The sequence below is a fragment of the Vigna angularis genome, chromosome 1 (genome assembly GCF_016808095.1).
Source record: "Vigna angularis cultivar LongXiaoDou No.4 chromosome 1, ASM1680809v1, whole genome shotgun sequence".
In the NCBI taxonomy this organism is placed as follows: domain Eukaryota; kingdom Viridiplantae; phylum Streptophyta; class Magnoliopsida; order Fabales; family Fabaceae; genus Vigna; species Vigna angularis.
This window is the reverse complement of record NC_068970.1, coordinates 10,660,658-10,804,836: the sequence shown is the minus strand read 5'-3', so window position 1 is coordinate 10,804,836 and position 144,179 is coordinate 10,660,658. Positions and strand designations below refer to the sequence as shown.

The following is a 144,179-nucleotide window of genomic DNA, read 5'->3' as shown; positions in this document are numbered from 1 at the left end:
CCAACCAACTTATAAAGGCCATCGGCTCACAAATAATTTTTTGTATATTTTTTTTAAAGACTGATATTAAAGGAAATAAGAAAATTTATGCAAGGAAAAGTCATTATATTAAAATTAGATGGACATATAGAGCATATATATAAGTGCTCATCATATTGTCACATGATCAAAATAAGTGAAAAAAATTATATGAAAAAATAATTAAACAGTGAAAAAAGTAACACACAGGAAAAAGGGAAAAACTTCAATTAGAATCACCAAATACATGTATCTTTTTGTTAAGCCATCGTGCTAATAACACCTGTATATGATCACTGTCTTTCCCAAAATTACCAATTTAATTTTGAAAAATATCAAGATATTTAGTAAAAAGAACTAAATTAATTTAAATAAAACTGAAATTGAATTCATGAACTAAATTTCCAGGTTTTGATGCCACTTCTATTCAAATTAAATGGATATGAATTTAAACTAATTTAAATCCAAATTTAAATTATATTAAATAAATCATAATCAATTTTTTCCAATGAAATAGATTTGGATTTCAATCCAATCAATTTTCTTGGATTTGGATTGGATATAGATTAGTTTTTTTTTTTTTTTTGAATCCAATGCCCACCCTTACTATATTTTTATATAAATTATTTTTATGGTAGTGCAAAATGGAAATCAAATTTGTATTGTTCGTGACATGCTTGGTCTGTAAGGTTCAAATAGTGATTTGAAGTTTAAACTCGTCTTTGGTGTTATTGTCAACTTACCTGATTTTGTCCATTAGGTTATTATCAAAGATATGAAGATAAAATTGCTCAGTGGGATGAAGGTTTTGCTAGAAAATGGTATGAAGACGCAAGCTATTTGTGCATGGGGATGGTTTGTCCAAATGCTTGGATCCCATGCTTTAAAGAGTAGGCATCTCGTTAATGATATGCTAAAAATTCCTGAACGTACATTTACAGATCTTGACCCTCAAGTTCAAATTGCTACGCTGGTATTATATGAGTAACTGGTTTGCTTTTATCTCATCCATGATTCACAAAGATGAAATATTATTTGGGATGTAAACCTGTTCAATATTTAAAGTGACATGATAGAAAGTGGCTTAAAGAATTATGGTTGACGTTCATGCTGTATTTGGTTTTGAGGAAATAAACAGAAGAAATGAAAATAGAGAAGAATTAAGTTGAGAAAAGGGAATAAATAAGAAATAAAATTGAATATTTAGTTTGATAGACTAGAGATGAAATGAGAAACAATATAGTCGGTTCCACAAATTATTTTTTCTCTTCTCTCCGTCTACCAAACACACAATCAGGTCTCTCCCTCTCCATGCTTCCCCCTTCACTCTACCAATGCACAAAACACTTACTAGGTGTTAACCTCATTTACTTATTGTTGCTTATGTAACCTTTTTATGTGCCTTATGTGCAGGTTGCTTGGGAAGGTCTTACTGACGCTCTTGTTCACGGTCCAATGTTGGTTTCCAAGAAAAACGCATCAGCAGAGGAGCATTCTCTATCAGGAAGGAAAATTTGTGATGATCAAAGAAATGGCTTTTCCAAAAGCATAAAGCTAATAATGACGCCACTGATTGGCATCATGTCCAGTAAATGTGATGTATCAGTTCATTCATCCTGCTTAAACACATGGTGTTATTTGCTACATAAGCTTGATATCTCTGTCAATGAGCCATCAATGATAAAAATAGTTTTAGAGCCTATACTTAAATCAATATTTCAGAATGAACCTGATAGCAAGAACATCTGCTTATGGAGCCTGGCCCTCGATCTGCTCGCTGATAGTATTTCACAGAAGAGTGGGGAGGTCCTCTACCGGTCAACTGGCCGGGTAAGCCACAGAAACTCTAAAAATGGACATTCTCAATCTGGAAAATGCTCTTGGAAGCAACACCAAATTATATGGATGCCCTGGAATATCAATAAATTGGACTTTTATCTGAGTACGATTCTGCATGTTGTCCATCAAGCATCTCTGCCAACTGTCACTTATGATCATAGAAGTCACGTTTATGATGCTGCTTTGAAGTTATTTATACATACTCTGAAAGGAGTCAAACTGCATGTTGAAAGTCCATCTACTAATTATGGAGGTATTATGCAGTGCTTGACCTCATTAATAACATTCATCAAGAAAGTATGTGAAGATTTGTGCTCGGATGTTGGAGAAAATTATGATGTTTACTGTATTTCCGTTCAGTTCATAGATGCTATCACAAAGGAGTTAGGTCCTTCTATCTTGGGATCTCCTCTGTACAGAATTTCTATAGATCTGAAGTACATTGAAGACATGCAATCAGTCGATCGTAATAAACATCTAAAATTTCTTAGTGTCAGTTGTGTTTCTCATATGGATAAGGTTTCTCCATTGGTTTATTTGATAGCACTGTACTTCTACATGATGGTTCAGTTAACCATGAAATCCCATCAAACAGATCACGTATCACAAGGGATGTGTGAATATTTTAAATTTATGTTTTCTTCAAATGATCCCCTGGAAGATCTCCTCACCAGCATTAGTTTCTTGTATAGACACGTTCAACCAATTTACTTAAACATATGGGTAGCATTAGCTCAAGGTCTGAACTACTGTGTATCTGATCCAAACTGCAAGTCATTACAGGAAGCCTTGTCTGACAGCACTGTATATTCTTCCATATGCCATCTTTTAATTTACCCCATCCTGGCACTTTCTGGAGTTCCAAGAATGACCGTGACAGCTAGTGGCTCTTTGGACAAATATCCTGTATCACCAGAAAGAAAGCCGAGATTTGAACTGGTCATTCAAACATGGAAAGCACTTCATGGATCTCTTTGTAATTTGTTCATTGGATGTTCATCAACCACCAATTTCTCTGGGGACCTGTGCTTGTTGTTAAGCAGCTACCTTGATGAAAATAGTGACATGGTTGAGAGCGGTGCTGATTTTGACTTAACACGCAATGATGTGGATTTTGGTTTCCTTCATTTATCTGGCAATTTCTTGATTTGCATTCTTGAAAACATTCAGACTTTGGAATTAGTTTCTGAATTGGACAAAAGTAAATTTGACCATGATAGGAAAATTTTGTTCTGTATAACGAACTGCTTAAAATTTGTTACCAAGTAAGTTTCAATATGCTTTGTAAGGATCTGATGAGCCTTTCTAGTTGTTTAATACGTGATTGCCATGTCTATTTTTTATTGTGTGGGGTATCTGTTTCATATCTTTGGATGATAAAAGTTGAATGGTAGAAACAGTGCATCTTCAAAATGGATGTACTTTTTATTAGCCTGATATTTCTATCATCCTGTGTTGAGTTGGGGATGTAAAAGCAATGTCACTGGCGTTTTGACATATACTAGTCTTTTTGTTTTAATTTTATATGTAGGCGTCTATTCTATTTCTTGTGTGAAGTTATTAGCATTTTGAGATTATGATCACAACTTATTCAAGTAATTGACTTGCTTATTTGTATTTTGCTGCTTTACTTAGCATGTATAAGTATTATTTTGATTGTAACACGACCTTTGGGTATTACCTAACCTACTCTAATTGCTGTTAATGGATGTGTCAAGCAAGTGCAAAATGAAGATTCTTATATCTAAGTTTCTACTGATCATTTTTATGTCACATTTCAGGTATATGAATTTATTGAGAATAAAAATGGTGCGAGACCCAGTGCCTGAACTGCCTGGATTTGTTGGCACCTCAAGGTAAGTAATATAAGCTGTCTCCTCTAATACATTCGTGGTTGTTTAATTTGTAACTCTACTTGACTGTCGCTTCATTAATACCAGGCTATATTCTGCGTTGGCATGCTTTATTAGTTGCCTTCACTGGAAGCAAGATATTCTTCAATTTCTAAAGGTTTGTTCCTTCTATTCATACTTAGTTCGTTGAAGTAGCTTTTATGAAACATGTGTATTTATTTATATGCTGCAACTTGGAGGGTGAGGGTTTACTTCACTACTACTACTAATTAGTCCATGATAGAAGGCTCAACTCAGTTATGATACCGGCTAAAGAATAAAGAGTCTTAGCACATTCTGTTTGTCTTTTCATCCAAGAACTGCACAAAGGTTGATAAGACCTTTACGGTGTATGTTAGAAAGAAGGTTTAAAATCAAGTTTCATGACAATTACGGTGGTTGGGCAGTTTAAGGGTCGTTAGAGGTAGTTATTAAATTTAGTAAGGGTTATCTTTTAAGGAGGAAATGGTTCCTCCTGGTGGGTGTGTTGTATTTTCTTAAGTTTGGACAGGGTTTATCCTGTATGAAGGGATTTATTTCCCTTAAATGTTGTTGAATGTTCCCCTAATTATGTTTTCCATTCATGTTAATGTGAACATACGTTGAATTGTTAATTTTGCGTGATTAATCTTAGTATATGATCTATAGATTGGTTTTTTACTTTTAAGAAACCTAACAAATTGGTCTGACCTACTGGATAAAAAACACCAAGAGATTCATGGAGAGTAGAGTGAGCACATTAGAGAGGGCAATTAAGGAAATGAGGGAAGAATCTAGAGCCAACTTTCAAAGGCTCTGTGATATGATGGAGGATGTTATGGCAGACTTAAGAATATTGAAAAGGGTTATGAAGGAAGTAAAGATTCTGTAAATGGTGATAGAGTAGGAAGTAGAGAAGAGGTACATGAAGAATGGGAGGAAAAAAAAAAGAGAAAACCAGCAGGGTGGATGAAAAAAGTAGAATTGCCTTCATTTGAAGAAGGGGATCCTTCTTTAACCAAGAGAGAGGTGACTCCAACAATTTTATTAAAAGAAAAGGAGATTGAAGTGGTGACATTAGTTGGAAGATAGGTAATGCCAAATTGGAGAAGGGTTGTGGGGAACAAAACCATTTAACAACCAAGCAAAACACAGAGTTGCAGGAAATTCTAAGTACTTTTGAAGGCATATTCAGTACACCACAGGAGTTACCTTGCAAAAGGCATTTGAACCATCAAATTCCTATTAAAGTCGGAATAGATCCAATCAACGTGAGACCTTATAGGTACCCACAGCTATTAAAGGCAGAAATTGAGAAACAAGTGGTTGAGATGTTCCAGACAGGTATTATTAGACCCAGTAAGTCCTTATTCCACTCCAGTGATTTTGGTTAAGAAGAAAGATGAAAATTGACTTTTTTACATTGATTATCAGGCTTTAAATAAGGCTATAAGTTTAGATAAATTTCCTATCCCAGTGATAGAGGAGTTGTTAGATGAATTGTGTGGTGCTAGTTACTTCTCCAAAATTGATTAAGAGCAGGGTATCATCAAATAAGGAAGAAGGAGAATGATATCCTTAAAACGATGTTCAGGACACATCAAGGACACTATGAGTTTCTGGTGATGCCATTTGGGCTGTCAAATGCCCCTGCCACATTCCAAAGCATCATGAATACCATTTTGAAGGAGTTTTTAAGGAAGAATGTGTTTGTTTTCTTTGATGATATATTGGTTTATAGCAAGACTTGGGAGGAGCACAAAGAACATCTCCACCAAGTTCATAGTACTTTAGGACAACAACAGTTGTTTGCTAATTGGAAAAAATGTGAATTTGGGAAGAAGCAGATAAGGTATTTGGGTCATGTTATCTCAAGTTAGGGGTACAGATGGTCCTAGAGAAGGTGTTGGTTGGTCAAGATTGGCCTGGTCCACGGACTATTAAGGCTCTAAGGGGTTTCTTAGGCCTTACGGGGTATTATAGACATTTCATTAAAGATTATGGGAAGAATGCAAGGCCTTTGACAGATTTATTAAATAAAGGGCAGTTTGTATGGTCCGCTCAATGCACCGAAGCTATGAACATCTTGAAGACAACATTAACAACAACACCAGTACTTGCTTTACTAGATTTCTCTCACAGATTTTATGTTGAATGTGAAGCTGCAGGTGTGGGGCTTTTTTATCTCAAAATCCTCGGCTTATTGCTTATTTTAGCAAGGCTTTAAGTAATTCTTCTTTCTCCAAGTTTATTTATGAGAAGGAACTAATGGCCTTAGTGCTAGCAATTCAACATTGGACACCTTCTGTACTTGGGCAGCGATTTGTGGTTCCACTGGCTTTTCGCTTCCAGCTGCCAATAACGGCCTGAATTCATCTTGTCTTCCATGTCTCTCAACTTAAACATGCCATAGGTACCCATCAAGTTGAACAGGACCTTCCAGCAAAACTCTTTTCAAAGTCTTGGATTTTAGGGTACAACAACTCTATGGGATATCAGTTCCTCAACTTCTTATTCAGTGGAATTCGGGAGGACCCGAAGACGCTACATGGGAAGATGAAGGGACCATTCGTGATCAATTCTTAGACTTTCACCTTGAGGACAAGGTTGTTCGGGAATCCGAGGAGTATTGATAAGACCTTTAAGGTGTATGTTAGGAAGAAGGTTCAAAATCAGAAGTTTCATGACACTTAATGGTGGTTGGGCAGTTTAGGAGTCGGTAGAGGTAGTTATTAAGTTTAGTAAGGGTTATCTTTTAAGAAGGAAATGGTTCGTCCTAGTGGGTGTGTTGTATTTTCTTAAGTTTGGACAAGGTTTATCTTGTATGAAGGGATTTATTTTCCTTGGATGCTGTTGAATGTTCCCTTAATTACGTTTTTGGTATTATTAGACAATAGAAGAATACAAGAATAGGGACAGTAATGGGAGCCTAACCTCCCCCAACAGGAATAACACTCCTGTTCAATATACACCAACGTTCCAAAAGATCCCTTCCCCAACTAACGCTCTCTCATTTATACACATATTCCCGCCCTTGTCTAACTGTCAAAACAGTTAGAGAACTAACGTCTCCTTCTCCTCTCATATACTAATAATCTCCTATCATTACCCCCCCGCCTTCAACAACCTTGTCCCCAAGGTTGAACTCGGGATATTGATGCTGAATAGTTGCTGTATCCTCCCATGTATCTCCCTCTTCACCCCCTTGTTGCCACTCCACCAAAACTTGGTGTAGTACCTCTTCGCCCTGCTGAACTTGCCTCCTGTCTAAGACCCTTATTGGCCAGAAACTCGGTCCTTCTGCTTGCAACTCTTCAGGCAACTCCTTTTCGATCCTTTTATCCCCCACGACCTTCTTTAATTGGGAAACGTGGAACACCGAATAAATCCTGGCTGTTTCTGGTAGCTTGAGTCTAAATGCCACCTGTTCACCGGCCCACGTTGGACTGTAAACGAGGATGTCATCAAAGAACACCAACACCCACCTCCTGAGATACGGCTGCAACAAGCTGTTCATAGTGCTTTGGAAAGTAGCCGGTGCATTCATGAGACCAATGGGCATTACAAGGAACTCAAAATGGCCCTGATGCGTTCGAAACGCAGTCTTGTACACGTCCCCTTCTTCCATTCTAATCTGGTGGTAACCAGACTTCAAATCGATCTTCGAAAAGTATCGTGCCCCCTTCAATTCGTCCCGTAATTCCTCAATCACAGGTATTGGAAATTTGTCTGAGACTGTAGCTTTGTTTAAAGCTCGATAATCCACGCAAAAACGCCAGCTCCCATCCTTCTTCTTCACAAGGATGACCGGACTGGAGAATGGGCTCGAACTAGGTCTGATAATCCCCGCCTTAAGCATGTCTTCTACTTGACACTCAATCTCGCCTTTCATGAGATGCGGATATCTGTATGGGCGTACATTTATTGGATCAACACCTTCCTTCATCTGAATGCGGTGCTCCTTGCTACGTGTCGGAGGTAAGCCATGCAAACCTCGAAATAAGTGTGAGTGGGTCTGCAGCAGAGTCACTAACTCTGCCCTCTGTCCCACGGTCAAATCTGTCCCCCACTCACTACTATCATCTGCCTCCACTCTACTTAAACTCCACACCATGGCCCCCGCTTCTGCATCCACCACTTTTAACAACGACTCAGCCTTTACCAGCTGTCTCGATAGGGATGGGTCACCCTTAATGCATATCTTCCTATCCCCCACCTTGTAAATCATAGTCATATTACCCCAGTTACTACTCACTTCTCCTAATGTGGCCAGCCATGCAACTCCCAAAATTATATCCACCCCTCCTAAATCAAAGACGTAAAAATCTTCTTCCACGTCGACTTCCCCCAACTGCACTGTTACCTTGTCACACCGACCACGCGCCTCCCTCCGATGGCCATCACCCAAGCTTACGCAGTATGCCGGAGTGTCCGTCACAGTCAATCCCAATTCCTCCATCACCTTCCGACTGATGTAATTGTGACTGGCGTCACTGTCGATCAACACTACCACCCTCCGTTCACCTATCGTTCCCATCAGCTTCAAAGTTCTCGGACCGGTCCACCCCTCAGCAGAAAACGCCGATAACTCCATCGTCTTCTCCCCTGTATCGTCAATCACCTCCGTCTCTCCTTCGTCTTCGTCCTCCGCCAGTAACAACACTCTGAGGCTCTTCTCTGTGCACTGGTGGCCGGGGGCAAAGGGCCCTCCACATCGATAACACCTACCCTCTTCTCGCCTCTTAAGGAACTCAGGATAGGGTAAGTTACGGACCGCCCTGGTTCGACCGTCCCCGGCCGTCGCAACGCTCCCTCTCGTCACCATGTTCGACGCCACTCCCTCTCTTCTCGCGACTCCTCCACCCTCCGTTTTCACCACTTGGGTCGTCGCAGTTCTCACCGGCTCCGTTCGCGTCACATTTCCGATGGGTCGCATAACGTATGGGTTCGTCTTAAACCCACTTGCTTGCCATCCTTGAACTCGCAGCGCCGCGTCTTCCACATCCCTTGCTATCCTCATCGCTTCCATTAATTCAGAAGGATTCTGAATTCGCACCTGTCCCTTCACGTCTTCCCGTAATCCAGCGAGGAAGTACCCAAGTACTTGCTCCTCAAGTATACCCCTAGTCTGGCCCGTCAACACCTCAAAACTGCGAGCGAATTCTTCTACCGTACCCTCCTGCCTCAACGTAGCCAATCTCTCAAAATTTGTTCCCCTACACCCACTGCCGAAACGGTTGATCATCGCCGTCTTCAAACCGTCCCATGAACGGTTCCTTGCCTTTTCTTTCCAAAAAGTGAACCAATACGCCGCGCTTCCCTCCATACTTACGTACGCAACTTCCACCTTGTCCTCATCGTTCGTCACCTTTTGTATGTCAAAGAATCTCTCCGCTCTATTGAGCCAACTAAGAGGCTCCTCTCCCTCGAAGGTCGGTAACTCCACCTTCTTCCGCCAAGGTTTCTGTTCCATCCCTCTATCGCCAGTTCCTCCATTTTCGTTTCCTCCCACAACTCGATGTTGATTGTCGTTCACCGAGCTGTCATCCGAACTTCCCTCCGTTTGATTGCCACGCGTACCCAAAGCCTTCATAATTTGTTGTAGGTCTTGTCGTACCGCCGCTGATTCAGCCTTCATTCCCTCCATCGTAATCTCAATGGCCTCCAATCTTGCCTCGTTATCATTCACCATTCTCACGTCGCGTAACTTCTCACCCAATTCGGATCCGGCAGGTCGGACCAAATTGATAGGTTTCCAATCAAGAAACCTAATTCAACTCTCACTCTAACACACCAAGAATTGATTCAAGACTCTGTATAACCTCTCTGGTATTATTAGACAATAGAAGAATACAAGAATAGGGACAGTAATGGGAGCCTAACCTCCCCCAACAGGAATAACACTCCTGTTCAATATACACCAATGTTCCAAAAGATCCCTTCCCCAACTAACGCTCTCTCATTTATACACATATTCCCGCCCTTGTCTAACTGTCAAAACAGTTAGAGAACTAACGTCTCCTTCTCCTCTCATATACTAATAATCTCCTATCATTACCCACGTTGAAATGTCAGTTTTGAGTGTTTAATCCTAATATATGAACTATAGATTGGTTTCTTAACCTAGCAAAGGTGGATGCCTTAAAAATAATTAGTTGCTGCATATGACTTTCATTATGCTTACCAAATTGACAATTACATGATAATTTTCGTTTCATCAAACTAGCCTTAATATTCCTTATACTTTTCTGCAGATTGTTTCCTTCTCACTGCTTGAATGGCTATCAAATATGGGAACGCAGGATGATAAAGCAAACAACCAACTCCAACTTCTATGGACCGAAATTCTAAGCTGCTTAAGAAGAAGTCAACCTCCTATAAACTTTGGTTCCGCTTTGCTCAAACTTCATGAACCTCTATTTGAGAAAACTCTCAATCACCCATATCCCTCTATTTCAGAACCAACCATCAACTTTTGGAATTCTACATTTGGTCAGCAAATTATTTTGGATTTCCCCTCGAGTCTTCTTTGTGTCTTGGACAGGCTATCCAGAAATGGAAGATTAAAGCTCCAGAAGAGAAGCCTACCATGTCTTCAGAAATTTCAATCTCCTGAGGAAGCCAATGATGCTCCACAGGGATATAGGGTCTCTGCCAAACATAACAGCACTTCTAAGAGGGTGGAACTAGTGTTGGATAAACTACAAGAGACACCTCCTTTAAGTCGTAAAAAGAGAAGGCTAGAACTAACTGAGCATCAAAGGGAAGTTAGGCGAGCACAGCAAGGAAGGGAGAGGGATACTGGAGGACATGGCCCAGGAATTAGAACTTACACTAGCGCTGACTTTACACAAGGTAACGATGATTCGCAAGAAAGCATTGAGGAGATAATAAGAGATCCTGAAGCTATATTGCAGATGCTGATAAAAACTATCTGACTTACTTTGAATGCTGCTTATAGAATGTATTATATTTATGGGAGCCTGAATTATTATCAGCTGAAATCTATTTTAACCTGTCTTATTAGCAAATTTTAAATCGCAAAAAATAAGGAATGATAGAATATAATAACTTCTAGTAAGTAATAAGTAACCAATTACATGTGTGGGGGTTAGGCTATTCACCACACTGAAGGACCAGTTTTCTTAATTTTACATATCTATATTGAGCAGTTGGCTTTTAAGATTGAAGAAGGAAAAATTATTAAATAAACTAAAATTAATTTAACAAAATGTTTTTATTAATCGTAAATCACATCACGTATCAGAAAAAAAAATTGCATGAAATTAATTTAATTAATGTCATATCAACTAAGAATTATAATTTTAAACTTACGTGTTATCAAAAAATTGTATTAGAACATTTTATAAAGAAAAATGATTGATCATAACAATAAAATAACATATTATTATATTAAATATTTCTATCAAAATAGGTTCAATATGCAAATATCTAATAACATGATCCATGATATTTTGATTATCTATTAATATACTTTTGAGATATATGATACTATTCATGTGATTTCCATTTATAATTTGACAATAACTATTATATCTATTATTATATTTTGTATATCAACATGTCTATAAAACCTAGAAATACATATTATTATAACCAATATAACATCTAATAATTACTCTTATTCATAAATACTCACCTATGTTTTTGTTGGATAAAAATAAAAATGAGATTCATCCACATGCTGAAAAGAAGGGTCAATGTTTTCATATACCATATATTGAGGAAGGATGTCTTCTACCTTCACTAAAGCTCCATAAATTGCTCCAATGCACCAACCATGTTTCTTGTCCTTTCTTCCTTCATTCATTATAAAATGAATGCAAAATGTGCAGCAAAACACAACTCACCAAGAATCAAACGGTGAAGAAAGAATTCAAGAGGAAAAAGAGAGAAAGCCACGGGTACTACCGTGAAGAGAGAAACATCACCGAGAGGTGAAAGATATTGTGTAGTAGAAACTGTGAGTGTGCAAAAGAGAGTGTTTTTGTATACCGTCCGAGAGGGTGAGATTTATTGAGAGATCCTCAGAGAGTGAGAGAAACACTGTAATCCTACTTTCATAGTGGAGATAATTTTCTGGACTAGGTCCCGTGGTTTTTTCCGAGAGGATTTTCCACGTTAAAATTTCCAGTGTTGTTTTTCCCTACGCATACATACACAGCTATTTTTAGGCTTTCGCATAGTGCCCATTTTGGGTTAGCAGAGAAGGGAACAAATACCGCTGTTTTCCAACAGTTTTATGTTTTCTTATTAACTTGAGTGTGGAAATTTTTGTACGTAAACCTTTTCTTTTTTATGGTGATTTGGAGTTATCACACATCAACTACCTTATATATTGTTTGGCCAAATTTGGTAAGAAAAGATATTATTATATTAAATATTTCTATCAATTATCGAATAATTTTCTTTTAAAATAATATAACATTAGAATTCATAAAAAATAAATTAAAATTCAATAAAATAACTCTAAAATGGAGATGTCATTTTATGATTATTCAATGTCCCTTGACATGTCTTTTGGCTATGGCCAGCTCTAAGTTACCATTATCTATCTCACGACTCTTGGCTCATCCACAATTCCACAACCATCATTTTCAGAGGTAACCAATCCATGAGGTCTTAAGTGAAAGTTTTGGAGCACAACAAGAATAATTCATTTTCCGTTCAAGAAAGCAACATTTGATTTTAATGAAATTAAATTAATTTTAAAGCAACATTTGACTGTAATAAAGTTATGCATAAATACCATTTACCCAAACTCCAAAGCACTATTATTATGATGTTTGTTTCCTGCTATGAAAACTTTACAAGCAGAAAAATGGAATGAATGTTGAAAAAACGAGGAAATAATTGAAAAAATTTCTTCATCCAACTCTATCCTCTTGTATGCTCAAAATAGCAGGAAGGTGTATTTTTTCTTCTTCTAGCGTTTATAATAATTTATACTTAAAATCTAATTTTATAATTGATTAAAATAAAATAAAATATAATAAATTAAATAATAAAGACAAGTATGGTAAGGTTGATACGGAGAAAATGCACCATCACAAGAGTGTTATGTTTGTTTGTTTAATGTTAAAGTTGAGATACAATATAGGTGAACACCCCATGGTGAATGGCAGACAAATAAGTGAACATCGACTATAAATGACGAAGACAAAACACATCAAGATGCACCATTGTCGTGGGCTACTTAGTGTCTAGGGTTATGCCAACTATAAGTGAGTGTTAGACAAGCATAAGAGTGTATCTTAGATTTATCTTGAGTTACTCATGAAAAAATATCATCTAACCTATATGTAAGAGTATGGTAGTTTGAATTTAACCCAATCCAATTTGATCCAATCATAAATAATATCAACATAATTTAACCAAATAAATACACTGTGTGTGAACAGTACATAAACTCTTTAAGAGAAATGTTAAAAAGACAGTGGATTAGAAAATGAAAAAGTAAGTACCTTGCATCTAGTTATTTTCTACATTGTCTCTGACATCCATTGATCCTTGAAGTAGAACATCTTGATATGGCTTAACCTACTCTCATCAACCAGCCACAAAATCTTAGCCTCCCAGGCAAAATCCAAGATGCATGAATAATTTATTCCAATGATTGAGCTAAAAAAATTCACAACAAATTCGAAAGCCCGTTTTATATAATTAAAAACGATGAAATGGTTTAGTGAGTCTGGAACTTGTGCCCGTGTCCAGATCCAACCACTAGCCACTTGGCCAAGTGGATGGATCATTTCTATCTTCCCAAGTTATTTGCAATTATGTTCTGCAAAATCACGTTAGTTCCAATTCACCTAGCTAAAGTATGATGATGTCTTTTTCTAAATCCAAAATACGTATCAATCAATGGGCTCTCGTGACATAACCCAATTATGGACTGGGCCAATAGGAATTGCTCACTTACAATCATTTTTTCCAATAATAGGAGTATATGGGAACTTACGTCAAACTAAGTGTGTTAAATTAAATCTAATAGCTCGACTACCACGACAAGACAAGAAAATTTAAAAACCAATTATAAAAATACTTATACTTAACCCATACATTAAACACTAACATATCAGGCCAAGTAACGCGGTTGTGTATTTGAGCTTCACAATGCAAAGTGCAGGCGTAAGCAACAGAGCTGAATATAACCAAAAAATTTCTTTTGCAAATTTTAATTTTACCCAACGAATATCATACAGGTGTGCAACATATGAAACATCATGTCGTATCACGTTTTCCAGTTTTACTTCGTTTTGTTTCTTTCTTAATTATTAAGTGGAATTTTGTGGGCGTGGATCCAACGTGGCGACCCCATCCAATGTCAAAAAAGCAAGTTGGACCAACCAGCCAAAGATATTTTTGTTTTTGTTTTTTTTCGAAGAGATATTATATTATATTATTTAAGACAGTTAACAATATGTAAAGAGAGGATGATGTTCGTTTGTTTGAGAGAGTGATAAGGAAGATGTTAACAATGGTTTCCAATCTATGTCACACTACATCCTTTCCTATAAATACCAAATCCCGATCTCTTTCAACTCATCCAATCACTATTCTTTCTGGTATTCATCTAAGATCGCCAAATAAGAAGCAACTCCCAACTTCTGGTATAGACCCTCATCATCATTTTAATATTGTCTTTTTTGTTCCGTTTTATTTATCCAGTCGTTTTTTTTATGTTGCTAACGGCAATGGTTTCCATCTCCATGTTTTCGAATTCGCAGACATTTTTTTAATCGAGTGTTTCCCGTGGTGTCATTCAAGGTATTGATTAATAAAACCCCTAAATTCAAAATTTCATTTCAGTTCCAATTGGACAGGTGAAAAATTGGTTTGATTTAATTGCAGAGGAACGTAGAGGGAGCTGAAGAGATGACGATAAAACCTGTTGTTCGCGTTTCGGAGGGGAAGCTGGTGGTGAAGGAGCGAACGATTCTGACAGGAATACAGGAGAACGTGGTGGAGACATCCACGGTAGAAGGAATGTTTCTGGGAGTGGATATGGAGAAGGAAGATAGCAGACACGTGGTTTCGTTGGGAACCTTGAGGAATGTGAGGTTCATGGCGTGCTTCCGGTTCAAGCTGTGGTGGATGGCGCAGAAAATGGGGGACAGAGGGGGCGAAATTCCTTTGGAGACTCAGTTTCTATTGGCGGAAACCAAAGACGGGTCCCACCTCGAATCGGAAAGCGACGCCAACAGCCAGAATCAGATCGTGTACACAGTTTTTCTCCCTCTTGTAGAAGGCTCCTTCAGAGCGTGTCTACAGGGGAATTCCAACGATCACCTTCAACTGTGCCTCGAGAGTGGTGATGCAGACACCAAAGCGTCGTCGTTTAGCCATGCAATCTTCATTAGCGCCGGCACCGATCCCTTCGCCACCATTCATCATGCTTTCCGTGCCGTCAGGAACCACCTCAACACCTTCCGCCTCCGCCACGAGAAGAAGCTCCCCGGCATCGTGGACTGCTTCGGCTGGTGCACCTGGGACGCGTTCTACCAGCAAGTTACTCAGGAAGGAGTGGAGACCGGAATCCAATCACTCCGAAGCGGTGGCACGCCGCCGAAGTTCGTCATCATCGACGACGGTTGGCAGTCTGTCGGCGGCGACGACGACGACAAGGTGAAAGAAAACTCGAACTCGTTGCAGAGGCTGACGGGGATAAAAGAGAACGCGAAATTTCAGAAGGAGGAGGAACCGGGGTTAGGGATTAAGAACATCGTGGACATAGCGAAGAAGAAGCTCGAGGTGAAGCACGTGTATGTGTGGCATGCAATCACGGGTTACTGGGGCGGGGTTCGTCCAGGGGTGAAGGAGATGGAGGAGTACGGTTCGGTGATGAAGTATCCGAATGTGTCGAGCGGAGTGAAGGAGAACGAGCCGACGTGGAAAAGCGACGTGCTGGCGGTTCAGGGTTTGGGACTTGTGAACCCTAAGAAGGTATTCACGTTTTACGACGAGTTGCACAGTTATCTGGCGTCCGCGGGTGTAGACGGCGTTAAGGTGGATGTGCAGTGCATTTTGGAGACTCTGGGTGCGGGTCTTGGGGGAAGAGTGGAACTTACCAGACAGTACCATCAGGCACTGGACGCTTCGATTTCTAGAAACTTCCCTGACAACGGGTGTATCGCCTGCATGAGCCACAATACGGACGCGCTCTACTGCTCCAAACAGACGGCGGTGGTGAGGGCTTCGGATGATTTCTACCCGCGTGATCCGGTGTCGCACACTATCCACATTGCGTCAGTGGCGTACAATAGCGTCTTCCTCGGGGAGATCATGTTACCCGATTGGGATATGTTTCATTCGCTTCATCCTGCCGCGGAGTACCACGCCTCCGCTAGGGCCATCAGCGGTGGGCCGCTCTATGTGAGCGACGCGCCGGGGAAGCATGACTTTGATCTACTTAAGAAGATGGTTCTGCCAGATGGGTCGGTGCTTCGGGCCCGTCTTCCCGGGAGGCCCACTAAAGACTGCTTGTTCAGTGACCCGGCCCGTGACGGAGTTAGTTTATTGAAAATATGGAACATGAACCAGTTCGGAGGGGTGCTGGGAGTTTATAACTGCCAAGGGGCTGCGTGGAGTGCGGCTGAGAGGAAGAATGCGTTTCATGACACGGGTTCTGCTGCCATCACTGGGTTTGTGAGAGGTGGTGATGTGCATCTGATTGCGGAGGCTGCCGGTGATGGCGATTGGAACGGTGATTGCGCGTTGTACGCTCACCACTCTGGGCAGCTCACCGTGCTTCCGCGCAATGTGGCTCTGCCGGTGTCCCTTAAGGTGTTGGAACACGAGGTGTTTGCTGTTGCGCCTGTGAAGGTTTTGGGTCCTGGTTACAGCTTTTCCCCTCTTGGACTTTTGAACATGTTCAATGCTGGTGGTGCCGTTGAAGGGCTGGTGTATGAAGTGGGGGATAGCCAATCGTTGGTTCGTGTGGAGATGAAAGGGTGTGGGAAGTTCGGGGCTTATTCGTCGGCAAGACCAACTAGGTGTCTGCTGCAAAACGATGAGGTTGATTTCAATCACGATTCCCATTCTGGCTTGCTAACGTTCAACATAGATCATATGCCGTCAGAGGGACACAGGGTTCACGTGGTTGAGTTAGTTTATAGTCTATCTAGTTAGTTAGTTAGTTATTGCGTTATACCTCATTGGATTTGAATCAGAGGGAAAAGGGACAAGACAATGGGTATGTTGTGGTATTTCCTTAGTTAGAGTAGAGGGTCTTGAAAATTTTCCCTCTGTACTAGATTTAACGTTTATTATACCAGCCAGCTACTTGTGTTTTGAAATTTGACTGCAAAATGGATACATGTTTCTACAATTTTTTTCTTTCGTTTTAGAGTTATTTAAACACGTTTCAATCTTTTGTTGCTTAAAATTGGCCCGTCCTTACAATTCTAGCAGCCGCTAGTGCCCTGCACAAATATTATTGAAAATAATAAATTGCTATACGTATGCTTAACATAACCAAAACCGAATTGAACCAAGTCTGTGCACTTGCTTTCCAAAATTGTGGCGAGTCACATTACCTCTTCTTGAGATTGAAGTTCGCTTTGCCATTGCAGAGATCTTTTTTCAGATGATTTAAGATGTAGGGAATTTTCTTTCCACCATTTCGTTACCAGCGTTTTTATTACCTGTTTCTATTGTGGTTTTCTGCCTCATGAAGAAGCTATCAAATGACCTTTCTGTGTGTGCCTTTAACTGGCACTTCTTTGTTTATTACTAATTTGAACAGGATTTGTGCGTTCAAGACAAAACACTTTATCAGAAGAGTTTCCTCCAAGTAAAAGGTCATTTATGCCAAAACCAGTTCCTGAGCCCATGCTTGTTTGTTTATTCGACGGATCATATTTTGCACAACCCATATAGGCAACGTTCGGATATTTAATTTAATAATAAATCAATCAAATAAAAAAGTATTCCTACTATTCGGACATTTCATAATTAAGTAACTTGGCAGGTTCTTGGAAACCAATATTCACAATATCATCAACTTCTTGGAAGCCAAAGATAGCCTCCATCTTCACGCACCAATCGTCATATCCTTGCCTATCAAACACAGGAAGATTCCCTGGTATGGCACCCGTTGTAGCCATATCTGCACTCACAGTAATGCACTTTTACTCTTCCTCACGCAGGTTTAGAACTTCGCTCTCAATACAAAAAAACTGTTGGGCTTAAGATAAAAACCATTCGCATACACACACACCTTATGCAGAGAAGACAGGATTCAGAGAGAAACAAAAGTTACTGTCATACATAAAAAACTGAAAAACTGCATTACATGAAAATAAAAGTCTGTAATAAAAATTGTCTAAAGGACAAAAGACAGTTAAAACTGTCAATGAAACAATACATAAACTTTGATTACTTTTAATAGTCTTCAATCTCGGTTAGAATCTCCATTATGTGGATGATGATCTAGAAGTAATTGCTCCAGTTCCTTCTCATATTCATCGTCCTCCCCCAATCCTGTTTGTTTATAAAATGCTTGTTTCTGGGCATACCAGTCATTAGCAACCTTCTCTACTACATCTCCAATCAGTTGCTTATCTTCTTGTATGTGCTTTATGTTTTCAACGTCTAAAATACCGCTTGCCTCTAATGAAAAATGAGGACATAGAATTAGATAATTGACAACATTAATGATCATGTGTTGGCAAATTGAAACAGCCAGACAATAAAAACCAAAACATCCCCACCCTCCCCTTAAGGTCAAGAATTCCAGAAGTTCTGAGGACAGCATTTTGTCCTTCCTTGTATAAAAAAAGGGAAGCAATTCACAATTTGGAAAACCGTGAACCCCCAATGATATAAGTTGTCATTCTTCAAAAGAAATACGTTCAAAATATGACTGCACTTAAAATAGGAAGACAAGATCTTTCTAGTTTTAAAAATCAGAAAAACCAACAGCGTAACAAGTCACAGAAAAAAGGAAAAAGAAAAGTCATGATACGTGTTTCTTCTAGGTTGCCTGCAGTAGTTTTTTAGGATGACAGGAAAAAGGAAAAAACAAAAACTTGCTTTGCACCAGCAACCACTTCAAAAAAAGAAAAGTATTTTAACAGGCAAGCACCTTGAATGGCCACATTCTTGGCCGCAGCATATCCCAATGACTTGTTCTTAAGCAAATTGAGTTCAACTTCCACGCCCTGGCATGTGGAAAAGAGAAAGGGAGTTAAATGCAACAAAATCACAAACAATTAAAAATACAGTCTATAGTAGGAGTTTGCATGAAATACATCTCAAGACAGATTCATTAGCTTCTGAAATTATAAATATCACCCAGAGCCAGATGAAAGCAAGGATTGAATCGCATTTTTCACAAGTGTTTAATTTACAGAAGTTGCGAGGATCTTACAGGCCTTCCTTAATATTTAAAATAGGCAATATCAAGTGCCAAAACCCCTCAAAGTTGATAGGCACGAGATATAGGCCCCAAGCAGCCTCCCCCCGCGGAAAAAAAGAAGTAAACATGATAACTAGAAACATAAAATTAAGTAATACGTAAAATATTTTTTATTTGAGCCTTTAGGTGGTTCCAGAAAGCATGTTATAAATTACATAACAGCATCTCATGTTTATAATACCATCAGAGCCCTTGTAAATGGAAAAGATTAGTATACTTTTCACATAAACTTATCATTAAGAAATCTGACAGCAAACCAGTGTAATTAGCAAAATAAACAAATCATTTTGTAAGTGACAGAGCATTAAGGTGCTTACAAGGTCCATCTGAATATATTTATCAATTGAAGAGCTCTCAAATAACCTGCCATTCACAGTGAACAGATGAAAACAATAAGCTGTAGAGCAAACTTAATTATCATGGCAACATGTGAAGGAAAGAAGGATCTCGGATATAAATGTAATTTGGTGGTTTACTTTTCATATGCAACTTGAATACGGGCATTCTGTAATTGTTGGAGTTGGTTTACAGTCTCTGCAACACTGCCTTCAATCAAGTCGACAGAGCCAAAAAGGAAAATATTTCTTTCGAGCATTCTCTTTACTAGAGCAGGTACCACTTTAATATCATTGGCTTTGGCATCAGCAACAAGGATTCTAAGTTTCTTTAATTCCTCTGTATGAACACATAAATTTAGGTTTTCATGTGAACCATCATTACATTCGGACAAATATGAAGCATCAAAGTGGGATGAAACATAAAATGAAATTAAAAAACAAGATATTTTCAGTAATAACTACTCTAGTGACGCTATGAAGCAAGTTAGGAAATAACATTGCACAACACATTAAGAAAGATAAAAGTTTTCTTCTGTCATGCATCATATTAACTATCTTCTGAAAAGCCAGTTTATGTAACATATGCATGTCTGGTGCCAAGCACTAAACAATAAGCGAGAAAATGTTTGGCCAATATATTATTTCACCACATTTGGAAGTACCAACACATGCAAAACACAAAACACGTATTTTCCAAACAGAAGTTGACAAGGAAAAAAAAAATCAGTCACTAAAGCACAACATTGTTGAGGTACAAATACTGTAATCGGGAATATCTAAGTTCTGTACGATGTAGGATGTTTCCCTATGGAGGAAATGCAAGAGAAAAAGCATGTATTCAATTCTACCAACCTAGCTATTAGTGATGGGCATGTATATGCCATTGAAGTACCAACTCCTTTATACATCTTTTGAAAATTAATAAGACAACACCTCAAAGGATGAAGCATCTAATATTTGTTCATAACAATCTTTTCTCTCAAGAAACTCCTCAAGAAACAATGAAGAAACAACTAAATTGTGAGATATTGCAAGAGATGACTTTTCATTGGATGATAATGAGATTCTTAAGATTGCTACGTTATCTCTTGATGAACTAGATATAGAATCTGTATTTTTTCAATTAAGATGACCAAACATGACATTTTACATAAATTTTTCTTTTGTTATTTTTATAACTGTTTCTATTGATTTTTAGGTCGGTAGTTTTTAATAGACTCATATATATATATATATATATATATATATATATATATATATATATAGATAGCCCATGTCCTATATTTTTTAATTTAGTCGAATCTTTGTATATGTATCTTTGTCATATTTGTGTTCGTGTCTATGTGTCCATGCTTCATAGAAGTGTTCCATGATTCTAATTGAAGTTTTTCCCTTTTTTTCCTTTATGCATTATTTTTTTTAATACAAAATTGTTTCTTTTTTGTAAGACTTTCTCTAATTATTTTACCCTGTGCCAATATGAACAATTATATGCATTATTCTTACTTCCTTCATATTATTCTTCAGAAAATAAAGAATAATTTATTTGATGAACAAGACTCATTGTCCTTTTTAGGCTCATTACCCAAGTTAAACTGATTGACCTGTCTCTAGGTCTTTCTACAAATCAAGCCATGTAAACAAGTTTCAGGTTAGGTTAGGATTTGAAACCAGTAATTCTTAGCCTTAAAAGAGATATATAATAGATAAGTATGCTAGTTGACACCTTGCTAGAAGCCCAACAACATCCTGACTCAGTTCGTGCCAATAATATTCTGATTGAGGTCGAATCCAGGACACCTCAGCCAAAGTCAAGCCAAGACCAACAACAAATTGTCTTGAGCAAACTATTTCTTAGGATGAACATTGATTTTGGATTTTTTTAAATTCAAAATACTGACTAATCCACATGCAATACAATTAATTAGATTGGATTTAAAACAGATACGTCAAAATAGACTTAAAGTGATTTGGGTTAGTATGATTTAGGATTGGATTTGAATAACTAAATTTTTTTGCACACCTGTTCTAGCTATAAAAACTAAATTTTAAACACATGAAAGAATATTTTTATTGTGTGATAATGGCACATTATGGATTGCAACTACTGAATCACAAATTAGTGAGGTGCGCCGATGGAGCACATACCCGAAGAGAAATATACAGGTACGGGGTTAAAAGGCTAAATTGATTCAAGGAAAAATCAAAATTAAAGCAATTATGAATAAAATGAATCTAGTTCCCTCCACACATCCAAACTATTTATAAGACGTAAGCATGACAATGCAAAAATTATCCAATAACTGTATAGTTAAACATAATTGTTTTATAAAAGTGGAAAATTGTTATACCAAGAGATAAGTAGACCTTAAAAGAAGGATTAAAGGGTTGAGTCTCGTAAAGACAGTAGAGGCAATAAAAGCCGCCTAATCTGTGTGATAAAGAAGCAGTACCAACAATGTAACCTGCATAGGAAGATGAAGGAGTTTTTATACTGAAATAAAGCTATAAAGACCAGTAAAATAAAACTTCAATGGCTATAATGGCACACTACATACTCATCAGATTCAGGTAAATTTTTAAAAATATTACAAGCTTTTCAGACTGGATCACTGCTTCTATAATTTTGGAAATATTTTTCAGCATGAATAAACCATTCAACATGCAAATTGCCCACAAAAAATAAATCTAAACTCAATTGAGTAATGATCAAACCTGCATATACCAGCTATACATTACCAATACAATGAGCATACAATGATTGCATAAAGAAGGCCAGGTTGGTAGAAGGACAAGCTTCATATATGTAGGAGAACTTCCTCGAAAGCCATACTCTTTTCATGTCAGCCAAAGTTGTTGACTCATTCTGTCAGTCACCAAAATTGAACATCAATAATAGATTGTTAATATCCAAACAATGGCAAGCACGCTCCTTGAACTAAAAATACAGAATGAGGAAAATCACTGGACATATGTTATTGATACCTGAGTGAATTCACCAATAAGTTCATCAATGTCCAACTTGAAATAATCAATATCGATATTCATGATTAAGAACCCTAATTTGCACCTGAGAACTCGGTACAATCAAGTTGTCAAAGAAAAAATAAAATTTCACCTCGTAACAATAAAAAACAAGAAAAAAGGACATTAATCTAAAATGGATAATTCAAGATTTCTCTAGTGAAATCTGAAGAAAATAAAACCCAAGTCTTTTACCACAATGTCATTTAACAAATAAGACCCATTCAATTTTATGTTCCTTATTTCTTCAAATGATTCACAGTAATGAATTCATGGAATTTTGATTCGGGAGTGATAACATCAGGACAAGGGGATAGATGGATGTAATATATCAAATATGAATAAGAAAACTCAAACAGAGGAACCGAAGGATGACAATTGAATCAAAAACATACCTGCAATACACCGATGTCCGTTTTCCAATCCTTGCTTAATACATGGGGGATAATCTAGATTTCATTTTATACAAAACCCAATCAAATATTTTAAACCACGACCTGACTAAGACTAACTGATTCAGTAGTTTGTACTGAGTGAGCATCTGTGGCCAGTCAGAGTTTATAGGTAGCTAGCAACGTCACCATACCTTCTCCCATTTCTTATTCGTCCAAACATAACCAATATAAACTGATATTATGTGGGTGTGGATCGAATGTGGCAGCCCCATCTGAAGACAGAGCCAAACCTAGAAGGTAGAGGGGACAAACAAAAATAAAATAAAATTAATCCTAGAAGTACAAAAGTATCAAAATTTAAAAAAAAATCATAATTATGCGGTTTTCAAAACACTCAACATATATTACAAAATGCATTTACACAAAAAAACACATTATTTAGATTAAAGATTTCAATCATTGATTTTACATGCCACAGAACTTTTCATAAATTTATAATAAAAATTGGTAATTATGCTTGATCAATATGTGAATTTCAGTAAGACACACAGAAATACAACTTATAAGTGATAGCTACAGTGTACAAAAACGAACATACAAAGTTTCAGAAAATGTTCTACTCCAATGAATTTGTAGAACTTTCTTCTTATGCTACAATACATCATATATCGGATCAAGCTTTTCCCCGAACACCTGGCACTCATCTTAACTAAGTGAACCATACCATTATTTGAAGTCATCTTAAACACTACCGATTGATTTCAAACATTTCAACGAGTCCTATTTTTATTTTATCCCAATATGACGAACCTATAAACGTTTTATCATGAAGCTAAGTTTTTGAATAGGAAAATGACATTCACCTGAGTGCAAATGGCTACAACCGCATCAAGATCATCCCCGAAATCGTCCTCGTCCACCGAAAGCTTCTGAGAATAGTTCAGTTTGGAACTTTGAGGGTCTCCTGCTATATATATATTCACTTAATATAAGGAAAATAATCACAGCAAATTGCATGCGCTAACTGATTCTGCAAATTCGGTGTCTGGGTCATGTGCTATAGTTGGATAAAAATGAGACCCGAGGGAAGAATTTTCTGGAAATGTGTTTATTTAGACAATAGTTTGAAAAAAAGAAGTTGAAAAAATCTTAAATACTCTGTAAAAATATTCTCGAAATGTAGATTTTAATTTCAGTTTTCTATAAGAAAAATTGTTTATTTAAAATTTAAAACTACCCTATTTTGATCCAAGCATTACAAATAATAAGCAATGTATTAAAAAAATTAAATAATAAATCAAAATGGAAATATATTGTCTCAGAAGTTCTTTTATTCGTTTATACTATCAATAAAGAAATTCTATATTTTGATACAATTAATTTTTTTGATAAAAATAATCGTTTTTTAAAATTAAAATATTATTTTATCATTTTTATCTTTCAAATAATTATTTATTTAAATTTAATTAATTTTTAAACTAAAATATATATTTAAGTAAAGAAAATGCAAACAGGATTTTTTCTACTATTATTACTAAAATATCTTTCTTCCTCCACCAGATCATCGCCGCTATCATTATTATGTCACTCCCGTTATAAACTTTCTTTCCTGCACCCGATCCCCATCAAAATTTCTGGAAATAAAATCTGAAACAATGGAGTGCAGAAAGAAATTTGATGAGATGGAAGAAGAAACAGCCTATAAACTATGGCCTGTAAACAAAAGGGGAGTGTAATGGCCGGGTTAAAGTCCAGTTTGTGGTTAAATTAATCTCTTTTTGCTATTTCTTCCTGTAACCTGTCTGTTTTCTTCTTGCACCGAAAATTTTATCCGTGAGTTCTTCCGGGAAAGTGGGTGAGTGTATTTGAAAAACATATTTCTGAAATTGATTTAATGTTCCGAAAAATAAAATTCGAAATAGTGGGTATTGAAATTTTTTTGACATGATGCTGGAAGATACGATTTGAATGGGCTTTTCTCCTGTGTGGGTCTGGTCGTTTTCCACTTTGTGTTGTATATGGAACTATATTTACAATATTAAAAACATTGTGTTATATTCAAAATGTAATTATACCATATTCAAACTTTTCTTTTCCTCAAAAGAAGTTTTATAGTTTATCATTAATTTTAAAAAAATCAGTATACTAAGTGACTCTAATTTACGTTGGGCCAGCTTGAGCATTAATTCTAATTCGAATAAATTTTTCAATAAACACCTACTCCTAAGAAGAAGAAAAAGTACTATTAGATGATTTGGCCCTGTAAATCAGAATTACCAGAATTATATATTATATAAAGTATCAAAGCCTTCTAACAAATGTAAAATAAAACCATATATATTTTGAAATTACAAAATAATATGCATTTCATTTTATATCTTTATTTTCCTTTCTGAGAAATACTAATGAATTAACATTAAATCTATCCAAATTAAACCTTATTCAAAAAAATCAAGTCAAAATTATATCACAACTTTACTTTTTCTGTCTCTAACCATGTGTTTGAATTATTATATTACATACTTATTTTCTGCATAATATCTACAAATAATAGTTACAAAACACTACTGCTTTTGATGACTAATTCAAAACAAAAGTTATACGCAGAAAAACATTAACTTGATCAAAAAACCTCACCTGCAGACACCAAGGTTCCCTAGTTCAATCGAGTGGTGCATTAGTTGTGATGAAACAACACAGTTAGCCCGTCTTTGCTAATCTCTAATACCATCACGTAACATTATACATCAGCTTACAGTGACAATTTTCAAGTGGTCTTTTTCACTTTATATAAATGGCTTGGATGAACACACATGTTCAGAAAAGAAAAAAGCATGCTTGAGAAGGGAAATTGAATCCTAACTATACGAGAGGCATAAAACTAGCCCAGTCGAGAGCAAGTACAGCCCATGAATAGCAGTGATTGAATATTGAGTTAAATTATTACATCAACATATCTCACCTTGAGGAGGGCATCTGTTCTAGCATCTAATTCACGGAAGTAAACTAGAATATAGGCATTCACGTCCAAATCTACACATTAAATGTCACCAACATAGCCTAACATATAACTAGGAACTACAAGTAAAATACAAGAACCTACCATCATAGAGAGTACAACCACCTAAATGAGAACGTGTAGGTTCATCAAATATCGCGATGCATGATGCGGTCTTTCTTTCACACCCTCTACGTAAACCAAAAATACATGAATAAAATCTAGAACTCCATTTTCACGAGCGCGTTGGAAGCTTCGGCTGCTCCATACTGCATCCAGTCTTTCGCACATACAATGGCCTCCACTGTCTCTGGCCGCAAGGAACTTCGATACTGATCCATCTCTTTCACTTTTGTATCAAAGACAGATTCTGGAGGAACGCTTGAGACCGGGACAGACAATATATCCCTGGCCATTTTTGAAAGCGTAGGGTACTTGAGTTTGTTTAGCTTCCACCAGCCCAAAACGTCAAAGTCCGGAACACGTGGCAACAGTGATTCTTCCAGATACTGGTCCAGTTCAGACTTCGTCTGATGGCTACTAGTTTCCATGATGTAGACATCAAAATCTGTTAATCCATTATCTGACAACAGAGTTCCTCCTGGAGACCCCTCTGTCTTCATATGGCTTCCAGCACCTCCTTCATCTGCATAAGCAGGGGTCAGTGGCAGGGGAAGGGTCACATACTCGTGGAACAGCTCATGAATCCCATCATCAACAATCTTGACATATACATGGGCATCCTCGCCATAGATTTTTGTGAAACTAAACTCAACAAGCTTCATCTTGAATCGAGGATCCATAACTACTGCAATTGCCAAAACCAGACTACAATCTTTCCAGTACTTGTCAATTTTATGTTGCATGGGTTTAGTAAGGTTGCTGATAAAAGGATCCTCATTCACAACAGCCCGAGACAGATCCAACTGCAATTTCCAAACTTCATGGAAAAAGGTGATAATAGTGGGATGAGTTGCCGTGGTAAGAATGTTTGCTGCATCAAAAAGGGGCTTTAAGTACGTGCAGATGGTCTCAACCAACTTCCAATCTTGCATTGATGGGGCTCCCTTGTAATCAGGATCAGAAGTGTCCAAACAAGAAAACACTTCCTTAAGTTCAGAAGCTGCCACCAGCATCTGATATGTAGTATTCCACTGGGTTTGGTCATCAATAAAAAGGTTCCTTTCACTGGGGACCTGAAGATGCTGCTTGAGCTCCAGGAATTTTTCCTCATGTGATTCTGAAGTCTTCACATATTTTACACTGTCTCTGATCTTTTTTACAACAAGATGCACGGAGCCTAATAGTTCATTTGCAACATTGCTGAAGGTTCGGGCAATGCAATTTCCTACCAGCAACTGACCATTGAGGATAAGTGGATTCTTTACAGAGAGTAATGGTCTGAGATTCCCAAGGGCAACTTCACTCGGAGTCTGATCACAAGTGATAGAAAACACCCTGCCCTCCAAATTCCAATCAGAAATGCAAACAGATATAGCATGGCTGAGAGCAGAATCAGAGTTAGGGTATGGCTCCATCACAACATTAAGAACTCTCCTCTGCAACTTCCAATCACTATCAACAAAATGTCCAGTTATAAATACATATCCTACAGACTGGCTTGAGGTCCAAACATCCAGTGTCAAACACAAACGTCCAGGTAATCCCTCAAAATACTTCATAACACACTGCTTTTCCATCAGGTACGTTGCAACACAATCTCCTTGAACTGTGTTAAATGTAACCATATTGAACTGCGGCTGCAGATTTTGGACAAATGCAACAAATCCCGGATGCTCAACCATGTGAAGGGGGTAATCATGCATAATGATCATCCTAGCAATCTCATGACGGCAACGATCTTGATCAAATATTATGTAAGGAGTATTAGGGGACCTATAGCGTCGCTTTGGTGCACTGCTAGCATTGCCAGCATCACTTCCCCTTGACCGTGGAGTATATGGACTGAATTGGTTATGATCTTGGCTACGCAAAAGAGCTGGGCATGTCCCCTTGGCAATGTGGCGTTTGAGGTGACTAGTACCAGCAACCTTTGAACCAGTACTGTAAGCAAAACTTTGCTTGCATTGCTTGCAGCATGCTCTTCTACATCCAGGACTGACTGTCTCTATGGTGAAGTGTTCCCAGACTATAGACTTCTTTTTTCTCCTCTTGCTTGGCTGAGTTTCAGGAGTAGGTTCCTCACTGTTCAATGGAGTCTCAGCATTGACTATCTCATAGCTGGGTATGTTGCTAGCGTTGACTATCTCATAGTGCGGTTGAGAATTGACTAACTGATTGTCGAGCATCGTTTCACTGTTTTGCAGCCCATAGTGTGGCAACAAATGAGAGTTTGGCATGTGTTCATGGGACAACGCCTCAGAGTGAGCTACTAGTTGATCGTTGGCCACTGCCTCAGAATGGTGCATATGACTGTTGGGTAGTGTATCATACTGTGCAAGATGATTATGAGATATTGGTTTGATGTCTGTGAGATGGCTGTCTGGCAGTGATTCAGAAGCAGGCAGTGGATCAGAATTGGGCAGTGATTCAGGTTGAGGTAGCTGATCTTCAGGAATCATGTGTAAATCAGAATAATGATGATGCTGAGAAAGAGATTCAGGATGAGAGAGCTGATTGTTAGGATCAGCTGCAGAATGTACCGTCTCATTTTCAGGCAAAGCTTCAGACATGATCACATCATTGCTGGTCTGTGCCTCATGTACGACAGTCTCATTGCTGACCTGTCTCTCAGGCATGACTATCTCATTGCTGGGCAGTGAGCCAGACACCTGTGGCTCACTGTTGGGTTGTACATCTGACATGACTACATCATTGCTGGGCTGAGTTTCAGAAGTAAGCATCTCATTGCTTTGCTGTGTTTCAGATAAAAATGCCTCATTACTTTGCTGTGTTTCAGATAAAACCACCTCCTGTGTTTCAGATAAAACTGCCTCCTGTGTTTCAGATAAAACTGCCTCCTGTGTTTCAGATAAATCTTCCCCATTTATTTGCTGCGTTTCAGATAAAAAAACCCCATTAATTTGCTGTGTTTCAGATAAAACCGACCCATTGATTTGCTGTGTTTCAGATAAAACCGCCTCCTGGCTTTGCTGTGTTTCAGATAAAACCGCCTCCTGGCTTTGCTGTGTTTCAGATAACACTGTCTCCTGGCTTTGCTGTGTTTCAGATAAAACTGCATCATGGCTTTGCTGTTTTTCTGATAAAACTGCCTCATCACCTCGTTGTGTTTCAGATAAAACTGCCTCATCTCTTTGCTGTGTTTCAGATAAAACCACCTCCTCCCTTTGAACCGTTGCAGGCAAAACCACCTCATTGTTTTGTTCTGCTACCACCTCATCGCTGTGCTGTGTTTCAGATACAACCACATCATTACTGGTCTGATGTTCAGAATCTACCACGCCATTATCTGGAAGTGTCTCGGAGGTGACCAACTGATCGCTTGATGGTGTCTCAGACACAGGATTCTGGTCAAGAGGAGCTTCAGAACTAACAAGCTTATCATCAGCTACATCTTCAGAGCTTTCTGATGGATTCTTGAATGATGCTACAGAATCAACATGCTGCTTGTTGTGTGGGCCCTCATCATTGCTTGACTGGTCGTTGGGTGGTGTCTCAAGATTCTCCAACTCACTACTAGGAGGTTCTTCGGCATTGGGCAACGTGTCTTCAATTTTATTGCCACTAGGAGCCTGGACTTCAGATGCCACAAGTACTTTGTTAGGCTCTGCCTGGAAATTGGAGAGATCCTTATCAGGCTGAGGCTCCGATATTTCCACATTATGGTCTGACTGATTTTCCGAATTTACCAGATCATTGCTGGGTTGAAAACCAGTACTGACAGGTGCATTTTTCACATCAGGGGTCACAACCACTTTATCTTCAACAGTAACCATATTTTATTTTGATATGTACCTTCCTGCTTCACCTAGAAATAAAATTGCTAAGTAATGGTATTGTAATTAGAGGAAAATCTTCCTAATTAGAGAAAATATCTGTAGAATCTTCTAATTTATTTTTCAGTATATTTTTTTCTTATTTCCTTTTTTGGAAGATTAGATTGTTACAAATAGGTGTAAGGAAAATGTAATAGACATGAATGATAATAATAAAAATCATTCTCTTTTTCAAGTAATGGTTACTTTCCACCAGGAAATGTTCTCCAAACAGACACATTAATACCATACTAGGATATGAAGAGAACATGATATCCCTATCTTATCAGATATCAACATTAACGAACAAACAAAATATAGATTACAATTGTCTGCATAAGTGACATCTTAGAGTGTCAAAGTGCAAGCAAAAAGAATTAAAGGATAATAAAATATATAGCATTCTTTTACATGGAGCAACTATGAAAGAGAGGAGTGAAAACCAACAAATTCTTATAAGATTGAGTTGACATAGTATAAACAACTAACTTTCAAAGTGAGGTTTGAAAAGAGGATTGTAGACTGTGCCAATAACAACAAAATGGATGGACCAGCATATCAGTATTGCACCCAGCATCCTATTTTGCTAGCTGGTTTAAGACTTTCTGTTAGACCCTTCACCTTACTATTGGTTTGCATCCTACTTCTTTTAAGAATCAAAGATCCAATAGGCTGTCCATAGTCATCCTACTACATACAACCCTTTAATATTCAATAAACCTTTTAAATCAACCACTGGCCACGAACTCAAAGAAGACACGGGCCCACAGACGGGTCAGATCAACCCAGTTCAATCACAACAGTACGAAGTGAACAAAAATCATCAGTGAAAGACGCTCATAGCAAATTCCCTCCATCAACCACAACTCACAGAGCTGACACAAACTATTTACAAGGTCAAACTCAAAAGTCAAAGATGAAACGTGAGATCTTCGGCGATATACCACTGCAAAAACTGTAAAGGAGAACACATAAAACCAAAAAAACAAAAACACAGTCCAGATCAAGCATTCCATCACAGAAACAGCCAATCCAGTGAGACGAAACTGAAGAACGACCACCGAGATCGACAAATCAAAGCACAAAACACAAAAAGGGAAACCTAATTACAATAAAAAACACTGGCTAGCAATAAAAGCAAGATTAAAAGAGTTTGGCCGGAAGAAAATAAAGAAGAGCAGAGAAATCGAAGAATTAGGGTTTGGGAGGTACCAGATATATATACGTGAAGAGGATTGGAGTGTGAAAAGCGGATCCGAAGCAGAAAGCGAGGCCTGAGCCTCACCGGAGTGAGATCTAGGGCTTTGCAGAGAAGAGAGAGAAAGAAGGAGGGCTCACCGGAGAGAAATGGAGATTGGGCCTGGGAGCGAACCCGAGGAGCTAATTGGACCTTCGAGTTTGAGGGTTTCTGATATTTGGTGTGGTTCGTACAGGTTCGGAAGATAAGGTTTTTCTCAAACACATTTAAAATAGGGCAAATCTGTTGGATTTGGAGTTTGGACTCTTGAGGTCCATTATTATTATTTATCAAATTCAATTCATTTTATTTCTCTTCTTGTGTTTTTTTTTTTGGAGATTCTTTTTTCTTCTTTACTTACTTTGTGATCATGTCACCACCCCCGTTTGATATAAAATATGAGAAAAGGGTGAGCTAAAGGTCGTAGCCCACCCCTTAAAGAATAAGAGAAAAAGTTGTTTTTATATTTACTTGGTCATTGGGGTTTTGATGAGATAGGACCGTACGTGTAGGGCGTGCGTGCGAGTGAATAGCCCACCGAACGAAGTGGACTATTAATCAGGTGTGGGCCCCCCCTCCGTTTGGTTTAGCCCAATCATCTTTTCCACCCTTCATCGCGTTTCCTTTGCTTTGCACTCATCGATCCAACTACCAATCTGACTAGGATTGCATTCTTATTTCCCCCATCATCCTTTTTTTGATTACCAAACAACTGCTTTATTTCATTTTATTTTTATATTTATCTCTCTTTTTTTCTTCAATTTAATTTTGGGAACTGGGACACTTTAGAAGTTAGCCTGCCAAAGATAGGTGCACGGATGGGCCTGGCCTTGCTAGTGATGTGGGTGGAATGGGATCAACAACTAAATTTTCTAACTAAACATTTTCAATATTTTTCTTTTTTTTTCTCATTTCAATGTCTATTTCACACACTACTCTTACATTTTTTAAAATATTTTTTTCCATCAATTACATTCATTTTATTTATTTAGTTACGAGTAAAGAATAAACATTCTTCACTTTTATATATTTTTCTTTCAATAGTAATAATATATAGTTACATAATAAATCGTATTAATAATTTGTGGTGTATTATGTTATTTGAGGATGTGAGTGATTTAGATAATGTAAATAAAATTGTGAGAAATAAATCATATTAGAAATTAAATTAAATTTCTCGTCTTAAATTTTAAATATATTCTATATGTTCAAATGTTATTTTTTGCTACGTTAAATGCTTATTTTATATAACTAAAATTTATCTTTACGCAGCCGTTTAAAACTTCATAAAAACTAATTGAAAAATTATTTTATCAAATGTAGTATTCCAAATCATTTTAGTTAACTATTGCGTAAAATTTATATTTTAACTTGACCATCCAAAATTTAAAAATATTAGTCTATAATCATATTAAAAAGATTAATTTTAAAATAACTTAATCTTATAAAATTGGTATTGCAACAAAAAAAAATTATTTTATTTATATATTAAATTTTATTTTATTTTAAGTTAACATGATATTTCTAATACAAATTTTAATATAACCTGATTAACTAAATAAATAAGGTATTGCTAGGTAATTTATTGTTTTTTTTTTAAAACTTAACTTATGTTAGTGTTTATATAATTAGGTGTCGCGTTTGCAAACTTGTATTATCGTTTAGGTAACTTATACTTATGTTATCATCTAGGTAATTTGATGTATTGTTGGAAGGTTATATTTATGTTATTGTTTAGGTAATTTGATGTTTTGTTTGAGGACTTTACTTATGTTACTGGTTCGGTAACTTGATGCCTCATTTTAAAGCTTTACTTATGTTATCGTCTAGGTAACTTAGTACCTTGTTTGAGAGTTTTACTTATATTATCATTTAGATAAATCGGTGTCTCATTTGAGACTTTGCTCAGCTAAGAGCTTTTCCTTGTTGTGTATTTCCTCAAAATGTTGTCAACACTAAGAAGTTTCACCAAGCTCTATTGGTATCATGTTAGACAGAAGAGTGTTTCCTTCGTTGATGATTGAGGAGTGTAATAGTAACCCCATTAAGCCTTTATAAGCTTCTTCTTGAGCTTAGTGGGGGTGACTATATTGGCAGCCTTGACTTGCTCACTGGTTTAAGGATGTTATTGGTAAGGGTTAGTTCTTTATGTCGAGTTGGCTCAAGAATTGTTTGAAGCTGTTGTCGATGAGTTGTTTGTCATTATTAGTGACTATGGATTGTGGCAGTCTGTGTCAACATATGATGTTTTTTCAAAAAAACTTTTAAACTTATTGGGCTGAGATGATGACTAATGGTTTTGTTATATCCACTTAATGAAATAATCTACGAGTATTATGAGAAACTTGACTTGTCCCTTTGCAAGTGGAAAAGTGTCGAGTATATCAATTCCACATTTAGTGAATGGCCAAGGAGGGTGGTTATAGTGTGAAGCTTCTTAAGTGGCACCATATGTAAGGGTCCAAACTATTAGCATTTTTGGAACTTTGTGATATACTCGTGAGTGTCTCTTCTCAATGTGGGCTAGTAATATCCTACCCCGAGTTTTTAGGCACCCATGCCTCTAGCTCCTAAATACATACTACATATGCCTCAGTGCATCTCCACAAATGCGTATTGTGCCTATTATGGATCTAGACATTAAGCATGGTTTTAGCTAGTTCCTCTAGAACCTTGTTTTTTCTTTCAACTACATCATTTTGTTGTGGTGTTCTAGGTGCAGAGAAATTGCGTGAAATTCCTTGTTCTGCACAAAAATTCTCAAAGTTTTCATTTTGAAACTCTCTCCCATGATCACTCCTAATAGCCTTTATTTTAAGCTCTTTCTCATTTTGAATTAATGTAGTAAGTTTCTTGAAAATTTTGAATGTATCACTCTTACATGCGATGAAGAAGGTCCAAGTAAACCTATAATAGTCATCTACAAAAACTAGTCCATAATAGAATCCTCTTAGACTTTTTACTCTACATGGACCAAACAAATCCATGTGTATCAACTCTAGTGATCTAGTGATGGATATGATACGTTTTTATTTAAATGAAGTTTTAGTTTGTTTTCCCTCTTGTCAAGCATCACAGAGCCTATTAGATTCAAACTTTATATTTGGCAATCCTATTACAAAACCTTTAGAAGCAAGCTTATTTAAGTGAGACATGTGAATGTGTGCAAGTCTCTTGTGCCATAACTAAGGTTCATCCTCTTTAGATAATAAACATATGACATATTTGAAAGAAGTATTTTTGAAATCAACCATATATATATTGTTATGTCTCTTGCCTGCTAAAACAAGTTCATGTGATGATGCATGACATATTAAGCCATCATTTGATTCAAACGAACCATTTAAGTCTTTATCATATAATTGGCTAATACTAAGCAAGTTGTGTTTAAGGTCATCAACAAGTAAAACATTTTCAATGATATATGAGGAGGAAATTTGTATTTTACAAACAACAACAATTTTACCCTTATTATTATCTCCATAGGTGATGTGTTCACTTGTTTTGTGAGACAAGTTGGTGAATCTTGTAGGATCTCTAGTCACGTGTCTAGAACACCCACTGTCTAGATACCACATAAACTTTTTGTCACATTTATTTTCATTGTTTTCAACTTGCGTAGATCTGACCATCATGCTTAAATTCGTTTGTTGTTGAGGATGTTTGTTGGGTTCATTTTTGTCCTCGTTTCCTTTTTGTAATTTTTGCTTTATTAAATGTAGGGTATTCTAATTTGACGTGTTATTTTCTTTCACATTTAAAATCGGAGGAAACAATATATTTATCTTACTTTTTAGAGTTTTCTTTGTTCCCTCAAAATTCAAATTAGCTTTTCTTTTATATATAAAAAATTTATAAAACATTTTTCTCATTAGATCTGGCTATTCATTGTCTTGTCTGAGCTTTCTTTTTTAAAACTCAGGACAAACTATTACAAAATGTATTTATGACACACTTTATAATACCAACATATTTTTTGCCATTAAAAAAAATAAAAAATGACTTGATTTTATCTTTAAGATACACGTTGCTTAAATTTAGTAAATTTATAAGGACAATATTTTATTTTATTTTATTTCGTTGTGATCTTCTTTAAAATCAAGCTTCTATTACATATTAAAAATCCGAACCGTTTGATTTAGATAAAAATATCCAACTAAATTAAAACAATATATAGTTACACAGTCCTAGTACATCCACATTTAAAATCCTTTAAAACTCCTGCAAAACCAATTCATAACTTAAAACTGTTTCACGAGAATAATAAAAACAATTTGAAAATAATGTAGAAATAAAACTAAAGAAATCAAGAAACTAAGATTAGAGAGAAAAATTATAAAGTAAAATTAAATATCAAATATTAAAAAATATTTTAAATCAAGACTAGCATGGAGAAAGAGGAGAGTTGAAGTTGTTTACTATTTCTTATCTGATATCTGGGCTATATTAAAATAAGCCTGTAATCGGCCTGGAATATGATATTGGGCTTCGTCGATTTTGGGCCTCATGATTTCAAAGACAGGCCCCATTTATAAATTTTAAAAACTTAATTTTAATATAAGAAAAACTTAAATAGTCTCTATCAGTTCATTTTTTATTCTTTACAAAGTTTGGCAGGATCAATCAAACAAACCCAAAACATGCAAATTTTGGGTTGAGATGGGATCTCAAATCCAATCACAAAATGGGTTCAGACATTGTTAACTATATTCAAGCATTATAATTAAATCATTTACAATTTTTATTTTTAAATTTAATTCTACAAAGAACCTATATAAAAAATTACTAAAAAAAATAACTTACGTAATATTTCATAAGAAAAAAAAAGGAAAAAAATGCGTATGCACGGTCTTGGACTAGTTTTTATTATTGAATTGAGCTGACATATTCTGACACCATTAAATTTGTAACGGAAAATATTAAAAAAATTAAATAAAAAAATAATGTTTTAATATATATTAAATCAAAATATAATTAATATATAAATGTATAATTTGTTTAAAAAGATAAACATTGCATAAACTTGTTTTTTTATTTATCTTTTTTAAATAAAATTTGAATATAATTTCTTGGATGTTTTTTTTATGTATTCTTAATTAGAATTAAAGTCTCACTTTTATATTGCGTATATTTATTTATCATTTTTGTTGTTGTGTGAATTATCAAAATAAAATTGTAATTCCAATTTAAGAACAATTAAAATAGCACTTGCAAAATATCATGTTTGTTAGGAGAGATTCGGCTTCCTCCATTATGCTGAACCATGGACTGTTTAAAAATAAGCAGAAGCATATGCAGGTTTTTATTTTATAATATGAAGTAAAAAATAATAATATGATGGGTAATGATTGGAAAATTATTTTCAACTTGTTCTTTGGTCAATGCATGACTCAAGGTTGATCATGGACTTAACGTGGTACTACTGTTGTTCAACCAATGAAAATTCACCAACACGTGCACCACTCATTTTTCTTTTAATATTCTGACAGCTAAGCCTTTGCGTAAGCCAATTTAACCTTCAAGTATGATTTTACATCACAATTCTAAGATGAAGCTACTTGAAAATCTCTTATAAAATTATCAGAGAAAGAATGGAGCTTTTTTCACCAAATATATGGGTTAAAAAATGATATGGATAATATATAGTACGCTAAATATTTACATATGTATCACTTTTTTTAGGTTATTAGAATTATTTTTAAGGGAATTAATTCTTAACTATTTTTTTTTTCATTTAAAAGAAAGGAGAAAAGGATTTTTCAAAAAGAAATTGTAAAAAGTAATACAGTTTAGAATTCGATTTTTCGAAGATTCAATTTTGATTTAAAAATAAAAAATTGTGCTACTTATGTAAATTTTTGTTATTATTTCGATAAATTTTAAATAAAGATGTGCTATTAGGGTGAAAACAAAATTAAAAAATTATATTCTTCAAACAAAAACCTTATTTATAATCTTATAAGATGCATTTTAAACATTTTATAAACCCAAACTATATAAATCGTCCCTTACAATCTTCTTTAGAATAAATGTTAAATATGTTTTTAGTATTTGAATTTTGATATAAAATGAAAATTTGTCTCAATTTAAAATATATTTTGATATACAAATTTTAAAAAAGAATAGACATAATCTTTGTAACCTAATTAGATTAACTTTTTTTTACTTGATAAACATATTTTTTAGCTAATATTAAAGTAAAAATGTGTCAAATAGGAGTCAAATAGTATAAATAACTCAAATATTATTATAAAACATATTTTAATAAAAAAATAAAATAACTATATTATTTACTTTTAAAGTTTAGGAACTAAAATGGATAAAAATTTTGAACATAACAAATTCGAGTTTTGTATTAAAGTTGAAGGGTTAAAAACATATTTAATTTTTATAATAAATACAATAAGTGTTTCAAGCAAAGGTTTATTTACGTAACATTTTCAAATGTTTCTTCAATTGTTCTACACAGCTCTTTGTCCACAATAAGTAGTATTCAAGGAAAGAAAAAAAAGCAAAGAAAAAGAAAAAGAAAACATTTGGCTTAGGCTTATGATAACTCTTGTAACCTTTTCTCTAGCAAATTAAATTCTAAATGTTATTCTTACTAATGTTAGATATATCACATTTATTAAAAATGAAACTAATTTATAGTACATAACTAACGGAAAATCCCACATTATAAATCAAATTTAGTATTGAATTAAATTTAATGTTCATTTCATAATATAAAAATTTATTTTAATGAGGTTTACTAGACCTACTGTGTTATTTGCTATTAAAATGCTATGAGACTACTTATAACTATTTAGCCTCACATTCCATATGTATATGACTCAGTGTGAAAGATGTGTGTTAAAACCCCCACATCGATCAGATACAAAGACAATTTACAATATATAAGTGAATACAAATTTCACCATACAAACTAATTTTTTAAGACTTACATTAGTGCAAAAACAACGTATAACGTCATGCGTTTAACGTCCAACTCAACAAAAATTTGAGTGGGAGATTGAAAATTCATTCACTTTCTAAGCGCGCGAGACCTTCTTCTTCTCTCGAACGAAGTTTTCTCTCTCATTGGTGACTACACTTTATTCCGACGAAGCCACCTTTTGAAGATTAGTTTTTGTTTTCGTTTTGAAGAACTAATTGTTGAACTTGTTTGTTCTTTTTTTTGTTAAACTTTTTTGTTGTTATTGTTTAATTGAACTTATTTGTTGTTGTTGTTGTTTGATTGAACTTTTTTGTTGTTGATTATTGTTGTTGATACTACACTATAGGTTCATAGTTCATGCTTTATAAAATACCAAAAACTTAAATTTGTTTATGCTTTTCAGGTCTCGTAAAATTGTAAAAAAGGATCACAATTAATTAAAAAAAACAAAAAAAAATTATTAACATCGAATACTAACAAAATTCGACGTCAAATTTTTTAAATTCAATGTCAATTTAACGTCTCCCGATATAGCGTCGACATCAAATTTGACATGAAAGACCCAAAATATTCGACACGTTGTAAGTTATTTTTGTACTAGTGTTATACACCAATTTTTATAAGACTAAATTAGATTTAAAATTTAACTTCGTAAGAATCGAATGTAAGATAAAAATTACCTATGTCATTCTCAAGTTTAACAAGTTCTTGTTAAGATAAAATAAACTTTCAGTATCTATTTCCTACTACCAATAAACACCTTCCATATATGTTTAAATTTTTTCTTTTCTTCTTTTAGAACTACCAAAGAGTAAACTTAATGAATTTGATTGTTGTTAAAATAAAATTGATTAATATAAATAAAAAATGTTCATTATATATGAAATATCCTCTACAAACTTAATATTAGATAATACATCATTTAAATTGGACTAGACTATTCAATACTTAGATGATAAACTATTTAAGTTGTATTAGAAAATATAATTATGATAATATACATGGTTTAAGTGATGTTAAGTGATTTTGTGACCATAAATACCACTTAATATTATTATTAAAAGATTTTTATGTTATTTTTATAGCATGGAAAAAACTTATTTCTTCCTGTATACATCAATTCAATTTGTCGAAAACCTTGAATTGGAGGATTCCATTCAAGTTTTGAGGAAGAACTCGTGGTTGGATCTTAAAAGGATTCTTTGATGAATTGTGATCTTGATTTTGTTGAAGTCATTAAAAGCCAAAAAAAATTCAAGAAAATGTAAGGAATTTTGGACAACCTTGCACCATGCCGCAATAAAAAGAGGCTTTTAATATCAATTATTTTTTAATTTTATATTGATATCATATACAAAGCGGACCATAACATTGTTAATATCATAAACAATGTTACATGCCTTCTAAAATTGTACAAAAATTACTCAATCATATACTAAGAAATCTTTGTACATCGTTTAAAGTTTGAGTAGATGTACTATGCGAATTCTTTTGAAAAGTTTACTTTTATTATTTATGTTTACCAATGTGTAGTTGAAACCGGTTTAAACTAGACATAACAAATATATTTTGCTAATAAAATAAATTTTTAATATGCAATCAATATTTCAAAGCAATTACACAATATCTAAGTAAGAAAATTAAATAAAAAAATTTGTAGTTAAAATAATGTTATTTAACTTTTAACTAATATCTAAAAGTACAAAAAATTAAATATTATAATTATTTTGAAGTGATGAGAGGAGGTAACAACTCCTACTTACATGTAATTTAAATCACATATATATGTCACTCATCGTGAGATAAGCCATGGAAGGAGAGGATTCACTTAATAATTGTAGTACTCAAGATAAGAACTCTCCAAATTTTGTTATGATTCAAATAGGCACTAAGGATAAATATCCTCTTAAAAACAAGTTAGTCCTAAGAGCTTTATCTTCAGACAAAGGTACTCATATATTTTAAGATCAAAACTCACATTACCTTATCAAGGATTCGGTTGACATTTAATGTTGAATTATGGTATTCCCCTTTCTCCTTGGGTTGTAGATGATACAATGTGTGAAATTTTTCTTTAACACTATGAATGATTAATTTTTGAAACACTCATATATAAACACTCACAAGTAAGAGGAAAAACAATGAGAAAATCGATCAATCTTTTAATTCTTTATTTATTCTTCTTTCACATTTTTTTATGTTTGATTTATATTTATAAGTGGTTTTATTTAATTAACTAAATGAATTTGCGTAATTATGATCGGTTACAACACACTATAATATAAACTTGTGCTTATTCAATTATTCACAAAAAGTTGTCCTCATTAACAGAGACAATATTTAATTGTACTTTATTTCTCTTCTAACTAAGTTAGATTAGAATAAGATGAAACCTTAAAATATTTGTTAACCAAACAAATTTGAACATGTTCTACCTCGAATAATCAATTTTAAATGTTTTATTAAATTCCATAAAAAAAGGATTTTCTTTTATCAGCAAAACCATAGAAAAAGTAATTAAGTTTGAGTGGATATAATTATATTATTAACATCATTTTACAAATGTTAATACGTTTGTATATTTAAGAATTAAGTTATAAATGATTGATTAATCTTCAAGAACAATATATTTTCTTTACGACTCTTTGTTTTTCTTAGAAGAATAGATTAATAAGAATGATAGAATGAAAAATAATATCATTACAAGATAGTAATGAAGATATATTTAACCATGTCAGATTAAAAGTTTATCAAATATAATATTAATGAACTCATTATAATTTAGTGTCTTAAAGTAGACACAAATTGAACTTCAAGAATCTCACAACATATAGGAACATTATTAAAAATTTAGGTCTTCCATGTAGACTTTATGGAATAGAGTATTGTAATAATGATTGATTAAAGTAAGATAGAAGTTATAAGTTTGTGAATGAAATTAGTTAGTTTAATAGAAAAATATGAAGTGGTTTTGGTAGTAAGTAAAGATGGTGAATGAGAGAGAAGGAGTGGGAATAAGAAGAGAGAAGGGTAATTGGATAATGGGGAAATGGGAAAGACAAAGTTGTGGGTTAAATCAAATTGACAAACTTTCTTTCATGGTGTCGGGCATGTGTGTTTGGTAGAAGGTGTCAGTGATACACTGACAAAAGAGTACATGCATTTCCATGCAAATGTCGAAAAAACTGTACACGTGCATCACACGCCTCCTCACTCCTGACGCTCGACAAAACAAAACCACCCACAACGCTGTTGCTAAATTCCAACCAAAACACAACTAATCTTCCTTTCTCTTCCTATTCCTTTCACATTACCATGTGTTTCCCTTTTAATTCATTATTCTATGCTAATCCCTTTCTACTCTCCAATCAAATTTCTCACATGTTGTTACCCGATCACTTTTCATGCTTCTCATTTCGCATACAACATTCTTTTTTTTCTCATTAATTGTATTGGTAAACACAAGAAATAATTCAAAGCAAATTGTGCATAATAATAAAATTAATTGAGTATAAAAAATTAATCATAAAATTTACTCGGTAAAATAATAAAGATTTGTGTAAATATACAAATAATAAAACAATAGTTCGTGTAGGATTCGTACCAACAATCTTAGCATTATTAGCATGATGTTCCAACCAAGTTAACTTATAGACCTACTTATTATGTGTAGTATACTTCTTTATGTAAATTAAATTATATAATTTGACTTAGATATGTGATGGTAAAAAAAGAGGAGAGGGGGTTGATGTTGTTAATTTTAATTTGTATAACTTAAAATATTATTTATAAACAATCAAAATTAGAAGTAAAAATATATGATTTATAATATTATAAAAACTCTAAAAATTATTGATGGAATTTTGTGAAAAAATAAATTTGTCAATAAATTTAAATTATCGATTAATTTTTAAATTTTAATTATGTATAGGTATAACAAATGACAAGTACGATAGGTTTTCAATATTCAACTAATAAAAAACAACTAACTATTGTAACAATATGACATTTTGCTTACGTGTCCTAATAATTGTACAACTTCAATAAAAATAAAAAATAACACTTATATGCATCTAATAGGTATAAACTCAGTCTAGTATATATTAAAGGGATATCTATAGCTGTCAAAATATCACTGTGTGTCAACCCGGATAATCACGGGTTCGGATCGGGTTGAATTTGAAAAAATTGTATTTTTTTTATGTGGATCAGATTTCAACTCAGTTCATGCGGGTTGAATTCGTAATGGGTCAGATTGGTCTACCAACCCACCTACTTAATTTTATTTTATTAAATTTTAATTTTATAAAAATATATTTATCATTATTTTTTGTTTGAAAAAATTATTTAAATTCTTTATTTTCAAAATTAATTAAACACTTGGGGTGAAATTTGTTTAAATTTAAATTATAAAAAGTTTGTAACTTTTTTTTATTTTAAAAAAAGTTATAATTAAGTAAGTGAGTGAGCTAACCTGGTGGGTCGGACTGAGTTTAAATTTTTCTGACTCGCTGATAAATAAGCCGGGTTGGATTGATTCACTAAGTGACTAATCCGTGATGGATCGGACCGGGTCGGGTTGGATAGCCCGTTTTAGCAGCTACAGGGATATCTACGTTTATTAAAATAACTTCTAATTTTTGAAAAGGAAGAGAAAAGAGCTTAGAGTTTGAAACTAGACAACTTTTATCACTATGCATTTCTTTTATCGTATGAAAAGTTTTTTTTTTTTTTAAATTTAAACTTATCTAATCTAATGTTATTGGTTAAAACCGATGGTCCTTTAATTTTAAAATATACTCCCCTTAATTTGTTAATTATACTCATTTCTATTGTGGTTTTAATACAGTAATATCTGTATTTTATTTTTTTATTAAATTTTTTTTTCCTCTCTCAATATATAAATTAAAAATAAAAGTTTAGAAAACACAAAGCAGAATTTTTTATTATAAAAAGTTAAGTGATTTTATTATGATATAGTAGCATCATTAAACAACTTATTGTAACTCAATTATAAATTGTCCTATAAAAATATATTTTTCTAAGAAACGTTGTTTTAACATAAAATTAAATAAATACTAATAAAATATGTGACTAAATTTGTTAATTTATTATCTTATTCAAATAGAATTTGAATATAAATGTGTTATAAAAAATGCAAGGGAAATATAAATAAAATAAATAGGTCGACTGTTATTTTATGAATAATGTTTTAGAATTAGAAAAAAATATAACTGACATTTAAAAATACTTCGTGATGTAGACAATTTTTAATTTTTATATGTTTAGTTTTAATGAAGTGGTAGGCAATATTTTATTTTTAAAATAAATAACAAGAGTGCAAGAATAACTATTTTTTATTGTTTCGGTTTATGAGATTAGTGTTAAGTTTTCTTTCCCAAAGATTCTTCAAGTTCTATAAACTTTAGTTAATGTTTTGTCTTATGTGTTTATTCAAATGCTTTAATAATAAATGTATAACAAAAGTAACCAATTAGGTGAATATCAAATTTGTATTTACAAATTTTATGATGAGTTTTCTGATTAGTGTTGGTTTAATTACTGTCAAACAAATAATAATCATTTGACTTAAGATTAATGTAATTATTTTTAATGCTAATTTTGTTTACAAACTAATCTATATCAACCGTTTCTCATAAGATCGAAAGAGTTGTTAACCGTTCGGTTCATGACTAACGAACAGCTATACTATACAATTATAACTTTTATCGGTCATTATATTTTTTTTTTCTCAAACGTGTACCTAATGAAAAATCAAACTCATGTTTTAGTTAAGAGGATAGCAATCCAAGCGCTATATAAAATAAGGAAAGAGTAAAAATATTAAATTTGAAATTGTAAAGTTAATTTAAAGAAAAAGGATTGGAAAGAGTGTTTAGAATGAGTGAAGTAATAATAGAGTAGTGTGAAGAAGTGATAAGAGGAGAGAAAGTGGAAAAATAATGATAATGAGAAATAAAGTGTAAAGTAAATGGATGGCATAATAATGAGATTTATGAGATGAAAGGAGGAAAAGGAAAAGCAGGGAAAGTAAGATTAGGCAAAAGGAGTGATTGCCAGCTAATTAGATGTACTTAAGCAAACAAGAGGAACCCACCGCACTAACCACTCTCATTTTCAAATCTCTAATCTAATCAATCACAACAACCACATTTCCCTGTAACTCACCACACTCTAAATATTTAAATTCAATTTTAATAAATAAAATTATTTTTACGTTAAATCCATTTTGAAGTCTGAAAATTTTTAATTATTTTATTTTTAACAAATATATAAAAATAATAAAAGAAGAATGTATTTAAATTATACTTCACCTCTTGTAAGTGAAGAAGTGATACAAGACTATTGAGATATAAAAAACAAAGTTTTATTAATTTAAAAATTAAATTATCCCTAAATTATATTTATAAATTCTATTATTATGGTTTGGTTGGCATCCTTGATACTTTCTTCTCATTAGTTTTAGTGGTATGTGGATAGATTAGTATGTTACGAACAAGGCACTCTTTAGTTTTCTCATTTTAATATATTTATTTTTGTATTGTTACCTCATGTGTTTGAAAAGAGAAAGGTTTCCTAGCTGTTCTGCCGATATTTCATTAACAAAGAATTCAAGGATTTCTAAGAATTAAAGAACTTTTCTTTATCATAATTGATTAGTTTGTGTTGAGTATGGATTGATTTTCAGTTCACAATAAAAGGGTTTAATATGTGAACATGTAATCTTTTTGAAAATTCAATTTTTAAATTACAAAAACATAACTATCTTGAAGAAAAGCTGATATATAAAGAAAACTATCTTGAAGAAAAATAATTTAATTAGAGTGGAATAAGATTATATGAATTTAACATAAAAATATGTGAAACGTAATTCACACTATGTTTTTGTTTAGTACAAAATAATACAGTAAAGTAAAAAATTTAAATACAACTCTAATTATTAAATATAGTTTTTAAACAAATGATAAACATTTGATCCAACTTGACAAAATAAAGAATGGATGTCTATAGCTTATTTATAAATTTTTTATCTTTATCAATTTAAAATGTATTTCTACATAATTTGTAGGATTTATAGTTACAACCTGGTATAAATACCTTATATATATATATATATATATATATATATATATATATATATATATATATATATGATTGTATATTTTTATTTTCATTGTATTTCACTTAAATAATTTGGCCATACTTATTAGAGTTGATTACAAAAATTCTGTTATTCATAGGTCGGAGTAAATGTTTTTAGGATAATAATAATAATAATAATAATAATAATAATAATAATAATAATAATAATAATAATAATAATTTATAATATATTTCGTTCGATAAATTAATAGCCATAGACGATTAATTCTTCAATTTAGTGAAATTCTCTCCAATTAAATTGGACGATCAAAGTTTCATAATGATCAAACAGTGAACATAAAATAAATTCATATTTACATGTATAATTAATTGTCCATCCCTTTCAATATATTATCTCTATTTTTAAATGAGGTGCTTCACGAAGTTATACAAACCCCATCAATAATTTGTATCATTAGAAAATTGATTAAAAAAAATAATAATAAATATAAAATATGAAAAAAACACATTAAATTCATGATAAAAAAACACTTCATAAAAAATAAATATATCATATCTATTATAAAAAAATATAAATAAATATATGAAAGTAAATCATTAAACCATTTATATTATTAGTTATAAATAAAAGCTAAACATATTATCTTTATTATATTAAATCTCAACAATTTTTTTTAAAAAGTAAATAGCTACTATTTAAAAAGTTTATAAGCTTTTGAGAAATAATGTGTTGTGTCTATGCTGACGATTTTTCTTCATCGTATATTTATAGTTGTCCAGAATATGATTATTGCAAAATGATCTTTTCATTGATGATTGTATTAACATTACAACATGACTGCCTTGTGTTTCCTTCGATATACCTATTTTAAATAATTTTGAAACAATTCACAATAAAACATATCATGTATTATATTTATATTTATTCATAACATAATTAGTTTATCGTTCTTATTATATATATATATATATATATATATATATATATATATATATATATATATATATATATATATATATATATATATATATATATATATATATATATATTAAAAATATAAAACAATTACAAAGATAACAGGATTATAATATAAGTAAAGCAATTAAGATTAAATCAGTCAATTACATATTTATTCTCTAAATCAATATTTTATTAGATGTATATAACTTTCAAAGGTTCTCTTAATTTATTAGTTGGTAGAAGGTTTTGCTTGCAAATAAATTTATTTATTTTTAATGGATACAGCAGCATGTTAATATATAAAGAGTAATATGTTAATATTCTTAAATCATTTGAATATTAACTATATCTATAATAGATATGTTTTTCTTAATATTGAGATTTTCTAGTTGAAAAAGCTAAATGTGTTACGAAAAAGTTGTGTAAAGAACTTCTACATTAAGTCTGTCTCATTCAAAGTAAATCGAACAAATTTATCTATGCGACAGAGCTGGTTTATTTATTTATTTTTTAAAAACGTTTTTTCTAATAAATTAAATATTTATTTTAATAAATCTTATATACTTCTTATATTTTGATTGAATTATTTATTTTAGAAACACTTATTTTAATAAGCTTATCCATAATCACACCTCCATGTTTTCCTCTCAGTGTCCTATATATGATTACACGGATCTTATCTATGATTCTTCAAAATTAACCCAACCACGTACATTTCAAGGCAACACTATAAATCCGATCAAATGTATTGTTGTTCTGGTTTCTAAAGTAACGAAACATGTAAATTTTCAATGTCCAATTTGTAGAGTAAATTTCAAAATTATTGATTGCCCATGTCTTTGTAAGTGTCTGCAAAATTGTAAATAAGTTTGTTTCAATGTATCTTCATGTAAAGAAACTAAGATCCGTTAAGCCAACTTCTAAACGTTCTTCTTCTGCTAAACTTCTCAACACCATTCTATTATGAAAAATTTCAGAAAACTAATGATAAGTGAATTTGGGATACATTGATGATGGTGCCATGGTGTTGATTCTTTTTGTTACGCAATAAAGGTGTAGGTGAAGAAAAGAAGAAGCACTTGATTAAAGATATTGATTTTTTTTGGTTGCTTTGTTGAATTGGAGAAACATTAAAATTCGTGCTTAATTGGAGATATTGTCATCTCTGTTTGAAATAACAGAAAAATGTTATAATATTTGTGAATAAGTAAAAGTTAGAAGTAGAGAAAGAGAAAAAGAAGAGGTGCGGGAAAAGTGGAGAGTGGTAGAAATGGCAAAAACAAGGGAAAGGGATGAAAGAAAAGGTTGATTTTGGGTCCCAAAAAGAAAGAGACGTACTTGTGTTTTATTTTGGTTCTCCCATGGGTTGGGGTTGGGTGGTTGTTTTAGGCTGAGAGCGAGTGGTGGAGGTGGGTGGTGGAGGTGGGTGCAGCAACGCACAGACGCGGTGGAGTGGGGTTATATCCCATGTGCCGCCATATGATCCCGAGATTTCTGTTCCTCGTTTCGGGCCTTATTTCCTCTCCTTTTCCATTTCTTTTTAACTGTCTTTCCCCTCCTACACCCGCACCCACTTCACGTCTTTTCCACGCGCCTCTTCAACAGTCCATGTCAATTTTTTATTCAAACACCCATAATTTATTAGTTTCATTATTATTTGAAAACCATTCTTTCTGACTTTTAATTTATCTCTTTATAATTTTGTATTCATTACTATTGGACTTATTCAATATTCAAAGGGTTTAACAAGGTACTTTTCTTTAATGGTAATCTTAATTACATATATTTTCTTCTATAATTTCATTCAATTATTGTATAACATTTCAGGTAACGTAAACATCAATTTTATTGAATAAAATGCATTTAATTATTTTTATTTTTTTAATATTTTTATATTGTGGATATATACAATAATTTGATAGGAATGAAGGTATGATAAAAAAAGTTATACTCATTCGATATCAAAATGAGAATGTTGTTTTTTCTTTGGATATGAGAATGAGAATAATCAAGACTATTGCTTCCTACACCCTCTCATGTTCCACCGTATCAATTTCAGAATTTATTCTCCAAAACAATATAAACAAATCTGGAATTTTATTTCTAGAAAGCAATCACATCCTTCTATTAAGAAAAAAAAAATTTAGAAGCTTTTCGACGAGGTGGAAGGAGAAATTTGATGGGATATCCTTGCTGTATGAAAGTAATGGAAGTTAATCCTAAATTCAAAATAAATATATTTATGATGTATTTTCTATAAAGATTATATATCGATCAAAGAATCAATTAGTTACGTCGTAAAATCATATGAACCCCAATAAACCCAAAAAAGACACTATATAGAAACTTAATGACAAAATAAAAGAAACTTATTCTCTTTCTTTTAAATATTTGTGAATTTTGGAATAAAATTCTAAAAAGATAAATAGTTGTAACATCGTATATTTATCGTCAGCTATATAAGTAATAATGTTAATTGTCCGATAATGTATCAAAGCAACTTAAAAAAATTTAATTGATTTTTCTTAACTGTATGATTAAGTAAATTTTCAAAAAATTATATTTCGTTGTTTGAAATAATAGATTGAACGTAAAAATAGATTATTTAAATGGGAATAAAAGATATTTATGTTAATAGTGAAAAATAGAAAAGTATTGGCATCACAAAATTAACGACTAATTAGCATGTAAGTGAAGCATTGGTAGAGAAACTTATAAAATAATGACAGCAATTAGCAAGAAATGAAAGAAATGGGTCCGCAATGCACACACCTATATATACAAAGAAGACCAAACTTTTCTCACCTCTGTTTACCCTTCATTAACTAGGCTGATTAAACGCAGCTATTAATTTAAGTTTGCTTTGAGAAAATATTGTCTTTATTTTTTAGATTCAAGTATTGTGTAACCTAAGATAGAGGGAGTCTATCCCTAACCCTAATTCTTCATTCCGATAGTTTTATTTAATGATCATAATATGTCGTATGTCTATAAATTAATATTTTGGAAGTTATAGATCATAAATGAGTATGTCTATAAATTAATATTTTGGAAGTTATAGATCATAAATGAGATTCATCAGTTAAGTTTAAAAATCATTCGAATAATTTTTTTTTAAAAAGAAATACAAATGAAACAAAATTATTGTTTTCATATAAAATTGTTAGTCAGATCTTCTATTTTATTGTTTTGTTTGTAATTTCATTGTATTTATGTATACTTAGGAACAATATTATTTGTTTATGTTTTAAATTGAATACTTGAAAGATGAATACTGTCACGTCCCATTTATTACTGTGCTGAGTCACCGCTGTGCTTCCATAAATGCACCTCGCCACACGTGCACCTCCACTGACACGCCATCACACCCACTCTGCATGCGACTGCCAAGTGTCGTGTTAGAACGTTCTAAAACCTTAATGGAATCCAAGTGGCAGCAAGCGAGTGGACGTTCGTCCTAAGTGGGGAGAGAAATTAATTTTCAGAAAAACTCTTCCCCACTCTTCTACACACTTCGTCTTCTTCCCCAAACTCTGGATTTTCAAATTCTCTGCCTTCTCTCTAGAACCTTCATCTTCTCTCTACCGTAACTCACCATTTCACTGCTCCTTTCACGTTTCAGCACCATAGGAACGTCCCCTGCACCGCGAGCTTCAGTTCAAACCGAACGACTTCCAATTCTGGTAAGTTTCACTTGGACGATCGATTCTGGAGTTCCTGTAAACCGTTTCAGCTGCATGCAACGGTGTAGGCTAAACCCTTCTTTTTCTTTTGATTAGTTTAGTGGGAAAGCTTAAGAGAACGTTGAGAGAGCTTCTTTTAGACGAATCAAGATCCACCCCTTTAGGACGTTCGCTACTGAATCCGGGTAAGGGAAGCTTATTGTGATTTAATTTATACTGTATGTTGTATGCATGTTCGGTATGGATTGTATGTATGAATTGTATGCTGATGTATTAGTTATGAACGATCGCTGTTACACTGAATGAATGTAGTATGCATTGGTTGATTCGTATGCTGATGGTTGCTTGGTATGAATGATTAATGAGAACTTTATAAAGTATGTAATTTGATATTTTGGTACGATGTATAAAGTATGAACTGAAATATGATAATATGAATTCTGTAATGTATGAGATTTATGGTGGAGATAGATTATAAGATATGAATCATATGAAAAATCTGGGCAAAATAATAGTTCTTACTTTGATAATGCGCGCTCGTCATCGAACGGTCTTCTACCGTTCGGTTTTCCCTGACAATGAGTTAGAGTAGGATTTCTTTCATTTGGAAAGGATTCAACTTAAGAACGAGCGTCCCCTTTTGAAATGCTATTTGAGCGTTCGTCCTAATAGCGCTCGGTTTATACCAAGCGTTCGTCTTAAGTAGCGCTCGGTCTTACACTGAGCGTTCGTCCTAAATTGTGCTCGGTCTCAGACCGAACGCTCGTCCATTTCAGTAAATTGTAATGAGCGAGAATAGCGCTCGTCCTGAATTCCCATAAGTGTTCGTACTAAATTTAAATAGCGTTCGTCCAATATATTTAGTGACGTTCGTCCAAGTCTTCGGTGACGTTCGTCCAAATTATTTTATTGAACGCCTACTTTCACGCTCGGTCATTTACTGGCGGTTTGTCCCCTGAATTAAATTGTGTTCGGTTTATTTTATTCAATCAAGTTGTGAGGTATTTATCCATTGGATTCGTTCCAGAGTCATTGAACTTAAATTATTCTAAGTATTTTCCCGGTCGTACTAGAGTTAGTTCATTTAACTAATTCAAGAAGTCTTTCTCGGTCTCGCCCTCGACGTTCGTCCTCGTTATGAAGAGGAGTGAACGTTCGTCTTTTTAAGAAAGTGGAACATAGAATGAAAATGTATTCAAGAGGATAAATTAAGATGTGCGAACACTATGAGAACTGAAATTGTGATTTTGGATTTTGAACGAGCGTTCCAGGGTGGAACGACTCTTGAATGGATATTGAGATTGTAAAGTATGAATGTGGCAAGCTTAGCTGGCGGGTCATCCTGATATTCCGTGAGTGCTCGTTCTCAAGTAGAGAGGAGTATGTCATGCGTGGGAATGGCAGGAGGTCTTAGTCCATAACTGTAACTTGGACAGAACGGACTAACCTCAGGTGGCGGCTGACGAGTATTACAGCTATCCCACCTGGGTGCACGGACGTCGTAGCTACACAGAATTCATACAGTCCGGACAGTCGGTCTAGTATCAGGATTTTGGATGAAATTTATGTATAAATTGAATGTATATGTTGTGAACTTACTTGCTGGAATTGATATGTATAAAATGTATGTTTTGGTTTGAATTAAATTCAATAAGCTTACCCTGTGTTCTCTTCTTTGCGTTGTCGATCGTTCTTGAACCTTCGTTCTGTTTATGCAATGATCATCCGTGTGGATGTGAGCAGATGGAGAGGCGTTACTGGAAGAAACACTGGAAGAAGAAAATTTGGAGGACGCCAATCTCGTAGAAGTGGAAGTGAAGGCCGAACAGTAGAGGCGTTCGGTTTTTAGTTAGATTAGCGAGCGGTTGTGAGCGAGCACTCTTTTGTGGACTGTAAATAGTTGGACGTTCGGTCTTTGTTTTGTAAACCGTTCGTCCTTATCTTTTTGTGAACGCTCGTTAAATTATGTACATTTGCGGCCGTTCGGCCTCTTTCGTTATTGTCGTGCCCTTTGTTTAAAACTGTTTTGAATTATTAATATATGTGATTATTCTAAGTATATAGTTGATGACTGTATAATTTTGGGATGTTACAAATACATGTTATATATAGGGATTGTATTGAGTACGAAGAGTGACCGAACTTTGTTAGTGACTAAGAGAGCCTTAGTCCTTCTAAAATTTTTGTCATTGTTTATTAAGATATAATAATATACTTCATTGTTTTAAACTGAGTCTCAAAACATTGATTTTTTAGAGATAAAACTCAAATAATTATTGAATTTGAAAACATGAACAATGATTATAATGCATGACTTTTTTTACTTATTCGTTTACTTGTTATTAGTTTTTTTTGGTTTAATCATTTCGAGCATCCATATTTCTGTAGGATCCTCTCAAGTAGGTCTTCGTATTGTAAATGTTCTCGATTAGGTTCCTTATTGTGAAAAATTGAATCAATTTAGACCTTACCGTTAGTTTCATATTAACACTGTTAAAGGAGGTGACACGTGTCAGTTCGTGGTTCTTTTTAATTTTTTAATTATATTTTTATTATTTTTATTTTTAATTTTTATTTTATTTTTATTTTTTTAAGTAAAATTTAAAAATGCCGTGTCAAACTGATAGTGTGCCACGTGGCAATGGCAGTGTGACATGACACCGACATGGCACTGACAGTGCCACATGTCATTGTCAGGCCACGTGTCATTGCATTAGTATCAATTTGGTCCCTGTATTTTTATTATTTTTCAATTTGATCCCTGTATTTTTATTTTGTCTCAATTTAGTCTTAATTTTAAAAATTAAACAATTTTTTTCCTCCTCAAATTCAAACAAAATTTAAACTGTATATAAATCTTAACAAATATTTTTATTAAAATTAATATTTTGAATAAATATTTTTAACAAGATTAAGTTTAATTATATTTATATTTACTTAATCATATAAATTTTAATTATGTTATTTAAATATATCTATAAGGGTTTAAAAAAAAGAGTGACATAACATGCTGGTGTGAATTTTTGTAGTGAAAGTTTCCATGGAAAATCATGAAAGAAGAAACTACCTTTAATTACCGTTGTCACGAAAAACTTTCTCCAATTTTTTATTGAAAAAAAAAAGTGAAATTTCACATTAATAATTTGTTCAATGAGCTAACTCGTTTGAAAAATTCACACCACCATGTTATGTCACTGTTTTATTAAACCCTTATAGGTATATTTAAATAACATAATTAACATTTATATGATTAAGTAAATATAAATATAATTAAACTTAATATTGTTAAAAATATTTATTAAAAATATCAATTTTAATAAAGATATTTGTTAAGATTTATATACAATTTAAACTTTTGTTTGAATTTGAGGAGGGAAAAATTAAGACTAAATTGAGACAAAATAAAAATACATGGATCAAATTGAGACGCAATAAAAATACAGGGACCAAATTGAGGCTAATGCAATGACACTTGGCCTGACAATGACACATGACATTGTCAGTGCCATGTCACACTGTCATTGCCACGTGGCACACTATCAATTTGACACGTGGCACTTTTAAATTTTACTTTTAAAAAAATAAAAATTAAAAATAAAAATAATAAAAATATAATTAAAAAATTCAAAAGAACCACGAACTGACACTAGTCACCTTCTTTAACAGTGTTAGTATGAAACTAACGGTAAGGTCTAAATTGATTCAATTTTTCACAATAAGGAACCTAATCGAGAACGTTTACAATACGAGGACCTACTTGAGATGATCCTACAGAAATAGGGATACTCGAAATGATTAAACCTTTTTTTTTACTATAAGGTTCCCAATATATACATATTCAAGAGAAAGTTACTTTAAAATTTTAACTTTATTTATTTTTTATGTGAATTTTCTTAATCATCAAATTCGAAGAATTTATCAATTATTTTTAAACAATTTCAATATGTGGCAAGAATAGAAAGTACACCTTACTTCCATTAATTTTTTTTTCTTTGTAATGTTTTATCAAAACAAGATTTAGGAAATAATGAGTTATAAAATAATATGATTATTTACATCAGAAAGTAAATATATGAAAATTTTAGTTTTTATTTAATTATTAATACATTCAATAATTTGAAAGAATAAAAAACAATTCTATATGAATTATTTTTTATAGTTATTTAATTTTAGTTTTTTATAGTTATTTAGTTATTTTAGTTTTTATTTAATTATTTTTTATAAAAAACAATTCTATATAATTATTTAATTCAATATACGTCATGCATATATAGAAAGGACGTCATCATGCATAATATGTGAAAGCAGTTAAGAGTATTAAGGATTACAGTCATCCTCAAATTGGCTACAGAATTTTAAACTTAAACGTAGCAGAGTATTTTAACGTACTAATGACAAATAGAACTCCTAAAACGACTAAGCGGCAACGTCAAACATCGTCACTGGATCAAACGACATTTCTTCATCTACTCCCGTATAACGAATTATACGATCATCGCACATACACAAACACAAACAAGTAGGGTGAGCTAACATGCAACAAATCATGCATAATTACTTCGTTACAAACATCATATAAATTATGTCAGACACCCTCATACCATCATACCACAATTCCTATTAGACACTCGTCCCGTAATACCTAATAAACATCACAATACCTAATAGACACTCATCCCACAATACCCAATAGACACTCATCCCACAATACCCAATAGACACTCATCCCACAATACCCAAATAAACACTCATTCCACAATACCCAATAGGCACTTATCCCCACGATATTCAATAGGCACTTATCCCAACGATATGTTGATGAGCGATACAACGGAAGGTTTTTCACTTGTGATGTCATTCTTAGTCCCCTCACTATGTCCAAAACCGGCACATAGACCAGGACATTCTGCCCTCCATACCATTCATAAGGTTAGTCCCCTCACTATGTCCTAAACCGGCACATAGACCAGGACATTCCGCCCTCCATACCATTCACAAGGTTAGTCCCCTCACTATGTCCTAAACCGGCACATAGACCAGGACCTCCTGCCCCTCTCACCACATAATTCATCATTCTCTACTTGAGACTGAATGATTATTAGAGTATCAGGATAACCTCCAACTTCATGACCCTCAACATCAACATATACGCACATACCATGACATTACAGAATCTCTCCACTAAACTCATACCATGCTCACATTCCTTAACTCATATTATATCATTACGAAATCTACCCATAATCCTCATACACATACCATGACATTACAGAATCTCTCCGCGAGACTCATACCATACTCACATTCCTCGACTCATATTATACCCTTACGACATTTCCCCGTAATACTCATACATGTTCAGATGCATAAATTCAAATCAAATAAACTTCAATCATTTCAGAAATCATACAAACTAAATATATTCCAACAAGATATATTACATGATAATTTAACAGTACATAATCTGTACACAAGATTTAAGTTAAAAACCTGTCGAGTAGACTTCCAGGAAAGAGAGGTGCGTCACAATGGACAACTTAAGTACCAAGTCTTTCCTTAGCCAAAGTGTTCCTCAACTAGTTTTTAACAAATTTCTTATTAACAGATTCAAAACAACAGCATATATAATATTTACACCGAATATCAATATAGATAAACATACAGTAAGCATTAACAATATTCATACATAATTTCAAGACATGAATAGTAATAAAACAGTACTAAATCATAATATAAAAGCTTAGAAAAGTTAGCTCCCCTACCTCTATTCCAGATTCCTCTTGATCTGAATTTATTTCCCCGAAACCCTTCAGAACCTCTACTCTTCTTGCAACTAAAAATTTCTCCCTAGCTCTTTCTTCTCTATTTCTCAAGCTCTCACTTGATTCCTCTTTTCTTGGTGCAAAATACCCTTCCCTCCCATGGCTATTTATAGGTAAAAAAATTTACTATTCATTAATATTTTAATATTATTTATTATTTTAATATTATTTAAAAAATAATATTTTAACCATTTACTCACCAAATCTGATCCTAGTTTCTACCTACTACTTTCTTCCATGCTAAGAAATTCTCATGCTGAAAATTTATTTTTACTATTCACTTTTTACTATTTACTATTCACTTTTTACTATTTACTATTCACTTTTTACTATTCAATTTAAAAAATTTACTAAATAAGTTACCAAAAATTTGAACCTCTCCTTCTAAAATTACTATAATTTTATATCCAAAATTTACATTTTTCTATCCATTAAAATTATTATTACTAATAAAATGCTAAAATTTACTATTATAAATATTTTTCATGAGTCTTACAAATTAAGCTACCAAAATTTCTTATTAATCTTTCCACATTTTATAAACTTATTATATTTTCCATTCACAAAGAAATTTATTACTATTAAGGTAAATATTTTTTTTATGGGTCTTACAGTTATAATTATATTAAATTATATATTCATTTTTGTTATATTAGTAACAAGATAAAAATATACAATTATTTAATATATTACTTTCATTCTCATAAAATTAGTAGTCTGCTACTATCGATTTACAGAAATTTTGATTGGAGATTAATTACAAATTGGAATTGTTGATTATATTAGATGTTTGTGTTGTTTTTTATTGTTTTAAATTTTCAAAAAAAATTGACTTAAAACTATTATGCCAGCACATTTACATTGTAAAAAATTATATTATATATGAGGGAATCCAGTTTGAGAATTTATTTTTGAATCATTATAAGAAACATAAATTTAATTTTTAAATATTAGCATCACTAAAATGCGGTGTTATTAGCATAAAAATAGTCAACTCTAACACGACGTAAAATATTATTTTAAAACGTGTAAAATTATTTTGAATTTTTTTATAAAATAAATATTTAAATTAACCGAACAATTACTAAAATAAAAAATATAAATAAATTATATTAATGTCGACTGTCATTAATCTTATTTGACGTTAACTAATAAGAAAAAAAATGATATTTACATTATATATCCTCCACTTTATTTTTTTTGTTAGACTTTTTATTATACTTTGTAGTCAAGAAATCATGATAAGTATCTGTTGGTAATGACAATTGAGAACGATTTTTTTTTTGCTAGACCTTCATTATTGGAGAGACATGTTGGTAGTGTGGTAGAGATCCGACTAAAGTATTAATATATGTGATAATTATGCATTAGGATTTTGGTGTAAAGTTTGATAATGATGAAACAAATATAAATCTTATTGATAATGATGAATATATATATATATAGTAACAAATGTTATTTTATTTTAAATTAAGATAAATAATTATATATATCACAATAGATAAACAACTATATTTTACAAATCTTAATTTGTTTTAAAGAAGTTGTTAAATTATATCATAACACTAGAGATATCATTTGAAAGGTTCACTTAAATTTTTTATTCAACCTATAAATAAGTCAGTGAGTATCGTTTAATACTAGGGACAAAAAAACACTAACTTTTTATTTTAGAAAAATTAAAAGTAAAAAAAATTACAGAAGTAAAAATGTAAAATACATCTAATTCACTAAGATTAAAAACATATTTAAGTTTAAAATAGAAAAGTAAAAGATAATATATTGAAAAAGGCTACAAATTACTAAAAGAAACGTGTTTGTAGTGGGATGACACAAACTTTCCTAATTAAAAAAAAAAGAAAAAAAAAGTCGAAATGAATAAGTATCAAACATGAGCATAACGGTGGATACGTTTGTTGTTATTTATTAGCGTTGGGTTGGGTGAAAGAACTTGTTTGTAGTCGAAAAAGAAAACATTTATAGAGTCATTATAGTTGCATGGTTCACAAATGTTGAATAATAATTTAGTGAGACCAAAATGTGTAATTATTTATTTGGTGGGCATTTGATGTTGGAAAATGGTTTGGATCATTGATTATTAAGATGACAGCTTTGGGAAGCGTGGTTTGGTTTTATACGTTGTTTTGTCCGTTAATCACGAATTGGTTTGCTTAATAAATTATTAATTTGGACGGCTTATGTTAATGAACAGTAAAGGGAGCGCGTGGAGTTGGGATAAACTGGACAGATCTAGAGGTGGGCCCAGGGTGTGCCCCCCATAAATGCAACAACCACCGTTAGATCCGGAAAGGTGCATCATAGCCGCATAAATATTAAATGGCATTTTACGCCAATAAAAGGAAAACTTTACACAGGTTTGTTGATTATAATTGTTATATTTTAGGTGTCTAATCTCCAATGGGATCAAATTAGTCAGCTTTTTAATTAGGGTTCAGTAATGTGTAGTCTCTTGGGCCAGATATTCTTCTAGGGATTGGTGGAAAAAGAAAATTAAATTAAAATAAAAAACTTCATAAAAAACTCCTAAATTCTCCTATAAATACCACACCATCTCTTCCCCTACACCTACATCTTTTCTCTCTCTTAGCTTACCCTCTCCTATTCTCTGTCTCTCTCTTTCTTTCTCTTCATTAGGGTTCTGATTATGTTATGAACCTACCTTCCATGCTTGTTCAATTTTTTTCTCTTTCTTTTTGTTTTTGAAAAACCCTTTATACACTGTCTTGTGGGGCATCTTCACTCTTCAATATCATGGTCCTCTTTGTATTCTTCCACAGCTTTCTTGAACTGCATCCATAGAGTTCCTTTGCATGCATGCCATGGCACTCTTGCTCCCACACCTTGTTTTGCGGTTCAATAAAGCTGTGGGAAGATACAGATCGGTCCAACAACGAACTAGCTTATCTCAAACTCCAGATTCTTCCTCTAAACCTTTCTGTCAAATTATATTATTATATACATAGGGATAAGATTATAATGGTGTATTTGTTTTTTCCTTTTTCTTCTGATTTGACCTATTTAAATCTTTTTCAGATTTAAAGCATTGACTTTTCAGATGCATAACTCTGTTATGTGATCAGAATTCTGATATGCAGTCGTATGAGAGAATAAACTTGTACCAATCGTGTTGATTTGTGACGATGATTCTTCAACAATTCGGCTTCTTCTTCCGGAATTAAACCGATCAGGTATTGATTCGATCGATCCAAAATCAAGGAAATTTGAGCTAACGATTTCCATAGATGCGGAATCACTGCCCCCAGATCTTACTCTAATTAATTTGTTTGCCTTAAATTCATGCCCCTATTTAATTTCCTCTTAAATTAATTTTGTGGAGCAATCCCAGCCTCGAACTTGAGTTATAGGAACATCTACTGGAAGATGGTGGTTCTTAATTTGTACATCAACATTATTGATTCGTGATGAGGCATCGCGTAGGCATAGTCGTTTGATTTGAAAATATTTTTTCTTTTAGTTTTCGTGTCGTAGCTAGCTCTAGTGCTGTCTGTGGTGAATATAATAATTATAATAATTTGTGCTTGTTAGCTGCTTGTGCTTTTGTCTTGAGCTCACTCGCTCACTCACTCACTCACCTTATTAGCCTTTTTCTTTTGTTTTGAAATGGTCTATTGTGTAGCCTCCAATGCAGGCAGAAGTCACAGTGGATGAATGGCCATCATTGAGATTTCTCCATAGAACATGTCTCATTCAATTCATTAAACCTTTGATCTATGTTTGTACTGTTTTAGTCGGCAAAGTCACATATGGTCGAGTAATTTAATATATAAATTCCAGGCTGCAGATTCAGCATAAGCAGAAGTTAGTATGCATTAATTAATCAGGACTATTGTTACTTATATTATATTAGGAAGCTAGGAACAATTATACGGTTTTTATCTTGACTAACAAAAATAAAAGAGTGTATACATATATATATATATATATATATATATATATATATATATACATATATATATATATACATACATATATATATATATATATAGATTCATCCTACCTTTGTAGATCAAGATATTCTTTTTTAAAAAAAATATCTGCAAGTCACAACAAACAATTTTTGTTTTGGGTGCACGGGACTAACTAGAAGGAACATTTTCAGTTACAGATTGTTAGACAATGGACCACAGAGAGGTGACCATACTGCCTTTATCTCTCGTATGGAACTTCCAACAACTTATGAATGCTTTAAAGCCATTGGTTGGTGACCCTAGCAAGAGGTTAGATGAAGCTTTTATGGAAAATATTAACTATAGAATTCTAAAAAATTAACCTCCACGACTGTATTATGGTGATTCTTGCTATAGAACGAACAAGGCTACCTAAAACCAGTGCAGGAGCTGCTTGTGAAGGAAACTAGGGTTTTCCTTTTCCCAATTAAGTCAGGGACAGCCATGCTGCGGGAAATGGGAATTTTAGACCACCTGCGAGTACTGTTTCTTTCTTTATCTTGCTTCCCTGTGCCGAGAATCAGTTCGAATGAGACCCCTTTTGTTTCTCCCGAAAGATTTTGAAATTAGAAACGGTAAAAGCAATTTCAAGTTATACATAAAGCAATCGATCTTGCATGGCCTAGAAAAAGAAGTGGCCGATCCCGATATTAATATCAATTTTTCACAACGGGTTATTCTTTTTTCTTCATTTTGTGTCTCTCACTGTTAAATCCGACAAAATGGTGAGCTTCAGCGCCATCAACTTTACTAGGACTTTTAGTTGGTGCATTCACGAGCACTATGACTCCCTCCAATAAACAACTCCATTTTTTTTCTCCTTTTCCAAAAGACATTGTAAAAGTCGTATGAGCATGCCACTTTATTTGCAAAATCTATATCCTAATCCTACTGTAACCCACTAATCTAACATACATATTCTAACTTGTTCCTCATTCTATGGCTTTGTTTGTTTGTTTTTGTTTTTTTTAAGCGGATGATAAATAACTTTAAACTGATTGAACATGATGTCCTGCTTTTGCTTGTTTGGATCTATACTGTTCTTAAAATATGCCTTTTCACTCATGGTTATCCTTCTTATATTATTTCCTTTAGTTTAATCCCTTGTGATGGATCTGATGTATGGTAGTCAAATGATGTGGATTGCGGGAATTGTTTGTCTGATTTAATTATGTTTCACTAGCCAGTTTTCACTTTAGAGAAATATTAAACTGAAAAAGTTAGATTTCATTGTGTTCCGCGATGTGCAAGAGTGGAAGATTGGTGAAAAGAGTTAAACGATGGAGAGGCAATAAACTAATAGACAATTCTCTTGATCTTGCTGTCTTAGCAGTGCCCCTTTTGTCTTGTGGCTAACAACTATCACATTTTTAAATTATTCACAATATTATTATAACCCTTGATGAGCTTTTAGCTTATCACGTTGCCTTCATCCAGCTATATAGAACAGCAACAAGTCTTTATTTCGATCATAACCTCCCAAAAATAATATATGATACCAAATCCTGTTCTGGGATATATGAAAACAGATGCAAGAATGAAGGCGTACATGTTCAAAGCATTTATTAAGTATATACATATACAGTTTTCTATGCTTTTAATTTGTGTGTGCATTGAGTGTTAATTATTAATTTCCATTATGTCTCCGGAAAGTAATAGGAAGAAAGAATGTAAGAAATTAATTGGCATGATAGAGGGTGAGGCATAATAGCCAAGTTGAAACTTATATATAGTTGATGATGATTGTGGTGGCTATGTGTACGATTTATAATTTCCCATCACGGGTCAACATAGTTTCCTTTTATTGTTATATTGGCACTTTCACATCGGAAAGGGGGAAGTGTTATTATTTTGATTGGGCGTTTGATCAGCAAGTTACAGTTACTTACGTCAATAGCATACCCTACCATGGATTGTTATTGTTGCCATTTCATGACTCACTCTCATTCATGTCACTGTAAATAACACTCATTTTTTCAATCTTCTTTCACGGGGCGTGTAATGTGAATACAGAGCCAATTCTAACGGATCCTGCCGACATTATGCTTAATATCACAATCCTACACACTTGATTGCAACCCGTTTTATCCTCTAATGAATATGAGGTTCACAATCGATCAACACAAAAATATTCAATGCACCATGCTCTTTCTTCCTTGTAGATAGGGCTATTCTTATCAATAATGGATATTCATTTCGTCAAGAACTCTAATTAGTTCTAATTAGTGCAATGGATATTCATGCTTAATTGCAACTACCTACTTTTCCACTTCAAATTCAACCCTGTAAACATCTTACCTTCCTCTTCCATTATAAGCACCTTGATGTTGATTGGAGTACAAAATACGTACAATTTCTTTTTTCGTTGAGAAAGTTTTTGTATAGGTGCAAAATTTTGTGTGGAAAGTGGTGCTGAGAGAGAGAAAAAGAGATGATTGATGTGATAGAGAATTGTGAAAAAAATAAAGTTTTTCAAATGTTGTATGAATTTGTTTTATGAATGAGTGATTTTATCTATAACCTAACGTTTCCCCCTAAATTCTATTCCAAAACACGTACGGATCCTAAGGGTGTGTTGCCTTTTGGTATGCTAAATTCGTTTGCTCATGAATATTCCAATTTTTCGAATTATTATTTTATTGATTAAAAGGTATGATGGAACCGTTCGAATGTTGCGGTTTGCTACCAGACATTTTCTTTTGATTCCATTCTCTAGGAAGATGAAAAGCATTCGACGAGAAAAGAGAAGGAATTTTTACAACACATTTTTTATTCATTTTTTTTCTCTCTCTCTCTCCCTCTTTCATCTCATTTAATTGCTGAAGAACTTCTACAAAACATGGAAAAGAACAGCATTCCTAAAAGAAATAAAAAAACTACTGATTATTTATATGGTATACTTAATTGAAACTAGTATTTTAGTGTTCTATGTGCACATAATATATAAATAATAAATATGTTTAATATATATGATTTTATTACAATTAAAACTTAAATTGAATGAATTTTTAACGTACTATTATTATTAATATATTTATTATTGATATTTGTGCTAACATTTATTTTTAAAAAATATGAATAGGTGGATTGTAACATATCATACGTTTAAAAAATTGAATATATGAATAAAATAAAAAGAGAGTGATTTGAGAAAGAAACTTTTACTAGCTGCCAATAAATTAAATTGAAATTGAAATAAAATTAATGATATTGACTTTAAATAAATATATATAAATAATTCTCAAGTCATATGCCTAGGTAGGTTTTAAAGAAAATGGCTGAATGATATTGACAATAACTTGAAATTAACATTAATGTGTAGGAAGAATTTCTAAAAGCATTTCCATTAAAAAAAAAAAATCAAACTTAAGGCGTAGGAGTTGATAAATATTTGTAACTGCTTAAACTGAATATGAGTCAGTTTCTTCGTTGTTTTAGTAAGAGTCTCTTTCCTTCTCTCTCTTTAACTATACGGGATGAACTTCTGAATTGAATGCGATAATTAGGTTAAATCTCTCATAATTTCTAACATCAATAGTGAAATTCATCTGAAGAGATACCTTTCATTATCTATGTTTGCTTAGAATGAAAGTGAAAATGAGAGAAAAAAATAATTGAGCACAAAGATAAGAAAAGGAAGGAAAAATAGAGTGCATATATTATAATATGAATTTTGAATGAATAATAAAAAGGGAAGAAGTGAACAAGTTTCTCTTTCTTTATTAGAATAAGGGGAAGAGAGAATAAATCGTCAGAAAAAAATTCTAACACTAATTAATCCAAAATAAAATTATACTTTATTATTATTTTCCATAAATGATTATCTTTTTCTGATATTCGATACTATAAAATGTAGTGAATTTATAAAAATCTAACATACGCTTGTGTGAGTGGAATAAGATAAGCTATATATGCAAGCTTTAAGTGAGTGAATACCATGAATGAGCATGTGAACTTGTTTATTGTTAAAAAAAAGAGAGAGAATCTGTGCTCTTTTTAAAAATGTTTGCGTCGAGCAGAATGTCTTTCTAATTTCTCATAAACGACAAATCAAAAGGGTAAACAGATATTTTTGTTGAAAAGTAAAAGGGAAAACCATTATTTTGGGGTTTTAATTACAATAACATTTGGTTAGGTGCATGAATCGGAACATTCCCATATATATATACCTTTGTTGAGGTGGGAAATGGTGGGGAAACCATGCCATCAAAGCTAGAGCCCATTGCCATTGCCGATGTTTAAATTTTCTCAATTGAAATTTAGGTTAACATATTAAGAACTTGTAGCAAGCAGCACTGCAACAACGAGGAACAAGTTACACTGCATGGCAACTGACACGTTCCTGTTTAGCTTCATACATAAGAAAAATAAACAAAGTGAAATACAACATTTATATTTGTTCCTTCTAATATATATATATATATATATATATATATATATATATATATATATATATATATATATATATATATATATATATATATATATATATATATATATATATATATTGCACAGTGGTCTCTAAAACACGAATAATTCCGTACTAGGAAATTTAACTGAGGATTCAGTTCATGTCATTGAAGGCTTCACTGTGCATCGATGATCAGTTGTAGCTCTGTGTCTCTGCTAACTCACACACGATGTCGTGTCACGATTCACAAATCTGTTTCATGGAATACTCAATGGGTTTCGTGTTCCCGTGTTCAAAATTTTCACTATTTCCCTGAACGCAGTGAAAAAAGAAAAGGAAAACGGGGCAAATATAGAGAGAAACGGATATATATAAATATATTTGGTAGCATGACACACACACACACTGGGTAGCTGTTGATGATGGATATAGTTATGATATCCATTTTATACGAAGATGCAGAGAAATGCCATGCGTCCGTGTTTGTCTGAATTAATCTGATTTTTGGTGGTCCTACTTCTGTGCACAACTTGTGGCATTCCCTTAAGCTAAAGGTTCCAAGTGTATGAAAACATGTGCCTTATATTTGGTAAAGGTTCTCCGTTTTATCTTACACAATAGCAATACTATAATTAATCCCTCTCACTAGGCTAACGATCACACACCTAGATTCTGCCATGCCCAGAAGCTTATTCGGGTGAAAATTCAATTGATTTTCAGATTCGTATGCCAAATTGGGTGTCTTTAGCTCTTTACTACAATGCAGTCTGCAACATAGACAGTGATCTAGACAAAGTTTGTGAGCATGTCATGTGAGCTTGTAAAACTGTAAGTGGGACAAATTTGATTTAATTATTAGATTAATAAATTACCCAAGATTTCAGCACCAACTTGGGTTTCTAGAGAGAAAGAGACAGCCAGCCAGAGGAGGGTGAAAGAGAAAACGATAGAGAGAGAGAGAAAGAAAGAGAGGGAATTGAAAATCAATAGGCCAAATGATGTCAGGAGAGAGGAGTGGTTAAAAAAATGATGTCACGTAGTGACAAAGGTTAACCTTTTTCACAGAAATGTAGGAGAAGATGTGGATTCACTAAACTAAAAGGGCAACAGGAAGAACTATCATCATTAATGATAAAAAGGAAAGGTGGGGAATCTTCTCTGCAAGCATTACCTTTTTTTTTCACCATTTGATTGAATGAACCAGATTTTTAGAGGTAAATCAGTTAATGGGAAACTTCACCTAATTCCACAGACAACTAGGAAACATTAAATTTTTCTTCATTTTATCTACAAAATAAAAATAATTTAATTTTCTACAGCCGCTCACTCACCTGCATGGCTCAAACGTGTAGTGGCACCAGATTTAACACATATTTTCTTTTTGCTTTTGAACCCTATCATAAGAGGGTAATATTAAAGAAACCCCACATTGTCATCGTTGATCCATGAGCCGAGAGAAAAAGAACCTACCAATTTTGTCACAGAAAACAGGAGCGGTAAAAGAAATTGAACAGAGAGAAAAGAAAAGGATTCGAGCGGATCGGGTTACAGAATTACGCAGCAGCAAGGGTATAATAAAAGCAGGTAAAGTGAATCTGAGACATAAGAAAGGTATAAAATGAGTAGATTAGGAGATGATTAAGCACACGAAAGCGAAAAGCGAATAGACATCAACATCACACACAAAGAGGCCGGGTAGAAGATAATTAAGAAGAAAGAGAGTGGTTGTGAGAGTTACCGTGGATGAAAGTGATAAAAAGGATGAGAGAATTGAAGAGCCGTGTCCCGTGAATCTTGCAACAAGACGAGAGAATTACGAAAGGAAATAAAGCCCGAATTGCCATATTCTCCCACAGCTTTCTTGAGCTTCTAGGGCTTAAAATCCTGAAGGTGGAGAGATATAAGATGCATAAGAAGTTCAAGAAAGCTGTGGAAAAGCATGACGAGGACTTGAGAGAGGAAAATTGAGGTCAGATCTCACAGAAGAAGAAGAAGAAGAAGAAGAAGAAGAAGAAGAAGAAGAAGAAGAAGAAGAAGAAGAAGAAGAAGAAGAAGAAGAAGAAGAAGAAGAAGAAGAAGAAGAAGAAGAAGAAGAAGAAGAAGAAGAAGAAGAAGAAGAAGAAGAAGAAGAAGAAGAAGAAGAAGAAGAAGAAGAAGAAGAAGAAGAAGAAGAAGAAGAAGAAGAAGAAGAAGAAGAAGAAGAAGAAGAAGAAGAAGAAGAAGAAGAAGAAGAAGAAGAAGAAGAAGAAGAAGAAGAAGAAGAAGAAGAAGAAGAAGAAGAAGAAGAAGAAGAAGAAGAAGAAGAAGAAGAAGAAGAAGAAGAAGAAGAAGAAGAAGAAGAAGAAGAAGAAGAAGAAGAAGAAGAAGAAGAAGAAGAAGAAGAAGAAGAAGAAGAAGAAGAAGAAGAAGAAGAAGAAGAAGAAGAAGAAGAAGAAGAAGAAGAAGAAGAAGAAGAAGAAGAAGAAGAAGAAGAAGAAGAAGAAGAAGAAGAAGAAGAAGAAGAAGAAGAAGAAGAAGAAGAAGAAGAAGAAGAAGAAGAAGAAGAAGAAGAAGAAGAAGAAGAAGAAGAAGAAGAAGAAGAAGAAGAAGAAGAAGAAGAAGAAGAAGAAGAAGAAGAAGAAGAAGAAGAAGAAGAAGAAGAAGAAGAAGAAGAAGAAGAAGAAGAAGAAGAAGAAGAAGAAGAAGAAGAAGAAGAAGAAGAAGAAGAAGAAGAAGAAGAAGAAGAAGAAGAAGAAGAAGAAGAAGAAGAAGAAGAAGAAGAAGAAGAAGAAGAAGAAGAAGAAGAAGAAGAAGAAGAAGAAGAAGAAGAAGAAGAAGAAGAAGAAGAAGAAGAAGAAGAAGAAGAAGAAGAAGAAGAAGAAGAAGAAGAAGAAGAAGAAGAAGAAGAAGAAGAAGAAGAAGAAGAAGAAGAGAAGAAGAAAAAGTTAAGTTATAATGAGAAAAAGGGTGGGGGTTAGTGGAGATATAGGGAAGAAGGAAAGTAAAGGGGTGAGAAATGAGAAGTGAGAAGTGAGAAGTGAGAAGTGAGAAATAAGCATGCCCATACAAAGTTATCGTGGACCACTCTACCATTTATAATATGAATGTACCAGCTTTATAGAGATGAGATGAGAGAGTTGGAGGGGTGAGAGAGTAGGGTTCACTTCACTTACAAAGCTTCAATTTACCCTCAAAATGGCTTACTTTCCCGGTGAGTGCGCAGTGGGTCACATACAAACACGTCAGATGGGTAAACAACAATAATCTTTCCAAAAAAGACAAATCAATAAAAGAAATGTAATTGACAGCCAAATCAGATTTTAAGCAACAAAAGAACACAAATATATAATTAATATATTTTTATTTTTACACTTTCTCATTTCAAAAACCTTACCATTCCCATTCCCATTCCCCCCCTCACATGCCACCATGTGACCAGGATCTCTTTTTTATTTTCTCTAGATTTAAAGTATGGGTTGTTTATGGTCCCCAATCTTTGTATCTATGCCTATTACTTTCTTTTTTTTCCTTCCTCTTCCTCTAATCAATCTTTTACTATCAATATTATGCAATGCTTATTCATTAATTAATGTCAAAATTCTATTTTTACACTTGTATCAGTATAAATCCTGCACCTATTCCAGCTATGCGCTACGCATCTACAACTAGCTCCTTACACAAATCAAGGTGTACTACACTACAAAGTGGTTGGGTTTTTAATGCCAAATGTTGGCTCAAATTTAAAAATGCGCCCACTTTTATCTGCACTTTTCCTACTTGAGATCTATCCAAAAATTCATTATTTTTTATTTTTTGCATTTTTATTATCTTTAACAATTCCTTTCTTATTTTCCCAAACATAAACCACTCTCTTATCTTAATTTCCACCCCTCTTATGCTCAATTCATATACCTTACATCATTTTTTTTAATCCCCAGGGACCAATTTCTCATCAAGTAAACAATGTAAGGACAAAACTAGATAGGAACTTATAAGCGCTTGTTCAAACATTTTTTTTACTATGTAATAAGCTAGAAAAAAAATGTTACACACGAAGTGAAACTATATAAGGAAAAGTTTAATAGGAAACATGAACGGAAGACGTGCAATGAGTATGTTTTTTTGTTGTTTTTTTTTCAATTGCTTTTTAAATCCTCGGAAGAAAGTTCAAATATAAATTTAGAAAAATTATTTTATACCTAGTTTTAGCTGATTAGCTTTTGAGTAAAAGATGTATGGTATAAGGAGTTATTACATTATTATCGTCATATACAATGAGATTTGTTGATACGTATAATAATTTTTTCAAAGAAAAACTTACCGAATAATAGTTTTAAATTATGTAACCCTTATATTACTATGTGGATGTAAGCATTGTGTGCCCATTCTATATTACTATTTCTTTATATTTCTTGACACTTCTCAAATGGTATTGTAGTATTTTTTCTCTCTCTTGAAATATGCATATCATATTTAAATTTTTCTTTCTAATAATTCTCTTATTAAAATAATATTTGAGTGTAACTATTTTGAAACCTAAAACTTTCATTCCAAAGAATGTAATAAATAACTTAAAGTTCTAAAAAAAAACTTAAAATTGTTTAAACAATAAGCAAACAACAAGTATATTTTGAGGAAAAAAACCAAGCATATTGCAAAAGAAAATGTAAAATGTATGAGTTTAGTCATTATATTTTACTATACAAGAGTGAAGATAAAGATAAAACCAAGTCAAATAACCATTTTATGAAATTTTATATTACATTATTTTAACCTGTATGAGTTTTGTAAAAGTGATTAAAGTTTTCAAGTTCTTATGGATGCATTTGAACTTAGGAAAAAATATAATGGTAAGAAAGTAATAATGAAAAAAATATATAAAATAAGGAAGAGAAGAGAAAATAAGTTATATGTAAATTATGTCTATAATGTCTTATTCTTCTGATAAATGTTTTTTTTTAATTTACAATAATTTAGGGTTTAACTTTGCAAATGATTTTTAAAACATATTTTTACGAAACTAAAAAACCTAATCATCCCAGATATATTTTCTTCAAGTACTTTGCCCAATTGTTCTACAAACTAACCATTCAAATAAAAAAAATACACAATATTAGAAAGACACCAACAAATTTCTAGAAACAGAAAAACATTTTATTTTTTGAAACTTTCTGAAAACAGAAAAACATTATTTTTGAAAGAGAAACAATGTCTCAACTTTTAAGGTTTTTCATTAATGAAAAGGAAAAGAAGTAAAGATTTAATTTATTTTCTCCTTTTTGGGAAAATTTATCTTTGATTACCAAACAAAAGGAAAAAAGAAATTAGCTGAAAAATTTTCTCATTCTTATTAACCTTTTCAATTGGAAACTACATTTATAGTTTTCAAGAAGACCAATTTTAGTCAAAGTAAAAAAAAACAAAAGAATTTTTATCTCCTTCCCAATATAAAGTCTATATAAAAAATACATAATTTGTCTCTTGTTATTTACTTAAGTGTCAAAAACTAAATAATTCTTTAATGAGAAATTTTGAATCTCTAATTACATTGAGAACTGGAACATATTTTGATAACAAAAAAATAAATCAATTTAATTTAAAGTATTTAAAATTTATAAAATCTTGTCGTCAAAAACATTTGAGAAAATTTAAACTTTGTAATAATCATATTAATAATTTTATAATAACTTAAAACTTGCTTAAATTTTTTGTTTTGGACAAACAAACTCTAAGTTCTCACAGAGACATGTATTTTATTTTATTTTTGTATTCTTCATGAGTTTTTTTTTAATGTTTTTCTACTTTTAGTTGTGAAGTAACTATGCATTTTTGGACGTCAGGAACGAAAACAGAAAACAGAAAATAGGAAATGTAAAATTGGTTTTAAACTCTTTTTTAGTTTCTAATACACATTAATTATATATATATATATATATATATATATATATATATATATATATATATATATATATATATATATATATATATATATTTGTTTCGGTTTGTGGATTCAGTTTAAATTTTGTTCACATATTTTTCAAGTTTAGATTAAGGTTTTATCTTTTTTTATCGTTTTATTGAGTTGAACGCTAATTATAAAAAGTACTTTGATATTAAAGTTAATATTTGTTCAAATATTATACAAATAAAATATATAGTAAAAGATAATAAATTATCTGAATATTTTGAAATGAACTCCTGTTAATCTATTTACAATCAAAACAATAATAATCTTACTTAAAACTGACGTAATTATTTTTAAATTTGTATACTGAAAATTTGATTATCTATGTAAAATAAACACAGGAAAAAAGGTCAGATAAAAAAAACATAAGAATAAAAAAATAGATCAAATCTAAATGGTCTTGGACAGTGGTACATTGCAAAAACTATATTCTTTTATTTGTTTTGGAATTTTTATTGCTTTACAATCACCAAAATAATTTTTGAGAAATTTACATATAATTAGTTTTGATTTTTTATAATGAACTGTAGTAGCGTGAGAAGATGATGGATGGATGGAAAAAAAACAGACACACATTAAATTTGTGGTTAATTTAGTTGCATTATTATGGCATCATAACATAAAATATGAGAATAGGATAACATAAGATATTATCATCACATCATCATCATGTGCGTGCTTCCATATTAATGTGGCACTGTGGGTCCTCCGTAATCACCTCACAGATTATTTATTTAAGTTTGAGGATCTGATCGAAATTAAAAAAAAAATGAATAAAAGAAAAATGTAAAAAATAATTATAATATAAAGAAGAAAGAAGAAAAAAAGATGGAGAGGTGTTAGTGTAAGGTCCACCTCATGAGCAGCAGACACCAGTTATATCAGTTTGATATTCAGTTTGTTTTTCTTTTGTAGCGTACGGAGCAAGTGGGTTGGTTTGTTTCCGTTCGCATGGAAGTGAAAGATTTTACCGTCTCTTTCTACTTATTCTCTATCTATATAATATACCAATCATTCCACTCAAACCATACAACACTGCTTTATGTATTTACGCTCACTGTAACACTATTTCTACATACTTCTATCACTCTCTAGAACTTTTATTATTTTTAATTAAAATTCAATTATTACATACTCTTTATATTAAAATTTATTTGCGATATGTGAAAATGTAAATATGGTATTAATTGTATTGTTTGTGGGCATTGCTCCCTTGTGCAGTCAGTGGCGGGCACATGTCATACAGTGTTTGTTGGTGGCAGGTAAGTGCTAGCTGGTAATTTCATCTGTGCTCACCGGGATTCATATCCAAAAACTTTAATCCAAATTTACTCATTATTCCTTAATTTCTTCATTCTTTTATATTTTTATTTCCAACTATCATTTTAGTTAATGTATTTTGCTTGTTTCTAAAAGGGTTTTGTAATCACACACAGCTTAAATATTATTTAATAAATACAGTATACGTATCTAAATTTGTACGTTCTAAATGTTGTTACCACAAATGATAAAATAGCATTAGGGGAATGGAGACCTTATTCAGTGAATGTAGCATTGCATGCCTTTATTATAAAAAAAATATTGGTTGGATCATTTTTCACAGTCGACGTCAATTATTCGGTAAGTCAAGTTCTTAACAAATTTTAAACTATTTTAATAATTCTAAGTTTTTGTGTTTTTTTACTAAATTAAATATTTCGATGTTTAAGTGAATAAATGATTGTTGTTCTGTAAGGGTTAATTACAATAAATATCATTATCATCATTCTACTTTAAATTTATATTTATAAATTATAGACTTTTAATTAGCATTAGCCTAATTATGACCAGATAAAATATTTTATGTGCAAACCTATTTAATCTATAAATTTGATCATTATTAGAAAAAATACAGTTTGACTTGTTCTCTTTGTTAATAAACATTCAGTTGTTGAATGAACAACTTTATGATATTAAGGTTAACCGTCCAATCAACTCCTGATCAAACAATTTCTCAAGAACAATAGTTAAAGGACCAAATACTACTATTAGATTTGGAACCTACATGCATACGTTCATGATTTTGATAGTCATACTAATAATTTAGAGGAGATTTCTCAAAAACATGATTAAATAATCCAATAAGTCAAGAAATATTGAATGGTGATATAAGAGGTTAAAAGGATAATTTCTAATTTTTCAGATTTGGAGAGCATCTCAATTAATTAATGAATTACAACTCTATTGTAATACAATTAGTGCATTGGTATTGGCAGCCACTACAAAAAAAAATAATTAGAAGATGAATACAATTGTTGACAAATACTGAATAATTACTTATTATTATTTAACCATACTTAAAAATTGACTTATTGTATAACTAATTTATTTTAGCGGTAGCTTTCTTAAGTATATTTGATAATTATTTGCGTGCAGAAAGTTAAAAAAATACAGTGACTATATAATTATATATTTATGTATGGTCAATAATTATTTTACTTGAACAGACATATGATTTTTTGACTTTCTGCTTTGAGCACGTTTAGTTTTAACTATCATTAAAAATTATTTTGTAATATAATTTTCATACCTTTATTCAACAAGAGAGTGACTTATATTTTAAAAATTATTGATTTATTTCCTATCCTATTCTTCTCTTTATTTTTAATTCATTCCTTTTATTATTTCTAATTTATGATTCTGTTTGAAAAACGAAAAAATATATAAGATTAAATTTTACTGTGAGGAGCTGTATAAATAGCTGTAATAATTCTGTTTTTTAATTAAATATATTAAATTAATAAATACATTAACATAATAAATTAGTTTACTACAATTAATACTTAAAACTTTAAATATTAATAATTTATATTATAATAATATTACATATTCACATCTTTAAAAAAATTATAATATAAAAACTTTAAATAGATATAAGATTAAATTTTACGGTGAAGAATTATATTAATAACTACATTAATTAAATTTTTTAATTAATTAAATTAAAATAATCATTACATATATAAGTTAAATTATTTTATTATAATTTATAGTGAAAACTCAATTTATAGATGTTAATGATTTAAATTATAATAGCATTACATATTTATATATTTTTTTAAAATTAATATTAAAAAATTTAATATTTTTAATATTCTATTTTTAAATTAAAAATTTAAAAATTAAAAATTTAAAAATTAAAAATTAAAAATTAAAAATTTAAAAATTAAAAATTTAAAAATTAAAAATTTAAAAATTAAAAATTATAAATAAAACGGAAAATTAATTTTTGAACTTTCTTATATCTTATATTTATCAAAAAAGGGAATATTTTACTATTCTAAATATATTTTATTATTTCTTAATTAAGAAAATATACATATATTTTTTTAATTCTCATACAATTCTTAGACTCTCTGTGCATGATTCAAGTTAATCGATTTGTAATGGAACTTCTAAGGATTTTAATTTCATAATCGACCCCTTAATGATCAAATTATAATAGTTGATTTAAGAACATGAATTCATCTCACTAATAATTATAAATCTAGTGCTAAAATTCAATGTCATTATAATATTTTTCAATCAACATCTAAATTTCAAAACATAAAAGATGTAAAATTATAGGGTAAGGACTTTATACATCATGAAAAAAAAAAGGTAAAATGAAAAACAAATATCTTTTGTCAGTCCCTGATAATTTTTTTTTGTCGTTTATTTGAGTGAATTTGGAGGTAAATGAGAGTGAATTTGAAAATAAATTTTTTTAATTTTTCATGTCAATACAATTCTATACTAATTCTCATAAATTTTATTTCCAAATTCACTCTCATCTACCTCCAAATTCACTCAAATAAACGACAAAAAAATTTATCTTCAAATCCTCTCAAATTCCCTCAAATCCACTCCCTCAAAACCACTCAAAAGAACAAGGCCTTAACTTTCTTCTTCTCCTCCCTCTCGTTCTATTTGTATTGCCTCTTTCTCTCTCCAATCTTCCTTTTATCTCAAAAAAACTTTCAAATCACTGGGTTTCTCTTAAATATTTAATTTTTCTTAGTCAAACCATAATTATTCCTATTAAAGAAAACTTTATTCAAGTACGGTAGTATTTTCTATTTCCATATTAGTTATTATTTTCATTTAAATTTTATAATTAAATATTTAATATAAAATAAATTTAGTTTTTGAAAAAAATTGAATAAAAATATACTTAGTTATTAATTATATTTAAATTTCATAATTAAATATTTAATATAAAATAAATTTAATTTTTGAAGAATATTTAATAAAAGTATATATTTTTTATTTTAACTTATGAACTTATATAATATAAATAGCTGATTATCTTTTAAGAAAAATAATTTATAATTGTGACATCTAAATATTTACAATATAAATAATATTATAATTATAAAATGTTCTGTTTTTGTGTTAATTATATTTGATTTTTTTGTTTAAATATGTTTTTATAAGTAAATTGAGAAATTATGAAAAGAAAACTTTGTAAAAATTAAAAGATGATTTTGATTATTATTTGAACAAGTTATTTGAGTTAAGAAAAGTTAAACATTTATATATTTAATTTCTTTAAATTTATTTATCTTAATAATGTGTCTTATTTTTATTTTATTTATATTTATTATTATTTTCATTTAATTTATTTAGTGAGAGGTTTATAACTTCATTTCTATTTCTATTTATTATTTGGTTTATGTAATTTATTTAGTGAGGTGTTCATAACCTCGTTTAATTTATTTACTTTGATTTATTTAATTAATTTAGTGAGGTAATTATAATCTTATTTATATTTATATTTATTATTTAGGATATTTAATTTATTTAGTTAAGTGTTAATAACCTTGTATTTTTTATTGATTTAATTTATTTAGTGAGGTGTTTATAACCTTGTTTTTATTTATATTTATTATTCTTTTTATTTAATTTATTAGTAGAGTGTTTATAACTTCATTTCTATTTATATTTGTTTTTTATGTAATTTATTTAGTGAGCTGTTCATAATTTTATTTTATTTATTTATTTTGATTTATTTAATTTATTTAGTGAGGTGATTATAATCTCATTTTTATTTTTATTTATTATTTTATATATTTAATTTATTTAGTGAGATATAACCTTATATTTTTTTATTTAATTTATTTAGCAAAGTGGATATAACCTCATTTTATTTTATATTTATCATTATGTTTATTTAATTTATTTAGTGAAATGTTTATAATTTTATTTTTATTTAATTTGTTTATTGAGGTGTTTATAACCTCATTTTCATTTATATTTATTATTCTTTTTTATTTTATCTATTTAGTGAAATATTCATAACCTCAGTTTTATTTATTATTTTGATTTATTTAATTGAGGTGTTCATAACTTTATTTTTATTTATTATTTTGATTTAATTTATTTAGTGAGGTGATGCTCAATTTTTTTATATCTTCAACTTCTCTAGTTATTTATCTATATTGTTTGGTTTTATTATTTAATAATTGTTGTTGGAGGTAATGACCTTAAGAATTTGAATAAGTAAATCGTTAACTCATTTATCCAATAAAAATATTATAAAGTGAAATCAATAAATTTATCCAGATTTTTTACATTGTTTTGATATGAAACAAATGATTTAAATTAAGTTTATGATAATAAAAATTTTACATGTATTATGTATTATGATTCTGATTATTCTTATGATTTTCGACCTACGATGGTGATAGTGTATATATATATATATGTTTATATACAAGGGAGTAAATATTTCATTTGTAATAATATGGATCCACAACGAAAGTGTGATGTTATAAATATGAATGATTGATATATATTTATATGTTCATACGATAATGTCTACTTGTTAATAAAAAATATGTTTCTAAAAAAAATTATTTTAAATTTTGAAAGACTATAAATACGTAAAATATATATTTACACTTTATACTTAATATTATTATTTAGTAATGATTGTGTAGTTATGTTTAACATTTTCCTCTACCATTTTCTCCTTTAAGAATGAATTAATTGTGCTTTAATTTTTTTAAATTATTTCTGTCTATGCTAAGAAAAATAGGGTTAGTGTTGTTTCACTAAATCAATCCTAGCTTCACTTAGTAAAATAATAACTTCACTGAGCAAAAGATGCTTCCAAGATTCTTTGTGTTGTTTAATAGACAAAAACGCATCTTAGCCCAACGCATTCATGATTTTAAGATATTATAAACTTAGCGTAAAAGCTGAAAAAAAAAAGGAGAAAAAGAACTTATAAGCTAAAAAACATAGCAAATCTTCTCATATAATATAATAAAATGTACATCACCTTTTGTTTTATAGAAGATATTTGGGTTAAGAATAAATCTCTAAATGAAAAACAAAGCTGAAAAGTGCATTAAAAAATACATTTATATCCTATTTGTAATCAATATCTTAATCTAAAATATTAGAAAAGTCACTACAATGAATAGTATTATTTGTAGCAAAGTAATTAATCTTAACTGGTTGGATAAGTTAGAATAATAAAGTTTCATTATATTATCTCGACTAGAGTTTCCTACTTTATTTTTTAACTTCTTGGTGTATTTAATAATTCATCTACTAAATTTCATATTATGCTCAAATTGCACATCATTTACATATATATATTGAAATTGTAAATTATTGACCTCATCTTTTAAACTACGGTTACCGTTAAAAATATCTATTAATAATAAAAATTTATCGAAAAATTATTATTTGTCATATTTATTTAATTGATAAATATATAATTTTTTCTCATATTTACAATACCTTGTTCAAAAATATTCAAATGAATTTCATATACTATTTATGCACATATTCTTTTTAGGAGGATATGACTTACTGAAAATAAAAATAAAAATAAAAATAAAAATATAAATATAAATATAAACAAAGTAAGGAAACTCAAAGATATATGTCCACTCAATATGGACACATCCTCTCATAGTTGGCATGAAAATAGAAGTTGGCCTACGGTAGCCATCAGGTAAAATGTCATCGATTTATATTTATTGGTATTTTATAATTATACTTTGTATTTTAATATATAAAATTATAATTAAAATATAATTTTAAAATATTTAAATTTTGAAAAAAATTAAATATTTAAATTACAAATTATTTTCTTCATTAATTTTAATTGAGTAAGATTAGTTACAAATATTTGTTTTCGTACATCTTTAATTATTTTATTATAACTACAATTTTAGCAAATTAATGAGAGATTAACTACAAATATATATTGGGGTAAATTTGTAGTTATTTTGCCACAAAAGAAGTTATAATTTTATTTTTTTATATTTTCTCGTAAATTAGTGAGGGATTACTGACCAATAATTTTTCTAGTAAATTAGATTTTTCTAGTAATAATTATATTAAAACGAATCATAGATAAAAAGTGTTTGTTAAAAATTTATTTTCACGTAATATGTTACACTCATACTAATATTATCACTAATTTCAAACAACATCGTTGTTATATGGCTCTAGAGTAGAGTAGAACATACAGCTTTTTTTTTCTCATGTATTCAAAACATATTGATGACGACCTTTGGCATTACACAACACTAGATGATATGTATATTATTATTTTTAGTGTGGATGTCTGAGAAGACTTCAAAACACCTCATCTTAACTATTTCGAAAGATCTATGAATGATTTTTAAATAAAGTAACTACTTGCAAGCTTGAAGGAAAGTTAATACTTTATATAATGCAACAAATAACAAATCTATATATAAAGAAGTCAATCCATTATTTTTATTATCATTAGGAATCCATTGGGTATTTCCAATTAGTTAGGTCCAACCGAGAAAATTGTTGGGACTATGGTAGCACAAAATGTATTACATAATCGATAAATATACCACACGAAGATAAAGTTACCATTTTCTATTGAAATAATGAACAATTGTGTTTATCTAAAAAATTGTACATGAAGTTCACATATCTAACATCCCAAAAATACAGTATAAAACTATATAATCGAATAATCACATTTTAATAATACTACAGATCAGTCTTACAAAATATGTAACGTACACTTATGGCCGAACGACCTTACAGAATAACGAGAAAGTTAAAATTGTACCAATAAGCAATCTAGACCGATCGGTTTACAAAAAACCTATACCGAATGGTGATACAAAAGAAAAAGGTAAAAGATGACCGAACGGTCATCGTACAATTAAAATGACTACTGACCGAACGGTTCTACTGTTCGGTCTTAATTTCTACCTCGACCAAACTTTCTTCTTCCAGCTCTTCTCCCTCTGCTCACATCTACACGGATGATCATTGCGACAGGACAATAACCGAACGTACAAAACGGACAAGACAGGAAAATAGGGTAAGCTTATGTAATTTAATTCATGTATCAGCATATATTACACACAATCAATTAAATCAGATAAAATCATTAACTCTTTCATGCAAAGCCTAATACTAGACTCTGACTGTCTAGACTGTATGAATTTTGTCTAGCTACGACGTTCGTGGACACGGGTTATGTAGTAACTGGGATACCCTCAACAGCTGCCACCCAAGGTTAGTCCTATCTGTCCAAATTAACCATAAGGACTAGGACCTCCTGTCATTCCCACACATGACTTACCCTTCTCTACGTGAGAACGAGTAATCACGGAATATCAGGATGAACCGCCAGCTTAGCGTGCCCACATTCATACTTTACCAATTCCAATATCCATTCATGAGATATTCCTCCCCGGAATACTCTTTCATAATCAAAGACGTTTTATCCATATTATATTCTATCATCTTTCATTATTAAACCTCAACTGAACCAATTTGGACAAAGATCCCTTAGGATACCAAATATCGAACGTAAATCTTCAATCCCGAACGAGACCGAACACTTGGAGTGAGACCGAGAGGTTTCCAGTTCCAAACAGATCAAAACCGAGAGAGTGACTATCGGGGTTGGAAAGAGACCGATTATAATACTATTTCACAAGAACTAATAAAAGCAAATGTTATTTACAAAGTGAGCCAATTTAATGAACTGACTCATGAACGTTTAGACCAAACACCGTAAAGCCTAGGCCGAGTACTAAGACTCTAGGCCGAAACCAATGGAGACAGACACTTTGAGACATCAAATGATAGTACTTAAAGGAATCATATGAAGAAACCGAATGTTATAAATACTTAGCTTATTTATGAGTTTATCATCAAGAAAACTGAATGCCAGTCGAAGACCGAGCACGGTAGAGAGCGAACACTATTGAGTTTGGACGAACGCTCTTATTATCAAGATAGATTACGGAAAAGAGAACGAGCGCTTGGTGTAAGACCTAGCACTTACTTAGTACGAGAACTTGGTGTAAGACCGAGCACTACATAGTACGAGCGCTTGGTGTAAGACCGAGCACTATATATTACGAACGCTTGGTGTAAGACCGAGCACTACTTAATTATAGAATAAAGGCTTGATAAATATAAGATATCATTTAACTAATGTTTAAGAACGAACGAATTATACAATTTCATATAGATATACTTAAATTTATAACATAATACAAAGGAACGAATATCCTTGATTGAAGCTTATATATAAATATTACTAAACGAAGACGCTCGGTCCTCAACTGGAATTCCATCCAAATGAAAGAATCCAGTTCCAACCGAGTCAACGAGGAAACTGAACGGTCAAAGATCATTCAGTGACGAACTTAAATTTTCATATGGAATTTCATACTTAGAATTATTTATATCAATTCATTTCTCAACATCTATCTTCATAATTTCATACATCCATATCATAGTAAATTTTCATACTTCATACAGTCAAAACATATCAACAATCATATTTCATATTCATTCAGCAATTCAACGAACATACATACATTCAAAACTAACATAAAATCAAATTATATAAGCTTTCCTTACCTGTTAAACTTAGTCGAACGCTCACAGTTTATATAGAATCGCTCACCACCAGAAATCTTAGAATCCTTCGGGTCACGCTTTATGAAATTAAACCAAACAAAAGGCCAGAAATGTGCCCAGAATCAGATGATAAACTCATGCAACCAGAACTTGGTTTGCATGTGAGAAAACGAACGTTCTAAGAAGAGAAGGAACTCACCAGCTTAAAACCACAACTTGATCGGTGCAAAGTGAACCCCTTGACACCAAGAAGACTCAGGTACTGCCTGAATGATGATCAGATGAAAGAAAAGGTAAGAATTTGTAGAGAGAAGAATGAGATTTGTAGAGAGAAGGAGGAGAGAATGAAAGTTTCAGAAATCTGGAGAAGAAGGGTGCATACAGAAAGTGATGTGAAATTTTGAAAACTTTTAGTTTTTCTCCCACCGTCAAAGCCAAACGGCCACTCAGCTGCTCACACTTGCCTTTCACCATCTGATTTTTGGATCCCCTTCTTTGACACATGTAATCCACTAAGACTGGTTTTGAGTGGATTTTAATAGGTCTGCTAAATACTTTACACATGAAATGTATCTATGAATTGGTATGACATGTTCTATGAGTAGAAAGATAATTGTTTCCGCGTGAATAATTTGATCCAAGAAGGAATATGCGCACATGGTTCATTCATCCATCCTTACACAGGCATAACAGTTTTCTATTATCAAGAAATGTGTAAAAACATTTATGATTGATTTTGCAACTAGGACTACAAATTGTCTTATAAAAAAAATGAAATTTCAATCACAGATATTTAATTTGTAAATGCAAACCAGCAACATTTATGAATATATCGGTGAGGAGCGGAGTCTCTTTTATTTAGAACTGTGACTTTAAGGTGTTCGACGTTAGGATGATTAGAAAATTTACCATGGAAAGCAAAAATTTCAAAAATAGAATGAGAAGAGGAAAGAGCACGAACACTCTCACAGAGGTAAAAGAAAAGGATTGTTACAAGACACGTCCATTAGAATAATCCAAGCCACTAGTTGACAAGTTTTTTCAAAGTCACATCTTTCACTTCTTGATTCCCACAAGTGTGAATCTTTCCAGTTTTCCACACTCTTTTGTGGTTATATTCATTTTATTAATTAGCCATTGTTCCGTATTAGGTGTCAGTTTCTTAATTCAATGCCCTACCACACAGCCACACCCCTAATGATTTACACTCAAAAGAGAGAGAGGCACATGCAAACACTTGCTCTAATTACGCTTGCTTTCAACTCCTTCTTTTTATCGGCATAAAGATAATATATGTCTCACGTGGTGGAGGATACTGTTTCACATCGTTGAATGGGGCAGAAGCCACAAGAATTTCTGTCATATGCCACCAACACTACTATCCGGGATCACCGCGGTTCAATGAATGTCTTCTAAATTTTGTTTTTCTTCATGTCATTTAGGTTATGCCTAAATACAAATCATAATTATAATCAAAACAAGGTCATTCAAGAGAAACATGTGTTCGGAAAGTGTTTAAATTAATCAAACCTAATATTACTGATATGATATTAACAGTATTTAAATTAGGTTGGGCCTCGCTACTCCTCATATACGATCACAATCATATAATCATCATGGAAACTCCCAAGTACTCAGAATCTGAATGATTTCACGCTTAAACTCGATGCTTGCTTCAAAATGTGTACTTATTTATAGAATGCCCAAAACTTGTAGGTAGGTCTTACCCTAAGTTAATAGATTACAACCCACTAGAAATTTCATCGCAGCGACTATAGTGTAGTGTGTTTGGACTAGAATTTACAAGGAAAACTGTAAATTTAAATAATGATTTTAAGTAAAAGAGATGTTTTAGCGAAATAGTTTAGGTTTGAACATTTTGTTTAAAAGGGAAGGTTTGAGTGAAAGGCACGTATGGAAGCAATAAGTTCTACTTGGTTGAAAACAAATCATAACTTTTATACCCTCCTTTGAATTTTTTTTATTGTCTATGAAGTGCAAGGATCGAGTATGACATAAAAAAAAAAGTTACTGGATCAAACTTTTACCAAAGATAATTAAAAGGATATTTATAAATACGGTGGAAAATTTTTGTTGAGACTTGTGGTTCATGTCGAAACATGGAGATGTGCAATCGCCCTACCCTCAAACTTTCATGAAAGACATTCGAAATTTGATCGTTCGGTCTCATGATGAATTTGGAGAAGGGTTTTGAACCCAGTGGGGGCCTGCCATGGTCTCAATTATGGATGGCAATGACATAAGGTCAGAGAGGGAAAAAAGAAAGAAAGGGTGGTTATAGATTGGAAAAAGAAAATGAAGTTTGGGACAGTAAATATGCAATAGAAGTGTGGTTTGATCTTAGTGGGGACAAGGTTGGACTCAGCAGTCAGCTGGAGCTTGTCCTGTTGTCCATCTGCATGGAACCAAATTCTGCACTTGAAGCTTGTCACAGACTAAAAGTAGAGAGAGTTCTTAGGCTTTAGGGTTACCACTGAGAATAAGACTGGGGACAAGCTAGCTAGGGTTGAATTTCAATTGAAATGAATGACCTTATTTGCAGTGGCAGTCTCCCACGGGTCTCACTCTCATTCGCCTTTTTCTGCATAATGGACATCTTTTTTTACCTAAATTAAGTTGAACACGGCCAGTGATGTTGAATCATACATATAAAAGCCGCATAAAATAATGGGTACACGATGGATCTTGTAATATTTTGAGTGTATATGATGATGGTTTATATGATTGTTTTTTACAGATACTTAGTTTGTAAATTGCATAATGATTGTGGTGATGTCATTATAATGTGAAAAATGATGATTGGAGTTGGTTGCACATGTATAAAGCAGAGACAGGGATGAGGTATGTAAGGTCTATTCAACTACTCATGATATTTGGTAGGTGTGTAAATGTTATGAGCTGAAGACAATTAGAGAGGCCCAAGAGGCACAGCAATACTATAATCTGCATGGAAACTTAATGTTTGAACATGGTTGGCATTTTGGATGATAAACAAAGATGCTTAGTATTTGAAGTTGATGTTATCGTTCAGGGCTCAGGGGCCAGAGAAATCATTCAGCAGGGGTACCATATGTATGCAATGTCCCTATTGTTATACTATTCATCTAATTCTCTTTCGTCACTAACTTGTACCATCTCTCTTTCTATAGCATGCCAAGGGTCCATGCGCCACAACACATCCAATTCCTTCATCTTAGATCTGCACAGATGCCACATATATACAGATGTGCCAAAGTCATATGTGCCCACAAATGGAGCTACAATTCATGTCTTTTCGTCTTTTTTTCTCTATCTTAATACACTCAAACTTAAAAACAATTTTGTCTAATTATCTTTTACAGAATCATGCATGTTATCACCAACACATAGTTCCTGCATTTTTATGCAATGGCTAGCTTCAGACATCATCTGCAAGCTATGTCACTAGGTCCCTAGTTATCTCTTATCTCACACACATAAATTAAAGGAGACCCAATTTTTATCTATATAATTGTCATTTCACTGAAATCATATTAACCATATGTGCAGTACGAAAGGTCGTACTCCTATATAATTAGATCAACATTATTCAATAAAAAAAATGTTTGGGGAAAAAAATTAGTTCCTTTATTTTCTGTAATAGTATTATAATAAAATTTCGTGCAATAGATTAATATGGAGGATGATTTCCTTGTTTTGATAACAACTTGAATTGATAGTACTCCCTATATATTCTAGACTAATTGAGGTTTTACTATTGCAAATACTTTTATTCATATTTTGGGTATTTAATGAAATGTTAAAACTTTTATTCTGATTGCACCTCGTAATAAATATTATCATAGAATATTTAAAATATATTTATAGAAATTAAGCATTAACAACTTTTCATAACAACTTTTTTAATAATAATTATGTGTGACTACTTTATTTATCATAATAAATTATTTGAAACCTTAAATATCAAAACAGCATTGAATGGGAGTTGTTAATCATGATATGATAATTATGTATTTTAGAATTTAATATCTAAAGAAATTTCTTGTGTTTAAAAAATATTTTAATGATTATATAAAGTGATTTAATTTTTTTTACACATTCCATCAATTCAATTTATTATTGATATGAATTTTAAGATAGCTATTATAAAATTGGACAAATTTATCATGTTTTTTTATAGATAACAGTCTTTATTAAGATATTTTAAAATAATTTAAAGCTTTGTAGTGAGTAGATAGTAAGTGCTATACGTTACTATTTGTCTTTCAAATTAACCGGAATTTTATTATAGTTACATGAAATATAAATTGACTTTTCAGTTTTCACTGGAAGATTAATTATTGAGAGAGTAATGATATTTTAGTAAAATTGGTTCCACAAATGAAGTATTTAATGTTGATTTTAATCTATGAGAAAAAAACTTCAAACTATAATTATTAAGGTATTAATTAGATTGAAGTAATCAAAGGAAAAGACTGAATAATGAATTATGAATAGAGTATATTTTTAATATCATCGAAGTAATCCGTGTTTTGATTCATATTATATACAATAATTCATCAACTGAAAATAATTTTAAAATGAAATTAATTTCTGATTTAGGGTAAAAAAGAAAATACATGACTGAATAATTATCAATATACTTAAGAGAAATTATTAAAATTATAAACACTTAATTAATTTTTCAATTACTTAGTACTGTAAAAAATACGAAAGATAATAAAATTTATTGTGATGAGTTTTCATTATGAATTATAATTTTGATTAAAATTAGAGAAAAGCATAAACCTCAAAGGAAGAAAGTGAAAACTAAAGTTCTGGGTTATAATAAGTACCACAAAAACAATAGCAAGAATGAAAAGCGACAAGAAATGGAGCATCTCTTGAATTGCAGAGTATGATTGGTAACAAACATTCTCCTTTTCAAATGTATCTGAGTTCATCCACCCATAATTTACCTGTTTCAATAAATTCTCATTCAGTAATTAATGTGTTATTTATAATATTTATAATAATATAATAATGATATAAAAATTAATGTAGAAAAGATTTTATAAGAATAAGGAGATAAGAAGTGAATTTGGAAGTGAAGGAGTGCAGTAGTGCAGTGGGAAGCCAAGCAAGCGTGTGGCAGCAGAGTGATCAGTGAAGACAGATAGAGCCACACATTCACACACTCACACTCACAGACTCTGAAAGAAAGGAGGACAAATGGCAGCACTGTCAACTGCACACAACAAAGAGAGGACTACCTACACATGCATACATATTACATTACATGGGGAATGAAAATCAATCAACATATTTTTAATTCTTTTTTTTACTTTTTCTTTATTTCCATTCTCATGATAATTGAAGGGATGAATTCAAAGTTTTATTGGTCCCACTCCACACCCAAATCAACAAACGCATGCTCATCATACCCATGCATCATTTTCTTTATAATAAAATAATATTAGCATCAGTAAATCAATATCACACACGTTCACTCACTGTCATTTTTTTATCCTTTCACAAGTCAGCTGCACGACCACTTCCACCATCTAATGATATGCACGTACTCTCTTATCAATCAATTTTATTTTAACGTTGAAATACCATTTACTTTTAATCATGCCAAATTATTCTAATTTTTTACTTTTACATTTACAAATAACCAAATATCAACTTTCTTATTAAAATAATTTCTCTTTCCTTACCACTCTCTTGTTTATATAAAGAATCACAAAACTATTTTAAGACCAGACTCCGATATTATCATAATTTTCTGAATTAAATATTTAAATATTATTTGCTTCAATTAATAAAATTGTGTTAATTTCAAATTACTTTCCATTTTACTCATTTCTTAGTTTTTTTTTCTTTATATTGTCTCAAACTGATTTTACCATCGTTAATATTCTCTTACATGCACCAAACTTAACATTGTGTAGTAATTAGAAAAAGAATATACGTAATTAAATAGTGATTATTTACATTATGCGGATTAAATATATAACCTCTCATTTAATAGTATAAATTATTAAATAAAATATTAAAATTTTGATATAACAAATAGATAAAAAAACATGCAAAATATTAAAATAATTAGTCAAATTAATAACTATACCAACATAGCATATGTAAAAGTTTACATAATATTAAAGGAAATCTTTCAAAATATAGACAGTAAAGAATATATGAATTTAAATAAATAACATTATTTAATAACGTTCAGTGTCTCCACTAATGACATATCTTATTATCTCCTTATATCTAATAGATAATCATTGCAATAAAAGAAAACAACACAAAAAGAAAAGAAGGAAGGGTAAGCTAGTGTTTAAAAAAGAAAAATAATTCATTACAACAATTTAAAACGTAGAATAAATTAAACCACCATGTATAAAATTTCATATCTCATGTAACATACACACAAATGACTTTAGACTCAATTATCCGAATACATGCTTTGACATAAAACTTCACCAAAGGTGTATACTCGTAGTAGTCTTTACACTCTACAAAATCACAAACACGAGGTTACCATCCAAGAATTGTAATGAGTTCAAAACAGTTTTAAGCATGAAAACTTGTTCACTTGAGCAATTGATCAAATTTAAGCTAATAGGATAAAAGGCGACGAGAATCCCTTGCTATTGCTATTGAATACAATGTTAGTCAATAATTCACAAAATTCACTATACAATCATACAATTAGAAATTTTAAAGTATCTATAACTTGAAATAGTGCAATTAGTTTTCCTTACCTAAGAGATAGATGAACTTGCTCCAAAGAATCCAAACTCATTCAAGTTCATAGGATGTCCTATCTACACTTACGAACAACACAAACATGATCAAGACACTATTAGAACTACTGATGAGCATAGATTCATATAAATCATTAAAAGGACACATGCAAGTGAAAAAAACCTCATACAACAAATAACAAAAAAGATAAAGAAAAATAGCTAAAACCCAATTTACGCGAATGGAGTAATGATCGATTCAAATTAAAAAACTCACTGCAATGATCAATCCTACAGTCTCGATTTTTCAATCATACAAGCAAAAGAGGAAAAACCCCTAGAGAGAACTCTAGTTAAATGATTTCTAGAGAGATTGTGTTTTAAAATTATAAAACTCGTTTATAGGAAAACTATTTATATTAAAATAATCGAGTTTAGTTATTTTTAAACTACTTTAACTTCTAAAATATGTTTTTGAGGTTTTTACAATATCTAAATTAGAATATTAAGTAATTATTTATTTTTAAAAATTACACATCTTTTCTAAATTATTTTCTTATGCCATCTTTATTTTCCTTTTAAAATTTTAAAGTTTTTTTAATCCGATAACACTGCATAAAAGATAATCTATATAATCTATTAGACTTTCTAATAGAGTAAATTAATTTATACTATGTAATATGTTTTCTAGTGTTTTTAGAGTTAATGTTGAGCCAATAATATATTATATTATATTAATCTCTTTTCATTAATTTAATACAATCTTAAAAGTTTTTAGATGATTTAATAAAAAGAAAGTCATATACTGTGTATAAGATATTTTGCTTGCTTTTAATTCAAAACTTTAAAATAATAAATTTATGAATATCTTTTAGAATTAAATATATTTTTAATTTTTAATATTGGATATAGTAACATAAAAATATTAATTTTTTATGTAGTAAATAATATTTTAAATTAACATTTGAAATCAAATTTATTAAATTATATAAACAATGTTAATATAAAACGTAGTTTAAAATGTTAAAAATATTTCACACAATGAAATTGAAAGGACTATATGTATTTATTTTTAAAGATTGAAAACTAAATGTTTATAAAAAAAATGAATTCCAATGTTGTTGAAGTTTAGGAATAATTTAGTATTATTTCTTATTACATATTATTTATCTTTGTGTGACTCAATTCCATATTTGAATTACTTCTCATTTAAGACAAATATGTCTAATATATAATATTAATATAAATAAGATTAATTATTTTATTTATTCTTTTACAATAGTAAATACAATAATAATTTTTATTTTATTTTTAATTAAAATTACGTTTAAAACAACTCCGATAAAAAAAAGTGAAATTGTAGTACAACTTTGATAAAAAAAAATTAAAGTTATATTATAAAATGAAATTTTAGTTCAATTAAAAATAACAATAAAGTTATGCATTGGACCAAATTTGATAATGAAAATATAATATTTCTAAACAACGAAGAAAATTTCCCCATAAGCATTCCCATCAAACTTCCTCGCTGTAACATTCCCCATTATACTAAGATATCGTTGTAACAAATTTGCAAGTTATCTTATCATGTAAACCCTTTCAATTCCAGAAAATTTAAAAACAAACAGAAAGAGAAACAGAGGAAGAGAAATTCAAACCTACAAAACAAAGACAATAAGAAAGGTCACAAAACATAGAGCCAATGAGGAGGAATAGATGCAACCCCTGTAGAGGTATAGAGGGTCATGCCTAAAAAGTATACACGTCTTACCACTTAAAACTCAAAATCGACTTAAAAAAATATATTGTAATATATATATATATATATATATATATATATATATATATATATATATATATATATATATATATATATATATATATATATATATATATATATAATAAGCGATATTCATATCTTTAAATCAAATATTATAGAAGTTAAAATGTAAAATTTCGAAATATAAAAATCAAATGTTTTATAAAACAAAAGAACACAAATAAAAAGTCCTCATACAGTACATACTCATACTTGTAAAAAGATGCGAGTCAATTTTGATCCAGCTCGCTAAGAACTCGGCTCATCCAGATTGAACTAGTGATGAGCCACCAACCCACCTATTTTTTTATTGAAATCAAATTAATTAAATTAAGGCTTAATACCTTATTTTGTCCCTAGTTTCGCTCAAAAATGTCAAATTAGTTCATCCTTTAAAAAGTGCGTCAATTACGTCCTTACTTAATAAAATTTATATCAATGAAATACCTTCCGTTAAATCCGTACAAACGACGTTAATTATTAAAGTAGAAGAGAGAGAAAAATAATTAACGCCGTTTGTACGGATTTAACGGAATTGACGCACTTTTTAAAGGATGGACTAATTTGACATTTTCGAGCGAAACTGGAGACAAAATAGGATATTAAGCCTTAAATTAATTATTCAAATCCTATTTTTTTTATTAAAATCAAATTAATTAAATTAATCATTCAAAACGCAAAACCTTTACTTTTCGCAGTAGAACTTTTCGTGCTGCGTTGTGCCGTTGTCTATCCAAAAGTTCCCCTCTACTATATATTTTTATTAACGACTATATGTAGTTTCTAGGTCAAAAGGTTGTGTGTCTCAATAAATTAAATTGGCAAATTTTTATGTATATAACAATAGAGTTCTTTTGTTTCATTTTCTTTTATATCAATTGGTCCAATTGTTACTATTTCAATTTGATCGATCAAAGTTTGTTATAAGAATCTCAGAAGAAGAGGGTGAGAAAAAGTTAAGTGAGCCAATGAGCCAACCTGTTTAACCCACCAACCCGTGGTGGGTCGGGTCGGGTTCAAATTTTTTCGACTCGCTAATAAATGAGTCGGGTTGGATTGGCTCACTAAGTGGTCAACCCATGGTGGATCGGGTTGGATCAGACCTGATTACCCGTTTTGACAGATTAACTTCCAAGTATATTAATGAGTGAATTTTCTATTTACTGTATAATAATAATAATAATAATAATAATAATAATAATAATAATAGGAATAGTTTTTGGAATAAACTTACTTCTGGAAAAAATAAGAATAAACATCATTCTTTTTTGGAGTATTAGATGAAAATATTTAAAAGTTAATTGAAAAATGACATTACGTGTTAAGTTTAGGGAGTAACAATGGTAAGTTTTCCATTTTTTTCCTCTAAGATTCCACTGTCCTCTCTTTAAAGGTTTTGCATGTATATATACCTAGATTCATCATGTGAAATTTTATGAAATTGAGTGGTTGTATTATATTTGTTTGTTAGGTTTAGTTTTCTAAAAGCAGTTTATAGAATTCTTGAGTTTTCTTTACTCTATTCTCTCCCAAATAAATATAAAGTATAAAGAAGATTACTCCTTACATTAAATTATGCGTCTTTACATCGAATTATAAACTAAATATTTTTGAATTACTTTATTTAATATAATTATGTTATATTGTGTGAGTTGATGAAATTCTTACATACCAACCATCAGTAATATTAGTTAAATTGGTAAAATATTGAATTATATTATATTTAGAAGTCACACATTAGTTAAATATATATAACATCAATTTACATATGGATGGAGGCACTTAAATACTAATTTTATAAAATTGTTTAAAATTTATTTCTTAACGTTAATACTTTTAAAATATTGAATTAATAAAAATGTAAAGTTGCAAATTATATCATAAAACAAACATGCTATAATTTTAGAGATAGAAATTTTAGTCCTAATATATTTACATAGTTGTTAGGGATGAATATTTATATGTTGATATATGTATTGAATTTGACTTACTTTAATAGTCTTTCTAGTTTTATATATATATATATATATATATATATATATATATATATATATATATATATATATATATATATACATATATATATATATATATATATATGTATATATATCTTTTTCGAGAAATACAACATTGCTCAAACATGACTTACATCCTTAAATGAGAAGTTTTACTTTCAAGTGAAAGTTCCTTCTTCAAACCAATCATATCAATTTTCCCACCTAAATAATGTCACTCAAGTTTCTACAAATTTTTTCAAGTTGAGTTTTATCGTTCAAGGAATTCTTTATCATTTGAATGAGAATAAAATCATAACACTTTTAGGTTTATAACTTAATATAGGTAGATATATTACCGTGTTTTGTTTTATTCCGATATCCACAGTAACGTCCATGGTTTGAAATTTTTTTTAATGGAACTATAACTGTGATATAAAAATAACAATATAAGAGCAATTGACCTTTTAGGATATTAAAAGTATTATTAACTAAAAGTACAACTATGGGTAAAATTTTGTATTAAAGACATATAAAATAGATTTAAATCTTATCTTACGAGGAGAGTTTAAACTGAACTTAAAATTACTTACCATTATTAATTTTTACAAAACACGGTTAGTAGAGTGGAAATTTTAAAAAAGAAGAGTGTCTGTCCACTTTCAATAACCGAAAGGGCTGAATTGGAAATAAAAATGATATAATCTGTAACAGTAATTAATTAAAGGAAAAAAAAAATAGAAATGAAGGAAGGAAATGAGGTACAAGGGCAGAGAGAGGGGGTGTGTGTTAGAAAAGATCACGTGGGGGTGGAAGAGGTTGGTGAGGTGGCAGAGCTAAACTAGAAGTAAGAGTAGGGGTGAAGGAAGGAGAACGTGGTGAAGGGTGATGGGAGTGGGACCATGGTAAGGAGCGTGGAAGCATGAGCATGTGATGATTTCCCAAAGGGAGAGAGAGGAATAAAGGTGTACGTTAGAACGGGACGGGGTTGATGGAGAGAGATGGAGAGAGGTGGGATTGTCTGTTTCCGAATGAAGTCGCCCTCATGGGGTCACTCTCGCAGTTTAACAGCCTGTTCCACTTCCTCTCCACATGCACCATCGTAAACCTAATCTCTCTCTCTCTCTCTCTCTCTTTTTTTAATTTCCAACCCATCCTCTTTCCAAATTTAATTCACTCTTTAACTTTACGTAAATACTAAATCATCCTCATATTATTTACTTTCCCAGCCCTTTAATTTTTTTTTTGTAATTCTTTCAAATATTCTTATTCCTTTGTTATTACGGTGTCGACAATGTGAGTGCACGAGATATATTACGGTGAAATTCATAAAGTGTTAGGAACAAACGACCAATGACACGTGTAATACTCCTCCTGATATGTATTTATTTCGCGAGAAAATACATATTAGGTTCATGAAACACAATATTCACATGGATATTAATGAAATTATAGGGGAAAATATTATATTGTATAGAGAAAAACTAAAAAGGGATGAAAATAGTTGTAAAGAGTTTAAAGAATTACAAAATTGCAGGTACATATAAAACTGGAATTGAAAGAATAATTAAGATGAGAGTAAATTTAGGATTTGTATTGTATAATCTGCAAGATTTTCAGACATAATATATTTTCTTTGGGAGTCCCTTTGAATTAGGGTTTTCTTCTAAAATTCTAAAATTTGGGAATGAGTGTTTAAAATTTGTTGGAAAGTTGTCCTAAAACTTCGTTGAGAAAAAGTGTTTTTTTTGTTTACATATTAGAAGTATATATTAGGCTTTTTGTAAGAAAATTATAAAATAGATAATACAAATGAAACACAAGTTTAATATACATAAAATATTAATATTATTTTAACTTAAAATTTTAAGATAATAATTTTTTTTCTTTTATGGTGTTCACATTTTTTATTTTTCATATTGTATTTATTTGAGTTAATTATCAAAACCAACAATTGACTTTAATGTCTTTTAAGAAAAATTATTAAGATGACAACAATAATAAAATAGGAGTTAAATCCATATAAAATATTAATATCTTCTATGATTCAAAATTAAGATAATAAATTTATAAATTTTAATTTTTATGAATGATTCGAGTTTCTTCATTCTATCTTGACCTTGACCCAATGGGAGTCTTATAATAACCCTTCTAAACAAAGCCTATAATAATTAGAATATAGCAGAAAATTCCAATTGAATAATTAGTACTAGGAAACGTGTTTTTCACTGAAGCGAGGTTTATTGAATCGAATTAATCTTGAATTGAAGTTATAGTTTTAACAGAGTGAAATAGAAAGTTTGGAAGAATTTAAAAATATATGAAAGGATTTAATATTAGAAATAATGAAGATTAATTTACATCGGAAAAGAAAAGAGGGTAATTAATAAAGGAATCTTGCATAAAATTAGGGAAGTATATATATTGAAGTGGTGGGTAGGAACAGTAATAGAAGGCGAAAGAGTTGTGGTGTTGGGCTCCTAGCTCATACTTTTCTGTGACAACGAATATATAACAACAGTGGACCAACCTCATCCCTTTTTTCTTTCTTCTTTCATCCTTTTTCACTTCTCTCTTCTTTCAATCTCTTTTTTTTTTTTTTCCAAAATTATCAAACCTAATTTTCCTTTTCATCTCATAAATATCTCTCCTCAACTCCATTTTACAAATTTCAGAACCTTCCTTAAAAACTTGATAGCGAGACCTCGCTTCCAGTGGTAAAAATTTACAAGGATTGGTGCCACGTTTGGGCCCCAAGAGATGAACAAAATAAAACAAAACACAAGTTACCTAAATTTCAAACGAAGATTGCCGCTTCAATTCTTACATTCTATGTTGCAGCTGAATGCACCAACTGCAATTCAATTTTCATCGGAAATAATAACAACAAAATGTACTAAAGTATATAATAAAAATAATTTCTCTAAACAAATTTATGAAAAAAATAATAATAAAATAACAATGATCATAAAAAGACAACGTCAATATTTTTAACATGAAAAAATCATATTTTATGTGAGAAATAAAAATCTACATATATAAAAGAATCAAATCAAAAACACAAATAAATACATATAATTAATCAATACATCAAAGTAATAATACTCTTAAATATAAAAAATAAAAAAAAAGATAAATCTAAAATATAACAACATTGCGAGATTGATTTCTCTAACCTTAAACTTTTAATTGAGATCAAGATAAAAAATTCTATGCCAACAAAATTTATCTCTTTTCTTTCTTCTAAGGGTTTCGAAAATAAATCTCTCTTGTGACCTAAAATACTCTCTCCACCTATATTAAACAATGAAATAAATTTGACAAGGATGGACATTTTAGACACGTAGTTGAGAGTCCAATCCAACATATTTCCCCTCTCAGAACTATATGGAGGTGACCTCCAATCATGCAATCTCACAACAAGATTCAAATATCTTCCTTGGTAGTGTCTTAGTCATCATGTCAACACCCTTTTCATTTATATGAACTTTATCAAACTCCAATAACTTAGCATTTAAAGTATCACATATCTAATGATACCTCACATCAATATGTTTATAGCTAGAATGAAAAGTTGGATTCTTACCAAGATGGATAACACTTTGATTATCCACAAATAAAATGGATAGTTGTTCTACATAAAACCAAGCTTTTTACAAGAATTTCTTCAACCATAGTAACTCCTTTCATGGTTCTATAATGGCAATGAGCTCTATCTTTGTAGTAGACAATGCTACACACCTCTGAAGTCTTGATTGCTAAGCTACAACTCTCCTGCAAACTTAATCAAATAGTTTGAATTGGATTTTCAAGAATAAATATTTTCAGTCATATTTGAGTTTAAGTAACCCAACAAAATAGATTTAACACCTCCAAAATAAAGCCTCAAATAACTAATCTCACGAATATACCGAAAAATTCATTTCATATCATTCTAATGCTCTATACATGCATTTGACAGAAATCAACAAATTATAGTAACAACATGTGCAATATTTGGTCTTGTACATACCGTAACACATATCAAACTGTCCACCGCAGATGCATAAGAAACTTTGTTTATATATGTCTTCTCAACTACATTTCAAAGACTATTTTTAACACTCAATTTAAATTGAGTAGCAAGAGGATTACTGATAACTTTAGTATTTTTCATCATGAATCTTTGTAATTCCTTCTTAATGTTGTGGTAGTCAAATCTTTTTTTCTCTTCTATCACATGAGATACTTATCCTAAGAATCTTTTTAACAACTTCCAAGTATTTCATGGTAAAAGACTCGTCAAGTGTCTCTTTTAATATGTCAATTCTAGAAATATTTTTAGTAAAATCGACTTGTAAAGTTAAGTTTGTATCTCTTATATACTATAAATTAGTCTTATCTTTAGCCGATGTGAGAATTCTAACACTTGTGATTGACTTATTAACTTATTTGAAATTGTAACTTAATTATTATGAAAATTATATTATCTTATTTGTAACTTAATTGTTATAAAAATTGTATTTTTTTTAATAAGTCGATACTTAAAAAGAATAATTCTTTAATAATTTTTTAAAATATTAGTCTAATTAACCCAGTACAATATAACACGTTCAAAAGTGAGTTTAATTATATTGAATTTAACATAAAAATGACATAAATCTAATCTGATATTTTTTTAGTCGGATGAACAGAAGATTTTCTTAAAATCTTATCCAACCCAACTCACTAAAATACTCATAAATTCTAAAATACTTTTTATGCATATTTAAAACTGTTAAATTAATATTTAAAATGATACATACTTTATTTTAAACAAAATAAGTATTGCGTACAATTTTGAAATGTATAAGTATAATCATTGTTTATATTTTTTTTCCTGTATATCAATAGTGATGGTTTTTAAATTATATAAAGGGGCAAATTACGAATTTTTAAACTTTTATTCGCCCTCTTTGTACCGTTGAGTGTATTTTTTCTCTCTTTAAGCAATTACTCGTCATGTTCTATTCAATAATATTTTAATAATTTGTAAACAAAAATCTAGAATAGTTCTGAAAGGTAAACGTTTTAGATTAATCGTGGATCAAGGTTTATTTACTTACCCATGATGCTCTTACTTTATTTTTTTACAATGTTAAATTATCGAAAACCTTTCTCAACGAATTTGGTAGATTGTGAATAAAACAAATAATATATAATTCATTGATGAACTTTTTTATGAACCAGCTCGCATGAGGAATTAATCATGGAGACCAAGATATTTTATTTTCGGCCCAATATTAGAAAATTGGGTTAAGCCCAAAGAGCAGCATGATGTGTATTTGACCCATTCTTAAGTGATATAAAAAAGAAAAAAAAGAAGCAACATTATTTTTTATTTAAGATCGTTAAGATAATAATGATAATTTTATCTAATTAATCAAATGAAAAATTATATTAGGAATTTTATTTGATGAAATAATATGTGAATTCAGTTATTGAAGAATATTCATGTCGAAGCATAAACAAATAAGGTTTGAATAATAAAATTTGATTTTTCTTTTGTTGAGTAACAAATTTGATTGGCACTCAAGATTATATGGACGTTTAAATTCAGCTTTTTGAGACGAATAAATTATTTTTCTTTACGTTTTTTTTAGAAAATAAAGCAAACATCAAGTTGCACAAAATACTTGCATTTAAAATTTGTTTTCTAGATAGGGATAATTGCTTGATATATTATTTCTCTCCAATTTGAAAATAGATTCTTCTTTAATATTGCTGTAAGAAAAAAATATGAAGAGTAACATATATTAATCTGATTCCTTAGAACTTTAGAAAATAATCAATAGAAATTTTTCTTTAGAAATTTTTATTATAAATGATTTTTTTTTTGCAAAAGGTGTAAAATTAATAATTAAGTTTTATATATTTTTTCTTTAATTTATAATTTATGAATGTTAGATTTTTTTATGCTGACATTTCAAACTCGTTACAAGAATTTTGCCAGCTGTCAAATACTAAAATGTCAACTTATGCCACCATTTAACTCACTTTATATTTCCATTTTTTTTTTCTGATTTGCACTTGCGGAATATAGATAACGAGTCAGATAATTAATTTCAGTTGATAACATTTAATTTTTTTTCTATAACAAAATTATACACTTATTATACTATGAAATAATTGAATTTGTATAATTATAATGTCCTTCTAATAAAAAAAATTAACAAAACTCTTTTGTTTCCATTTTTCTCAATCCACTCCAATTTTGAGGAGAAAATGTCTAAAAAAATAGAATTTAAATATAAATAATGGTTTCTTTTGCATTTCATTTACTTTTGGATGTTTAGAAGAATTAAATTTAGAGAAATTTTTTTTACTTTAAATATTTAAAAAAACAAATACTTTATTTGATACCACACTAAAAAATATCAAAATTTTTAGAACTTATTTTTCATATACATTTCTCGCGGTTAAAAAATTTGTAGGAAAAAACAATACTAGTAAATAAATGTCAACAATTTGTCTTAAACAAATGCTATGTGTAAGAGTTTTAGAAACATCAGTATTTGTTAGGGTTTCTAGATTTTTTCTACTTGTTGGAATATCTAGAACTGTCACTACTTGATAAGATTTTTAAAATTTTCGTTATTTACTGGAGCTTCCAGAATCGCTGTTCCTTCTCACAACAAATATCCAGCGATATAGTTAAAGGTTTAACTGTTGTGATAGATGTGATATATTAAGTAAGGTCTAGTTCGTTTTACTAAAGTTTCTTGTTTTTCAAGTTTAACATTTTCTTCTTGAACCATTTAAATGTACAAACAAAAACTATTAGTAAATGAGGTATGAAATGAAGAATACATACTCTAACAACTAGAAAAAAAAGTTCATGCCACAACAAAAAAAAACTTAAATTTGAATGGGTCTATGTTTTTTAGTTTATAGGGTTTTTACATGAAGAGAGGATGAAAAATACACAATAAGGATAAAAATTAAGGTATTTTTCTGAGAAATAATTTAGAGTTTTCGAAAATTAAAAGTTTCAAGAAAAAAGAGATCAACAGTAAAGACAAAGTTCATACAATAATGAGAGAAAAATAACGAGGCGAAAAAAAAGACTTTCCCAAATAAAGAAAGAATTTATGCCTGAAAATTAAGTGAAGAAGAAAAAAAAAATGAGACAAATACAATTACAACTGTTTTAGCTCCCTTCTCCTTTGCTGATAGAGTGCCATAAATCGAATGCAGGGACCATAGATTAACAGAAAAGAGATGGTTTAACAACTCTTTTCGTAGTATTGTATTATAATAAGAACGAGAAAAATTATAGACTGAGTCGCCAAAGAACACGGTCTCTGGAAGGAAAAAATTAAGGATTACGAAAAAAAAATAATTAGGGATTTCGAAGAAGAACAGTTTCAGAAAGGACAAAATAAAGTTAATATTTTCTCTTTTAACCACATTTTTACTTCAACGCGTCAGAAACTTATTCCAATTAAACTAATATTTCAACACTCACTTACGATTTACTCCATAAACCACCATTAATTTCTTTAAATAAAATAAAAAACAAACTTAACTTGCTGAAAATTTTTGGAGGCTTTTGCAGTTACCAAAAAAAATTCCTCTATATTACATTTTCTGTATAAATATTAAAAATACTTTCCAAAAATTAAAGCAGTATATTGTTTGTCTTATTATTACTGTCTGGCTATTTAATTAAATAATAGTACGCTAATTTATATTATTTAAAATTCATAAGATGCACCCGGTTAAGATGAGTAGATGTTAAAAATTTAGTACTTATTTAATTAGAAAAAAAAAAAGTGGTAGTATTGCATTTAATATAAGTTAAAAAAAAATACTTGTTTCTCTTTTTTAAGAATAAAAAGAAGTTCTGATACACACAATTTTTTGTTGTCGTTTTTTTTTGTTTAGTCACTTATAATATACATTTTGGATGAATTTTGAGACTGTATTTATTAGAAAGTGAGTTTATGCCTAACTCATCCCCACAAAACCGGCTTGTAAGGTGAGGTTTGCATCTCAATTATATATTATTATTTGGCCTTATCTCTAGTCGATGTGGGACTTCCAACACACCCCCTTCACGTCGAGGTATAGACATCTCGTGCGTGATAGTAGAAATTGGGTGGTCCGATAGCGGCCCGATTGCAGGTGGAAGAGAAGAATAGAATGTCCACTTAGAACTCGCTAGGATAGGCTCTAACCATGGCTCTGATACCATATTAGAAAGTGAGTTTATGCCTAACTATTGTTGGAAGTCCCACATCGACTAGAGATAAGGCCAAAATATAATATATAAGTGAGGTGCAAACCTCACCTTACAAGCCGGTTTTGTGGGGTTGAGTTAGGCATAAACTCACTTTCTATTAGTATTATATGTCCTCTTACTTTTTTTTTTATAAAAGGAAAAACTTGTTTGTCTTCTTTTAAATCATTTTTTCATTTTGTTGTTACCCTTTGTACAAACACAGTCTTAACCACTATATTCCACAATCCACTGAACAAAAGGCTTCAAAATCTAAAGCAATTCCATGTATTGAGGAGGGACAAGTATATCTTCACCTTTGGGTAAGGTAGAGAATCAAATTCCTTGGCTACTTACCAAAATAATATTAAATCATGCATGTCGTATTTTTATTATATTATTTTATTTCGTTGAGTTGAAATTTAACTAGTATAATAATTTTATTATTTTACATTTAAATAAATATTCTAAATTTAAATTTAATATATATTTATTAATATAATTTATATTTTATACTGTTTCAAAATCAACTAAATATCATACCTTAAAATCAACTATAAAAAATTTATTTCCTCTAAATGATAGATTCAGGAGAGAAATATAAAAATAAAAAGAAAAAAATAAAATAAATGACCCATAGTAATATTCTTTTTTGTGTGTACATTGTAATAGTTGCGACCTATATTCCTTAATCGTGAAATATGTTACTATGATGTCAGAATATATAGGAACAAATAAAATTCTTTTAGTACAGTAATACGTTAATCTAATTTAAAAGACGTTTGTTGCGTAACCATATTGGAGTGTGTATTCAGAGCATTTCGATTCTCATATTCTATCATGTGACCCCTTGCTTAAAAGCACTTTTCTTTTTGGAGAATTAAGATACTTTTCATTCTGAAATTATTTTGAAAATTGATATTTTCTTACAAATATTACTCGTGTACTTATAGAAAAATATAACGGAATATTGAACAATCATTTTACATATTTACTTGCTATTCTTTTTAGATTACAACGTATTAATTAAATTAATCTCATACTTGTTGTTAAATTAATTAAATTGATGTTGATTAAATTTATGTCTAAATTAATATGTCCATTGTTAACATATTCAAAAACAACTTAATTCTTTTAGAAGTATTGTAAAATACTCTAATTATCATCAATTTTATGATAACATGAATCAATTATTATAGTATTGTAAAATTGTGATACTTGAGTGGATTGCTTAATCAAATATCAGCAAAACTGTAGCTTGTGATTTGGAAAACTGTAGCTTGTGATTTGGAAAGAATGACCACCTGAATGTCATTTGATAAGATGTTATTATTTTGTTTTTGAAAATGTTTTTAATCATGGCATTTAATCAGAAAATCTTTTTACTTCTTGTTCCAATTTCATGTTCATAGAGTGACAAAACTTTATCAGAGTTTATTTTTTTAGGTTTGAACTCGTATTAAGATTGAATATTAGGTGTGGTAGAAACATAAGTCATTAATTAAGATTTAAGAAGAATGAATGATTATTTCAATAAAAAGTTTAAGAAATCAATTATTAGTTTAAAATGATCTTTAATTTCTGATCTTAAATTTGTGGAGCGACATCATTAAAGTTAATTATCATACATATAAAGTATACTTTAAAAACTGGAGTTGCTTCATTGTTCTTAAAAATACTACACACGATAAAAAGAAATATTTAAACTACCTTAAACTTTATATAAAAGACTGACTGAGAACACTTCTTAATCACTAATTAATGTAATATATTATTATTCATTCAAATGTTTCTAATTACTTTTATCCGTATAACTAGAATTTTGTTGACGCGGTTTGTGGGATCAAAAAGAGCACTCCCACCAAACCCCGCGTAACTTTTTTCGCACTTTGGAAAAAGAAAGAAATGAAAGAGAAATCTTATAATTATTTTAATAAGATCATGAAAATTTGTTATAACTTAAACAATAAGGAGCTATACTATTATAATTATATATTTAAATTTAATTTCCCCATTCAATTCGAAAACATTTAATATATTTGGTGGTATTTTTAGTCTTAAAATTGGTTAGGTCACTTTTCAACTTTTATAGTTATTTTAATCCTTATATTATATAAAAAAAATGTTAATTGTTAATGCATTTTATAAAAGTAAGAATCAAAGAGAGGTAATTTATAAAACCAATACTAAATATATATTTTTAAAATATTCAATAATGAAAATTTATTTTAGGTTTAATACATCATTTGGTCTCTACTTTGAGGGGTTTAGTTCAAAGTAATCATGCCTTTTAAAATAGTTTAGTAAGACCTCATATTTCGTTAAAAAATGTTCAATCTGATCCGTTCTGCTCACGCCGTTAAAAACACAACGGTGCAAATGTCACGTCATCATCACCATCTTCAGACAAACCCTAATTTCTCTCCAAGAAACCCTAGCCGCTGCACCATCCAGCATCGACAGCTGTCCTCTCCAACACATCACGCGCCACCACCAAAGTATCTTCTCCCTTCTGTTACACCTCCATCACCTTCACATCTCACCTTCGTTCTCGCACCACTACCCAACGCAATCCCTTGCTATGTCGCGACCACCAATCTTCACCATTTTCACCCTCGCACCAGCCAAATCGTCGTCGCGCCAGCAGCACTATCGTCCAATCTCCACCACAGAATCGTGCACCACTAACCACCAATCAAATCGCCAGCTGATGCAGATCGCGAATCACCACTCTTCTCCACCACTAATCGCACCGCTGGTTGCGTCCACCTGCAACCACATTCAGACCTGCAAGCAAACCGTGGAGACCTAGGGTTTCTCGCGATCTTGTCGCATAGCTTTGGTGGTGGCGTGTGATGGGTTGGAGAGATCGATTGCCGGTGAGGATGGGCGCTGAATGGTACGGCGACTAAGGTTTCTTGGAGAGAAATTAGGGTTTGTCTGGAGATGGTGAATATGACAGAAACTTTTTTTAAAATTAAAAAATCATTTAAGTCCACCTATTAACGTGTGTCACTTGCTTATGAGATACCACAGTGATATTTGCACCGTTATGTTTTTAACGGCGTGAGCGGAAAGGACCGGATTGAACATTTTTTTAACAAAATATGGAATTTTATTAAACTTTTTTAAAAGGTAGGATTACTTTGAATCAAACCCCTAAAAGTAAGGACCAAATAATGTATTAAACCTAAAATAAATTCTCATTATTGAATATTTTGTTAAAGTTTTAGTGTAAAGAAGTGATAAAAATGTTAAATAAAACATTCGAATTAGAACATGGAATAAATATTCAATATTTTTATAACTATTCATATGATTTTATTAGTTTATATAAACTGTATAGAAGAGATGGTTACACTTGAGTCACTAAATGGAGCGTTTATAATATTGTTTTCCGAAACAAACAAAAACCTCAAAAGCAGACGAAGTTTCTTTGTATAGTCTTTGGTTCATAGGTTGTTCTAGTTCCTTCTCTTCGTGGTTCTCTTCTTCCTTATCCCTTACCCTCTGTTTTGTTTCCTAGATCACATCCAACAAAACCATGGATCTATCTACACTGTTACTGGCCCTGCTCTTCATTGCAGGTCTCATAAATATCTTCCTTCAAGTATCCACCAACAAGATTACCACGTGCCTTCAAATTTTCCTCCCCAGCAGTGCTTGCAAAACCAAAACCGCCCTCACTCCTTCACCAACGGCCAAGGTGGAGCACGGTTCCTCCAGGAAGAAGGAAGAGCTCGAAAGGGTGTTTTCCACTTTCGACAAAAACGGTGACGGTTTCGTGACGAAGCAGGAGCTGAGGGAATCCCTGAGCAACATCGGAATCTTGATGACAGACAAAGAGGTGGACGATATTGTTGTGAAGTACGATTCGAACGGTGATGGCTTGATAGATTTTGAGGAGTTTTGCTTGTTGACAAGTGAGTGTATGGGAGGGAAAAAGGAAGAAGATGAAAATGAAGAAGAAGAAGAAGAGGAGGAGGAGATTAATCTAAAGGAAGCTTTTGATGTGTTTGACAAGGACAACGATGGGGTTATTTCGGTGGAGGAGCTAGCTTTGGTGCTTACTTCGTTGGGGTTAAAGGAAGGGAAGAAGAGTGAAGAGTGCAGAGAGATGATTAAGAAGGTTGACATGGATGGAGATGGTATGGTGAATTTCAAGGAGTTTAAGAGAATGATGATGAAGGGAGGAAAACTTACTCTCTTTCACGCATAGTCCACTGCTACCACAGGTTCTCTCTTTTTCAATTCACACCATCCATCATTAATTAACTCCATTTTCTCTGTATATGTTGTGGCCACACAGAGATACACGAAATGAAATATTTCTCTGATTATTAGGAATGTAGATTCTTAAATAATTTTTCATGTTTCTGTAACTTTAATGGCTATATAGTATGTTTTTTTTTTCTTCAATCTGGGTGTGTGTGGATTTATAACTATTCAGGGTTTTGTAGCTTTGTTCTCTTTCCTCCATGAAATTGGGAAAAGTAAATTATTGATAGAGGATGTTGTTTCTGGAGCCTCACATGCTGCATATGACCAAACATACGGTGTTAATTATGAAGGTTAATTTATTTCCACGAGGAAGGTTATTTTAAGCAAAAGCCATCGTTGTTGAAATAGGACTACTTACTCTGAAGGATAAAATTTTCTTTTACACCCATTTACTACACCTTATTACTCTTAACTCTTTCTTTCTCTTTAAAAATACAGAATCTTTAAAATACAAAAGTTAACCTCTTTTTTAAGACCATTTCAAATGGTAGTTAAATAGTGTAAAAAAAACTTTTTTTTTTCATGTATCTTTCAGTTTAAACAGTAGAAACTTAGTTGAATTTAATTAGTTGAAATTTTTTATTAAAATGCTTCCTCCTCCCTTTCCTTTGTCTTTCTTTTTATCTAAAAAATGTATGTCTCCTCACATGCAATTATATCATAACTTTGCATATAATGCATTTTAAATAAAATTGATTTTAGTTAAACCAGTAATAATTTTTTCTTTTACTTCTTCTTATAAACTACTTAAAAATATTTTAAGAGAAAATCAGTTTTAGATTCAAAATTAAAATTTTCAGTATAAAACTAAAAATACGAATATTGGTTAAAATCTCATTGAACAGTTTTGATTAATTATAAAAAAGTGTATAATATACTTTAATTTTCTTTATGTTGAATGTAAAATAAATGAAAACATGAGATAAACAAATTTGAAAAACGTTAGACACTGGTAAACAATGAACATTTACTTTAGGAAAGTAATTATAATCACAAAATCAAAAACTAGTGAAATTTAAATGATTAAATCATGAAATTTTAATTAACATCTTAAATAGCTTAATCATGACTAATCTGATTTTAAAACAAAGTTTAATCACGACCAAAAATATCCTTAAATTTGAGTTGATCCACGAAATATAACGAGTCCAGTATTTAATGATATATATAGATAATAAATAAATAAATGATTATGCTTTATTTTCTGAAACATATGATTCACTTAATGTGAGTGGGGTTGCTTGTTTGTTTTTCCAGCTCTTCAAAATGCGTCTAGAAAAAGCAAAAGTGTATCATGCAATAACAAAATAAAGACTGACGCTTGCTTTTTACATGGTCCACTATAAATAATATTATTCTTTTCCTTTTGTAGAAACAAAATAAGACAAAAATTGCTAATTTAATTGCCCCTAATAGATAAAAATTGCACACTAAATTAAAATTATATATATATATATATATATATAATTGATATTGGTCTCTTTGGAAAATGATGGAATCTATCAGCTGGAATTTTTTTTGGAAAAAACAAACTTTAATTATGAATCAAACATAAGTCGTGGGAATATTCATCTAAAAACACTTTTTTAAGATAAGAACATATAAAAAAGAATTTTATACTTTCAAAACACTCGGAATTCTCTCCTATCTATATTCAGAAGCAGTGAGAAACTGTTTGTTTAAGTTCAATCCGCCACTTTATAACATGAATTCAGGAAACCAAATATGCATTAATCTTTCATGCTTTCTTTAGCAACATAAACACATGAAATAAGTTAATTTACGTATTGTCAAAGTGACATATAAAAAAAATTACAATGACATATTTATATGGATCTCTGTTATATATAATGTAATATATGACATACCTATCGGCATCACATTCGGACGTGTTGCCAACCCATAGGTTGAGATAGCTGCAAACAATCGATAAAAATAGTTAAAGACTAATTAATAGGATAACAATCATTAATAGAAAGTTAATATATAATAATTTATAAAGTTTTATATTTATGATTTAATTAGAAAAAATATTAATTTTGAAATGAAAACTTCCATAGGTTCAGTTTGAGTCTGAGATGCAATAATTTAGTTTGTGGTGGATGTCATCCACGATTTGAGTCCACTTACCTATAAACTTAGTGTATACAAAGTGATACGTCTAACACTTTATAATTTTTCCATTTCGAAAGATTGGTTCTGCTATAATTTTTCATTTATCGAGTTGATAAGATCTTTTCATCTAGAAAAGATGGCATAGCCTTAGAAGTAAAGTTGGCTGAAATGGGAGATAGGATTAAATTAATATATTTTTTTCAAGATATGTTACATGAAAACTATAATCCATAACTTCAAGTTATTAATTTACTAGAAATGGGAAATCAATTCCCACAATTTCTAATACAAGTATTATTTATTCTTGAACTCGAAAAGGATTAATTTTACATAAATAGAAAATTAAAATAAAATTAATTTAATTTATATGTATCGCAAATTAATATATATATGATAAGATAATTTCATTTATCTATGTGAATAAACTCGTGTACACCTTAATAAGTAATTAGGTATAGAATTTTCGTGATAAAAATTCACTGGTGACTTAACTCATGGGTTCTCATATTTTTGTTTTTTATATAGAAGTAATAAATAATCAAATGGTCTTAACCACCGACTTTATAAGAGGGAGGTTGTAGTTTGAGTATCTTAATCATGTTAGATTTATTGTTTTCAAAATTATTTTTTTAATACAAAGTTAGAGGTCAATATTATAAACTATTAAAGGAATGTGGTTGTTGTATCATTTGTTTATATACAAACTAAAGTAATAGTAGTAAAACAAGATTATTCATACTACCAGAGAACATTGATAACTTTACATAGTTATTAGATATTAAAACGATATTAAAATAACTGTTTACTTTAAATATATTATTTTGTTTTTAAAATTATTGATCAAAATTCGGTTACTTACCTATATAAACACGATTTAAATAATTTAAGAAAAATATATGAATGTTGCACTTATAATATGTAAAATTGCACCATTTAATATTTTTCTAAAAAGATGTAAAATTAATTTATCAAATCCTTGAATACTTAACATTATCTTAAGAAATAGTAAGTTGAATAAAAAAATCCCAACTATCTCAAATGCTCCTTTCTTACTGAAAAAAATTAAAAACTTATGAGCAAGGGTAGGTTGACACACCTATACTCATTTGATATGATTTTTATAACAAGAGGGTGAGAAATAATGTCATATGAGTATAGAAGTGTCAAAGAATATTTTCTCAAAACTTATATGAGAAAAATAAGTGAGTTTGAACACATGATCCCTTTTTCTGGTAAAATACTCATTCTACTTCTTTTAATTCAAAATAGTTTTTTCTTCTCTACGAACAATCAATCGTGTTTCTTCACAATATTTCACCTTCTATTCATTCGTTTCTTCTAAATGTTCAAGAACTGCAACATCTCTTTCTATGTTATTTTCTTTTACTTCATTTTCAAACCTTTTATTTGCTTCAATGTATGATCTTGCTCATGGTTGTTTTTTGTCAGAAACAGGAATTTTGATTTCTTGAACTCCAAGAAGAAAAAAGAAACTTCTGCGCAACTTTTGACTCTAAAGCCAGATGTCCCCATACAAGAAAATGTGACTTTCTCCCATCTTAACTTGGACGGAAGCAACCTTCCTAGGAAGAATTGGATCCACATCAAAACTTGGAGTTTAGAAATTTCATTGCAAGAGAGGTCTTTCTTGATAAAGAGTATTGGATAAAGTTTTTTTTCTTTTAATGTTTTCTATTTTTCTTACCAAGACATTTGTGCTGTATTTATTCGAGTAAATATAGCACAAGTTCCTTGGTAAGCAAAAATAGAAAAAATTAAAAAAAAGAAAAAAAAAACATACCCAATACTTTTCATTAAGAAAAACCTATCTAAATTCCTAAACTCCAAACTTTCATGTGGATCCAATTTTTCCTACAGAGGTTGCTTTCGTCCAAGTTGAGATGGCAAAAAGTTTATTGTCTGGATACATGTGGCTTTAAAATAAAAAACTGTACCGAATTTTCTTTTTTCTTCTTGGAGTTCAAGAAATCAGAATTCCTATTCCCAAACAGAAAACAATAATGAGCGAGATGAAGCAAATAAAAGTTCTGAGAACCAAGAAAAAGTAAGTGACATGAAATTATTGGACATTTGGAAGAAACAAAATTGTGGAAGAATGGAAAGTGAACTGTGAAGAAACAAAAGGCAAGATTGTTTATCCGTAAAGAAGAAGAATCTGTTCTAAATTGGAAGAAGTGGAAGGAGTATTTAACAAGAAAAAGGGACACTCATTTTTCTCATATAAGTTTTTAATTTTTTTAGTAAAAAGAAAGAACATTTGTAATAGTTGAGATTTTTTTTATTCAACTGTCTTTTTCTTAGCATAGGTAATTGGTTTTTTTTTTTATATCTTTGTAAACTTTTTTTTGAAGTGTTTTGATTTCTGTATTTTATTCTACCTGTTTATTTTATTGGATAATTTAATATTATAATGTATAGTTAAATAATTATTTTCGATTATCAAGGTTCACATTTTTTTTCAGTTAGAAAGATATGAATTTGAACTTTTAAAAATTAATAATTAATATTTTGTAAAATAACTTATATGCTTGATATTTAGGATGTTCTTCTTAATTATGACAAAGTTAGCTTAATTAAAAATTAATAATTAACAAAATTTATATACCAGAATGAATATAATATAAATTAGTTAAAAAATTGCTAAATGGCAAACAAATTAAATCAGCTGTCAGGTAGGTGGTTCAAGCTTCAATTTATTAAAATCTAAATTGTAAATGGAAACAAATTGAAATACTATAACTTTGTTTCTTTCTTTGCAAATAAATGAAAACGAACTACTAATCAACCTCAAAAACGTGTATTGTTCAGTTTCTCGGTAACATCAGTAAACAAGTGGAAACCAACGATTGTTTGAGAATTTATATTTTGTTCAACAATTTTCAGTAGATCTCCTTTTTGTCTCTAATGTTTACCATGAGTGATTAAAAGAATACTCCTTTATTAATGTTATATATTACATATATTTTTTCTGATAAGCGTTTTTTTATTGTAATTAGTTATTTTAATTTTAAAAAGAAGTTACTTAAATACTAAAATTATAAGAATTTGCCCGTATATAAAAAAAATTAATAACTCATTTACTTATTGTTGATCTAGATACTATATTATTAACTTTTTAAACGAGAAAAAAAAGACCTTGAATATAAATTACAAAATTGGATACTATGTGTTAACTATTTAAACGTTATCAGAAAAAAAAAACCAAATCGAACATAAATTACGAAATTATGAACTATATTGAACATTTTAAAAAAACAAATCTCATATCCAACAAAATTAACGAATATCTAACAAAATTGACAAATATAAAGACAGAAAATGATATTAAATCTAATTAAAATAAAATTTATTCAAACTAAACAATAATCATTTGCACTCACTCCGTCCTCTCATAAGATATAAGAGATATGGTCATGGATCTCTTTCTAATCTACCCACTTCATGATCTATTTGAGGAACATTTTGATACTGCTCCTCCTCAACTACATGTTCCTCAACTACATGTTCCTCAACTACAAAGTTCTCTACATGAACATCGGTATCAACTTTTGCACCCTTCTACGAGGTGGAGCTGTAAGTCTTTTTCTTCCTTCACCCTATGGAAAACTCTCCCTCCGATAAGTAGATACACTTCGGATTCTTCTCATTTCTATCAAAAATTAATTCATTAAATAAAACACAATTAAAAAATTAAACAACACAATAAGTTAAATAAATTATAAACGAATCCAAAACTAAACAAAATTTAATTAAAACTAAAATTATATTAAATAAATTATTAATATATCCAAAAACTAAACAAAAATTAATTAAAAATAAATTAAATTCAATAAATTATAAACCCATCCAAAAACTAAAAAAATGTTAATCAAATAAATATTAAATGATATAAATTACAAACCTATCCAAAAACTACTAAAAAACTAATTATAAATAAATAAATTTTAATAAAATCAAACAGATTTAATTAAAAAAAATTAAACTCAATAAATTATAAACCTATCTAAAAGTTTAAAAAATTAAATTATATAAATTACAAAACTATCAAAAAACCAACAAAATTAATTACAAAATATTAAATACAAATTTGTTATATTAAATAAAAATAAAACAAAACAAATTAAAAAATTCTAATTCTATAAATTATAAACCTATCCAAAAATTAAAATAAATAATTAAAAAAATTAATTATATAAATTACAAACATATCCAAAAACTAAAAAAATTATTTAAAAAATAATTAATTAAAAACATATTAAATTAAATAAATATAAATTAAAAAAAATTGAAGGATTCAAGAGATTTCTAGATTTAACATTTTCCAACATTCAATCATGCAAATAAAATTCGTTCAAATCCAAATTCAAATCTCAAAAATTAACCATTCATCATATAATCGTATTATATCATTTCCTAAACCAAAATCGAACAAAGACAATGAACCACCAAAGACAACGAAAGTCAAAAGTGGACCAAGAAAGAGAAGAAAAACAAAAGAAAGTATGTACAAGAGAGGAAAAGAGGAAAAATATGAAGAAGGACTTAAGAATTTGAAAAGAAGAAAATGAGAAAGGGAGATCCAGGAAGAAGAGAGATTAGGATTTTGAAAAAGATACAAAAATTATGGTAAAGATAATTTTTTTTACCGAGGGTACTTTTGTCAGTCAAAGAAAATAGGGAGGTACAGGGAGAAAGTGGTGAAGGTTCAGGGAGAAGCCCTCCTCCCTTGGTTCTCCAGAAGGTTTCTTGACCATATCTTTTTCCTCTACTTTCTCGCCATTTTCTTAACCTAACTAGGTAGTGAGAGCTTGTGACTATGTATCTCAAGTTTTCCGTTCCTATAATCATTATCTCCTCTTATCCAGGATTTTTGCTAATCTATGCTTCTGGAAACAATCTTTTTCGTCTTCTTAATGAGCTTTAATACAAATAACATGTTAAAAACTATAAATAATTTTAATAATCAAAATTATAAATTTAAAATGTTAAATTAAAAACAATGAAACCAAAGTAAAGACTGGTTAATATTCTTTGCCAGTGAACCCTTATGACCTGATATGATTTGAATAAATAAGAATTAGTAGTCATTTACTGGGTAATGCGTAAGTTATATAAGTTAGAACAACCTTTTAATTCAAGTATCTAACCACAATCTTTATTAATTACTCCAAACCCACCATTACCCATCATGTATGTGAACAATTCATTACAGAATGACTGCAAAAAATGACAGATTCACTCTTCGCACCAGGTGGTAGTCCTTTTGTCTCAGCAAAAACATGATCGGTCCTTACTTATGAATCGCTAGAAGCTTCACAAAAACGATGGTAGCAGCAGAAAACACCAATAATAGACAGTCAGACACAATCTATATCACAAGGGGCTTACTTGAGGCAAGCCATATCAAATCTCCTAACATCCAAAATATTGATCACATGGGGGAATCTACATCAAAAAGCTAATAATTTATAAGTAGGATAGATTTTTTTTTTTTACCGAATCATTAAATATGAGTTAATTGTGTCTTCTTCGTGATCACACTTAAACTACAAAAACAGCCAGATACACTTGTTACCTAGAAAACATCTGGATGAAAACGCCCAGGGATGGAACTGCTTTGCTCTGCCTGCTTTAGGTGCATTGTCAGTGCATAATTGTTTACCTCTAAAGCTCTTACTTGTTCCTGGTACTGTGACACTAATTGCTTCAATTGCTGCAACACTACATCTCTGTCTTCATATTCTTTCTGGCGTTCGTGCTGAATACAGATAGCACGCTTCAGAATCACATTTTCTTGAACAAGGGCCTCCACCTGTTCCTTCAACGCCGTATTTTCCTGATGTAAACCAAACAACAAGTACATCATATCACAACCAATGACTTTTATTAGATGGAATTGAAAGAGCATTTGTACTCGGTATTTAGGTTGACAATAACAACGCTGAGAAACATATAGCCATAATAAATAACCTGGTGGAAGTTTCGCTCTGTTTCAACACTTGTTCTCATGCAAATTGACTTCTCCAAAGCCTCTAACATTTTTGATGCTCGAGCTTTGGCGTCATCCATGTTTGAAGCATTCATCATTTCTTTAACAAAAAGCTCCACCCATTCAGCACCATTTGTGGGATAATTTTGTCCAGTAACCGGGTCCTCAGAAGCTGAAACTTCTGCATCATATTGCCCTTCACCTACTAAAACAACCACTTCTTCCCATCAATATCCGGAAATGTCATTTGTTTCATCAAACAACAAAAGAAATCAAGGTTCAGACTACCAAAACTGACCTAATATAACAAATCATACATTGTAGGGGGGTGGCCTAGTTCATGAGATCAGGAATTGTTTTCTGTTATATGCATTACCATCTGACTATCATGTCCAATAACGCAACAACAAATAGCTCAATATAGGTTCAATAACAACCATTAGAATAGACATTACACTGTCTTATATTTAGATGAATATACTTCAGAACTAAAACTGACCTAACATAACAAATAATACAACTTGTATATAGTTTGATTGAGTATGAAGTAACAGTGAATAGACTAAAAAAGTGTTAATAATTTATTGTGCAAAGAATTTATACTACCTGTCCACAGGGCATATATATTGCTAAATTATATACCTGTTTCACTGGAAAATGCCTTGAAAAAACCGAAAGTATAAAAGACAGAAAACAGAAGCATCATTTAATGCAAATTACAGTTATGGTCAAATTGCAAGAGGTTTAAAGGTAACAAACCTTGCGATTGAAGAGTAGCATCAGATGCAGTGGGAGTGGAACGAAGAGAAGGAGGTGTTGATGCTCCTAAGCGAAGCTGGTTTAAGCTTCTGATAGCGGAGTCGATGTCGTTGCCGCAATCTTCGAGGGCTTTCTCGAGGAGGTGGTTGTCCATGTCAGGGAAGAAGGCGGCGAGGTGGTGGAGGAGGGAAGAGGGAGAGAGGCGAACCGGGGAAGAAGAAGAAGAACAACGGATCCTCTTTGGAGGAAGCTCTTGGAACAGCGCTGATCTCTTCCCGCACACTATGATCGCAGACATGTTTCGATCCTCTGCTCACTCCGCGTCCGATCCGCCGCCGCCGCCACCCACACAACAACCGCTCATGCAATCCGCCGCTGAATTACCTCCGATCTCCGATTAATAACCAACCAATATAATAGATAGGATTGGTACACAGGGAATCAGGGAATAATTTGTATATCTACGTTTCTACACACGCCTTACCTTTCTACTGTTCCAGCCCATCTCAAGTAAGTATTCAATATATCTCGTGTTTTCAACTAAACATGTAATTTATTAAATATATATTCAATATTTTTTCTTTAATAAATATTCTTTGAAATATTAGTTTTAACCTTGGGAATAAGCACGTTTACGTGTTTATAAAAAAAAATAGAGTTTCTTAAAGTTTTTTCTCATCGTCTAGAGTGTAGATACACAGTCAAAGGTAAAAAATTAAAATTATTATTAATTATTGTTGGTTTATATATATATATATATATATATATAAACAAAATTCATTAATTATTTATTTTAATATAATAGTAATTATATTAATACTTTTAATAAAAATTAAAAAAGAAAAGACAACTACCCCTACGAACTAGTTTTCAATAAAAGAGATTGAGGTGCAAAGGAAAAACAGGTTTGAAGGAAGAAAAAACCAATAAGAAAGGGTTTTGCTGATTCCAATAATACTTTTACTATGTTCAACTCAATTTTTTTTATTGTTTTCAAAGAATTAACAAATGTGTTTGTATTGTGTCATAATCAACTAATCCCATTTCACGGCACAACACAATAAAAATACATTTATACTATGTAATCAAATTAAATATAAAACATATTACATGCTATTCAATAATAACTGAATTACTAGGGGTATAAATTACATTTTAATTGAGATTAAATAGATGATTGCACAAACCATTTTTTTTAATATAATTGAAATAGTTATGATAGCAATTTTTATCATGATTAATTCAACTTTGGTTAACAAATTAACTTAATTGTGTACTAATTAATTTTATTATAATTATAAATGGAAGTTTTTATAATAATTAATTATAATTTGATTTAAAATAATATATATATATATATATGTATATATATATATATAAACTTAATTTAACTGTTACTAAACATAATTGTTTGTCCAGTCCACCTTCCATTAAATATTTAATAATTTCATGGTCATGTAATTGAAAAATTGTGTGCACTTAATGTTGTCTCACATAACTTAATCATATATTTTTGGTAATTTACAATTATGATAATATATAATTAAACAAGGTCAAATATGTGTTGGACAACAAATAGATCGCATGTCATAATCATTCAATGACACTAACAAAATCTTAGAAATTAGATGGCGGACTGAGAAGGAATTAAAATTATACAATTGCAATATTTATGAGTTAATTTCCTTAATTAAAACTTGAGATATCAAACTAGAAAAAAAAAATTATTCTAAAGCAACTAGTTATGAACTGTCTATAATAATTAAGACTCCTGCAGCATTCACTAATTACTAATTTTAAGCTTTTTATTAGTTAAGTTTTGGTAATAGTAATTTTAAAAAGAAAAAAAAATTCCATCAGATAGAATCATTAAGACACCTTCAATAGTTTAAGAAATCATAATTTAAGAAATAATTAGAATAGATATTAAGGATAAAGCACGCAGTGAAATTGACATTGCAGCTAACTATAAAGTTGAATTAGGAGGTTAAGAGTTGGTGCTGGTCCTGACTTGGGAAGAATTAATGGTTAGAGAAGATGGGAAGAATATGAACCATATTCTTCTATCTCTCTATTGACGTTGATGCTTCACTCCACGCAACTCACGGAACTATGTTACCTTAAGTGCTTCAGCCTCTTTCAAACACACTTTCAACAATAAAAATAAATTACTCTTTCTGTTAAGCTTTACAATTTCAGTGTCACTGTTCCAAAACCTTAGCTCTTTCTTCCCTCATCTTGTTTGTGTTAGTGAAGAGAATATATGGTGGGAGCAAACTGACAGGACCCACAAACTTAGTGGGGGCAATTCGCATCACTCCTTTTCATCAAGCTTTGTCAAGTTGAAAGCATAGTGTAGAGAATAGGATCTTAAATTGCTTTTGATCTCCCCAAGCATCATAGAATACATTTTTGTTTATAGTTGGTTCATGAAATGACTCTTCACCAAGCAACCTCACTCACTCTTTCTTTCTCTTCTTCTCCCCCATTCCATTTTTCATCTATGTAGGAATCTATCCCACCCTAGAGAGAGAAAGAGTGATGGGATTGCACTCAAAAATGCTATTGACCATCTTTCTATTAGTTTTGACCCAACAATAATATTATCAATCTCACTCTTTTGGTCACGGTTACTTAATTCACGCCTAATTTTAAGTTTTTGGCTATCATTTTATTAACCAAAAACTCATTTTGTCAAAACACAAAAAGTCTAACTCAAAACCTTTATTACCCTTGAATGGTTCAACTTTTCCATCAATCTGAATAACACTACTAACAGAAGTGTTGTTTGTAAGCATTCTTCTAGAACAATATAAGCCTATAGTTTGAGTTTTTCTGCTTACCACCCATTAACAAGAATCTGGAACGATGAAACTAGCAACATAGATCAAGAATGATCCCAAATGCTTTCTTTTCATTCATTATTTTATTCAATCTTGAAAACACGTCAGGTCTAGAATCTAGATAATGACTATTTGTAAAGTTCTTTCTAGATTTTGATAAAAATTGGGAAAGTGTTTTTAAAATTCCAATGCACAATTAAAAAAAATGTTATTTTAGAATAATCTTAAACATATACCATGTTACTAACTGATGTAGTGGGGGATGTTGTCCGTGATTGTGGTACAATTTCTCAAGAACAATGTTATTTTTACATTATTTCTTCTATAATAAAGAGAGAAAAAATGTAAAATAATATATTCTTTTACACTGGGAGATAATATAAGTTAACTAGTCACTGAATAGACAGAAAAATAAATATTACAAAACTAACATTATTTTTTGAATTATTGCTTTTGTGGCACTGTCAAGAGAATTTTGTGATTATATAAAATACTCATAACAGAAATTATATGCACTACTCGCTTACATCTTTATAATGTAAAGAGTGGTTATTGATATGTTTTTCGCATGATTATATATTATAGGAGTTAAATATATTTTCCAATAGTATGATTATAAAATTTATCTTTTTCTTTTGAATTAAATCATTTTTTATTATTTTGTAAAAATAATGTAAAACATTATTTTTAATAAATGGTATGTCCAACATTTTTTAAGTAACAAACTAGTCGATTTTCATAAAATTTATAAAGAAAATAATTTATATTTTAATTTGATAATAAAATGTGGTATTTTATAATAATTTTAGAATGAACGAAAATTTAATCTAACTTTTAAATATTTTTTGTTTTATATAAAAAATGAATCAAATTCATTTCAGAAAATATTTAAATCAATGGAGTTGACATAGATAAAAATATCAGTTCTAAGTTTTATTTTTAAAACTTATTTATATCTGACATAACTAAAATATTATTAGTTTAACAAAATTGACTGAATAACTAAAATATATATTTAAAATTTTAATCTTCTTTTTTATGTAATCAACTTTTTTATTAAATTTAGCAATAAAATAAAAAATATATAATCTATTATAGAAATAATTATGAAAATCATACATAAGTTTTGATTAAAGAATATATATATATATATATATATATATATATATATTAAAGTTAAATAAAAAATATTTTTTTTAAAAGTTAATATCAATAAAAGTTTAAATAACTCGCTCATATTGACTTTTAGTTTAAAGTAAATTATGTCAAATTAACTTAATAAGTTAAATAATTATATATATTTTAAAATATTAAATTCTACTTAAAATGAATTCACTGAGTTGAACTCATTCAGACCTAATAAAAAACTATGATAATAAAAAAACTACAAAAAAACTCAATAAAAACATAATTTCTCAAACATATTCAATACTTACTCTAAAAAGGTAATTTTGTTTCTCTCTTATAATATTCCTTTTTGAGACTTTAAAAAGACTAAGATGGTCTTTGAATAATGAAAGAAAATACCATTATTAAAATTGTTTGTGTTATAAAATTAAGACATATTTCACACTAAATTAGGGAGAATACTTCAAAAAATATATATTTTTTATTTCTTATTTACATTTTCAACTTACTTCAATACTTCGAGATCACTGTGACTTGAAATGTTAATTTGATGTCATATTATGATACACCACCTCATGATAGCTACCGAAACTAACTAACAAACTAATTTAAACATTTATATTAACATTAATAATATAATATAGGTTTAAGTGTTAAGTATAAAGTTGAGTATGTTTATTTCAGTTTTTAATACTTTTTTATGATATATTGAATATTAAAAGATTTATATTTTTAATCAAATAGGTATCATTTAACTTTTTTAATTAAATAACATACTGTTAACATTTCATTAATTTATTAGATTATTTTAATAATAATATCAAATAAAATTGATTGATATATGATGTACGTGTTTTGTTTTTTATTTTCAATAATTCACTTTCTTATTTCATGCTTGAAAATTATTATAATTGTATTCAGCATATGAACGAATAGATATAAGATGAGAAGTTGATATATATATATATATATATATATATATATATATATATATATATATATATATATATATATATATATATATATATATATATATATATATATGTATGTATATATATATATGTATATATATATATATATATATATATGAAAAAAGATAAAATTATGTTTAAAAGAGTAATATTTATGTGAGAAAGATATTTATTATTAAACTTAAACATAAAATAAATATAATTCTTGAAATTAATTTAAAACTAAAATAAAGATATTAAGAATAATATATATTGGTTTTTTAAATATAAAAAACTCAAATGAACACTAACAATATATTTTTATACAAAATAAGTGTTTTTTTATCTGACTATTTAAATATAATATTGAAGAATGCTCATTTTATACGTTATGTGTTTGTGAAAGAACAATGTTATCAATTTTTCTTACTGTAAATTAATTATCAAGATTAAAATATATAAATTATGTAATTTTGTAAACAACTGGCTTCATTTAAGTGATATTGTAATTTTAAATGGAACTATTAATGTATTATTCTACGACCAATAGTTATTTCTCTTATAAAAGATTATTCTCTTATTATATTACATTATAGAGAGAGATACTTTAATATTATTAGCAATTTTGCATAAAATATAATTTTTTTATTAAGTTATAATTATGTAAAGAAGAGGTTTATCAAAATTGAATAATTATAGTTTATAAGTGTGCATAATAATAAATATTAAATAATATAATAATAAACGAAACCTATAGGAAGGGTGTTATAGTATCAACTATTCTTTCTTTATGTTGTGTTCGTTTTGATGGAATTCACTGTTATCATTGATTAGCGAAGACGGATTTGAAATTATATGTATATTCGTTTTAAATGATTTGCAAGCGAGAAAATCAGCTGATTTGCAGGATGAGAGAGTTTTCCAATATTCTCTCGTATGCGAAGATTTGCACAGATTTACTCCCATTGTCAGTTTTACCCTTATATACAAATGTTGGAATGTAATATTTAGAAGGGATGAATTAATAATAATAATAACAATAATAATAATAATAATAATAATAATTATTATTATTATTATTATTTTTATTATTAATATTATTATAATAATAATTATTATTATTATTATCATTTTATTAAAATAATTTTTTTTAAATATTAAAATTAATTTTTTACTCTTTATAAATCTTTTTACAATTAAATATAACATTAAAAATTATCATTTTATATTACATTAAAAACTAGGAACATTTTGGTAATCTTTAATTTCTACCAATTAAACAAATTTTTTAAATCTATCACATCAATCAAATCTTACACTAATGTTTACACTAATTCTCATAAACTTTACTTCCAAATCTACTCTCAATTTCCTATAAATCCACTCAAAAAAACAACTAAAAAATTACCCTCAAATCCACTCAAATTCATTCGAATAATTTCCCCCAAATATATCTAAAAGAATAAAGCCTTAGTCTCTGTTCGTTTGGATAGATTTGGAGGAGATGATTTGGGGTAGATGATTTGAATGGATTTGAGTGGATTTGAGGGTAATTTTTTAATTGTTTTTTTGAGTGGATTTGTGGGTAATTGAGAGTGGATTTGGAAGTAAAGTTTGTGAGAATTAGTGTAGGATTTGATTGATGTGATAGATTTTAAAAATTAGTTTAATTGGTAGAAATTAAAGATTACCAAAATGCCCCTAGGTATAAAAGTAATATAAAATGTTATATTTAATTGTAAAAATGTTTATAAAAAGAATTATGAATAATTTATAAAATTAATGTTTAAAAATTATAAAAATTAAATAATCAACTTATTTTTAATAAATTAGAAAATATAATATACCTAATTTTATTAAAATATACATCTTTTTAAATTATAATATTAAAATAATTATAAAAAAAACTGAAAAAATATATATTGCGTAACCGGTTACACGTTCGCGTAACCGGTTACGCGTTACGCGTTCGCGTAACCGGTTACGCGTTACGCGTTCGCGTAACAGGTTACACGTGTGGAAGCAAAATTATTCTTCTCTGTAACCGGTTACACTCTGCTGTAACCAGTTATTAATGTGTTATTTTTGGCTGAAGCAAATGAGTATATCAGTCTTTCCCTCATAAATCATCGCAAATCCTCACACATTTACGAGATGAGCTGAACAGTGAAATCCCGTAAATCAGCGAATATCCGTTTTACTAAATCTGCACAAATCCACCAAAACGAACGACCTTGCTTTTGAAAATTCGTCCGCGATAATTCACATGAATAGTGCTTTCCCTCCAAACGAAGACAGCCTTGATGATACATAATTCAGGCATGTGACTTATATACTAAAGCAGGAAAAAATTATTCTATAAATTTCTCTGTTTCAAATAAAATCACAACGGAAACAAAAACAGGCAAATTACAACATAATCATTGGAACAGTTGAGCAGCAAAATTTGTTGTCTACTGTGACACGTAACATCATAATCTTTGCGGGCACATTATTCAAATCTAATACGAACAACATTATCTTAAAAACTGATTGATTGACAATACAAAAAGTATTTATATTAATACGCACAAAAATTAAAACCCATTGTAAAACTTTGATAATTAAATATGTGGACAAAAAACAAAATGATGAAGTAAATTAAGAAATTGTTGCAAAAGTTATAATTCATAACAGACAGTAGAAGAAAAGGTGGAAATATAATGTTAAAGAAACATAAAGTAAAAATACATGGTTCTGTGTAATGAATAAAGAAAAGTATGCGTATCAGCTGTTTGAAAATATGTGGTACTTGTTTTGTGGGTATAAAAGGTTGATGAATGAATGAATGGCGGTGAAAGGCACGAAGGAGGCACTCCAAAAAAATGCTAAAACTTTGTTGGACATGAGGTTTTATGTTGTGTTTTGGTAATTTCAAGCACAAAGGTAAAAACAGAGGGTGAGAGAGAGAGAGTGTGTGTGAGAGTGTCCCATTCCCATCCCCCACACAAAAGGTGGTGGGAAAAAAGTTCTTTTTGTACACACTGCGATGATGGCGATGATGATGCCTGCAATCTCCAACACAAACACAAACACCATCTCTTTCTCTTCTCTCTCTCTTATCATTCTCTTCTTTCTTTGAAGCCAACCATGGTTAACATCTTCTCCCTCAGTCCGTGATTAATATGAAAGTTGTGAGCATGGAGACAGAGAAGAAGTGCGGTTGCTGGGCTGTCCTTAAACGCGGTGTTAGAGGTGCGTGCAAACCTTCAGCTTCCAGAGACTCTGCTAACACTATCCCTCGTACTAGTCTCGTTTATGATGCAGGTACATACACAACACAACATAACAAACAACTTTTTTCCACCTTGGAGAATTCTTCATCTTCATTATGAATCTCAACCACTATATTGTTTAGTGTCACTCCTCTCTCTCTCTCACCACTGAATGAAGTTTCAAGTTTGGCCACACCCCATGAGTCTCTTCTCTGCTTTTGTTTACTTTCTTCTTTTCTGAAGCTTAAAGTTTCTTCTTCCTTCTAATTCGGAAATAAAAGTTTGTGGTTTTGCAGTACCTTATTTAGAATTTGGGCCTGACTTATCCCCGACAAACTTGATTTGTAAACGGAGAGATGCATAAGCTATATAAGCTCTTATTAGGCACAGTCTTTAGCCAATGTAGGACTTGATTTTTTTGAAATACCTGATTCTGGGTTTGCTTGAAATCATGGAGTTTTCTGGAATGGTTATTTTTTTATATAAAAAATGAACTTTCTGTGGCAGGCATTTTTATGGAGTTTAATTATGACGTGGGTAGTTAAAAAGATGGATCTTTTTCAGCTTTATCGATGTGCGTTCTCAGAACCCTTTTCTCCATCTTCTTGTTTCAGACACTGTAAGCATAGCTAACTGCATGATTCCTTCGAAGGAACGTGGGGTGGTGCGCAGAGCAAACTGAGCTATCCCCCCTTGTAAAATTCAAAAGGATTTATATTTTTCATTTCCGTAGAGAGTGAATGGATTTTCTGGAATTTGAAGCTTTATAAATTTTGTGCTTGAAAGTAGAAACTAAGGATTTATTTAATCGTTGTGATATGATGGTTTCGATTGCATTGTCAGATCCAAAATCAAGCTAAATCCAATTATCAGAAATCTTATTCATGAAGTATTGGGAATTTCAAGAAGGAAGCCTTCACATTCTTTATTTTTTACTGATGCAGCAAGCGAAACAAGATACCTGAATGCTAGCAATCGAGAACTTTGTCCTCCCCTCGAAGCTCGATTATCTTCTGATAACCCTGATCCCCCACCCCAGGAGAACAAGGCTGCATGCCAGCTCCTTCAATTTTCATTTCAAGAACTTAAAGCTGCAACTGGAAATTTCAGACCTGATAGCATTCTTGGGGAAGGTGGCTTTGGTTATGTTTTCAAAGGATGGATTGAGGAAGATGGAACCTCGCCAGCTAAACCTGGGTCAGGGATTACAGTGGCTGTCAAAAGCTTGAAGCCAGATGGCCTTCAGGGCCATAGAGAATGGGTGGTTAGTAAAATATCTGCTTTGGGTTAGTAGATTGGTGTTGTAATGTGATGTTTAGGATAGGTTGGAGATTGAATTGTAACATGACATTTTGTTGATGCAGGCTGAAGTTGACTTTCTTGGACAGCTTCACCATTCTAACCTTGTGAAACTTATCGGTTACTGCATTGAAGATGATCAGCGGCTTCTTGTTTATGAGTTTATGACCCGTGGAAGTCTAGAAAATCATCTATTCAGAAGTTAGTTTCTGCCTTGCCTTTCCTTTCTTTTCTACGTAGAAATTATGAGGACTGCTACATATCTGAGATTATGTGGTAACAGTTTCCAGGTTTCCTGCAAAATCGTTCGATTGCTATTGCTTGAATAATAAACCAAAACTAATGAAGTGATCTGCTTTTGTTAATCTGTGACTTGATGCAACATTGTAGAATTCTTTCTTCACCAGCATATATTTTGCATTTCTTTTTCCCCTTGTAGGAATTATTTACTGGAGCAATTAGTGTGACTTGAATCACAACTGATTATTGTCTTATTTATATAAAAATTAAAATTAGCTAGCAAAATGTTGTCATTTATCATGAAGTGTTCTTGAGTAGTAGCAAATGACTTTATATGTTAAAAGGATAAAATTATGCATTCTGTGGTTATTGAAAATACTCCATAGAATTAACCACACAAAAATATTACTCGAGGATATTAACAGGAAATTTCATGACTTCATACTCTTTCCGTAATCTTTTCTGTATCATCTAATAACTTTTTCTTTTCACTATTTATTTGCCTTCTCCCCTCATTGCTTCCATATTCTTGATGATGATGATGATAGATCTGGCATACCTTACAACTAGTTATTCTGTTCTGGTCCCTTTCCTCTTGATCACGGTATCTAACAATTAAAGTCCCGATTTTGCCACAATGTGAAGGAACCGTACCTCTCCCGTGGCCCAACAGGGTTAAGATTGCCCTTGGTGCAGCAAAAGGATTGGCCTTCCTCCACAATGGTCCAGAACCAGTCATTTATAGAGATTTTAAAACATCTAATATTTTGCTGGATACGGTATGTGGTTACTGAAATAATCCAATCAGTTTCAGAGAAGTTTGTTTTATTACTTATTAACATGTCGTATCTTACAGGAGTATAATGCAAAGCTTTCAGATTTTGGTCTAGCAAAAGCAGGACCTCAAGGAGACAAAACACATGTTTCTACCAGAGTAGTTGGAACTTATGGTTATGCTGCTCCAGAATATGTCATGACAGGTAAGAATGAAACTCTTTAAAGCTTTGGATATGCTGTGGTGAAAGTTGTATTATGGATTACAATTTCTGCTACAGCGCAGACATTAAGGCAGCGCATGTTCATCTATCCAGACACCTGTAGAAGTCTTTCTAAGACCTATGAGAACTAAACAACTACATGATTTTCTGTTTGTTTTCTTTTACCAGGGCACTTGACTGCTAAGAGTGATGTTTATAGCTTTGGAGTTGTGTTGCTTGAGATACTAACAGGAAGAAGATCAATGGACAAGAAGCGTCCGAGTGGGGAGCAAAATCTTGTTTCTTGGGCTAGGCCATACTTAGCTGACAAGCGAAAGCTGTACCAGCTTGTAGATCCTCGCCTGGAGCTAAATTATTCTCTAAAAGGAGTGCAGAAGATTTCCCAGTTAGCTTATAGCTGCCTCAGCAGAGACCCTAAATCTCGCCCCAACATGGATGAAGTTGTGAAAGCGCTGACTCCATTGCAGGGGCTTAATGACCTTGCAATTTTGTCTTATCACTCTCGCTTGTCCCAACAAGGGAGACGGAAGAAGAAAGATGGAACTCCACACATCACATACACACAATCCAAGAGCATGAGGGCCTCTCCTTTGAATACCAGCAAGCAGCATCGGTGAGACGAAAAAAATGGTCCTCTTCTTTATTGCTGGCTTAATCATTGATTGAAACCAAGGTTGGAATGCCTCCTTTGTTGTTGTTGTGTGGAGATGGACATTTCAAGCTTACATATTTTTTGGGTGTTTAAAATATGTCAGGGCCAGAAGAATGAGGAAAGAGTGATGAATGATGATACATTGATTTTATTTGAGCTCTTTTATTAGGGAGCTAACCATCAATATGCAAAGAAACTTGTCATTTGCTTATGCTGTAACTGAGAATTCCCCTGTATGTATATGAAATGCCTCACTTCTCAGAATGTCTTTTTCAGCGACCTGAATCGATTGCATTTTTCACTGGTTATACTACTTTAATTCCAGATTTTATGCATCTTTAAATCTATTGAACCAAATGCCTCACTTCTCAGAAAATTTGTTTGCTACTTATATCTTCAGCAGCATTTATCGTAGTAAGTATTCATTGTATATACTTTTAGGAGATTAAGGCCACTAAAAGCAAAGTTGTTCAACATCTTCTATTGTTTGGACAGATACTTGTTGCAGGCCAGTATATGTCCGATTCTATATTCCAATTGGGTAATGTTAAAGAAAAATATCCACGCGAATCAGTATATATACTTGATACCAACATTGATAGCATATATGTCTTTGTGCATAGCATAACTGTCTGTGGACTGTATTGTGTTAATATCTGTCTTGCTTGATAATTTGAAATGGAAAAAGGAATCTGAATTTGCTTTAATTTATTCGTTATTGTAAGAAAGGTAGTCACAAAGTTTCCTTTTGATATCAAAGCAGCAATTATATATAGAATCTGCTTACCGTCAGTAATTTGAAACTTATGCCATTCCTAGCATCAATCATGCTGTAATCTTTCGTAAGCTCGCACCGTTCCTTTTGAAGATGCCTGGCATGAGAGAATAGGTTTCTGTTCTTTTTTATGGGCACATGATTAGGCTTTTTTCTTTTCATTGATTTGACATTATAGATAATAAAGGTGTCCCGACCAAATTGAGAATACTTTGATAGACCATGTTGCCCCCATCTCTATAGTTTTGTCACATGCAACTCATCCATTGCTCAAATTAGAAAAATCAAGACAAAATTTCGAGGCTTAACAGTGAGGAATTCACCTTGGTAATGATGACACGGGATTTAAGTTTATGATTGTGCGTATAATGCTAACTAGCAACCACACATCACCAATTTTCTCATACAACAATTACCTTTAAAGAACAATTTCTCACACTGAACTTTTATTCTTGGCCAAAGAAGTTTTTGAAACACAATGCTCTTGCAACTTCAAGTTGTTTGGTGCATACCCTTTTTGGTACAAGTTTTCTTGATTTTCACAAATACCCTTTTAAATCAATATTTTCTCTCAAAAAACAGTGTCCAGCACAGAGTTGATCTGATCATGGATCATGGAGGTGTATGCCTTTTGACAAAAGAAACTGAGACATGTATGTACTACTTACTCACCCCTGGTAGCAAGATTCTTAAGGTTACAACTTACAATATTTACCTCAGCAAGATTAGAGGTCTGAGACAGGACGCATGCTTGGTAAAAAACAGGTAAACATCCTCGTTAACTGGGGACAAATGAATAGTACAATGGCAACCCAATCACTGTTATAGGCCCTGCCAAAAGTCTGTGATATATCTTTATTATAGTTGTTAAAGCTACACTTACAAAATCCAATTCATTTCCTGCACGAAAGAAACCCAGTGAATACCATATCGTGACAAGAAGATAGAAAAGTAAAAGGCAGGAAAACCAGCAATAATGCCTTCTCAGTGGTTACTTAGGTGGCGACGAAAACTTTTTTCTCTCCCCTTATTATACCAGCATGTGCATATCCAAGATAGTGGCAAGAAGATTCACTGGGCAATTATTTAACCTGTGTGTACTCAAATCATAAGTAGGCATGGTTTAAGACCAAAACACATTACCTAATTAATATATCAGCATGCATATTAATATGATCATTCAAATATTGGACTAAATATCTACCAATCTTTGACCTTATCTTGTCACTATTAGGATAAACCAAATGTATCTGTATAGTCCATTATTGACACTATGCATTGGTCCTTCAGGTAAACAAAAAATTAGGCTCCAAATACAGTTAGCTAGGGTGGGTTGGACCAGGAAGCAGTGTGAGTGAGAAAACTAACACTAACACTGCAATCAAACAAACGATGGGAAAAAAAATGTAACATAATGATACCAGATTCCCCTCCTTGCTTTTCTGAAACAATGAGCTTCTGGTTATACGGTTCAATGGGCAAAACTCCTTATCTATTATTACTGTTCTTTCCTTTTCCCCCTTTAAGAAAAAAATTGTCAGAATTGTGCATCATTTCTTTGTTCTTGTAAGATAGTCCATATCCTCTGGTACGTGCCAGTGTGTTTAAAAAATAAAACATTTATACATGTTGATGATGTTTAGTTCCCAGAAAGTTCATTGGAATCTTATCATTTTAAACTAAAATTAGACCCTTGTTGCCATATATATCATGATTATGACTTTCTGCAAGAACTTCCAAAGTAAGTAGCAACCTTCTTGTTTGAGGGTCAATCTGGTTAATGCCCATGACCTTGAGAGAAACTATGTTACAATAACATATACTAATGTTTGTGGGCTTCAATGTGATCAAATGTAATCATTCATGTTTCATTGGGTTTGGGTTCAACTGGGTTTTATCTGTAGGAACATGTTTTAAACCAACTCTACTTATTCGATTTTTGTATTGCTCAACCTTTTTCTTTAACAAAATTTCCTATTATCTAGGTAAAGTTTTAAAAAACAAAATTACAAATTTAAGTCAGGTGATCATTTTAAATTGGTGGTAACCTAGTTAACAAATTTACTAATTTTTTTCCACAATGAGTTGGACATTTAAATGATAACTTTATTTTCTTTTTATCTTTTATATGCGTACATTTAATTTAAAAAGTTGATTTATATTATTATAAACTAATTATAAATATGTTAAGTAATTAATTAGAAACACTTGGTTTATATTTTATAATTATAATAGTATTGTTTTTAAAAGTAAAAGTTAGATATTTATTTATTTCAAAATGAATAGTTACTTTTTAATGATAAATTTTAAATGCTTTTTTTTTTGCTCAAGTTAATCTTTTCATTATAACCGGTTTATTAATGTGATTCAAAAGAGTTAAACAAAACTGAAAAAATAATGGTTAATATTTAAAATTTTATGTTATTTTCAAAATAACCGTAAAATGTAGAAAATAATTTAAAATTTGCATTAATCGAAAGTAATATACATAATATTTATTACTTTTTAGATTAAAAATGTTTATTGCATTAATTAAAGTTATTGATGTGATTTATTGAAATTTATTTATTTAATTATTGATTTAAAATCCATTGAAATGTGTATATTTATTTTTTTCTCCTTTTTTTAAATTAAAAGTTAAAAATAATATTGAAATTAATTATGAAAAAATCTTAATTAATTTTTCATAAATATTATAATATATTTATAACTTTCATTCTCCATCTAAGTTATCATAATTAAGCATTTAAATTTAGTAAATTGAACACTTTATTTTATTCATTTATGTCGAGGAATTTAGCTTTTTTCTAATATATGAAATTTAAAATATAAAATCATTTTCGTAAAAGATATCATAGGTTTACGGTTACCAATCTATATTTTTACTTAGTTTTTAAATAGGTATTTTAACTATGTATATGAAATAATTTTATCATAAATTTAGTATTGCTTTCGTTTTTCTTACTTAATAAAATATTCATATAATAACATGTCTAACATTAACTTATTTAAAATAAGTTATAGTTGACTTGCTTATATAATATTTTTCAATTATTTTATTTTTTAAATTACATAAATAAAACTCACAAGGAATAGTCAATTTTAGCTTAAATAACGATAAAAAAAATTCAAAATTTATTGTTAAAACACAACGAAATACATAAAAAAATAATTAAATATATAAATTTATTTTTAAAATAACAATAGTATAATTAAAAAATATAAATGAAGTGATTTCAATTATATACATTAATTTTAATTTATATGTTTATTATTATTTTACACAAGTATAATATTATATTATATATATATATATAATTAAGAAAATGATCAAGTAACTGCTCTCGACAAACAAAATCCATTTCAATTAAAGATAAATAAAGTTTTCAATTAAATAATTATTTGAAGAAAAACAAATTTTTAGATGAACATTTCTTCATATAATGTCAACCCTACTTTTTAAAACTTATGCTCAAACACCTAAATTCATTAAGAAATTGTCATATTTTGGGTCAAAAACCACCTTCTTTTATATAAATATCAGAAATTCAATTTGCACTTTTTCACAACTTTGAATCTTGATGTAACCACGATATAATTTATTAAATATTTTTTATCTTACAATATTAGATAGTATATACAACTTTTAACAGTTTATTTATTTAATAGTACAAAGTTTTCAAATTAAAATAGATTTTAATATTATATCATAATTCTTAAAAATTGGTTAATTATGAATTTTTCTGCTGCCTCAATTAGGCTAGCAATGAAACTCACACACAAGAAATAATGTTCCTTTGTTTAAACTTAAATCTTAAATATTTAACGTTTACAAAACAAATTTAACTTCTTCAAAAACATTATGTGAGACTTGAAAAACAGTCATAGCAAAACTCTTAAATTTATTGAGAATCCAAAAGACTCTCTCATCAATTTGATTAATATGTTAATAGTACAATAAATGGAAAAGAAAACAGAAGAATAAATTATCTCATAAACTCTGGGTTTTATCCATTGTTGTATTGTGTTTCTGTACATACTATTTAATTAGTTATTTAGATTTAAATAAATAGAAATTTTCTATTTTCTATTATTCTAGCGGAAATTATAATGTTTTTACGAACAAGTAAATTATAATTCTATTTTTTTCCTTTTATCTTTTATCTCATTTTCTTTGTCAACAAAATTATTAACATAAATTTTTCAAAGGTATTTTTCATCAAAATTTCATTTATTCTTATGAATTAATAAAAAGTCATTATCTGATGCATAAAAAAAACGCTTTTATTTTTTACTTTTCTAGCAAATAGTTTATTCCCCTCTTTGAATAGATGCCATAATAATTGTCAAAAGAATTCCAACTGAGTTGATTGAGCAGGCGTATTTGTAATTTCTTTTAAAGTGTGTTCAATTTCAATGAATTATAAAAATGTTACAGTAATGTCTTTTAAAATTTCCAATATAATTAAGAGAAAATATTTTGATGTTATTTTTAAATTGAGTGTTTAATGTATTAAATATATTTATTATGAAATTATTTAAGTCAATATTTTTAAAAAATATTCCAGTTTAAATATGAAGTTATAAAAATATAATGCATTAAATACACAATTACCCAATAGAATAAACTCAAATTGTGTATTTACTATTTGCAATTTCTAAACTATATTCTTCAATTTGTAACTTATACAAAATATACCAAGGAAAGTAAATTTGTTAGAACAACATGTTGTTTGAAGATATAATTTGAATCAATTAGTGTTGTCAAAATGAGTTGTAACCTATGAATCACTACAGATTTAAGTCCCGTTGGATTTAAAAAAATATATAATTTTTTTTAATTATATTGTAGACAGTGATAAAGAAGAAGATGTTTCAAGAGAAAAAATTATTATAAATTTATCTATTCAAGATTCTAATATTATAAATGGAAAATTAATAAAAAATTATCAATATTAAAAACTTATTTGTTCGTCTTTTGTACATGTTTTTTTATTACGCTTGGATTGTATGATACTTTTTTTTATTTTGAATTGTCTTTATTAGAATAAGGTTTATTTAGATTTGAATTACAAAAATTGTAATTTTTTTATTTTAAAAAAATTATAATTAAATGAGCTAGTAAGTAAACCTATTTAACCCACCAACACATGGTGGATCGATCCAGGTTTGAACTTTTTCAGCTAATAAGTAAGTCGGGTTTAGTTGACTCACTATGTGACCAACTCGTAGTGGACCGAGCTGTATTACGCATTTTGACATCTCTATAATCAATCATGTTACCAATATTGGTTTACAAAGTTAAAATATTAGTGACACATTTCCTTAAAACATAAAGCATTTATGTTGTTTTTGAAAAAGATCAATAATCAAAATATTTATTGATTGCATTTTATTTATTTTTAATATTACCATACATTGTGAATAAAAAATAACTAATCTTCTAACTTTTATTAAAAATAGTAACTAATATCATCTTAAAATTTATAAATAATATATAAATAAATAATGAATAATATCATTTATGCCTCGTATTATATCCTAATCATGTTAAAAGTTTTATGTTGTCAATCAATAGAAGAATCATCATTTACATGAATTTTAATGTAGTTATTGTAAAAAATGATAAACTTATCATATGCAACAAATTATTATTGAATAACATTGTAAAAACTCTTTATATTATCAAAACATAAATTATTTATTCTTAAGAAATTAATTTAAATAAATAACCAATTAAGTTATAATATTGGTCTAAAAATTGATACTATGTTTTAAATTATAAATACTTTTAAGACAAAATGAGAAGTTTAAGGAAATTTTTTATTAATTTTCACTCAATTTTAACAATGTTTGTATTTGAAAGGCCCACTTCTTAAAACTAGTATGATACATATAGTTGGATGAACAACCATCCAACTTAACAACATTATTAATGAATAATTTTGAAGTAAAACATTACATTACTATAATCACAAATTCAAACCAAAATCGTAAAAAATAAATTAATTCTATGCTATATTAATTAAAAAATCAACTACACAGAACAACATAATAATAGAGTTCCAGAAAATCAGGGAAAATGATTTTAATTGATCATTAACAAATATACACTTTGTATAATAAATTTTTAATTGATCAATTAAGAGTTCAATTATAATAAAATTTATTTACATTTAAAAATAATATTAATTTAAGTCATCCTCATGCATATTCAACGGTAAACGGTCAACCAATTCAAACCCCTAGAAAGAAAACTAAAACACCTTCTAATCAAATCAGACCCACTATATATAAAAGGAAAAAAAGTAATCACTTTGTAACCAAATTTGACTTTTCATAGTTTATAATTTCTCAATTCAATTTGTTTTAAATGGTTCCATTTTGAAAATCCATCTAAAAGTAATTAACCTTCAATAAACTCATTTTTCCTATTTAATGTTTCTCTTATATAATGTGGAATTTAACCATTAATCACATAGAAAGATGTACATGAAGGGGAATAATTACATTCCAATAACTGACATTTATGAGCCACAGAAACAAATGAAAAAGTGATGGGAAAAAATAATTTCAAAGTGTAAGGCCCCGTTTTTTAATGTCTATCTGTAGTAACTATCATTCTTGTCCATCCATGAATCATTACTAATCTCCCCCAAAGCCAAACAGCCCCCAGCCACACTTGAAGGACTCAAACATGGAAACTTCAATTCACCGTTATATCACTTATAACATCAATCACTTATCATTAGCCCCATCCAGGACCTTGATTTTCACTGCAACCAGCTACTCTAATAAAACAAGTTAATCTTTGGTCTCCCAAAAAACAAACACTTCTTTTCATTTTCAAATTAATTTGTCTAAACCAGCTCTATCAAAACAACTTATAGCACTGTTCTTAGTTCAACTTAAACAGCACCCCAAACCAATCATCAAACACCTATGCTGTGTTAACGAACTGTTCATCACACATGCAACACAAGACCAAGTCTTTATCGCAAATATTAAATTAAATTAAAAAATCATCAACTTTGACAAAAGAACTGAACACTGTTGGGCAAACAGTTCTTCTTACGTCCCACTAATCGCATTCAGAAGCACTTTGGATCGTCAAAATACTATAAAATGGTTTAGTTTGGAAGCTGATCAGACGACAAATTTAGTCTCTTGTATTCCAGTTTATCGATATCTAACTATTCAAACTGACACGAGATAGCCTCGATCTTTGTCCACTTTATCATTGTTTAATATCTTAAAATCCGATGGTTGCCAAAGGGGAAAAATGAAATTGAAATCCTATGCAGATAATTCATGAAGTTCACATTAAATATGAGGATGAAGAACAAAAATGAATATACGCTGTGACTTTTTTATTTTAATTAATCAAATGCGAAGACATTCAGAGTGAATAGTTAACTACCAAACTTTCGTTAAACAAAAATAAGGATGAAAATGGACATGATATATATGCATGGCTAAACTACATAGATCACTTCTCCGTTTAGCGTTTGTCTCATACTTTATGTCGGATCACCTTGATATTAATGTAGATGAGAAGATCACAAGGGAGAACACACACAGATGCAATAAAATCTGGTCTCAGGTTTTCTAATCAAAATATCATACCAGAAAAGCAAGCACCAAATCAAGATCGATCTTATAGATAAATATTCTTACTTACCTGTAGTGATAATCGCGATGTTGCACTTGAGTTAGAGCTTCTCTGGATTTACTGGTAGCAGCAACTGGTTTCAGTCAAAGATTGGACCAACCAAGAGGGAAATGTTTGTTTATGACAACCTTAATCAACGTTGGAAGTAATATTCTGACGAGAGAATCTGATGAGTTGTGATGAGCTGGAAAGCAACAATGAGGGGGACTCAGCAATGATAAGTGATATTGGCGCGGCTCAATCTGAGATCGTATTTTACTGCTTCTACATGTAAATCCGTCTTCGGATTGAACCTCACCAACATCGCTTTCTCTGCCTCCCATATCACAGACACTATCATCCATCATTTCTCTCTTGTATCAGATGAAAAACATGCACATAATCAGCACAAGTTGATCCCAGCAGTATTATATCGTTCCGCCATGATATGACTTATTGAAGATCCATGACAGAAGTGGGGGGTAATGAAAATTTCAAGCAGTTGGATAGCTCTCTAGCTAATAGCCTATCTACCAAAAAGGAAGAAAAAGGCGTTTCAACATTAAACAATATCCCCTAGGGTCCCATTTTGCACCTAATCACAATTATTGAATGTCCTTGTTGTAAGTAAAGCATGAATATGAAATGCGACCATGATGGTGGAGCTGGAGGAAGAATGCAGTGATATAAGGTTGGTTGATGTTTAGGAACATCACTATACTTACCACACAAATTAAATTCGAGATGGGAGTCGCTATCAATGCTTCAGGTGCAACTATATATGCGCTAGCAGCATGCCTAAATGAAAATTAATAAAGTGGAAAGCACAAAACCCATAAATAGATTTATATTCCTACCAAACAGAAGTGGGTTCTCCACATTCCAATCACGGGTATATCAAAAACTGAGAAATAGACAAAACGCAAAGGCGTGTTTTATTAAGTCACTTTTGCTTTGGTAATAAGTCGAGATATCTTACATATAGCTATAGAACACTATCATTTCTACGTAGATAACGATATCAGGTAGAGGGTTTAGAGGGACCTATATAGGTCATACATGTAGCATATATTCATGCATGGCTTCCAAAATAAACAAAAGAAAAAGGAATGGCTTATTAGTGTTGAATGACATGTATGAGTAGCAAAATGAAATGTAAAGGAATTGAAATGTGGGATTCTATGTAGAGAAAGAGTGAGAGAAGGATAGAGAAGATATGAGATGTGGTGGAGAAGCAGAGAATGTATATACTGGTAGGTTTTGCCTCGGGATGGGAAGGTGAAGATGGTGAGTGGAATGATGTCAAGGGGGAGCAACACTTACTTTAGGGTTTGTCATGCTTAGTTTGCACTCAATAAAATCAAGCTCTTCTGTCTTTGCGCATGCACCTGAAATATTCTTCACACACACACACACACAATATGAAACACATCCCAAACAACTCTTTTAGTTGTGCCCTTTCTTTCTAGCATTAATTATTGTTTTTAACTAGGACCCTTTTAGATCATGCTTGCATTTGATTATGCTTTTCGCAAGAGAGAATAAGATAGTTGGCTTATATGTACCCTGGCTGGAGGAATACAAATCATGGTTTCCTAAATATCCACCCAACACTATTTAAATGGAGATAATCATAAATCAAATTGAATCAGTTCTTTTCTATCTCTGATCAATGCCGTCTATAATCTCACATTTATTTTCCCTTTTCTTTCAGAAATATGCAAATCTGATTAACTAGTTTAACTACCCTTTCTGTTATTTGCACGATCTTCTTGAATCACAAAATGCTTACCATCTTGCATGGCACATCCCGTGGAAACTTTAGTGACCAACCTGTCTCTGGCATACAATATCTGCAACATGGTACTTTTTGGTAATATACATTAATTAATTAAGTATTATAAGCATTAGTAAACAAAGTTATTAATATATGGTCAAATTGTGCGTTGGTGGGAAGAGAGAGAGATTCGCATATATAAAATATAGATTGGGAACAGAGTGCAGAATGTCAGCGAAGGGATATGTCTAGAGAGAAGTTTGAGAAGTATAGAGTTTGCAATATTTGAAACAAAGAAACAGAAGAAATAGAAACACGCAACAAGGAAAAAGGCGCGCGGGGACACCGGCGCCAAAGGGGGCCTGCCTTGAACCTGCACTAGGAGACACTCTCCTTGGGTTTTGCTTACAACTTTCTCTTTTCCTCTTCATTCTTTTCCACTTCCTCTTATTCTTGCTTTTCCCTTTTTCTTTCATTTTTATTTGTTTTCCATGTATTCTTCCCTCCATTTCAAGCTTTCGGGAACTGTAAAAGACCCTTTCATCAAACAGTTTTGCATTTTTTTTCTGTACGAGGTAAAAGAAAGGATTGAGGTAGAATTAAAAAACCAAAAATATCACCAACAAAGTTAAACAAAAGTAACAGTAAATAGTGCATGCATTGATGATATAAAACTTTTACAATTATTCGACTACAAAGTGTCATGGGTAGCCACATATAATCAAAGTTTGTTAATTTGCATGGTAAGATAAATTTACTGTAATAAAAAACAGTAACTTTGTTTATGATCAGTAACCTTTATTACGTGTATAATTTCCCTCTTGTTCTTCTCATGTGACCTCAAAATGTTAAATGATCATTGTTCTTGAAAGAATACCCCTGTGTATCTCTCTCTCATGATTTGTGGCGATAAGTTGGCGTGCCACTGGCCAAACATATTCCCCCACGCCTTAAACCATTCCCATATTTCTCATTTCTTTCCTCACCAGATCCTAGGACTTTCCATTCCAACTCCTCTTTCTAGGGTTTGTTAAAGACTGAGGGATGGTCAAAAGGTACCTATAGCTTGCTCATGAACTCTTGGGCCTTTCGTTTCTTATAAGTACACATAATATTCTAGACTCGTGCATGTATATGGTTGAAGTGCCAAAAGTTCTGCTGGGGAAACATAAATTCCTCAATGGTCAGAAGAAGTCAGAAAGAATATGCTGCTATTTCAAGTCTTTTACTTTTTTCTTTTTCATTTCATGAAAAGGGTCCCCAAGGTGGATAATGGACAAGGACACCCAGCCATTTTCTTATTATAACTGAGATTTCTAAAAGCCTTCATGGCAAGGGACCTGTTGGCCCTCCTCCAATGAGGAAAGCTAACATGCTTTCTCAAGTCTTACTGTTCAAGGGAATATTTCAGTCACTATATATGCTTTTTGCGTATTTAAAAGAAAAATCTTTTTCTTGTTATGATGCTGTTCTCTTCAAACTTTGACTCTTCTTTCTGTTTGATAAGGTCTTCTTTCTTTTTTGTGTGGGGGGAAACTTTGTTCTTTAATAAATCCTTCATGTCGTTATCCATATCCCATATTGTTTTTTCTAATATATTTTAAAACAATTTAGGTTAACTATTAGCTCTGTTCTCATTAAAAAAAGCAATTTTTTCTTTTACTTTTAAATATAAATAATTTGTAATTACTTTTACTTATTTTTAAGATGTTTTAACTTTAATTCATCTACTAAATATTTTAGGATAAAGACATTAAATTGGTTTTTTTATAAATGAAAATGAAGGTAAATCGTTTTTAAGAAATTAATTAATTAGATAGCTTAAAATAAAAAATCATTAGAAATTGCATTAAAAATACATTGAAAATCACAATAAAATGTATTCACGATATAAAAAAAATTATCCATTTTAAAACTTCTAAACAATATCTTTGGATAATATTTTGTCTTTTCTAAATACTAGGATAATGCTTCATATTTTATTTTTAACTCATATTTATCTTTTAATTATGAGTAACTTTATTTATTTTTTATATATTTAGAGGCACATACTAGTAGTTGAATTTGAATTTAAGAGAAAATTTGAATGAAATAGAACCCCTGAGGAAGTTTTTGATGTATTGTGTTAAGGGTAGGAAAGTAGGTATAGTAGGAAGATGAAGATATGTTAATGAGGGAAGAATTTGCATCGAAAAAAGGTAAAAGGAAATAAAGAAGTTAGGGAAGGTTTGGAATATGACGGATAAATGTTTCAGCTATGCATGGCAACGAAGTCAAGGTTAGTTGTCTGTTTGCGAAGACAGTAAAGACACGCCAACTTCACTTGCTTACCCTTTCTTGTCCCTCTCTTTCCTTCCTTATCATGCACAATTTCTCTTTCATTACCCTTAACTTCCTCCCATGGCAGGAAAAAATTAAAACGAGAAAGGACATATGAGTATAGAACATGGTAGAACATAAATATATATCATGTTTGTGGGGAAATGTGAAATTGTGTAAGTGTTTTGGAAGATAAAAGTTCTACAAATATTCGCCCAATTTTTAACCTGTGAAGTTATTAACCAGATCCATACACTTAAATTAAATATTTTAGTAAGGGTGTTACTCCCTACACCACCACACATTGCTTCTTGTACCACCACACTTTTTTTAAATTCCAAAATTATCTTTTATATCTTAAAATCTCCTACACCCCTCCTTTTTCCTTAGAACAGACGTCGACATCCGTTGTAGAAAAAATTCTTCAACGGATGTGGGACATCCGCACATCCGTTTAGTTTTTTTTTTTTAAATTTTTAGATTTTTTAAGTTTTTAAATTAATATATAAATATTATTTAATTTTTTTAAAAATTATTACTTAACTATTTATAAATTAATTTTATTTTATTTAATAAAATAATTATTATAATTTAATTTATATATTATTATTTTAAATAATAATTAAAATACTTTTAAAATTTTATTAAAATGGATACATCCACATCCGTAAAATTTTTTTCTTTTTAAAGTTTTTAGTTTTTTATTATATTATATTTTAAATTAATATATAAATATTATTTAATTTTTTTAAAATTATTATTTAATTTTTTTAAAATTATTATTTAATTTTTTTAAAATTATTATTTAATTAATTATAAATTAATTTTATTTTATTTAATAAAATAATTATTATTAATTTAATTTATGTATTATTATTTAAATAATAAAATAGTTTTTAAAAATTTATTAAAATGGATGTGGGCAATTCATGAATTTTTTTCTTTTTAAATTTTTAGTTTTTAATTTATTATATTTTAAATTAATATATAAATATTATTTAATTAATTTAAAATTATTATTTAATTATTTATAAATTAATTTTATTTTATTTAATAAAATAATTATTATTAATTTAATTTATATATTATTATTTAAATAATAATCAAAATACTTTTAAAATTTTTTATTGAAACGGATGTGGCAATCCGTTAACGGATCTTGTCACATCCGTTGAAGATTTTTTTTTTTAAGTTTTTAGTTTTTTTAAGTTTTTAAATTAATATATAAATATTATTTAATTAATTTAAAATTATTACTTAATCTTTTATGAATTAATTTTATTTTATTTAATAAAATAATTATTATTAATTTAATTTATATATTATTATTTAAATAATAATCAAAATATTTTTAAATTTTTTTATTAAAACGGATGTGGCAATCCGTTAACGGATCTCGCCACATCCGTTGAAGATTATTATTATTTTTTTAAATAAAAACAATAAATTAAAATATAAAATATGTGAATAGACGGATGTCAACATCCGTTGAAGGTGAAACGGATGTTGACATCCGTTTTAGAGAAGAGTAAAATTGGTATGGAGTGGTGTAAGGAGCATTCGGTGGTGGTGGAGGGAGTAACTGCCTTTTGGTAAGGTTCACAAGACTGCGCTCAAAAACAATGGGCCGGTGGGCCCAAATAATAAAATAATATTAAATGGAAATAATTGGATCCATCTTAGCCGTTGATCTAGCATACTTCATCCATTCAAACAAAACGGTTCCGTACCCGCGTCGAAGAGAAACGGAACGAGTAACAACAACCATCACATTCTCTCCATTCTGTACATTTTCCCGCACCACGGGTTTTTCTTCGCCGCCAAGATATCTCTCGCTTTCGTTCTCGTAGATTTGAGTTCTCTGCGAAATCCTCCATGTCACGGCTTATCCGACGACGCCGCGTCGCAGCAACAAGTACGACTGTCATGTCACGTTCTCATTTCACGAATTCCTGTGACCTGTTTCTTCATTTGATCAATTTGCGTTTCAATCAGAGTTTCCGCGATTCAACTGAATGTTCCGCTCACAAGCTGCCTTTTATTCTTAAATTTAGCTGACTTTACCATTATTTTTTATCTGATTGACTGGGATTACGAATCTGCTAGCGTGATGCTGCAGAGTGACAGTACCAAACAGAGCTCCCCTCGGGACGGTGCCGAATTTGTATTCACGAAGGACAATGTCGCAATTCATCCGACTCAGTCTGCGTCTGAAAGAATCACTGGAAGACTGGAATTGACTAAGCAAAGCTCGTCTTTATTTATGGTAATCTTTGATTTTTTGCAGTTACGTTTTGGTCTTGTATTATAATTAAATTAATGTAAGTGTCTTCTTGCCGCTTTTAGACTTGGATACCTTACAAAGGGCATAGCTCAGCAGAGGCCAGGCTGTCTGATAATGGTAATTTACATTCTGTATGACTTTACTGCCCTGTGCAATGTGATACATATGTTGATCTTGTTTTTTTTTTTTTTTTTTTTCATTCATGCTCAGAAAGAAGCATTTATACCATAAGGGCTGTGCCCTTCGCTGATATCAGGTCCATCCGGAGGCATACCCCTGCTCTTGGGTGGCAATACATCGTTGTTGTTCTATCATCAGGTGAATTACTGTTTGTGAATACAGTGAGTTTTATATTTATAAGTACCTGAGAACATTTGAAGTGTTGACTGATTGCTTTAGCCGTGTATAGCAATGGAAACGTTTATACATAGAAGGCTTCTTGAAGTAGGTGATAGAAGGTGAGAAAAAGAAAGATTTTCTTTCTTGATGCTTGACCTTGAAGTAATTTGAAAGAGCAATTCATTTATTGGTGATTTGAAATTTCTTTGGGTAAAATATCTTGTTTAGATTAGGAAATTTGAGGAAATAGAAATCTTTAGAAGGGATATCAAATAACTAGTAAAATTTGAAATTTTCTCAAAAATATCTTTTTAAAGTTTACTAATATTTATTTAAAGTTTAATTTTAAAATTTTATATTTTAAAATGGAATTTTATTTTAAAAGAAAAGTTTGATTACTTTATTCAGACAAGAAAATTAAAATATAAGTTATTTTAATTACTCTGTCCAAAGAAAATATTTAAAATATCGAAAGAATTCAATTGCATTCAATTCAAATATCATTCATTTCTATTTCTTGAAAATTTAGAAATCTTTTATCCAAACAGAATGTAAGAGTTTATTCCACTCCCACTCAGTGGATTGATCTGTTTATTATAAGAATGGTTGCATATATACTATTTAACTACTATTATTTTCAAGAGAACAGTTAAAATGTGACAACTTCGTAACACAGATACATTGAACTCAGCTAAACACTAACCAAGCTACTTGGAAGGTTAATAAACTGAAAGTACTTTTTTTCCAACGTAGATGAATGTATCTCTCCATGTGATTTACTTTGATGCATGGATGTACGGTTAGTAACTTTTGAAAAGTTTATGAAAAGGGTACTACCAGAGTCTTGTAATATGATAGTTGAAAAATAAGATTGTGTATTTAGAAATGTTGAATAAAATTTTAAGAATGTCATATCTTTCCTTTTCATTCATAGTGGCCTTTCACTATGGGATTTAAATAGAGGAGCAGTGGGTGTAGTTTTCTATAATGCCGATATAAGCCAAAACAGTGCTTGCTTTCGCTACCATGGTATAGGGTTCAAAATTCTACCTTTACTTTTGAAACATTGTTTGTTGTTATTGGGGGTAAAGTATTCATGAATGTTGCATCTTATTTGAACTTGATTCTTCCAGACATTATAGGAGTACTTCGTATCCTTCTTTCTTTAGACTTCTTCTCCAGTTCGCTTTCTGATAATTTTTTGTGTACTTTATTTTGACTTCTTTATTAATTTCATTATTCTGTTTTTGTAGCTCATAGTTTGATGGTGATTATTGTGACTTATTGTTTATCATGAATTTTTTATTTTCTTCGTATTTATATATGTAGTATAAGTTATTTAGTTTGTATTATGGCATTTAAAATAGCAGTCATCCCGCCTCCTGCTATCCTGTTGTAGTGTTTTCAGAGTTAGCTTATACGTGCTCCACTTCCAAGAGTATGTTTTTCATAATACATGTCAGAAAATACAATTACGTTTTCTGTTTTGATTATTTTTCCAATCTTAACGTATTATGATAATTCCTTTTTAAGGAATGGTGCATTTCGTTGCATTTCAACACCATCATGAAGTGTTTTCGCCAAATTTGGTGCGTCCATGCTTGTAACATCAATTTCTATTAACTAAATATGAATATTTGAACCTTTTCCAAGTGTTTGAATACCAAGCTGTGATTTGTACATTCAATCTGTACGCTGCATTTGTATTTATTAAATTGTTGTCTTGTCTTTTTATTTATCTGCCGTTGAACTTAATTGCTGGCTGAGTGGCTGTATGGCCTCCCTTTGAAAGGCTATTATGGCTCATTGGTATTCTGAATAACAATGAGTTGGTAAATAAGATGTTTCTGTTTTCTTGGTGACAGTTGTATCTATGGCAGCTCTAGATATTTGACTCAGTCTATAGCTTATTGTGTGGATAAAATTTTGCAGGACTTGCTTTTCTTCCATTCTATTTATATAGTGGAGGAGTCAAAGAATTATTTGCTACAATAAAGCAGCATGTTCTTCTTTTGAGGTTAGCCTCAGATAGCATGTCTCTACTGATATTTTTGAATTTACTTTTTCATTTGGCATTGTTGATAGTGCCATGGCCAACCTTACGTAGCTAGTTATTCCCCCTGCATTTGTTTTCTATGGATTTATATGATGTTTTTCTTCCACTGTGTGTGAAATTGACTAACCTGAAATTTGGTATTGTTTAAATGTCAGCAAAACGATTTTTGTTTGACATCATTGCGATTATGTGCAAAGCTTAACCATTTTTAGTTATGAGGTAGTGAGAGGTATGTGCCACATTCATGACATCCTAATAAGTGCAGTGTTTATTGAAAGGATGGAGAATCATCATCATGCCCATTTTCTACGCATGTAGATTGTGTTTGGAAATACACACTAGCCTTTTTCTCCTTTGTGCACATCAAGATCACTCTTTAGTGTTGGGTTATTGGACTCCCTTCCTATGTGGAGAATAGGCCCAGATAATGTGGACCATTATGTCTCATTAGGTTAAATAGAGATGGATCAGATTAGTAGGGCACATTAGAGTCATTTGAAGAGAGGCAAAAGCCAAGTGAGAGAAAAAAGAAGAGAGAAAGCCTTTCTTGCATAACCCTAAATCTGCACTTGTGTTTTTGTCGTTGTGAAGTCGTTCACCGTTGGATCGAGTTGATTTTTGTACAGTGGGTTCCAGACATATGGTTCTTCATTCTGACCATTCGGATCGTCAATCGGAGGTCTAGTTTGGGAGAAATAAGTCCCGCACCAGCAGCCCTATTTTGGAGAATTTTCATCTTCTTTGTTCTCATTTGTAAGCATTTGTGCTTATTGAAAATACCATTTGGTATTATTATTATTATTGGAGACTCTTTTTTACCCTATTATTGATTCTAGTGGATTCTCGCAAGAAGGGGAATTGAATTTCCGCTTCTTCATTACTCTTTGCTAAGTTGTCTCCAATAATAATACCAAATGGTATCTTCAATAAGCCAATTTAACTAAGCACAAATGCTTACAAATGAGAACAAAGAAGATGAAAATTCTCCAAAATAGGGCTGTTGGTGCGGGACTGATTTCTTCCAAACTAGACCTCCGATCCGAACGGCCAGAATGAAAAACCATATGTCTGGAACCCACTGCCCAAAAGTCAGCTCGTTCTAATGGTGAACGACTTCACAACGACGAAAACACTAGTGCAGGTTTAGGGTTATGCAGGAAAGACTTTCTCTCTTCTTTTTTCTCTCACTTGGCTTTTGTTTCTCTTCAAATGACTCTAATATATCCTACTAATCTGACTCATCTCTATTTAACCTAATGAGACATAATGGTCCACATTATTTGGGTCTATTCTCCACATAAAAAGGGATCCCAATAGCCCACCATTTAGTGCCGGCATGATTCTAGTAAAACCTTTACAATGCCAGATTCATGATCAAGTTTATTGCATCAAGACAAATAATATTATATTTGCAGCACATTTCTATGATTTCTTAGTCAAGTTTTCATGCAAATTTGTTCTTATAATCTTACTTGTTTACCCAAAGTAGATCTGAAGAAGATGTCAACGTATACATTGTAAATGATGATATTCAGAATAAACTGCAGGTATGGGCGGTGTGATATTCAATTGAGTTTGTTTGGTTTTACTGCTGGATTATAGACTCATTCTATCCTTTGTGGATGAAAATAATGTTCTCCAAAGAACGAAAATTTACATTAGTGATAGAAGATCATAAGCAACTTGCTCCTCTTTTGTCCTCATTCTCACAGTTCAAATGTTAGTAACTTTTTTCTTCTTCTTGCTAGAAGAATGAGATGAATTATAAGGCTTTCTGATAATTGAATATTAAGCCATTTAAATTGGGTTGCTATGTTATTTCTAAACACTTGCAATGACTTCCAGAAGACTTAATCTTCCTTGGAGCTGCCCAGAACTGTTCCCTTGCATGTGGAATTCAAATAAGTCGGGTGTTGAATCCATTTTGAACGAGAGCCAAGAAAGGGCTAATAATGATGTCAATAATGGAAGTTTTAATGTTACTCAGAGATCGTAAACTTATTTGCACTCCTGATTGCTTACAATGAAGATTATTTGAATTCTAATAGCTGGATGTCAATGGATGTTTTCTGGTGTAAAATGTTTGATCATGTTTGTTTTCATGGTCGTATTATTTTTTTTTTTGCTCTATTTTTAAAGTATAATATATTCTCTATACTAATATATGAAAACAACCTCTCTTTTTTCACTATTTTTGTGTACATTTTTATATAATTTTATTCTTAATATTATACTTTTGTGGTGACTGAATTTTTGCATTTTGATGATTGATGTGCTCGTGTGTAGTAACTTTATAAGTAACTATCGAAGTAATTGTTTTTTAATTGTAATCGTTACTTTTTATTATGTAAAAAAAATATGAACATATAAATACGACAACTTCAGCTTGTATTTCCATTATTACTAATAAAATTATTGCTATAAAAAGATTTAAATATTCAGATTCACTTCACAATCCTAGTTATGCGTAGTATTTTAAGTTTATGTTAATGATTTAGTTTTAAATCCAAATTTATACTTTTTATATTTTAAATTTAATCTCACTAGTTGAATTGAAATGGAATATTGATTGGATATTTTTTGCATTTAAAAGATTCAAATTTTATTTTCATCCTAAATACCTTTGTTTGGTAATTTTTTTTTTTGGTTTTGGTTAAGACATTCTTTTACTCAATATATAGAGTTTTTTGGGTTTGGATCATAATATAGATGTTGCTGGAACGAACTCAACTGCAGTGTTATTGATTATTATATTAATAAAGAGATTGATTCGTCATATAAATTATTAATTTATTTCATAAAGACTTTTATTAAAGAAAAGAAACAAATAATAAGTATCTGTATTAAAAATAAACAAATATATAGAATATATAAAAAAATAATTAAACAATAAAAACATACTATCTAAAGACATCTTAGTTAACATAAAGATAAAAAATAACTTTTTCATAATAAGCTTATGTTAAATCATTACATTTTAGTTATCTAAAGCTTATGTTAATATAATTACGTAGTTAGACATTTTATTAAAAAATAAATAAATAAAAGATACGACAAATCATACCAACCCATTAAAAAAAACATATAAAAGAAACTTATAATGTGAGAATATGAAAATTTGGATTTTAACGAGTGAATTAAAATATATTAGACTAATAGAGTCAGATTTCTATTTCAGTATAAAAATATATTTTAGACAAATTTGGTTCATTAGCCTACTTTCATTCTCTCTCTAAAATTCAGAACTCTAAGTTCCTCTGCCTTCTCTCTAACCTTCACACTCACTGACTCAGTGCATGTCCGTTTAGGTGGTGCCCAAGCATCCACAGTGTAGAGGGCTTTATTTTGAACCGATTACTTCTTTCATTCGGACCGGTAAGTAGTTCTTCCTTTTCCTCCTCTGTTTTGGAACCTAGGGCATGCTATTCTACTGATTTCATGTAACTAGAAACCTTCTCCTTCAATTTCTTGTCAAAACTTAGCTCTAAAGAGTTGTTCTATCACCCATTAGGTGATTTGTAGGGTTTGGTTGAGTTCTTGCTGAGTCAGACATTGTTGAATCAAGTTGTGAGCTTAGCTTTGAAACCCTAAGGTAAGGGGAGCTAGAATACTTTCTTGTAAGTTGTTATATGTTAGGTGAATAGATTGATTTATGCATCATTGTGTTGTTTGGGTTGCGTTTTTAAGTTTTTAGTGTATGGAATGATATGTGCTGAAATGTTCATCTGTGAATCTGTGAACTAATGCTTGTGAGCTGATTTAAACGT

At 30.7% G+C, this 144,179-nt stretch overlaps 9 protein-coding genes and 1 long non-coding RNA gene across 23 annotated transcripts in view; 7 read left to right on the top strand and 3 right to left on the bottom strand.

Annotated features, from left to right (window-relative positions):
- The window catches only part of LOC108323859 (uncharacterized), a 13,457-nt gene extending 2,572 nt beyond the window's left edge, over nucleotides 1-10,885 (top strand). Inside the window, exons 6-10 of one of the 2 annotated variants that reach the window (XM_017556655.2) lie at nucleotides 779-991; nucleotides 1,432-3,122; nucleotides 3,639-3,713; nucleotides 3,798-3,867; nucleotides 9,983-10,885. In XM_017556655.2, coding sequence (XP_017412144.1) covers nucleotides 779-991; nucleotides 1,432-3,122; nucleotides 3,639-3,713; nucleotides 3,798-3,867; nucleotides 9,983-10,666 — 2,733 coding nt within the window. In that variant the 3' untranslated portion in view covers nucleotides 10,667-10,885. The remainder of the gene's footprint in view (nucleotides 1-778; nucleotides 992-1,431; nucleotides 3,123-3,638; nucleotides 3,714-3,797; nucleotides 3,868-9,982) is intronic. The other variant, XM_017556656.2, reaches the window with a different exon arrangement.
- A 3,308-nt stretch (nucleotides 10,886-14,193) lies between these two features.
- Nucleotides 14,194-17,079, top strand: LOC108323682 (probable galactinol--sucrose galactosyltransferase 6). Of its 2 annotated transcripts, none has more exons than XM_017556203.2 (3): nucleotides 14,194-14,362; nucleotides 14,480-14,519; nucleotides 14,604-17,079. In XM_017556203.2, the coding sequence occupies exon 3, from the start codon at nucleotides 14,628-14,630 to the stop codon at nucleotides 16,878-16,880; it is 2,253 nt and encodes a 750-aa protein (XP_017411692.1). In that variant the 5' UTR covers nucleotides 14,194-14,362; nucleotides 14,480-14,519; nucleotides 14,604-14,627; the 3' UTR covers nucleotides 16,881-17,079. The 2 variants fall into 2 exon arrangements, with proteins under 2 accessions (XP_017411692.1, XP_052729406.1); XM_052873446.1 differs by having other exon boundaries at nucleotides 14,194-14,364; nucleotides 14,466-14,519.
- Nucleotides 17,080-17,649: 570 nt separating this feature from the next.
- Nucleotides 17,650-24,053, bottom strand: LOC108324588 (uncharacterized). Of its 4 annotated transcripts, XM_052873457.1 has the most exons (10): nucleotides 23,791-24,053; nucleotides 23,119-23,217; nucleotides 22,928-22,981; nucleotides 22,248-22,374; nucleotides 21,860-21,973; nucleotides 19,647-19,845; nucleotides 19,488-19,533; nucleotides 18,838-18,913; nucleotides 18,133-18,362; nucleotides 17,650-17,859 (listed from the first exon to the last, which is right to left on the bottom strand). In XM_052873457.1, the coding sequence occupies exons 2-9, from the start codon at nucleotides 23,197-23,199 to the stop codon at nucleotides 18,145-18,147; spliced, it is 915 nt and encodes a 304-aa protein (XP_052729417.1). In that variant the 5' UTR covers nucleotides 23,200-23,217; nucleotides 23,791-24,053; the 3' UTR covers nucleotides 17,650-17,859; nucleotides 18,133-18,144. The 4 variants fall into 4 exon arrangements, with proteins under 4 accessions (XP_052729417.1, XP_052729412.1, XP_052729422.1 ...); XM_052873452.1 differs by lacking the exon at nucleotides 17,650-17,859 and having other exon boundaries at nucleotides 17,991-18,362; XM_052873462.1 differs by lacking the exon at nucleotides 17,650-17,859 and adding an exon at nucleotides 22,494-22,578 and having other exon boundaries at nucleotides 17,991-18,362; nucleotides 22,928-23,217; nucleotides 23,791-24,052.
- A 1,777-nt stretch (nucleotides 24,054-25,830) lies between these two features.
- Nucleotides 25,831-31,387, bottom strand: LOC108343982 (zinc finger BED domain-containing protein DAYSLEEPER). 2 transcript variants are annotated; one of them, XM_052872018.1, is made up of 2 exons: nucleotides 31,094-31,387; nucleotides 25,831-29,889 (listed from the first exon to the last, which is right to left on the bottom strand). In XM_052872018.1, the coding sequence occupies exon 2, from the start codon at nucleotides 29,840-29,842 to the stop codon at nucleotides 26,147-26,149; it is 3,696 nt and encodes a 1,231-aa protein (XP_052727978.1). In that variant the 5' UTR covers nucleotides 29,843-29,889; nucleotides 31,094-31,387; the 3' UTR covers nucleotides 25,831-26,146. The 2 variants fall into 2 exon arrangements, with proteins under 2 accessions (XP_052727978.1, XP_017437935.1); XM_017582446.2 differs by having other exon boundaries at nucleotides 25,831-29,874; nucleotides 31,094-31,386.
- Nucleotides 31,388-58,254: 26,867 nt separating this feature from the next.
- On the top strand, nucleotides 58,255-60,570 carry LOC128195038 (uncharacterized). Its single transcript, XR_008246592.1, has 2 exons — nucleotides 58,255-58,855; nucleotides 59,788-60,570. It is a non-coding gene; the product is annotated as an uncharacterized LOC128195038 (long non-coding RNA).
- Nucleotides 60,571-66,325: 5,755 nt separating this feature from the next.
- LOC128194229 (uncharacterized) lies at nucleotides 66,326-67,673 on the top strand (the record flags this gene model as incomplete). Its single annotated transcript, XM_052869301.1, has 1 exon — nucleotides 66,326-67,673. A coding segment is annotated over one exon (678 nt), but the record flags the coding sequence as incomplete, so codon positions are not given.
- Nucleotides 67,674-102,079: 34,406 nt separating this feature from the next.
- LOC108336723 (calmodulin-like protein 3) lies at nucleotides 102,080-103,139 on the top strand. The gene has a single exon (XM_017573191.2). The coding sequence runs from the start codon at nucleotides 102,227-102,229 to the stop codon at nucleotides 102,899-102,901; it is 675 nt and encodes a 224-aa protein (XP_017428680.1). The 5' UTR covers nucleotides 102,080-102,226; the 3' UTR covers nucleotides 102,902-103,139.
- A 5,284-nt stretch (nucleotides 103,140-108,423) lies between these two features.
- On the bottom strand, nucleotides 108,424-112,372 carry LOC108344193 (uncharacterized). Of its 6 annotated transcripts, none has more exons than XM_017582661.2 (4): nucleotides 111,848-112,372; nucleotides 111,070-111,293; nucleotides 110,675-110,935; nucleotides 108,424-108,748 (listed from the first exon to the last, which is right to left on the bottom strand). In XM_017582661.2, the coding sequence occupies exons 1-3, from the start codon at nucleotides 112,143-112,145 to the stop codon at nucleotides 110,675-110,677; spliced, it is 783 nt and encodes a 260-aa protein (XP_017438150.1). In that variant the 5' UTR covers nucleotides 112,146-112,372; the 3' UTR covers nucleotides 108,424-108,748. The 6 variants fall into 6 exon arrangements, with proteins under 6 accessions (XP_017438150.1, XP_052729334.1, XP_017438154.1 ...); XM_052873374.1 differs by having other exon boundaries at nucleotides 111,070-111,290; XM_017582665.2 differs by lacking the exon at nucleotides 108,424-108,748 and adding an exon at nucleotides 110,227-110,410.
- Nucleotides 112,373-119,595: 7,223 nt separating this feature from the next.
- LOC108344177 (serine/threonine-protein kinase PBL34) lies at nucleotides 119,596-123,475 on the top strand. 3 transcript variants are annotated; one of them, XM_052873358.1, is made up of 7 exons: nucleotides 119,596-120,074; nucleotides 120,530-120,596; nucleotides 120,967-121,286; nucleotides 121,387-121,522; nucleotides 122,207-122,340; nucleotides 122,418-122,541; nucleotides 122,728-123,475. In XM_052873358.1, exons 1-7 carry the CDS (start codon nucleotides 120,066-120,068, stop codon nucleotides 123,174-123,176), a joined length of 1,239 nt encoding a protein of 412 aa, XP_052729318.1. In that variant the 5' UTR covers nucleotides 119,596-120,065; the 3' UTR covers nucleotides 123,177-123,475. The 3 variants fall into 3 exon arrangements, with proteins under 3 accessions (XP_052729318.1, XP_017438141.1, XP_017438131.1); XM_017582652.2 differs by lacking the exon at nucleotides 120,530-120,596 and having other exon boundaries at nucleotides 119,596-120,002; XM_017582642.2 differs by lacking the exon at nucleotides 120,530-120,596 and having other exon boundaries at nucleotides 119,597-120,074.
- A 13,761-nt stretch (nucleotides 123,476-137,236) lies between these two features.
- LOC108339633 (uncharacterized) lies at nucleotides 137,237-142,454 on the top strand. Its single transcript, XM_017576830.2, has 8 exons — nucleotides 137,237-137,325; nucleotides 137,429-137,648; nucleotides 137,853-137,999; nucleotides 138,080-138,134; nucleotides 138,228-138,335; nucleotides 140,289-140,373; nucleotides 141,902-141,959; nucleotides 142,258-142,454. The coding sequence occupies exons 1-8, from the start codon at nucleotides 137,237-137,239 to the stop codon at nucleotides 142,264-142,266; spliced, it is 771 nt and encodes a 256-aa protein (XP_017432319.2). The 3' UTR covers nucleotides 142,267-142,454.
- Nucleotides 142,455-144,179: the final 1,725 nt, after the last annotated feature.

Excerpts from the sequence above, each read along its gene's own strand:
- LOC108323682 (XM_052873446.1), top strand. The coding sequence starts at position 14,221 with ATGTTAACAATGGTTTCCAATCTATGTCACACTACATCCTTTCCTATA. Across the intron at positions 14,365-14,465 it reads AGCAACTCCCAACTTCTGGT|TTTCGAATTCGCAGACATTT; the intron begins ATAGACCCTCAT and ends CCATCTCCATGT. Across the intron at positions 14,520-14,603 it reads TTCCCGTGGTGTCATTCAAG|AGGAACGTAGAGGGAGCTGA; the intron begins GTATTGATTAAT and ends ATTTAATTGCAG.
- LOC108324588 (XM_052873457.1), bottom strand. The coding sequence starts at position 23,199 with ATGGGGCTGCCACATTCGATCCACACCCACATAATATCAGTTTATATT. Across the intron at positions 22,982-23,118 it reads CGAATAAGAAATGGGAGAAG|ATTATCCCCCATGTATTAAG; the intron begins GTATGGTGACGT and ends AATGAAATCTAG. Across the intron at positions 18,914-19,487 it reads AATATATTCAGATGGACCTT|GGCGTGGAAGTTGAACTCAA; the intron begins GTAAGCACCTTA and ends TCCACATGCCAG.
- LOC108343982 (XM_052872018.1), bottom strand. The coding sequence starts at position 29,842 with ATGGTTACTGTTGAAGATAAAGTGGTTGTGACCCCTGATGTGAAAAAT.
- LOC108336723 (XM_017573191.2), top strand. The coding sequence starts at position 102,227 with ATGGATCTATCTACACTGTTACTGGCCCTGCTCTTCATTGCAGGTCTC.
- LOC108344193 (XM_017582661.2), bottom strand. The coding sequence starts at position 112,145 with ATGTCTGCGATCATAGTGTGCGGGAAGAGATCAGCGCTGTTCCAAGAG. Across the intron at positions 111,294-111,847 it reads TGCTACTCTTCAATCGCAAG|TAGGTGAAGGGCAATATGAT; the intron begins GTTTGTTACCTT and ends TGGTTGTTTTAG. Across the intron at positions 110,936-111,069 it reads CAGAGCGAAACTTCCACCAG|GAAAATACGGCGTTGAAGGA; the intron begins GTTATTTATTAT and ends GGTTTACATCAG.
- LOC108344177 (XM_017582642.2), top strand. The coding sequence starts at position 119,933 with ATGAAAGTTGTGAGCATGGAGACAGAGAAGAAGTGCGGTTGCTGGGCT. Across the intron at positions 120,075-120,966 it reads TAGTCTCGTTTATGATGCAG|CAAGCGAAACAAGATACCTG; the intron begins GTACATACACAA and ends TTACTGATGCAG. Across the intron at positions 121,287-121,386 it reads AGGGCCATAGAGAATGGGTG|GCTGAAGTTGACTTTCTTGG; the intron begins GTTAGTAAAATA and ends TTGTTGATGCAG.
- LOC108339633 (XM_017576830.2), top strand. The coding sequence starts at position 137,237 with ATGTTGACATCCGTTTTAGAGAAGAGTAAAATTGGTATGGAGTGGTGT. Across the intron at positions 137,326-137,428 it reads GAGGGAGTAACTGCCTTTTG|CATACTTCATCCATTCAAAC; the intron begins GTAAGGTTCACA and ends CCGTTGATCTAG. Across the intron at positions 140,374-141,901 it reads CAGCATGTTCTTCTTTTGAG|ATCTGAAGAAGATGTCAACG; the intron begins GTTAGCCTCAGA and ends TACCCAAAGTAG.